The 143,275-nt window shown below is 58.0% G+C and overlaps 3 protein-coding genes and 1 long non-coding RNA gene across 7 annotated transcripts in view; all 4 read right to left on the bottom strand.

The window, feature by feature from the left end:
- Positions 1 to 3,132, bottom strand: part of LOC144936287 (uncharacterized) — a 16,002-nt gene extending 12,870 nt beyond the window's left edge. The window contains exons 1-2 of the long non-coding RNA XR_013637415.1: positions 3,102 to 3,132; positions 2,623 to 2,696 (exon numbers count right to left, since the gene is read on the bottom strand). This is a non-coding gene — a long non-coding RNA (uncharacterized LOC144936287). The remainder of the gene's footprint in view (positions 1 to 2,622; positions 2,697 to 3,101) is intronic.
- A 24,511-nt stretch (positions 3,133 to 27,643) lies between these two features.
- LOC144936285 (dachshund homolog 1-like) lies at positions 27,644 to 84,314 on the bottom strand. 3 transcript variants are annotated; one of them, XM_078863354.1, is made up of 12 exons: positions 83,084 to 84,314; positions 56,920 to 57,095; positions 49,358 to 49,504; positions 37,933 to 38,091; positions 37,310 to 37,518; positions 36,801 to 36,921; positions 36,287 to 36,439; positions 32,826 to 32,932; positions 32,002 to 32,149; positions 30,990 to 31,139; positions 29,106 to 29,177; positions 27,644 to 27,911 (listed from the first exon to the last, which is right to left on the bottom strand). In XM_078863354.1, the coding sequence occupies exons 1-12, from the start codon at positions 83,980 to 83,982 to the stop codon at positions 27,850 to 27,852; spliced, it is 2,403 nt and encodes an 800-aa protein (XP_078719480.1). In that variant the 5' UTR covers positions 83,983 to 84,314; the 3' UTR covers positions 27,644 to 27,849. The 3 variants fall into 3 exon arrangements, with proteins under 3 accessions (XP_078719480.1, XP_078719481.1, XP_078719482.1); XM_078863355.1 differs by having other exon boundaries at positions 27,644 to 27,908; XM_078863356.1 differs by lacking the exon at positions 37,933 to 38,091.
- A 5,574-nt stretch (positions 84,315 to 89,888) lies between these two features.
- Positions 89,889 to 111,038, bottom strand: LOC144936325 (uncharacterized). The gene is made up of 18 exons (XM_078863422.1): positions 111,031 to 111,038; positions 109,103 to 109,148; positions 108,535 to 108,642; positions 106,537 to 106,952; positions 101,419 to 101,810; positions 99,952 to 101,251; positions 99,650 to 99,763; positions 98,698 to 98,812; positions 98,057 to 98,211; positions 96,865 to 97,540; positions 96,275 to 96,505; positions 95,688 to 95,763; positions 94,996 to 95,024; positions 94,518 to 94,715; positions 93,815 to 93,907; positions 93,058 to 93,605; positions 92,423 to 92,531; positions 89,889 to 90,464 (listed from the first exon to the last, which is right to left on the bottom strand). Exons 1-18 carry the CDS (start codon positions 111,036 to 111,038, stop codon positions 90,168 to 90,170), a joined length of 4,911 nt encoding a protein of 1,636 aa, XP_078719548.1. The 3' UTR covers positions 89,889 to 90,167.
- Positions 111,039 to 134,569: 23,531 nt separating this feature from the next.
- The window catches only part of LOC144936076 (uncharacterized), a 12,076-nt gene continuing 3,370 nt past the window's right edge, over positions 134,570 to 143,275 (bottom strand). Inside the window, exons 3-9 of one of the 2 annotated variants that reach the window (XM_078862892.1) lie at positions 142,298 to 142,615; positions 141,242 to 141,496; positions 140,476 to 140,682; positions 139,789 to 139,819; positions 138,903 to 138,943; positions 137,978 to 138,037; positions 134,570 to 137,443 (exon numbers count right to left, since the gene is read on the bottom strand). In XM_078862892.1, coding sequence (XP_078719018.1) covers positions 137,406 to 137,443; positions 137,978 to 138,037; positions 138,903 to 138,943; positions 139,789 to 139,819; positions 140,476 to 140,682; positions 141,242 to 141,496; positions 142,298 to 142,615 — 950 coding nt within the window. In that variant the 3' untranslated portion in view covers positions 134,570 to 137,405. Of the gene's footprint in view, positions 137,444 to 137,977; positions 138,038 to 138,902; positions 138,944 to 139,788; positions 139,820 to 140,475; positions 140,683 to 141,241; positions 141,497 to 142,297; positions 142,619 to 143,275 lie in introns of both variants that reach the window. The other variant, XM_078862891.1, reaches the window with a different exon arrangement.

The raw sequence follows: 143,275 nt of genomic DNA, 5'->3' as shown, positions 1-143,275 counted from the left end.
TCCCGCGTTTCCTCTCTCTGTTTAATCAGCGCTAATGACAGCGGGCGGGAGGCGGGTGCGGGGGGTGGTGGTTGGGTGGGAGGGGACCTGTGTGGTGGAGGGGGGGAGGCCACGCTCAAATAAGAAGGAGCAGGAAGGAGCCGAGATAATACCACACGGGCTGTTCCCGACAATGGGGTCGGCGAGATGCTTCACGGGATAACGCGGAGCGCGGCGCTCACAACAAACAGCGCCCTTGTTGGCCTGCGCCTCGCCACGGCGACTCTCCTCCTCCTGCCCGCTCGCCACTCACTCCACGCGTTCGAGGGCCACATGCGGCGTCGAGGTGAAGGCGCGGCCCCTGAAATTGCTTCACTGGATCGTCTTGTCTCTCCCTGCCTGGTCGCGTCCCGTCCCGCGCTGTGCGCTAATCGCCACCCCACCAAACAGATTGAACACCACACACACACAGACGTGTGCAGAATTGCATGTACGAACGCTTTCAACCTTGTCCAGACCACCATCTCAATAGAGCTGAACGCATGAGTCCTGCGCTCATCTCTGTGTTGTGATGGGCTGTGTTGGCATTAAAGTCGTGGCCTCCTTGTTCGAGCGAATTTGCGACTCAACGGTGGCGAACCCGTGGGTACTGCAGGGTGCACGGCGCGACTCGAGACAAACACAGACCACGGCTTGAGCAGCAAACGCGTCAGAACATCGCCAGGCCGATGCGCACGCCACCTTCATGAACATTGAAGCTCAAGAAACGATCCAGGGTCGTGCGATTGTGGCCATGCAACCCAAACTATGGACCGCACAGTGAACCCCCCGCTGTGGACTGCGCTCCTTCAACAGAGGAGGAGGAGGGCGAGCAGCGACACGACACCAACTCTCTGTCTCTCTGCTGAAGCCGTCTCGACGTGGCCAGCAGCAGACCGCGACACTCTGGCGTCTCGCTCCTGAACCACATCGCTACTGCTGCTGCTGCCATCTGACACAAGGACAGAACCACAATATTATCATTAAGCGTCCTTGTGGAGGATATAACACAACAAACACGCTGACAATTCGTCTCTCCACGTACATAAAAAAACACGTATTTTACACATCCCATCAGCTACATGGCCGTGGCAGGCCACTATCATTGGTTCAAGCAAGGCTGACAGCTGATGGGAATTATGAATGTCGAAACAGGTCTAGTATTTGATTGTACTGAACCAATGCTGCTGATAACATACGCTCCCAGAAGGAAGGCCGTTTGGCTGATGGGACGTGTACATTTTGTTTTATCTGGAGGAAAAGACATTTGGAATGATGCATTCACATGCACTCACAACAAAACAAAGATCCCCCGTATAGCCTTATCACAATGTGGGTGGGTGGTCAGCACCACGCCCGGCCGCCTTTGTCTCCCCAGTGCTGATGTTTACACACCTCAGCTTGGTACTAATTTAAGGCTGCATGAGTCGACCGTTTGCCTGCCGTGAGCGGGAATCAAACTCGAGTCACACACGCGCGTTGGTGCAGCGCGCTAACCCCACTGCATTACCCTACCGCTCCCCGAAAATATTAATAATTATTAAAATATTAATAATGATAATAAGACAAAGACCCCCCCCCCCCGTGAAGCTGAGTCAACCTGGGGGAGGCCTCAGGACCAGTTCAAATGATTACCTCTGTTATTGGTCGTGTTGACGAATCGAACTCGGGTCGCCGGGTTCTTAGCGCAGCGTGTTAACCGCTGCACTACCGCTCCCCACAACCGCAACATACTACCACCCACTCACACATAAACACACCATTCACACACACACACACTCACACGTAACAGCACGCATAGCCACGCTGTTTACACGCCCGCGACCTCGCCCCGTGCCCTGCTCAGCGCTGATCGGCAGCCGCGAGTACAAATCACCCGAGCCGCGCTGATCGGCAGCCGCTCTCCTTCACAGGCTTATCTCTCCCACCGCTCCCTCTGACGCACGGACACGTTTGATTAGCAGCCCTCAGAACATCTCACTCACTCGTCAAGGGAGCGAGCGCTGGGGGCGCGGAGGGGAGGAAGGGGGCCGCGGCCCAGCCCAGATCTCCAACTCGGGGGTGCGGCGCACGAAGAGGCCGGGATGTCGGGGTGGTGTACGGGTGTAAGGTGCCAGGCGGGGTGGCAGGGTGCGTGGCAGGGTGCGTGGCATTGTGTCGGATGGAATGGCCGGGAGTCGGGGCAGGGTGTCTGTCAAGTTTCAAGTTCAGGTTGATTCTGTTGAACCCGTTCAAAAATCAAGAGACCAGGATAGAGTTTCATTTGCAAGAGTGATCTGGGGCATTAGTCCGCCAGTAGGGGGCGATAGTTGCTGCTGTGGATGGAAATGCAATTGCGGATGCGTGGCAGATGTCCGATAGAATGCGAGCGCGTGTGGCAGGGCAGCGCGGCATAGTACCAGCTGGGAGGAGCTGGACGCGGTACGGGCAAGGTGCAATGCGGGGTGTCAAGGTGCATTGCAGGGTGTCGGGTTTGGTGTCACCGCGGAGCGCTGTTGCCACAAATGTGGCTGGAAGCAAAAGAGAAGTGGAGAGAAGGCCGATAACATCAGAACACGAGCTGCAAGTCCCCGGGACAAGGTGCGCTGTGATACGAAGACTCACCCTGCGCGACCTTTGACCTCCCACGAATTCTCGTGCCGGCAGTGAATCGACACGGAGTGCCCCTTGCGACTCGCCTGCGCAGAGAGTTGGGGCAAGCGCTGTTAGCGAGCACGCGCTAAGGGCGTCCTTTGTCTCCCCGAGTGCAGTGCTGATCTGTCAAACACTGTACGGAGGTGTGCACTTGAGGACGAGTCGACCCACAGAAGATACCACTGATGTTGGCCGTGAGCGGAGGTGCGAACTCGATTCGCCGGGCTCGTAGCGCAGCAGCGCACTAACCACGCCACTGCCGCTCCCCCCACGCACACACTCACGTAATCACGTAATCATGCAACAATTGCGCAGACATAATCAGAGATGTGCCACGATTACACCGTCTCGGGCAACACAATCACTCTATCTCGCACAGACTATCACGGGCGCACACAATCACACTATCTCACAATCTCACACACACGGCGCGCACACACATCACACACCCTGCGAGGCGGCGGCGGTGGCGGCGCTTTGAAGTGTCGGGGAGACGTGGCGATGTCCCCGCTCCGCCCTCGGGACACGGCGGAAGACAAACAACAAGGGGCAGCATGATGGCGATGCTGCTGCTGATGATGATGGTGGCGGTGATGACGAGGTTAGGGCGCTGCGGTACAAACCCGGCTACCCGAGTTCGATTCCCCGTTCACGGTCAACACCACTGACGATTCGCTGAATCGGTCCTGGGCCTCCCCTAGGTCGATTCAGACTCAAATGAGAACCTGGTGCGGTGTTAACATCGCCAATAGGGAGACAAAGGCGACCGGGCGTCGTGCTGGCCACCAACTCCCTCGTGGGCTGTGCCGCCCTTCACAGGTGCCCGCTGACAGCACTTGCCCCAACAGCTTGTGGACGTTGTTTACGGGGATCTTTGTCTGTGTCTTTGTGGTGATGACGACGGTTGCGGAGTGCGGTGGCGCGGTGGTTAGCAGCACTGCGCTCAGAACCCGGCCACCCAAGTTCGATTCCTGCTCACGGACAATGTCAGAGCCACTCACTGCTCAAGTGAGCATTGAGCGGGGTTCATCTCCTGTTGACAGTTCTGAGCCAGTAGTGGCAATTCCACATACCTATGGCGGGTCCGAGTAGTCACCCCCCCCCCCCCACCCCTAATCAGGATGTGAACTTGCGACCTTCCAATTCCGGGCCGCTCACTCCACCGCTGAGCAGTCACCTGGCCATGGCGACTCATCCGGTCGGGCAGTGGGTCGCGTGGTCTCTGCGTGCCCGGCCCCTCCCGTTCCAGGCGACAAAGCAACCCCGTTTCGAGTGACAAAGTTTCCGCGTTGCAGGCGACAGATGGTGGCGAAGGAGGCTTCTAGTAAGAGGAACCTCGTCTCTGCGAGCCCCGCGCGCGCTCGCGAGGGGCCCGCGCCAAGCCAAACAAACATCGGCCGGACGGACCAACAGGAAGGAGGCTGCTACTTTTGGAAGTGTTTGTGCGGAGGAGAGAGGGTGGGGAGAGGGGGGGTTACAGACCCCGCAGGGCACAGGAGGCAGACAGAGTGGCTCCACTTAAACTGCCACTTCCCCTCGTAAGCCCCCGCCCGCCCCTCCCCTCTCATCCCCGAAAACAACCGCCCCCCCTTCCATCCCCAACCCGCGCCTCCTCCTCACCCCCCTCCTTCTCCATCCTCCTCCCAGCGCGACGACGCCGCACACCCATTCTCCTCCTCATCCCATCTCCCTCCCCCCCTCTCCTCGTCTAAACTCCCCTTCTCTCGTCCCATCTCTCCTCTGCTCCCTTGTCCTCCCCTCTCCTCGTCTCCTCCACCCCACCCTTACGCCCTTGTTGTGCGGGCAGGGAGGGGGGCGTGACCCCGCAGCTCCCAGGACAAACTCACCAAAACACCAACTCACCGAAACACCAACTCACCAGAACACCAACTCACCAACTCACCAGAACACCAACTCACCAAAACACCAACTCACCAACTCACCAAAACACCAACTCACCAACTCACCAAAACACCAACTCACCAACTCACCAAAACACCAACTCACCAACCGACCACCCGGCACCGCAGGGTCGAGACTCTCCCGCTCGGCCTCACTCCCCGCGCTGTCATCAGCGAGGCCGCTCACCTCGCGCGCCACATCTCAGCGCGTTCGGTGAGGAGCGGCGGCGCAGTGGTTAGCGCGCTTGCGCTACGAACTCGACCAAGACCTGTAGCGAATATCTGAACCGGATCTGGGCCTCCCCCCTACGTCAACTCGGCATCAAATGATTACGTGCTGCGGTGTGTAAACATCGCCACTAGGGAGACAAAGGCGACGGGGGGTGGTGGTGGCCACCCACCCCCTCGTGTTCCGTGTCGGCTTTAATAGGTGCTGGCTTACAGCACTTGCCCCAACAGTCTGTTAAGACTATACGGGTGTGTGCACGCGTGCTTGTGAACACGTGCGTGGGTGTACACGTGCTCGAGTGTTGATATCGCTCGGAGCTTAGCGGACTCTGCGTCTGACCCGTCCGTTGCCTCCTGCACCTCCCTCGGACATTCCTCACCTCGGCGCCGCCTGGCCCAGTGGTCATCGGCGACACCAACACGGGGGCAGCCCCCCCCCCTCCCCCCGCCCCCCCCTAACTCCCCTCCACCACACAGAGGAACGCGCGGGGTCAGGCCTCCCCATCCCGCCCCATCCCAGCCTGACCCGCGACCTCATCAAAAGCCGGGGAGGATGAGGAGGCAGGAAGCCAGGCTTGTGGGAGGAAATTCTCAGCATTGCTCCCATATTGTTACCAGATGGGGATTGGGGGGGAGGGGTGGGGGAGTGTGATGGCGGGGGGGGGGCTCCCTAGGCCGGCGCGACTCTCTCGCCTCCTCCTCCTGAGCGTGGTGTCTGCGGCGCTGACAGAACCGGGGTTCGCAGGGAACCAGAGGTCCTGGCAGGAGCGTGGGGGTCTCGAATCCCCTTGCAGGGAGCATGACCACCCCCCCCACTCCGTTGCTGCTCCCATTGCCCGTGACGTTTGAAGGCGGCCAGAGCGGCGCGATGTCGTGGAGGTGGAGCGCCTCTCCTCCTGGAGCGCCATCACTTCTGCTCCACCGCATCTGCTCCCACCCCCTCCCCATGCACCCACCCCTCCCTCCGCGGCTCTCCTGCTGCCTCCCTTATGGTTCCTCCCTCCTCGTCCCACCAATATCTTCCCCCCCTCCTCCTTCCATCCCTCCTTCCTCTTCCTTCTCCAGTCCTCCTCTCTCACTCCTCCTCCTCACCTCCCTTGTATTTCCTCGTGTATCCCTCTCGACCTCCCTCCCTCCTCCCCCCTCCCTCTCTCCCTCCCTAGCAACCCGCGCAAACTTCACACCCCCTCGGCTCCAGCATAACAGCGCCCCTCCCCCCTCATCCTCACCCCCACCCCCCTTCACCCCCCCCACTCCCTCCTCACACTTCTCTTCAGGAAGTTCACACTGGCTCGGTGATGGACAGCGAGGTGCGTTACCGTGGCGACGCGCCCTCCCCAGCCCGGGCCGCCTTTGTGCCCCGCGCCCCCCCCCCCCCCGTGTAATCCCCCGCGCTGAATACAAATCTCTCCCCTTTCATTCCTCCTGCAGCCACGATCTCACCCCAACTACCCCACGATCTCACTCCAACTACCACGATCTCACCCCAACTACCCCACGATCTCACTCCAACTACCACGATCTCACTCCCACTACCACGATCTCACTCCTACTTCCACGATCTCACCCCAACTACCACGATCTCACTCCAACTACCCCACGATCTCACTCCAACTACCCCACGATCTCACTCCCACTACCACGATCTCACTCCAACTACCACGATCTCACCACAACTACCACGATCTCACTCCCACTACCCCACGATCTCACTCGCACTACCACGATCTCACTCCAACTACCACGATCTCACCCCAACTACCCCACGATCTCACTCCAACTACCCCACGATCTCACTCCAACTACCACGATCTCACTCCAACTACCCCACGATCTCACTCCTACTACCACGATCTCACTCCAACTACCCCACGATCTCACTCCAACTACCACGATCTCACCCCAACTACCACGACCTCACTCCCACTACCACGATCTCATTCCAACTACCACGATCTCACCCAAACTACCCCACGATCTCATTCCAACTACCACGATCTCACTCCAACTACCACGATCTCACTCCAACTACCACGACCTCACTCCAACTACCCCACGACCTCACTCCAACTACCACGATCTCACTCCAACTACCACGATCTCACCCCAACTACCCCACGACCTCACTCCAACTACCACGATCTCATTCCAACTACCACGATCTCACCCCAACTACCCCACGACCTCACTCCAACTACCACGATCTCATTCCAACTACCACGATCTCACTCCCACTACCACGACCTCACTCCAACTACCACGATCTCACTCCAACTACCACGATCTCACCCCAACTACCACGATCTCACCCCAACTACCACGACCTCACTCCCACTACCACGATCTCACCCCAACTACCACGATCTCACTCCAACTACCACGACCTCACTCCCACTACCACGATCTCACCCCAACTACCACGATCTCATTCCAACTACCACGATCTCACCCCAACTACCACGATCTCACCCCAACTACCACGATCTCACCCCAACTACCACGATCTCACCCCAACTACCACGATCTCACCCCAACTACCACGATCTCACCCCAACTACCACGATCTCACTCCAACTACCACGACCTCACTCCCACTACCACGATCTCACCCCAACTACCACGATCTCATTCCAACTACCACGATCTCACTCCAACTACCACGATCTCACCCCAACTACCACGATCTCACCCCAACTACCACGATCTCACCCCAACTACCACGATCTCACCCCAACTACCACGATCTCACCCCAACTACCACGATTTCACCCCAACTACCACGATCTCACCCCAACTACCACGATCTCACCCCAACTACCACGATCTCACCCCAACTACCACGATCTCACCCCAACTACCACGATCTCACCCCAACTACCACGATCTCACCCCAACTACCACGATCTCACTCCAACTCCCAGTGTGTCACTCCGACATGTAAATACATAACTCATACCCACTCATCCGCACACACACTCATACTCTAACACACTCATACGCACACTCACACACACGCACACTCACACATACTCTGACATATACTCATGCACACACTCATTCACGCATGCATACAGCCACATATTTGCTCTCACAGGGCGGCAGAGTGACACTGGTAACACTCGAGCCCGGGTTCGATTCCCAGATCGGGCCCTTCCTCCGATAGCTCACCCACACAAAGAGCTTCACTGGTGTTGGTCAAAAATATCGCAATGCTTTAACACCACCTGCACATTTTACTCAATTGGGATCAAAGATAAATATCCCCCGTATGCTGTAAGCGAGCACCTACGAAGGCCGCAACGATACAGGAGGGGGTGGGGTGGCCAGCACCACGCTCGACCGCCTTTGTCTCCCTAGTGGTGCTAGGTACTCAATTTAGGCTGAGTCGACCTAGGGAAGGCCCAGAATCGATGCGAATAATCGTCAATGGTGTTGGCCGTGAGCGGGAATCAAACCCGGGTCGCAGGGTTCGTAGCACAGCGCGCTAACCGCTCCACCACCGCTCCCCGGAGACTCCGACTCACACACGCGCGTCACCGGTGCTGAATGTAGGAAACATCTGACGGGCAACATCGGCTCGCGATATCCCCCCGCCCGCCGCCTCCCCTTCTCACTTCCTCGCCCCCTTCCCGCTCGTCTTTCCCACTCGCTGCCTGACGCTGTGGCCGGGACAGTCCCGCTTTGAGGAGAATGCGAATTGTGGGCGGAGGGGGTCCATGATCCCGGTGTCTGTTCGGTGCAGATCGAGGTTGTGGTATCAGTGTGGATCGCCTCTCCTCACCTCTCCCGACCTCGCCTCACCTCACTCACCTCACTCACCTCACCTCTCCAGACCTCACCTCACTCTCCTCACTCACCTCGCCTCTCCTCTCCTCTCCTCACTCACCTCACTCATCTCACTCACCTCACTCACTTCGCTCACCTCACCCACCTCACCTCACCTCACTTCACTCACCTCACTCACCTCACCTCACTCACCTCACCTCACTCACCTCACCTCACTCTCCTCACTCACCTCACCTCACTCACCTCACCTCACTCACCTCACTCACCTCACCTCACTCACCTCACTCACCTCGCCTCACTCACCTCACCTCACTCAACTCACCCACCTCACTCACCTCACTCACCTCACCTCACTCACCTCACTCACCTCACCTCACTCACCTCACTCACCTCGCCTCACTCACCTCACCTCACTCAACTCACCCACCTCACTCACCTCACTCACCTCACTCACCTCGCCTGTCGCGCGGGAGAGGCGAGAAGCAAGCAGAGACGTTGGTCACGGGGACTCGGACCGGGGGCACACGGGGCCACGGGGGTCTAGCCCCCCCCCCCATTGGGGTCCCCCTCGGCAGGGTCTCACTACCCCCTTGAGTGACATCTCCTCTCTCTCACGGGGATGAATTCTCATCACGTCGGGAGCTCCCCTCCCCTCGCGGCCAGAGCGTCCCCAGCATCACAATTAAGGCTCATCACGGGAAGCGGAGCGGGAGATGAGGGGGGAGTGGGGGCCAGGGGGGGGGGCAGGGCTCGCGGGAGCGCTCAGCCCTCCATGGCACGATGCTCCTCACTCTCGCTCACCAAGTTGAGTTCACCAATCTGCTACCCCACCCCCAGAGATAGAGCCCTCCTGCCACGGCCCCGCACTCCCAGGGTCCTCCTCGTGTGGAGAGATCGATTGTCATGATTAGTTCTCACATCCACATTTGTACCGAGCCTGCATTTCGTCCACCCTCCGACCTCCCTGGCTCCTGTGTCTGTGTGTCAGGGTTGGGGTGAGCTCCAACGAGCCACAAACTCACCCAGATCCCTCACCCCAACAACCACAGCGACCCTTGACCCGTGCACACCGAGTGCTGACGTCAACCCCATCGGTGCAGTACAGCAAGCGGCTTACTCGGAGCGGGAGTTGGGTAGAGAGTTGGCGGGGGGGGGCATTCACGGCACGAGCGAAAATCATGCGCGAATTGATTCATTACATAGCGAACCCCCATCCCTCTCTGACCACGTGGTGGCACTGCGCCCATGTTTGTCTCCCACTGCTCAGTTGCTGTGGGGTTCCCGGTGTGCGTCACGCGTGAAGAGGGCAGAGAGAGAGAGGGCAGGGGGAGAGAAAGGGCAGGGGGAGAGAGGGCAGAGAGAGAGAGAGGGCAGAGAGAGAGGGCAGAGAGGGAAAGGGCATGGAGCGAGAGGGCAGGGGGAGAGAGAGGACAGGGGGAGAGAGAGTGAGAGGGCAGGGGGAGAGAGAGGACAGTGGCAAGAAGGAGGACAGGGAGGGAGAGGGCAGTGAGATAGCGGGCAGGGATGGAGAGGGGGCAGGTCGGGTGAGGGTAGGGAGGGGGCATGGGCAAGGAGGGTGAGCAGGAAGAGAGGAAGGGCAGGGAGGAGAGTGAGAGTGTAGGGAGAGCGAGGGGGCAGGGAGGGAGTGAGTGGGGGGAGGTGTCCCCAGCACAGAGAGGCCACTGTTCGCGGTGGGCGATGGGGGAAGCCCGGAGAACACGGAGGGTGGGGGGGGGGGCACGGGGGGCAACATCGGGGGAGGGGGGGGCACGGGGGGGGGGTGGAATTCCGCCTCTACGCAGGGAAACTCTCACGGGAGCTGTGAGGTGCGCACAGACACAGCAAGAACAACAGCAACAACAGCAATAGCCAATCACCACCAAATCACGGTGATGTCAGCACAGTGCTTGTGCCAGGCTAGGTGCGCTTTCATGCCATCACGTGAAAGGTATCCCCCGTGTCGCCTTTCACAGTTGGGGCAGGTTCTGAGGATCACTTGTGAAAGCGGACACGCCACACGAGGGGGTGGGTGGCCAGCACCACGCCCGGCCGCCTTTGTCTCCCGAGTGGCGATGTTTGCACACCGCATCCAGGCACTCATTTGACGTTGAGTCAACCTAGGGGAGGTCCAAGACCGGTTATGCTTGTCGTCACTGTGAGCGGGAAAAGAACTTGAGTCGCCAGGATCGTAGGACATTTACACACACAACACAGACAAAGATTCCCCGTGCAGCCTCAACAGGCTGTTGGGGCAAGTGCCTGTTATGAAGGGTGGCACGTCACACGAGGGGGTGGCCGGCCAGCACGAGACGCACGCACTGCGTCACACACGCACACAGGCAGACACACAGGCAGACACACAGAGGCGAGCGCTGTTCCCTCTCACTGGGAGTTTGGCCATGACTCCGATACTGCACGCGCACGTGGCGATTGGTAAACATGAAAGGCTGGACCACGTGTTCAATAGCAAGTGACCCCCAACCTCCCGCCACCCACACCTACCTCCAGTGGGGTATCCAGCCCCTCCCCTCTCCGGAGTGGGCCCCGTCCCTCCCCTGCCAGTCCACGGGCGGATGGCGCCGCCTGCCGGCTCCGTGCCACCCTCCCTACGGTGCTCCGCGCCGCCCTCCCCACGGAGCTCCTCTCCACCCTCTCCACGGAGCTCCGCGCCGCCCTCCCCACGGAGCTCCTCTCCGCTCTCCGCACGGCGCTTGGTGAGCTCAGCTGGTGAGGCCCCCAACCTCACCTCGACCCCCCCCCCCACTCTATGGGCAATTTTTGGGGAGGGGGGTCGGATTTAAGCCCCTTGCCCGATCGCGTCAACTGTTTCAACACACCTGGAGTCAATTATAATTACAACGGTACTCAGCATGGTTGGGCTGTAATTACAATCGCATGATAACAGCAATCCAATCAATCGGGTCCGCTGTCTTTGATGGCATTCATAACCGCGTCTCTTCTAATCTTACTTTCCCTGCGGGGTCGTTTCTCCTCGGCTAGCGACGGGTCCTCTCACGATTCGCAATTCTGCCACCACCACGCACCGACTCAAGTGCCTTCCATGCCACCCAAGCACTGCCTCCGTACCGTTCTACATTGGTGGATGTGGTCACCACTGCGCCACCGCTCCCCCATTTGCGACTAAGTGGCAGCGACTTTGCGAACGGCGCGTGTGCCGGGCTAGGTGCATCTTGAGGCCACGTGAAGTGTCAAAGGCTCGTTAGCAAGAGGTCACGGGACAGATCCAGGTGCCATGGGTTGACTGGTAGAGGGCGACGACTTCTAACTGTGCAGGAAGCGTTCTTCACGAGCCACCTTCATAAAGGCCAATGTTGTCACCGCTGGAAGCAGTCATCGGCAAGTTCATTCAGCTCCACGTGACCACATCCTCCTGTACCGCATCAGTCCATCGCGACTATCTTTAGCCCGTGCCGGGCCCATTTAGCCCCAATTATCCAGCAAAACAGACGCTCAGTTTAACACGTGGGCTTTCGCGACCAATATCATCCATAATATACGTGTTTTGGGTTAGATCGTGTGGGGTGGTGGCGGGTTTAATCTAACCCAAAGCAGAAGCTGCTTGAGAATGTGGTGGCTGGGTATGCGGCTTCTATGACCCAGCCAACGCAGCCTTGCCTACCTGACCAGCTCACAGATGGGACTGTATCCAGATCTTTCAAGATTCTGTGAGCTCCTCACACAATCCAACCCAGTTAATTCCAGGATGGATAGTAGGCAGGCCAACCTGAATGTTTTAAAGCGGCACAGATGTTCCTACAGAGGGGTCCACGTTTCGCAAGCATGGAGGACATACTTGTGGCTGAGAAGACCAAGAGCTTCGTGTGGAGCAACAGGCCGTGTAGCTTCCACACAGAATGACGCAGCTGATGAAAAGATAATGCCGCTCGACTGATTCGGCGACCTCCGCTGCCAAACTGGAGCTGGTCATGAGCACACTACCCATGTATGGATGCTTCTCCACTCTCTCCACGACTGCCCCATTACTCACGATAGTTGTGTTTTTGTGGGGCCATCTCTTCGTGGCACGCTCCAGGTTCAGCAGCAAGAGCCTCCAACTCCTCAAGTTAAGTAGCAATTACCACATCATCAGCATACAAAACATGGTTGTATAATAGGGAGCCATTCACCAGGGCATCGATCAGCCTCCCATTTAATCTATAACAGTAATTAATTATTCCAGTACAGCCATGGAAAGCCTCTCAATCCACGGTACAGTGGTCAAACATGTTCAATAATGTAGGAGCCAGAGGACATCGTTGTTGCACTCCAAGGTGAACACAAAATTGCTCCAACTTCCGGCCACGCAGATTACCCGGGACCTGCCCACTTAAATGAAAGTCATTAATGATTGCGAGCAGAAGGTCAAGGACCCCGGAAGCAGAGTAATAGCACAGAGCCCTGCCCTTATTCATGGTACTGCCATGCCTTGACCAGGTCAATCAAGCAGAGTTGTAGGTCCTGGTCACGCCACTCGTCCTGATTGGCTGCTCCTCTCAGCCAATCAGCTTGAACGTGGCTCACCGCCGGGGCAGTGGGAGGCTCCCGGTCGTGGCCAGCAGAGGGCGCGGGAGCCCCGCAGAAGCCGCAGCTCTGCGCCGTGAGACCGGTCCCGCGGGGGGCGGGGGGGGTCTGCGTGCTCCCCCACCAAGCGCAGCACTCATTCATAGCAGTGACCCCCCCCCCTGCCACCGCTCCACAATCACCGCTCGCCGCGTACCGCGAACCAGATTCGAGCCTCCTTAGCGGACGTCTCGGCACAGATGGATTCAGGAATACATAGCTGTACGTGCCATTCCCTGCCCACATCGCAGCCCGCTGCTCACTGTCCACTGAGCTCTACTCGTCGCACGAGCATGGACCTCTGACCTCCGCGTCTTAGGCTCGCGTCCGGCCCCGCTAACGGGGCCAAGGCGGGAGTTGTGGGTCTCGTTCCGGCCAGGTAGGGGTCTGCACACCCCCTCCCCCCGCCTCTCTCGCCCCACTCGCCCCTCCAAACACATGGGTCCGGAACAGTCCGGAACGCTGTTCTGGGACTCGTTTTGGCGCCCAGCCACATTCATCTCTTGCCGTGCATAGGGTTAGTGATAAGTATGAAGTATAGAGTGAAAACGGGTTATTATAAATGGGCCTATCTTGTATTCTAGTGGTAGTTGTGGTGCCTTACGTCGATAATCTCTACTCCTTGCCAGCCCGAGTGAGGGATGAAGGCAGCATCAGCCTGTAGTTCCTCCTGGCGCCGCTGAGTCGCTCTTTCTCCCTGCGAGAGAGAGAGCGAGCGAGTCCTGCCTGCGAGGGGAAACTCAGTGGACACGACAGCGACACCCCCCCCCCCTCTGAAACGTGCTGCTCCCCCCCGACCCTCTGTCCGTGCCCCCCCCACGTCTCCTGATGGCGTCGCTGCTTCTCTACCAGCGCCACCCGCCACGCCCCACATCGCCCCCCCCGCCACCCCCCCTCACTCCCCACGTCACCCCCAACACCCCCCCGCCCCCTCCTGCTCCGAGGCGCTTTCCTCCCTCGCCCCCTCGCCACTCCTCGCCTTGCCACGCAAGCCGCCGCTGCTGCCGCTGGCACAACAGCGATAAGGAGATAAACCTGGCAGACGTAGGGGGTCGGGGGGGGGCACTGGGGGCGACTCAGCCACATCCCGCACCGGGCCCGATAAGCGGGCAGAGAGCCCCCCCCACCGACCAGTGGTGGGGTCCCGATAGTCCACGAAGCCGCAAAACCGCGAGCCGCTTCTGCTGCTGTCCGCGCGGTATCGCATCGCATCTCGCGCCGTCTCCAGACAGCAGCAGCAGCAGCCGCGGTGGTGGTGGTGGTGGCGGCGGTGGTGGCGGCCTCCTCCAACATTCATTATTTCGACAAATAATTTGCGCAACGCGGGTGTGTGTTTTCATTACCCCCCCCTCCATTAATCCCCCCACAGCCTTCCTTTTACCCCCTCCCCCCTTCTCTCTTAAGCTAATTAATTAATGGGACCCGTGTTGGTTTATTATCGTGATTTAGACTTCACGCGCATGTCATGGCCCTCCTATCGCGACGGGAAGGGGGCTTCAGGACTTGCTTTAAAACAAAGCTGATGATGATCAATCAAGATGAGGGCGAGTTGTACTTCACTTAGCGAACACAGCCCCGCTCAGCTCGCGTCCGTCGCCAAGGTCCAGTCCGTCTGAGACCATACCCCTGTCCCTGCCGTCGTGGCGTAGTAGTGTGTAGTAGTGTGTGGTAGTGTAGTATATAGTGTAGTGTATAGTGTAGTGTATAGTGTAGTGTATAGTAGTGTATAGTGTAGTGTATAGTGTAGTGTATAGTAGTGTATAGTGTAGTGTATAGTGTAGTGTATAGTAGTGTATAGTGTAGTGTATAGTGTTGTATAGTGTATAGTGTAGTGTATAGTGTAGTGTATAGTGTAGTGTATAGTAATGTATAGTAGTGTATAGTGTAGTGTATAGTGTAGTGTATAGTGTAGTGTATAGTGTAGTGTATAGTGTAGTGTATAGTGTAGTGTATAGTGTAGTAGTGCTGGAGTCCAGGGAGGTGTGGACCGCCACTCCTCAGCGCGCTGCCGCCGCGACCCTCGCCAGGACAGCGGCTTGAGAAGCGAGCGAGCGAACCTCGCTGGGCCTTGGGACTCTTTTCAGGAGGGTCTTGCCGCATTGGCGATGTTTTGTCCGAGCCATACGTGAGGGTTTGGTATCGTGTGAGCGGAAACCGGAGAACCGGGAGAAACCCCAGCATGCGAGGGGGTGTAATACACATATAACCGCACAGATAGATTCAGGAATCCAGAGCTGTACTTTCCATCCCCTGCCCACAACGCAGCCCGCTGGTCACGTTCCACTGAACTCTGCTCCATGCACGAGCATGGACCTCTGGCCTCGGCGTCTGAGGCTCGCGTCCAGCCCTCGTCTTGACTCTGTGGCTTTCTCTCCACGTCGCTCTATGATAAGTGAATTATCCTCATCAGTCATGATCTATCAACCAGTGCTGAATGAAGGCCTCCCCTAAACGTCACCGTTCACCCAACAATATGAAGATTATATTAAGCTCATTATTTATATTTATTTTTGCAGAACGAAGAATTGTATTTTTGCCCAGGAAACCCTCACTGAGTCTCAAGTCTCTTTCATGGTCGCCACCTGTCCGAATTTTTCCCGGAGAAGTCCGCGGAACTGTTGGCATCTATGGGCAGGGTGGCAGGAATTAATTTGGTACCGAGACCTGGTACCGGTGTCGCTGTGTGGAACTTTATTACAGCAGATTGACCAGTTCCGATAATAGGCATCGTGCCGACTGGGAACCCGAGAATTCGTCTGGCTTTGGTCTACAGTAGGGAAAGGTGGCAACCCCCTATCACCGTGTTCCTGATGGCTTGACAATCGGGAGCTTACACCACGTGGGTGTGCCGTTACTGCTGCACGGTGAGTGCGGGAGAGGATGGTGAGTAAGAGGACGAGGGTGGGGGGGGGTGATGACGTAACCCCCCCCCCACCTCCGTAGCAGGGAATGTTAGCTCCTTCTATTTACAGGAAGGCATGTGTGTGTGCAGGACCCGCCAGCGAGATACTGAGAGACGGAGGGGAGGGGGAGTCGTGGGGACACAATGACGGAAGCACGAAACAGGAACGAAGATCAGAGTCTGCAGTGAGTTCTTGTAAAGCGGTCGGCGGCCTGAGATGATGGGGAAGGAGAGGAGGAAGGGTGGGAGAGGGGATCAGGGGTTCAGGTTACGAGATCTACCGCTTGCCTTCCCGCAGGTTCTGCATCTTCCAGTAAACCCCTGCGGGGGTGGGGGTTGATTTCACTCGGAGTGGTCCTGATTGTTTTATTTACTACTTCCACGGGAGTCCTGGGTCGGAACGCGGCCACTTCCCCGAATCGACCGGCGTCGCTGAGCGAGGAAACGCGGATCGGGAGATAACAATCTTTGCATTTCACCGGAAACCGGACGGCAAACCCGTAAAAGAAAACCGGTTACCGGTTTGCCGCACATTTAGAAACGTCTTCAAACAGAACGCGTTCGGATTTATAACTGAGAAAGGAAGGCATCTGCCGCAGTGGTGGGTGGTTGCCGGTGATGGTGTCATGATGTGGAGCGCACTGTAGTTGCAAACCAAGAAACTGGTTCCATTCCATATCTCGGCGCGGCATGCATTTCAAATGACGGGTTTCACAATTCTCGAACCCTGCATGCATCACTAACATTGCAACTGGTCGCGGTAGCAGGCTTCTGACTCTTGAAGCCAGTAACCGATTATCAAAAACGGTTACCGTTTTGGCAGTTATCGTTTGACAATCCAAATCCCAATAGCGAGGAGGCGGTCGTGATGATGGAGTTCATAAGAAACGGCTCCTGTCTCCGCTCTGTCTGCCTCACGCACGGCTCCATTCCCTCCTCTTCGTCCATCGCCCCGACTCCCTGGACGTTAAGAACACGGGGGGAGGTGGAGGGGGGAGTAGGGTAATGAGGGGGAGGGGAAAGGAATCGATCGGGGGGGGGACAATAGCGCGTCACATCTCCTCCTCTGCTCCCCCACCGTGGAACGCGAGGAGGAGGCTGTCGTGACACTTCATCTGAGCGAGGTCCGATTTTCACAAAAATATATTTCATGCGGAATGAAAAAAAACACACACACACACTCCTGGAACGTCAATAGATGACCCATCACCCCTCCCTCCACTCCCTCCCCAACCAGTGTAATCGCGCGACATTAGCACTGTTTATTTATTGAAACTGCTCATCCAGGATGCGAGGCGGAGATGCGTTCTCCCGCTTGCGCCGCCGCATTTCCGCTGTTCCCAGTCCGTCCGTGATCCCCCGCCCCGAGATTGAGACCGCGAATTCCCCATTGGGAACCCCCGAAATAGCTACGCGACCCTCCTCGGTAGTACCCCTAAATAAAGTAAACGGGTCCGCTAGGTATACCCCAAGGGGTATACACCTTGGTGGTCGAGGTACTGGCGGAATGACCGCGAGGTTCTAGATGTCACGCGGCTCGAGGTGTCTCTGACACCGCTCGCCACTGGTGTCAGCCCTGTCTGCTGCGAATCGAACTCTGGTCGCCGAGTTCACAGAGCGATGCGCTATTCACTGTGCCAACGCCCCCCCCCACCCCTAGGACCCTCGCTAATCCGTAGATATCCCCTAAGTACCCCTCAATAACCCCGAGACCCGAGATATCTCTTCCACTCCTCGTGTCCGGTTTCGCCCCGTGGGTTCCCGAGAGAAGCCGAAGATACTGGGGCCCAAATGGGTTCCCTTGCGTCCAGAGCAAACGGGGCGTAGATTCCGGGCACGTGACCCCACCACCCCAACCCCGTCCTCCCAAAATGTCCATACCCAGTTCAAGTTCAAGTTGATTTTGTGTAACGAGCTTGGAATTCAAGAGATCGGGATGTAATCTCATTTACAAGTGTGAGTGGGGTGAGGGAGTGAGCGGGTGGGTGAATGGGTGAGTGAGCGGGTGAGTGGGTGAGAAGGTGGGTGAGTGGATCAATTATTGAGTGAGCAGATTCAAGTTGAAGTTGATTTGTTTATCTCAGCGACAACTCAACAGACCACGTTTGCAAGAGTGACCAGGGACATCGTCCGCTGCCGGTAGGGGGCGATCATTGCTGCTGCTGCTGCGCGTGAACCCAATTGAGTGATTTTGTAAAATGTGGACCGTGACACGGGCACACTTTGACTTACTCTTGCGAATGACATCACGAGATCTTTAACGTCCACTGTAAGTGATTTTGATTATTACGCCCGTAGTGATAATCTGGGCGCCCGCCAGATTGGAACCGCGAAATCGACGAACCAACGCGCTGCCGCTGCGCCACCCTCTTGAGAATCACTGCCCCCCAATGAGGCGGTCCCGGACAACGTTATGAAATCCCTCCCGTAATCAACACTGCACATGCGCTGTTTTAAATGGCTTCAGAATTTACAAAAATGTTATAATTAATCATCATTTGCATCGGAACCCCGAAAGAAATCGCCATATAATTAATAGATGAACAATGGCGCTCTATAAGTATAAGATCGTAAAACATGTTTCAATCAGAATCTGGGGTCCGAGTCAAACAGCTGTGAACCTCGGCAGCTCGGAATCCGCCTGGGGACTCGGGCATCACGCGGCGGCCTCGCGCAGGCCACGCGCTCAGGAGCCACCGCGTGGCAATGCCCAGGTAGCCCCTCAAGGTGCCCAGGTAGCCCCTCAAGGTGCCCAGGTAGCCCCTCAAGGTACCCAGGTAGCCCCTCAAGGTACCCAGGTAGCCCCTCAAGGTGCCCAGGTAGCCCCTCAAGGTGCCCAGGTAGCCCCTCAAGGTGCCCAGGTAGCCCCTCAAGGTGCCCAGGTAGCCCCTCAAGGTACCCAGGTAGCCCCTCAAGGTACCCACGCGGTCGACTGTATCCCCGTAGCGACGCCCACACAGAGACCGCAGTTATCCCCTTACACCGTGCGTGTCCCTGCGACCCCTTTGACGCAGTCTCCGCCAACCGGGGCTGTTTTGATTAAATAACCGCTCTATCTGCACCCCCCCCCTCTCCACCACCCCCCCTCCTCCTTCCTGTTTTCTCACAGTTACTGCCGCCCGTGCAGCAGCGAAAGCATCTCGGGGGCTTTCAAGCGAGTTTCCATTTCCGAGACCCCCCCCACTCTCCACCCCCTCCCCCAATTCCCCATCCTCCTCGCCCCTCTGTGACCCCCCCCCGCACAACAACGCCCCACCTCTGCAGCCACCGCTATCCCGGCCCCGACTCCCTTGTCCCGGATGCAGGTTGAGTTTCAAGCACGACAGCTTCGTCACCATCGTCATCATCACCATCATCACAATTGTTACCATCATCACCGTCTACAAACACACGGACGTACGCCCTATCCATGTTGTAGAAGATAAACTGAACGCTTGAGCTTGATCCTAAAGCCTGACCTTGACCCTGACCCCAATGTGCACGCGTGTCTCAGCTGAGGTTAGCACTCCACGTGCTGGGGACAGTAGGGGCTGGGGTAGAGGTGGGGGCCGGGGGAGCAGGGGGAGTGGGGCTTCGTAATTGTTGAGTGTGAGCTGGGGTGGGGCATGTATGATGTTGGATCTGGAGCTGTCATTAACGCGCCCCCCCGCCCCTACGGCCCCTTCCCCCCGCCCCCACATATCCACCTGCCCGGCCACGCTCATTGCTTTTCCAATTAAAAAATCGCAGTAATTAGTCAAATTATGCAAATAAAATAATGTTCCCTTTATTCTCTGCTGCCATTCACTGTGTCCTAAGCATACGAGGATTAGTAATCGATATAGACACACAGAGGTACACAATGTGTGTGTGTGGTTGTTGCGAGCCTTAAGCCGGACACAAATACGCCCCAGCAAAACAAAATTGGCCAAACATTCCGACTTAAGCAGGACCCTCCTATAAACGAGTCTTGAGACTCACTGGGCCTTGCCTGGACATATTAATGCCATAATTACAAGCAGTGTGAGCCACGCCCGGTGGCTCCACGCTGGGCGGCTCCAGGTGGCTCCACGCTGGATGGCTCCAGGTGGCTCCACGCTGGGTGGCTCGAGGTGGCTCCATGCTGGGTGGCTCCATGCTGGATGGCTCCAGGTGGCTCCACGCTGGGTGGCTCGAGGTGGCTCCACGCTGGATGGCTCCACGCTGGGTGGCTCGAGGTGGCTCCACGCTGGATGGCTCCACGCTGGGTGGCTCGAGGTGGCTCCACGCTGGATGGCTCCACGCTGGGTGGCTCGAGGTGGATCCACGCTGGATGGCTCCACGCTGGGTGGCTCCACGCTGGGTGGCTCGAGGTGGCTCCACGCTGGGTGGCCCCATGTGAGTCAGAGCCGCACCACGCTGGGTGGCTCCACGCTGGGTGGCTCCACGCTGGGTGGCTCCACGCTGGGTGGCTCGAGGTGGCTCCACGCTGGGTGGCCCCATGTGAGTCAGAGCCGCACCACGCTGGGTGGCTCCACGCTGGGTGGCTCCACGCTGGGTGGCTCCACGCTGGGTGGCTCGAGGTAGGTCCGCGACGGGTGGCTTCACGCTGGAGCTGGAGGCGTCTTTCTGTTTCATGGAATCGCGAGAATATTAATAATAATATTAATAATAATTTTAATACTAATATTAATAGTATTATTAATATTAATAATATTGATAATAATATTATATTAATAATATTATTGTTAATATTAGTAATAATACTATTAATAAAAATATTAATAATACTATTAATAATAATATTAATAATAATATTGTTTCCGTTGACCACCGTGGCATGGAGGGGGCACAACAATGGCCACGTGGCTCTTACTGAAAGTGGTGCGCGATTCGTTGTTTTCTGAAGGTCTAAGGGGAGGGGGCCAGTAGGTGGTGGAGGGGGGGGCACATGATGATCGTGGGAACTACTACTGCTATTATTATTATTGCTACGATACGATAGCGAGACGTCACGCTTACGTGGAAGGGGACAATCGCGCAGTCAGAGTGAGGCGAAGATTCCACAACAGGCTGCAGACATCCCTGCAGAGTGCTGGGTGTGTGTGGCCGGGCTGAGACCATCACCTCGCTACACGAGTGACCGCGGTTTAATCTCCGACCTCTGAGCCACCAGGTCCCCTCCTCACAGCGCCGTTCCTGAAAGAGTGCGCCCGGATGGAATCTCTTCGCACTCCCTGCAAGGACGCGCGGTGTGCGTGGAAGGAGAGCCGGGAGCCGGGAGGGGGTCGCCCGGCGCGGGGAGCTTGGACCTGGGAGTTGGGTGAAGTTGGGCTCAGCTGTTGCCCCCCCCCCCCGCTGGATGTGCGTGCGGGGAGTGCGGGAACCGCCTCCCCGCACTCTCAGCCGCTTAAGCAGGCGAGCAGATCTCTCAGCACGGGTGCCTTGACTTCCTGTCGTGTGACGGGAAGGGGCTGTTCAAATATCCGACTCTGAGAAGCAGAAGAAGTCTGTTATCTTTATAGAGCGCGTGTGCGACTATCTGTACCCCATACTCACAGCGCTGCGCCCTGCGCCTGCAGATGCTGGCGGCGCGGCGTGAACGCACGGGCACCCTGCACTGCACAGCACCCTGCATCGTGAACCTCCCCCAAGTACCCTGCACTGCGCAGCACCCTGCATCGTGAACCTCCCCCAAGCACCCTGCACTGCACAGCACCCTGCGTCGTGAACCTCCCCCAAGCACCCTGCACTGCACAGCACCCTGCGTCGTGAACCTCCCCCAAGCACCCTGCACTGCACAGCACCCTGCATCGTGAACCTCCCCCAAGCACCCTGCACTGCACAGCACCCTGCGTCGTGAACCTCCCCCAAGCACCCTGCACTGCACAGCACCCTGCGTCGTGAACCTTCCCCAAGCACCCTGCACTGCACAGCACCCTGCGTCGTGAACCTCCCCCAAGCACCCTGCACTGCACAGCACCCTGCGTCGTGAACCTCCCCCAAGCACCCTGCACTGCACAGCACCCTGCATCGTGAACCTCCCCCAAGCACCCTGCACTGCACAGCACCCTGCGTCGTGAACCTCCCCCAAGCACCCTGCACTGCGCAGCACCCTGCATCGTGAGCCTCCCCGAAGCACCCTGCACTGCACAGCACCCTGCGTCGTGAGCCTCCCCCAAGCACCCTGCACTGCACAGCACCCTGCGTCGTGAACCTCCCCCAAGCACCCTGCACTGCACAGCACCCTGCGTCGTGAACCTCCCCCAAGCACCCTGCACTGCACAGCGCTGCCCAGCTCCTCCTACTCGCGAGAACCCGGTGCCTACTCCCCGCGTCTCTCGCTTCCTCGTGAACATAAGTTTCCATTACACACAAATATAAACACACGTACACACCAAGACACACACACACAAACACCAAGCTCTCCCGTATGGCCTTAACATACTGTAGGATCAAGTGCTTTTAGCGAGCACCTATGAAGGCTAGAACGCAATATCAGGGGACGGGTGGTCAGTACCACGCCCGACCCACCTTTTCTCCCTAGTGGCGATATTTTCACACCGCACCAGCTACTCATTTGAGACTGAGCCGTCCTAGGGGAGGCCCAGGACTGGTTCAGATAATCGTCACTGGCGTCGAGCGTGAGCGGGAGTCGAACCCGGGTGTGCAGGTTCGAAGTGCTAACCGCTACGCCACCGCTTCCCATGCCTTAGACACACACGCACGCACGCACGCGCGCACACACGCACACACACACGCACACACACGCACGCACACACACACACATACACGCACGCACACACACGCACACGCGCGCACACACAAACACGCGTACACTCACCGCAGGCCCGCGTGAGCGCCACAATTACGGAGCGGCGGAAACCCATCACGTGCTTTGTTTTTCACGAAATCCTGACATCGGCGTCCACCGAGGGCGAACTTTCCACCGGCTACGTCCAATGTACGACAGAAAATACAATGGAGCTCAATGCTCAAGGGTGGACTTAGCGCGGGACATTGCGCACACAGACACACGAACAAACACAGACACACAGAGACACACAAAATACAAAGCCAAAGATCCTTACATAGGCTGAAGATCCTTTTTAGGGCAGGTGCTGTTTGCGAGGACCTACGAAGGCCGATACGGTACACGAGGTAGTGGGTGGCCAGAACAACGCCCGACCGCCTTTGTCTCCCTCGCGGCGATGTTTACAAACCGCACGAGGTAATAATTTTAGACTGATTCAATCTAGACGGACACACACTGATACACGGACACAAGATGAAGACACACATGAACAACAACAGCCGCCATTCACCACTAAGTGGTGCACTTCTAGGCCACGTGAAGTGTTGAAGGCTCGCTGACAGGTCACGGGACAGACCCAGGTACCATTGGTTGACTGACTGGGATGACTGGCAGATGCACCAGCGGGCATGGGGGGAGACGCGCGCGGTAGAGAAAGGGCGACTTCTTCTGTGACGTCCCCCGCCTAACGAACACGCCCGGACTTCCACGGACAGTTCGCCCTCCATGCCGCGGGTTTCATCGTCATCGTCGTCAGTATCATCAACAATGCATAATCATCATCCGTATTTGCGCAATTAAAAATCAGCGTCAATGAGAAATCATCGTCACCATAAAATTCGTGATTGCACTCGATCATCATCGGCACAATTTGTCATCTATATTCAAAACTCATTTGTTTCAAACTGCTTTTTGTGTGTAGTGTTTTGTATTTACCCTGCACCTCCGATTATCACGGTTGGCTACGAACCTTGCGAAAGAAGTTCAACACACAGACATACAACACTCTCTGACATTTGTAGTCGTCGGAAAAGTCATCATCATCAATCATCCGCACATTTCATTATCATCATCAATCATCTGCTAGCACGCATCATCATCAACATCTGTCTCTGGAGAGATGGTGATTGCGTCACGTCGCTACCTGGGGAGGGGGGGGGAGTTGTTCCCTCGTACCCCTCCCCCCACCCCCACCCCGCAGTGCCCCCCACCCGCCCCCCAGCCATTGTCCCGACGCGTGCACTTCCTCCTGCGAGCGGCCGGGGCGGGGCGAGGTTTCTCTTCGCGGCGCGGGACCCGAGACGTTTTTTTCCAAACGCTTTTAAGAAGGAAAACAACGCGAGGTGCGGGGAGCAAACAGGGGGTTGAGTGCGGTGGCGGGGGGGGCAGCCGGGTGGGGAGGGGGAATGTGGGGGGGCGCAGGGAGCTGTAATGCGCAGGGTGCTCTCTCCGTTCGTGCGCCACGTCCTCTCTCAAAGACGTGGGCGATCGTGGCCTCCTGTCCACTGAGCTCTGTCCGTGAGATGTACTCAACGACTCTGCATCGGATTCTCCCTCCAGTGGCATCCAATCGTTCTCATTGCTCATGGAACCCAATTCGCTGTCTCCCCCGGCTTCTTGTGGTAACCGTAACGTTCCCACTCAGAGCCACATTCATATTCAGCCTCTTGTTTTCTCATCACATGTCCAAGAAATGTAACACTGCCCTTCTATAATTGTTCTCATATTTGTTTTCATGATCCACGGCCGGGGTGTGTAGAGTGGTCAGGAGCGGGGTGTGTGGAGTGGTAAGGAGTAGGGCGTGCGGGCCACCCTGCAAGATGGTCCTTCGCGTCTTCTCATTGCAAATATTTCTTTATAACTCAACAGACGTAGCCACAACTCTTACATCACCCACACAAAGACAAAGATCCCCCGTGTACCCTTCAACAGAATGTTGGGCCAAGTGCCGTAAGCGGGCACCTAATGAAGGCCGGCACGGCACACGAGGGGGTGGGTGACCAGAACCACGCCCGGTCGCTATTGTTTCCCAAATACGCATGATTGCACACCGCAGCAGCTACTTATTTAAGGCTGAGTCGACCTAGGGGAGACGCAGAGCCGGTTCAGATCATCGTCACCGAAATTGTCTGTGAGCGGTAATCGAATTCTCGTCTCCGGCTTTGTAGCGCGGCGTGCTAACCACGACCCCACCGCTCCCCACGCACAGGCACACCACGTGTTCAGGGACCCCCTCCCCTCCTGAGCCCCACGGCTCCCCACACACAGGCACACCACGTGTTCAGGCCCCCCCCCCCCAGTCCCACGGCTCCCCACACACAGGCACACCACGTGTTCAGCCCCCCCCCCCGTGAGTCCCACGGCTCCCCACACACAGGCACACCACGTGTTCAGCCCCCCCCTGAGTCCCACGGCTCCCCACACACAGGCACACCACGTGTTCAGGCCCCCCCCTGAGTCCCACGGCTCCCCACACACAGGCACACCACGTGTTCAGCCCCCCCCCCGAGTCCCACGGCTCCCCACATACAGGCACACCACGTGTTCAGCCCCCCCCCCCGAGTCCCACCGCTCCCCACACACAGGCACACCACGTGTTCAGCCCCCCCCCCCGAGTCCCACGGCTCCCCACACACAGGCACACCACGTGTTCAGGCCCCCCCCCCCTCCCGAGCCCCGCGGAGATGAGGAGAGCGGCAGACAGAGCGAGAGCATCGTTCGAGTGGTTTATGTTCTGCTCTTTGTTTGTTTGATTTTTGTAAAATCACGAGACATCATCATAAACAACAACAACGGAAACTAAATAATGAGCGGGATGCGTCACTTAAATAAGGCGGAGCACAGTGACACAGGACACGGGGGGCAGGGGGGGGCGCCTTTCCCAGCCTCGTGCGGGGTCACTACGAGAGTGGGGGGCACACCCTGTAGCCCCCCCCCTTCGTCCACTCTTATCCCCCATCGCCACCCCGGTGTCTACCTCCCCCCACCCCTAGCCCTCATACCCACCTACAGCCACCGTCTCCTCTCCCTCCGTCCTCACCCCCTAACCCACCCCCGAGCTCCGCTCCACCCTCTCGAAGCCGGAGAGACCCCGGGTCTCGCCCCGGCGCTAGCAACCGGGGTCCCAGTGGGGTTCTCCACTGTGGGTTCCCAAAGAAAGGGGGTCCCTATCCCCCCACCCTTCCCACTCCACCTCACGGAGACGGTTGACCCCCCCACCCACGTGGTCCGTGTACCCAAGCCCAGGGCTCTCGTTGGGGAGATGCGGGGGAGCTGTGAGGCCACGTGACCGTGGGGGCACTACTGTGGCGGTGGTGTCTGTGCGTGCACAGCTATGGGGCGGCTATACCTGTGTGGGTACACGAGTAGGCGCAGACAGCACACGTCAGCTCGTGGCCGTGTGCACACGTGTACGCGTTAAGTATACATGATAACACGGGTATGTGCCGGTCTGTTGCGTTTGGGGTACACGTGTGTACACAGGTACGTGTGTGTGTGCGTATCAGTGGCCGTGTGTTTGGAGTACACGGGCCGTGCGTTTGGGGTACACGAGTACGCGCGAATCCGTGGCAGCGTTTTGAAGAGCACTTGTGGAGCTGCCCTCCCGTCTGCTCGTCCGTGGGTCCGGGCCGCGCGCGACAATGATGAGCCGGGGCGAGTGGGGGGGGGGGGGCGATCAGAGGGGCGACTCACGCGACGACTCACGCGACGACTCGTATCTCTGAATGGGCGATGCCATGGAGTGTGCCGAGGGACCGCGCGCGAGAGAGCGCGGGGAAGAGAGAGAGAGAGAGGCAACATCAGAAGAGAGAGAGGGAACCAGGGGAGTTGAGATGGGGAGAGAGAGAGGGATTGGGGGGGGGATAGGGGTTGAGATGGGGAGAGAGAGAGGGATTGGGGGGGGGGAGATAGGGGTTGCGATGGGGAGAGAGAGAGAGGGAGGGCTGGGTAAAGATGGGAGGTGAGGTGGGAGAGCGGGGAGAACGGATAACAGCGTCTCCCATGAATTAAAATCTTTCCAATTATGTTTTCCAACCGCAAAAAGTTTTAATATCAGAGAGGATATGAGCGTAGGAGGGTGTGGGGGGGGGTAGAGCGGGGCGGGAGCGGGACAGAGCAAGGAGGAGCGATCGAGAGCCGGGTTCGTGCTGCTGCTACCACCCGCCCAGTTGCCGCTTTCGGTCGCCGTGGAGTCGAGACCTCGTGTCGCTGGGCGCAGGGGGGGGGCAGTGATTGAGGGTGATAGGGGGTGAGGGGGGCATGGGCGACAGCTCTACTCCCTCTCGGGTGGCTTCGCGTGAAACAGTAGCAAATATAAAATCGGTGTGTGCACGCATCCACGTACACGTCTGTCAGACTTAAAATCATCTCTTAGAAACATTCCAGTGGCGGGATGAAGTGGGTGGGGGGGTACTGAGACGCTGAACCCGAGATGAGGACGGTCGTAAAAATGTCGCCGTTGTGCAGATTCTCGGGGGGGCGGGGCTGCGCGTGGGGGGCGGGGGCTTGGGGGTGCGGGGGTAGCGACTCCAGCCCGAGGTCCGTGACCCCCACGGTCCACTTCCTAGCGGGGGGCGTCTGGGCCCCGTCGCGACCCCAGGGCCAGCCCCGCCGTGCTCCCGGCGGCCCCTGGCATCCTCGAGTCTCCAATCTCCAAGTCTCCCGGTTCCGCGTCTTGCAACCTTTGGGTCTCTCGCCGCGAAGGCTCCCTGCACCGACATCTTTCCCATCCTGGAGTCTTGCACTCCCACGCGCTCCTCGTCATCTCCCCCGAGTCTCTCACACGCAGACCCCCCACTGCCCCCCACCCAACCCCCGTTAGCCACATCCACGCAGGCGCCAGGAGAGGCCGTGCGTTGTGTGTGTGTCCATCATCATGCTGCTGCTGCTGCGGAATGGTTGCGTCTTGAATGTTCGCCCAGGGTGGCTCCTCTCGGTAGCGCACAGCTCGCGGGGAGGTAGGGGAGGGTGGGGTGGGGGTCGGGGGCGAGCGCCGGGGGAGTCTGGGGGGGGAGTCCCGTGCGGGGTCAGGACGGGGGAGTGGCTGGGCTCTCCACTCGCCACTTCTTGTAGTAGAGTTTCGACTCTGCTGGGAACGCGAGCAGGCGGGTGGAGGGAGACAGTGGTGAAAACGCAACGAGTTAGTCGAGAAATCATATGGACGCGTACACATTCAGTACACAGAGACAAAGATCCCCCGTGTAGCCTTCAACGGACTGTGTTCATTGGAGCGCTGTCTCTCCGACAGCTCCGTTTCTTCACCTGAGCACGGCTGCTTGTGTTGTGGCCGAAACGTCGTGAGAATTTTATTTTATTATGTTTTATTTTTATTATTTGATTATTTCCCTTCTACGTGACTTTACCGAAAGGACCAAGAAGATGAATCCCTGCAGTCACGAACGCTTTAAATCGAAACTTCAACAGACTGTTGGGGTAAGTGTGTTAGCGAGGAACGATGAAGGCCGCCTCGGCACACCTCGCCCGGCCGCCTTTATCTCCCCTGTGGCGATGTTTACGCATGCCACCGGGTACTGGTAAAGGCTGAGTCGACTTAGGGGACGCCCAGGACTTTTTCAGATATGTGTCACTGATTTCGGAACGTAGTGCGCTAACCACTGCGCCACCGCTCCACCACAGCGTGTACGCACATGTGCACACTCACACACATACACACTCTGCTTATGAATTCTTACACAAGCACATACACACTCATGCACACACTCATATATACTCGTGTACGAATTCATACACACGCGCGCACTCACAGACACACACACACAAGTCACGTATATACACGCGTTAATCATGCGCACACACACACAAACAAACACCCACAAAGCCACACCAAAGGTCCCTTCAGCACACGAGGTGATGGTTGTGGGGGGGGGGCAGCATCACGCCAGGCCGCCTTTTTCTCTGCACAACTGATGTTTAATACACATTGCCCCAGGTACTCGTTTTACGGCTGAGTCGACCTAGGGGAGGCCCAGGGACGGTTAAAATGTTCGTCACTGTTACTGGTCGTGAGCGCTAGGGATTCGTAACACGGTGCACCACTACGCCACCGGTCCCCACAAAGACACAAACACACCCATAAATCACGTATGTAAACACACGTAACCTGGATATACACACACACATTAGCACGCGGTAGCGGCGGACCGGGGATCAGTCCCCACGCCGTGACGCGTGCTGTGGGTGTGGGGCGCGGGGGAGGGAAGGGGAGGGTGGTAGCTCGGGGGGGGGGGGGCAATGGGGGGTAGCTGGGGGGGGGGGCGGTCACCCTGCATCGTCTGCTCCGGGTCGGGGTGAGCGCCTTCGTCCTCGTCCAGTGTCTCCTGGTAGGCGCCGATGTCTGCGCAGAGACCACCGCGCGTGTCAACCAAACGGGTCCACGATCCGAGGGTCAACCCGCGGGGCAATCTTCACAGCTTCACGACTCAAAGGTCAACTACGTTGCCATCCGTGTGTCCACCCAAGGAGTCTCTACTACCCGTGCTTCCAACCCTACCGAGACGTGTGAGCGCAAGCGCGAGAGAAGCTCATCCATACTCTTTGGTTCTGTTGGTAAAGTCACGTAGGTAGAAATGTCGTGATCTATTATTTTTTCCACTTACGTGACTTTACTGAAAGAACCAAAGAGTATGGATTGCTGCAGTCACGAAAGCTTCAAATCTTAGTAGCTCATCCATTCATCGATACAGTCATTCCATGAATCGTTGATTCGTTCGTTTGTTCGCACACGTGACCACGTCGTCTGTTCAGTCCACTGAAATGCAACACTTCCTCTCCACGATAAGGGACCCATCACAACAGGAAATGCGTGCATGGCTGGACACCAGTGGTGAGCTAACCTCTGTGTGTTGTTAACTCTGCCTGTGTGGTAGCCCGCCTCGCGGAAGCCGCAATGTCCCATGTCCAAAACACAGCTTAGACCGCCACCCCCACCCCCCCGGATCCAAGTGTCAAGTCGAGTTTGTTCAACCAGGTGAGAACAAATATAAATCGGTACAAAAACAATTGTATCGTACGAGGAGTTGATAACGTTGCAGGCGCGACGCACGGGAGGGAATACCACGGGAAGGGCAGCTCAAGGGCAGCTCAAGGGCAGCAGAAGGGAGGAAAGCTGAGCGGGAGAGGGAAGGGAGGCCGGGACGCAAGTGGCCGAGACGGACACGGAAGAGGGCAAGGTTCAGGATGAGCAGCAGGGGGAGAAGGAATGGCCGGGGCCGAGATGTCGGGGATGAGAGGGTGATGATGATGAGAGGGTGATGATGATGAGATGGTGATGATGATGAGAGGGTGATGATGGTGAGAGAGTGGTGATGATGAGAGGGTGATGATGATGAGATGGTGATGATGATGAGAGGGTGATTATGATGAGATGGTGATGATGATGAGAGGGTGATGATGGTGAGAGAGTGGTGATGATGAGAGGGTGATGATGATGAGATGGTGATGATGATGAGAGGGTGATGATGATGAGAGGGTGATGATGATGAGAGGGTCATGACGATGAGAGGGTGATGACGATGAGATGGTGATGACGATGAGAGGGTGATGATGATGAGAGGGTGATGATGATGAGAGGGTGATGACGACGATGAGAGGGTGGAGAGAGAGAGAAGGAAGGAGCGAGCAGATGTGAGCTGCACGGAGGAGCTGCGTCTGCGTCCCCAGGAGGCGGTGGGCAGAGTGGAGGGATTCAAAGTGGAGAGGTTCAGAGTGGGTGTGGCCACACAGAGGTCACGTTATGGGAGGCTCAAGCTGATTTTGAGATGCAGATGAGAGTTGATTTGAAATCCAAGCAGAATTCGGTACGCGCATGTTTCGTGAATGTGTGCATGTGTGTATGCGTGTTTGCGTATATTAATGTGTGCACGCGTTAGTGTGTATGTGTGTACGTGTGTGTCCGTGGGTGTGGACACGTGTGTGTCCGTGTGTACGTGCGTGTGTACACGTGTGTGTCCACGTGTTTGTACACACATGTGTGTGTACACGTGTGTGTACACGTGTGTGTACACGTGTGTGTGTGCACGTGTGTGTGTGTGCACGTGTGTGTGTGCACGTGTGTGTGTGCACGTGTGTGTGCACGTGTGTGTGTGCACGTGTGTGTGTGCACGTGTGTGTGCACGTGTGTGTACACGTGTGTGTGTGCACGGCTCACCCTGGAGTGCCGCGTGCACGCTCTCCGTGGAGCTGGCGCGCTGCAGCGCGAGGCGCTCGAGGTGCTCGCGGCGCGCGCGCTCCGCCTCGAGCCCCTCGGCGAGGCGGCGGCGCGCGCGCCTCTCGCGACGCACGCGCTTCTGCAGCATCTCTACACGGGGCACGGGGGGGGGGGGCGGGCGAGGAGAAGGGGGTGCTCACACTTTACCATCGTCCCGCGAACTGCAACTCCCCCACCCCCACCACTCAAAGATCCTCGTGTAAGGATTCAAGAATCTCTTTCCTGTACCGCTCGTTTCTGGCCACTTCGCATTCGTGGTGTACCGTATGTGGTACGCGGCGTGGTGTGTGTCGGCACATTGTACGCGGCATGCGTGGTGTGTGATGTAGCGCGTATGACCAGATCAACTTAAATGCGCCACATCTCGCCAGAATAAGGAGAGGTTGAGACTGGGCAGGTTGTCGCGCGCCGTGTGCTGGTCGCGCCGTGGGCAGCAGGCGCCAGGGTAGCGTGGGGAAGGGTGGCCTCGTAACCCCCTCACCCAGCAGTGGAGTCATTCGGAAAGGATGTAGAAGCACTTTCATTTTGATGATGATGATGGATGACGATGGTGCTGATGGCGCTGATGATGCTGATGAGGCTGATGATGATGATAGTGCCGATGATGATGGTGCTGATGATGATGATGGTGCCGATGATGCTGATGAGGCTGATGCTGATGATGGTGCTGATGATGATGGTGCTGATAATGATGATGGTGCCGATGATGCTGATGAGGCTGATGATGCTGATGGTGCTGATTATGATGATGGTGCCAATGATGCTGATGAGGCTGATGCTGATGATGGTGCTGATGATGATAGTGCCGATGATGATGGTGCCGATGATGACGATGGTGCGATGATGAGATGGTGCTGACGATGATGATGGTGCCGATGATGATGGTGCTGACGATGATGATGGTGCCGATGATGATGGTGCCAATGATGATGGTGCCGATGTTGCTCCGCACCGCGCGCCGCCGTCTCTGCGTGGAGCTGCCTCTCCGCCCCCTCCCTGCGCTCGCGCTCCCTCAACAGCTCCATGCGCGTCTCCTCCAGCTCGGCCAGGACCTGCCGCTCCTGCGCGCGGTTCGTCTCCATGGCGACCTTCAGCAGAGCCTTGGAGGGGGGGGGCGGGATAAGAAAGGAGGGTCGGGGGATGACCCAGGTGTAGTTGGATGGCTCGGGTTGGAGAGTTGGAACTTGACCCTCGTGGTGACCATAGGCCACGGGTCGGCAGCACGGACTGGGGGGCTGCAACTGCTCCGCGCAGCCCGGACTCTGCCCCTCGCCCTGGGTGTTGGCTGTCGTCGTCGAGATGCTCTGACCCGGGTTACAAAGGTGGACTGCAGGTGTCAGGATGTGAGGGTGCGTGAGTGAGGGTGAGTGAGTGAGGGTGAGTGAATGAGGGTGAGTGAGTGAGGGTGAGTGGGTGAGTGAGGGTGAGAGAGTGCGTGAGTGAGTGTGAGTGAGGGTGAGTGAGTGAGGGTGAGTGAGTGAGGGTGAGAGAGTGCGTGAGTGAGGGTGAGTGAGTGAGTGAGGGTGAGTGAGTGAGGGTGAGTGAGTGAGGGTGAGAGAGTGCGTGAGTGAGTAAGGGTGAGTGAGTGTGAGTGAGTGAGGGTGAGTGAGTGTGAGTGAGTGAGGGTGAGTGAGTGAGTGAGAGTGTGTGAGTGAATGTGTGAGTGAGTGAGGGTGAGTGAGTGAGGGTGAGTGAGTGAGGGTGAGTGAGGGTGAGTGAGTGAGGGTGAGTGAGTGGGAGTGTCTGACGATCCCCGCGTGAGACAGGAGCCGTCACCTGGATGTTGGAGAGCAGCTCCGACGTGGAGCAGCAGAGCGCGTGCGGGAGACCCGGGGAGGGCAGGAACTGGGTCCTTCCGGTACCATTCACAGTCGACAGGGACCCTGCGCGCATCATCACCCCAACAGCACCAGCATCATCACTCATGATTCGTCCACTGCTAAATGAATCTCTGACCAAGCCATTGGCATTGGCCCTGCGCGTTAGAATGAAATCGACCAACATTGGCTACACACTGTATGGGCTCCTGATAATTCCTAGCCGGGATGAAACCGCTGAGTACAGTTGTCTCGACTCCCTGGCTGCCCTGCAAACGAGCTGTTCCCATCTCACGGGGTTTTCCACGGGAACTGCAACTGAGCACCAATGCCATCAATGCTCATTCGAGCGGATAATAAATTCACTGTTGCGAAATCGGACTCATCCTGGTCACTTCAGTGATTACCTATTAAAACAAACACAACTCATTCACTCACCCACTCACTCAACCACTCACTCACGCACTCACTCAATCACTCACTCACTCACTCACACACTCACTCAACCACTCACTCACACACTCACTCACACACTCACTCACCCATTCACTCAACCACTCACTCACACACTCACTCACCCACTCACTCAACCACTCACGCACACACTTACTCACGCACACACTCACACACTCACTCACGCAACTACTCACACTCATTCACCTACTCATTCACCCACTCATACTCACCGTGTTAAACACAATCCACTTTAAACCTTGACTTGAATATTACTCAGGTCTATAACTCGGACCCTGTTTACGAGGAGTTCGGTGTGGAGCCAATGACCGCACGTGGTGGGGGGAGGGGGCAAGGGGGGGGAGCGGTTTCCCAACCTCAGCCGCTGAGTGGCAGCTGCGGCCATTCCCGATAGCACGCTTCCCGATTCGTGACTCGGGCTTCCCTTATCTGATGCAGCTCCTGGTCCGAGGTTTGGGGGTGGAGGTGGGGGGAGGGGCCCATTGGGATGGACGGGTCTAGAATGCGGGGAGGGGGGTACTACTTGCCAGGGACCCCGAATCTACCGGCCAGCGGGGGTCCAATCGTCCGGGATTGGGCAGCGTGAACTTGCAACTCGAATCGAGCACCGCGCGCGCGCCCTGGGAGCCCGTGCAGGAATTCCCCCCAGAAGTCGCTGTCGTGATTCCTCACCCGTAGCACTCGCCGCGAGTGTCGTGGAAACAAAATACGGAGATACTTCTGCGCATCTCCTTCCCATTTGTGTTTCTCTACGTAAAAACAATAAAAGTGTGTGTATGTGTGTGTTTGTGTGTTTGTGTTTTAATTCATCCCATCAGCCAACGCAGCCCTTCTGGGAGTGGTGGGTTTATTTTTTCCCAACAGCATTCGTTCAACGCAGCAACACCGCAGCACCGGCTTTGAAATGCAGTGTCTCGTCAGCAGAGGCAGGCTTGGCTAAACAAAGTTGGTGAACTGCCAGCAGTTAAGAGGCAAAGGCCTTCTCTATTCGACACGCGTGAACCCATATCTAACAAAGGGGGGCCTCGCCCATGAACAGCTGGCAGTGTTCTCCAGACGAGCCGAGTGGGGATATTCTGGCCAGCTCGACGATTTCGTGCATAGATGTCGGGAAAATGATAGACGTGGGCATTCATTATGATAATGAAATTACTTTTTTTGCCTCGAGCAAAATATCTCAAACAATTGGGGCTGCAATCCATTCCTCTGTCAATGCACTGCTGGATGAGTCTCGAGGCGATTATTTCAAGAGGATGTCTGCCACATTGTGATATAATTGGCCAATTCCACTTCAATACGTCGTGGGTATTATGAAGGCAACTTAACAGAGGCATGAACTAGATTCGAAGCTTTCGTGACTGCAGGAATTACTCTTTGGTTCTTTCGGTAAAGTAACGTAGAAATTAAATTAAATAATCAACAAGGTTGTGTTGGCCGACTCTCTGTGTTGTATTGCATTATATTTCCAAGTTTACTATGTTTACTTTCTTATTAATTTGTACCTGATGATGGTTGCTTGTGTTGCAATCGAAACGTCGTATTCTATTAGTATTAACAGAGGCATGTTTAATAGCGTAACACGTGGTGTGAGATGTCGTACACGAACGACGTTTCGAGGCAATGACCCTGGCTAAGCTCGAGAGAGTCCCCCAGTTGACGCCGATTCACTGCCATGGATACATTGCGAATGGCGTGCAATGCCCACTCGCTCTCTCCATTCGCCTTGTCCCAACACGCACTCTTGCGTACTCTCTGCCGATGCATCCTGCCGCGTGACGGAAGGCTCTCCATCGGAGTCTGCGGGCCAGAGCGGAGCTTAGTACCACCACCCAGGGTAGCAAAACCCGAGCAGCACTGACGCATGCATACGGATCGTGGGAGTGGATTGTTCGAAACATAACTCATTCCCTCGGGTGTCACATCGCTCACCGCGCTTGGCCACGTAAAAAAGAGTTGAATCGCGAGAGTGATGGTACCTCAGCCGTCTGCTCTGGGCTCATGGATCATTGCAAAATGAATTGGTCGACCATCGCAATGCAGCAAGGCGCTCGTCAAAGGGGCACGTGAGACTCAATTGTCGCGAAGTTCTCCTGTGAGAGCACAACGCCGACTGCGGGCTTTTGCGTCAGATCACGTGGCTCCCGCGATATTTTTGTGAATCGGGTGGGGGGCGGGGTTGATGGGTGCACATCCCCCCCTGCCCCCCGTGTGCCCAGGGGCGGGGTGAAGGGGGGGAAGTGAGACGTGCGCTCTGTCCCACGTCCCGGGACGGTGGAGGACAAACAGAGGCTTGTTTGTGTCTCGGTAATTACCGCTAATCCGCATCCAATTACGGGCCGCCTTATCTCACAGAGAGAGAGAGAGTCGCTGCTGATTTTGCTCATCTCTCCCCTGCCTCTCTCTCTCCCGCCTCTCTCTCCCTCTCCCCTGCACGCACTCTCCCCTCCTCTTCCCGTGACCCCCCCCCCCCCGCGTGTTTATGCGGAGCGAGCGCGCGCGCCACGCCCCGCGGGCCACAGCGACTCGGCTCCTGCGACACCGCAGCAGCAGCAGCAACGACGCCGCGAACACCAAGGGCACGACAGTGATCAACAATCACACCGACAATAGCTCAACAACTATACAACAGCACCTACAACAACATGACTGCGCGACCGTGTTTGTGTGAGCGTGTAAACCTGTGAGTGTGACACTGTGTGAGTGTGAGACTGTGTGAGTGTAACACTGTGAGTGTGACACAGTGTGTGTGTGACACTGTGTGGGTGTGACACTGTGTGGGTGTGACACTGTGTGGGTGTGTAACACTGTGTGTGAGTGTGAGTGTTACTGGCACCCCTTTTTACCATTCGGTTGCCGTGCCGGCCTTCAAAGGCGCTCGCTTACAGCACTTGCTCCTACAGTCTGTTGACGCTATACGGGGAATCTTTATCTTTGTGTGCGACTGACCCGCCTCCAGGAGCTGCTCCTCCCGTTCGGACCCCGCTCCGTGTCCTGGGGGGCCCTGGTCCCTCCTCTCGCTGGGAGCCCCGGGGGAACGGGGCCCCAGGGAGAGGTCGAGCATGCCCTGCGCGTCCGACTCCCCATTGTGCTGGAGCGCGTCTAGGGGAGGGGTCAGGGGAAGGCAGTGAGTGAGGGTGGCGGTTTGGGGGAGTTTGCAGATCCGAACCAGTTCAGATATCGCCCGCCACTGATGTTGGCCGTGCCCTGGAATAGAACTCAGGTCGCTACACAGCCGCTCCCTCCAAGACGTCCCTTGATATCCCTGTGAAACCCCCAAATCCTCGATATCCCTGCGTAATTCTCAGATCCCGCATATCCCTGTGACACCTCGTACCCAGCTGAACCCCAGTGCTCTTAAAATCAAACGACAATCCCCAGAGACGGGTTCACGTCCCCCGGATCCCCGCGGCCAACCGGGAGCAGCTCCCCCCCGCCCGCCCGCGCCTCCCCCGCCGCTCACCGTGCTCCGGCGAGGCGGGATCCCGTGACGGCGTTGACGAGAGGCTGCTGTCGCTGCGCGCAGACGAGCGCCGGCTCGCGGGGGGCGCGGGCGAGGTGCGCGGGTGGCACGGGGCGCGTTCCTGCCGGGGGGGGGGGGGTCAATGGCAGACGCGCGTGTGCGTGACCTATACAGTGAGGTCAGGGCAGCAGGGCAGCTACACGGACCACAGCGTCACGGTGCAGATTCTCGTATCGGTCTATCGGATTTCATTTTGGTTCCCCGAACTTAATCCTGACGACGCTTGACGCAGCTGCGAATGCTGCGCTATCGTTATGATGATTACTATTTCGTTAAATTTACGATTTGTTCATCGCAGGCCCCAAACGCCGAGCGACCAGAAACCGCTCAAGGGTGAACACGCGTCTTGGACTGAGCAAGGTTGGGCGACTTCATAGCCGAGCAGCACGAGGGGAGATGCAGAGAGGGAGAGAGAGAGGGCGCGGTCCAGGCCACACCGGGCCACGTACCCTGATCACCGAGGTCTTGGGCGAGGTGCAGGGCTCAGGCGGGGAGCGCTGCTGCCCCCCCGAGGGGGCCCTGTGCCCCGCGGCGGGGTCCGAGTGCGCGGGCCCGTGCAGCGCGGGCCCCAGTTGGCCCATAGAGGCGGCGAGGCCCAGCGGGAGGAGGTGATGGGGCATCATGACGAAGGGCAGCGAGCCCTTCACGTGCGCCAGCCCTGCGCGCATGCACACCCACACAAAGACAAATATCCCCCGAATAGATTTAACGGGGCGTTGGGGCAAGTGCTGCTAGCGAGTAGCACCGATTAAGGCCCGCAGGGCACGCGGGGTGAGTGGCTGGGCAGCACCACGCCCGGTCGCCTTTGTAACCCCAATGTTGATGTTTGCCCACTGCACCAAGTAATCGTTTGAGTTGATTTAGAGGAGGCCCAGGACCGATACACCGATGTTGGTCGTGAGCGGCAATCGCACTCGGGTCGCAGGGTTTGTCGGGCAATGTCCTAACCACGACACTCCGGCTCCGCTATACTACCGCTGAACATGGACACATACACGCATTTACATTAGTTTACAGCTCCTAAGCTAGTCTATAGCCCCTATGCTAGTCCATGGCCTGTGCGAGCACGTACCTGGGTGGAGCAGATGTCCCTGGGTGAGGTGCGCCACGGCGTGGTGAGCGTGGTGGTGAGCGTGGTGGTGAGCGTGGTGGTGAGCGTGGTGAGCCTGCACGCTCTCGGGCAGTGTGGGGGATTGGAAGCGCTCCCTCTCCGCCGCGTCCCCACGTGCCCCTGCACGCGGTGCCCACGGAAAGACGAAGATAAAGACACCCCGTATAGCCTTTGACAGACTATTGGGCAGCGAGTAATGTTTGCGAGCAGAACCTATGTACGTTGAAACTAGTTCGCACCGTATGTAGCCAACCGTGCTCATCAGATGTGCGGGGGAAGGACAACAACCTAAACACGAAAAGCAATTTTAAAGAAACGAGTTTTCAATTTAGATTTTAAAGTGCAGAACTTCAGTGGCTTCCTAATATCGGAAGCAAGAGCGTCTAGACGGCCGCAGAAGTGCATCTGAAAGCGTGCGATGCGGTGACCGTCTTTGTTCGATAGTTCGCCAAAAGCCGCTGCTGCGAGGATGACGACTGGAGTGATGGTCTTTGCTCCTTGATGAGATCAGCAATGTATCGTGGTGAATTATAGAATGCCGGCACCAGCGCAGCAGGAAGGTCCGTGGCCAGCATCACGCTTGGACGCCTTTGTCTCTCCCCTGCTGATGTTTACATGCTGCAGCAGGTACGTAGCGGTAGGCCCAGGACCATATTCGATATTTGTCACCGATGTTGGTCTTGAAAGGAAATCAAACCTGGGCCACCGGGCTCGTAACTCGGTGCACGAACGCCCCCCCCCCCGCCTCCCCCCTCCCACACGGGAGGGACCGTCTCCGTGAGTTCTGGATGACGGCCTCCCCACGCTGTGCCGGTCATGGCGGGGGGGGGGGGGGGGCTGCTTGACCATACTTCACCACGCCGAGTGAAGAAGTGATCAAAGCCCCACACAGACGGATTTAACAATCCTACTGTTGCGTCGTCTCCTCTTGTCGCCCGCGCAATGGGCTCAGATGCTCGCCACGTGGGCTGCTGCTGCTGCTTCTGCGCCGCTGGGGCTCTCCGTGGTGGAGCGAGTTGCGAAGTGGGGGGGGGGGGCAGGGCGGAGATTGGAGGAGGGGGCAGCGATTCCGTTGTTTTTGCCAAACGGACCTTGACAGTCGCCATGGCGGTGGTCATCGTTTCCTCTGCACAAAGCCGCCGCGCGCACAGGTGCCCGTGGGAGGGGCAGGGGAGGGGGTGTGAGGGCTGGGGAGGGGGGGTCGGGGTGGGGGGCGGCTGAATGCCGGGGGGATTCCATGAAAGGAAGCGCGTGGCTTTGACACGATCCTGCGCGTCACGTGGCCGCGCGACGGAGCTCTCGGCCCCGTTACTGCCCCCCCCTGCCCGAGCAGCGAGCCCCCGTCCCGCGTGGCACGAGGAGCTCTCCCACTGACGCCCAACAGCCCCCGCCCCCCACACACAAACGCCCCGGGGAGTGATGAAGACCAAGCACGCCAAAGAGGTTAAGCCGACAGCTCTCTCCTCCCCTTTTCCGCCCCCCACTCCAAGGACGCTGACCCCCCCCCCTATCTCGAGACACTGCCCCCCCCCCACCCCTTCCCCCTAACGAGCCAGGGTCGCCTTGATACTCCCAGACCACCCGCCGTCCCGGCACGGAGGAGCGCGGACAGAGAGAGAGAGAGCGCCATGGTGGAGAGAGGGAGGGGGGCTCCGTCACTCGCGAATAAAAGACAATTTGGCGAAGAGCTGCCGACGCGAGCGCTCCGTGCCCCCCGGGGTCGCGAGTAAAGAGATTGGGGTCGAGAGAGTAACGCGCCTAATCTCCCCGCCACGCCGCCAGCGCCGCCGCTAATGTGTCGTCAGCGGAACGCGCCCCTCGCTCCCCGCCCGGCCAGCGACGCGACGTTGACTTTAACTGAGTGCGTGAGTGGAGGTGGGGGGGGATGTTGGGGCGTGAGGATGGGAGATGGAAATTGCGGTGGATTTGTGTGTGGCGACGAGGGGGGTGGATCGCGCAGTGGTTTGGCGCTGCACTGCGCTACAAACAAGCCAGCCCCTCGTGTGCCGTTTCGGCCTTCATCGGCGCTGGCGAAGATCGCATTCCCCCAGCAGTCTGTTAGAGACTAGTGGGGGATCTCCGTGGTGTGCGTATTGTTGTGTTCGCTGGGTGTCGAGCGCTTTCCAACATTTTACGAGCGCGTAGTCGATATGAAGCCACATTATTCCGCATTTAGCCACTGTGAGACACGGCCGTCTGGGAAACACAAAGATCCCCCATATAGCCTTTACCAACTGTAGGGACAAGTGCTGTTCGCCAGCACCTATGGCCAGCACGGAGGGGGGAGGGTGTGGTCAGCGCCACGCCCGGCCGCCTTTGTCTCCCCAGATCTGATGTTTTATCGACATCAGCTTTATTTCAAGGCTGAATCGACACAGGGGAGGCCCAGGACCGATTCAAACATTTGCACTGTTACTGTCCGTGAGCGGGAATCACTGAACTCGGGTCGTAGGGTTCGTAACGCAGCGCCCTCACCACTGCGTTGCCGCTCCCAGCACACAAACGCAAAGCTCCCAAGCGTAGCCCACACAGACTGTTAGGCCAAGGGCTGCTAGCAACATAACCTGGCTCTTGTACCAGGCTAGGCTCACTTTGAGGCCACGCGAAGTGTCGAAGGCTCGCTGACCCAGGTGGCACACACTCACCGCACACTGTGCGCAAAACACAATAAACAGCACGGGGTGGAGGAGTATGAGGAAGGGGGGGGGGCAACGAGGATGACGGGGGGGGGGGTGACGAGGGGGGTGAAGAGGTGGAGGAGGAGCGGGTGGCCCTGTGTGCTGGAGGGGCTCTGCTGGCAGTAGCTGGGCTCTACGAGGCAAGGGCACCACAACAACAACACCACCAGGAGGAGGAGGAATATTCTCCCCTCGGCCCCGGCGCGGTGAAACATTAACCGAGTCGCGCACAGTCTCCTGCCCCCGTGAAACTTTTCATTAACTCCACCGACTCCCTCCCTCGCCTCTCCCTCCCCCTCGCACCCTCCCCCTCGCTCCCTCCCCCTCGCCCCCTCCCCCTCGCCCCCTCCCCCTCGCTCCCCCTCGCTCCCTCCCCCTCGCCCCTCCCCCTCGCCCCCTCCCCCTCGCTCCCTCCCCCTCGCCCCCTCCCCCTCGCCCCCTCCCCCTCGCCCCCTCCCCCTCGCTCCCTCCCCCTCGCCCCCTCCCCGCTCGCGATCCGCCTCGCCGGCCCGAGGCCCCCAGCGCCACGCTGCTCAAACACAAATAGAGTCGTGATGCTGCTGCTTACTCGTGTTGGCAGCGGTGCACAAGCACAATTAATAACAAAACACACTTCGGCAATAACACCACGGTGACTATGAACATCAATAAATACATTAATAAACAACGTTTCGGGCAATGGCCTTTCTTCATAACAGGGAGATGATGATCTGATGATGATCTCGCAGCTGTAAGGAAAAGTCATTGTCAGATACAGGGCACCGACGACTAGCGAGCGAGCCCTGTGGGGCAAAGGGCGGCGGTCTCGTCAATAGGAAGGGGGAGAGATGTAGGGGGTAGGTGAGGGGCGGTGCTGGAGGAAAGGGAGAGAGGGTGGTGGCTGGAGCACGCTGCAGGCCGCACCATCCTCTGCCCGTGCGCTCTGCTGGTGCAGGCGCAGGGGCGCTACCGTGGAGCTGCGCCCGCAGCGGTTTCCCCTCCACGCGCCGTTCACCCCCCTGACCGCTGACCGCTGTAACCGCTCAGTGCCACCACGCGCTTCCCCAAGACGCTACCCCCCCCCCCCCCGTGTGACCTTGATCCCACCCGCCGACCCCACTCGCTGCCCAATGCTACGCCCTCCCTCCACCCTCTGACCCCAACCCACACCCCTTCTCCCGCCCTCTGCCCCGAGTCGGACTTGGATGTGCCACGCCTCGCCACGCAATTGCGTTGGTGTCTGTGGGGGTGGGGGCTAAGAGGCGGAGGGTGGGGGCAGGAGGAGGGGGGAGCGGGCAGCAATGATTTATGCGTCCATGCCTGACTGCTCACCCCACATTATTGCTTTGTAAATGATTCATCAGTCTTTGGGTAGTGCACGCGGCGCGTAATCAGCCACTTTGACTAAAGGCCAAATCCACACTCTGTTCCTCTCTAGACAAAATAAAACCATTGCAGGTGCGCGTTGTCTCTCGTTTACTGCCACGGCGTGCGCGGCGCGGATAAAATAGCTACCGACTTGAAAAACAACCATCACCACCTCCTCCTCCACCACCACCATCACCACCACCATCACCACCTCCACCCAAACCACCACCTCCACCACCACTGTGCCGCCACCCAGAGTCCCGCCCAGGTGCGGTGGTGCGCGCACTTTAGTCCAGCGCCGTGGAGAATGGAGGCAAGGGTTGGTGGATCGAGGAAAGATTTGTGAGACTCCCAAAACCTGCTCGGCCGGAAGGTGTCAGGATGATGGCGGTACAGCGCGTGGGTTCGTGAGCCCGATTATCACGGGTGGCTACATGCGGAGCGAAAGAAGTTCAACTTACATACAATCCGTCTGTGCGGACCTCGTGTAACGCGGCACGATTTAATTCCTCCAAGTTCTCCGCTTCATGTTCGCGAATAACAAAAAACCCCTCATCAATGGCATCGACCAAACATCCCAGCGTGGATGTTCTTGAAACTCAGCGAAACGGCCGTGGATAAAGGGCATCGCTTCAATCGTTATCCACACGCCGTGTGAGCGAACGACGAGGAGGCTTCGCGGACACAACAGGGGCGCCGTCGCGCAGGAGGGAGCCGCGGGACCGCCCCGTGGCCGCGCCAGAGCAGCGAGGAGGGCGGAGGTGGTGGTCGAGGGTCAGGGGATGGCCGCGTGCCTTTGATGTTGACCTCCAGGCGGAGTGCGGCTGCATCTCGGTGCGCTGTGGACACACGGGGCACGGGTCGCCTCGCCATGGGGGGCGGGGCGGGGCTTGAGTATAAACAGCTGGCAGTTGAGCAGCATTGCTTCCAGCGAGGCCTGGCTGGGGTGGAGAGACAGATGTGAGAAGAAGGAGAATTGTCTGCTTATTTGTTTTGGTAATTTGCTCTTCAGAGCAGAGTGGCCTTCGCAGTCCCTCCCCCCACGCACATCCCGATGTAGGGGGACGGGGGGAGGAGGGGTGCCTGACCCTACCCAGTCACAGGCAGAGGGATCGAGACGAGACCCGGGACAGATGGCCGAGACAAGCCCCGGCTCGGCGCATCCACACGAGCGGGCGGCAGTCGGCACTGCCATCACCTGCTCACGTCCACAGCCTACAACAACACCTACAACAACACCTACAACAACACCTACAACAACACCTACAACAACACCTACAACAACTAGCAAGCTCCTTGCCGTGGTGGTGGTGCTGGTGATTACACATCCAAGTATTAGCCAGGCCCCAACCTAATTATCGTGCCTGCAAGGTTCCACGAGATGGAGTCGCATCCACGGTGATCTATGTGGTTGTAGGCCAACACGGACAGACGACGCTCCTGACGGGGGGTGCGATGGGGTGATTAGTGAGAGGGGGGGGCAGGGGTCCGTGACACCGCCTGACTTGTAACCACCACCCCCCCCCTCCAGGGTCAGCGTGTGCACCCCCCGCCCTGCGTGCGACAGCAGCGACTCGCACCACCCCCTTCTCCCCTCTTGTACTACGAGCCACGCGAAGCGGGGCAGTGAGGGAGAGGGAGTGGGGGGGGGCGCCTGCGACGCTGCGCAGCCAAATATGGTCGGGATCGCAGCGAGGGGACACGTGAACTAGACCTCCGGAGAGCAAAGCATCCAGAGCCACCAACACCACCACCACACAGTCAGGGCGCCCTTAATTATTCATACGGGGGGCGGGGGTGACGCTCAGCCGCGCCTGCTGCTGCTGCTGTGCGAAATGCAGCCCCCCCCGCAGCCCTCTCCCCCACTCCTCCCCCGGCTCTTGTGTAGCGAGCGGCGACATCAAAGCGTGGCCGGACGTTAGGGATCGTTACGCTCAGCGGGAGGTGAGGGCTTGTTGGGATGGCGGTGTGGGGGTGACCGCCATGGGGTGGGTAGAGGGGGCCTGGGGGCTGGGAGCGCGCGGGGTGCCACAGGGTCTCTGCTGACACCCGCTGCGTCCGATCGCGCCGCAGAGCGCGAGCGGTCATCCGCGCATCGCCCTTGCCAGACCCCACTCGTGGGAGTTGCGCCTGGACCTCGATTGAGGAGCTCGACTGAGGACCCCTTCTGGAGGGGTCCGTCTCACGCGTAGTTGGCGATCGTTGCTTCTCGTCCGACGCGCATTGCGGCGAAAAACGCGCCGATGTTGTCCGGTCAGCGACATGCGGCGGCTGGGGGCCGTGGACCCGCTCGGAGAGTCACGTCCACTCCGGCTCTGACGACACGCGCGTCGACCACGAGATCGACTCGCAACTCTCTGGAAACGCCAAATTCACCAGATGTTGAACACCGTGGACTCGACCGCTACGCCACCGGTTGATGGAAACGCGAATTGATGATTGAATCGAATCTTGACGAGTAATTCGGTTTGCGAGAAGGGCGATTGCTGACAAATTTAGAACGCGAGCCACTGTGGTGTTTGTGCTCTGCGCCTCCCGCATCCGAGCATCATAGTCTCGGAGACTCCTGCTTTCCTCGCGTTTCCTGCTGAAGTGGGGCTCGTCCCGTCGGGCGGAGGAGGGGACGTGGAGGAGGGTGGGAGGAGGGGGAGGGGGGAGAGGCCGCGTCCGCATCAAGGTCCCTTCCGCCTCCCTCCCCCGCGACCCGCGCCCCGTGCAGATCCCGCTCGGAATAAACACCAGGGTTGGGAGTTCACGATTCATCCTCAAAATACTCGACCCAGGGACCTTCCCGTGCCTACTCCTCTCTTCCGCCCCCCCCACAGCCGCCCTTGCTATGGGCCCCTCTCCCTCCCTGCCTCCCCTCCTCGCCCGCCAAACTCGCCGCCGACACAGCGAGAGGACGCGAAGTCGCCTCCGCGCGGGGCGCAGCGAACTTGGGAGATGCTCTCCGCCGCGTGGACGCGACGCCCCTGCCGACGCCGCGGGGAGGAGGAAGTGGCCCCGGTCCCACGCGTGAAACCGAAACAACCGAGTCGGAGCGACTCCCCGCTGCTCGCCTGAGCCACACTGAGGCATCGGTGCTCATCTCTTGCTCACAGCTCGGCAGAGCCAGTAGTGGAAAATCCTCTTTCCTATGGCGGGGGCGAGTATCGCAGAATTAAATCGGTCAATCGTGATTGCCTTCTCGCCACAAAGTGGTACCTGTTTTATTCACCATACGCGACTGATGGGCTGAGTGCACTCTCCAACTGAGTCAACGCTTGTTCTACAGCTGAGCGATTTGGCCGGGGTGAATCCAATGTAGCAAACACAATTGTTGTTGTTGTAACAATAATAATAATAATCGTCATCATCATGAATAGTGTCCGCTTCACTGCAACCTCCTGGGCGGGATGGCAGTGGCACCAGCGATCGCCCATCGAGAGAACGGCAGACAGGAGGATGCGAGGGGCGGGTGCGCGCGGGGTGAAACAACAAAGACAACAACACAGATTCCCGTACGGCCTTAACGAACTGGTCGGGCGATATTTTACGCATTCCACCAGGCACTCATTTAAGTCTGAGCCAACCTAGGGAGAGGTCCAGAAGCAAATCGTGTTGTCCGTGAGCGGGAATCGAACTCTGGTTGCCGGGTTCACGGACACAAACACGCACACGGCAAGACGCACACGGCAAGACGCACACGGACGCGCGCGCCTCACACGTGGCGACGGTTACCCCACCACCTCGTGCTCGCGGAAGCTCCGTGCCGTTTGATAAGAGACGCCGCCGCCGCCACCGGCGGTGGTGCGCGGGGCGCGGGGGGTAGGGGGGGGGTAAGCGACAGTGGGGTGGGGAGCAGCTCGATTATCTCTGCACGGCTGTGGTTTGCCGGTGCCAGTGGAAAAAAAAACCCTGGCCCGGTGCGCGCGTGAGAGCAGGAGGGACGCGGGAGCGTGCCAAGCCGAATGATGCGGCGGTCGTAATCGCGAGGCGCACACGCGACACCGCAGCGTGACACGCGGCTTCGCGAGCTGCAATCCTCCTGTACCCCCCCCCCGCCCCCCAAACGGCCTGTCCCGTCCTCCCCCTGCTGACCCCTCCCCCCGTCCTCCAGCCCACTTCGACACTTGGACCCCTCGCGAGATCCCCCCCCCCTTATACAACAACCGCCCCATTCGCTACCAAGCGACTTAATCACAGTGCGAGTGTCAGGTGAGGTGTGCCTAGTGACGTCATCGCGTAGCTTTCGATGTGCACCAAGTGATGTCATCGCAGCCCTTGTGCCAAGCTTGGAGCACTCCGAGGCCACGATAATTGTCGAAGACTCGTTGGCAGGAGGTCACGGAACAGACTCAAGTGCTTGCCCGAGATGATTGGCAGGCGCACGACCTGTGCCTCTCCACTGTGCCAACTTTCTGCGTTTTAGCCTCCCGGCGCTCCGCTCGTTGTTGTGAGGGTCGCTCCTCCGCACTCCCACGTTGTTGGAGGGCGACTGCCTCCGACTGCTCGAGTCGCGTCCTTCACGATCCCCCTCCTCTTTCCTCCTCTCCGCTCCACACCCTTCACACTCCCCATCACCCAAACCCACCCCATCGCTGTGCGGAAAGAGGGGACGCAACTGCGCCCCCCCTCCGTGCGGGCTTCGCGAAGGCAGCAGATTCTCACCCCCCCCCCAGAGCCACGAGGTGAGGTGGGGGACAGACCGCGCCGTGCCAGGGCTCTTGTTAAGAGAGCCCCTCTGCGCCATCTATTTGCGGCTATTGGCGCGCATTGCAGCCCGCTATGGGGCGCACTGGCAAGTTGTGAATCGACACACTACCCCCTGCTGCCCTCCGAGCGGCGGTGGTGGGAGCATGGAGTGGAGGGGGGGGGCCCTCAGCCGAAGTTGAGATGTAGCGGCGTGGTGTGGCCAGTCGCGTTCCAGGGAATGTTTTCATGATTTCAACTTTCGCGGGCCGGATCCCTCCCGTACGCGTCTGCAGGCGGTGATCAGATTCACATGGGGGGGGGGGGGGGGGGGTGTTCGAGGGAGTAGCACCCCCCCCCGCCCCCTACGTGCCAATGATTGTATTTCAACTCTGTTCTGTAGCTACGTTGGTTTCCGGATTAGGCCACGTGGTGGTAGTTTTGTGCCATAAAACAAGACCGTCACGTGTACATACCTTTATTATTTACAAACGTGCCGATTCATCGATCTGATTCTGACCAGGTAAGCTTCTCCTCCTCCTCCCATTCTTCTCGCGGGGAGCTCGCGACTTCTCGCGACTGAATCCAACACCAACGTTGCGGCGACGTTTCGCTCAACCTGCTCCGAGCTTCATCAGCGGGCGCGCCCGGCAATCTCCTGCCCGGACCCTCCACTACCCACGCGCGCGCCGTCCCAGCGACTCCGCGAATCCCCTTCAGTATCGGGATCGTCGTCGTGTGAATACGCGCATTACTCAACGTTCAAACGACGTCACGGCAGCGTTATAATGCCACCACATCAGGCCTTAGCTAGTCAGTAAGAGTTGTTGTTGTTGTTGTTGCTGTTTGACTGACGCAGCTCCGCACGCACGTGGGGCGGCTCGGGACGCAGACCCCGGCACGTGTAGCTACAAGGGAAGAGCCATCAGTGCCTTGGGTTGCGTTTCCTCCGCGATTGATGTCATAAACGCATCGCCAGGACTAACGAACTCGCCATCTCCGCGCGTCTACCGACTCAAGAGGTATCCCCAGCGAACATCTCGTCTGCAGAGGGGGGGGGGGAGGGGCTTTACGTCCTCACCTCCCCTTCTGCCCCCAACTGCTGCTCTGCTCTCTCCGGCTGGCTGAGAGAGTCGCAAACCCCCCGAGAGTGGGGAGGGAAAGAGAGAGGGGGGAGAACAACCAGCACCGCGCACTCTGCCCCCGCTCGCCCCCCATGGCCTGGCGCTGTTGTTTCCCTTTTAACAAATCTGGAGGGGGGGGGACCTCTGCCCGGCGCAGTTAGGGGGGGGCGGGATGGGGCACGGAGCTGGGCTATTTTGGAGAGAGACATCCGTGTGCGGCCGTGGCGGCAGCGGTGATTAGGCGTCCGATGACATCGCGGCGCGTTTATATAACGGCTCCAGCGGGGGGGGGGGGGGTAGTGGGGGTGCCCGACGAGAGCCACAATAGCCACGTGGTCGATAGGGGACACGGGGTGCCCCGGCTGAGGATGGATGTTAGTCGGTCTCGTGGTGATGATGATGATGGCAGTGATGATGATGGCTGAGAATGGTGATGATGATGATGATGCTGCTGATTGTGATGAGTGTGGCTGTGCACCAATTTCTATGGCCACGTGACTATGTAGCCCAGTGACTGCCACGGGCTTCGATAAGAACTGGAGAGAGACAAAGGCGTCCAGGGCTGGTGGTGTGGGGGGCAAGGACGCTGGATAACGCCTCGACTTGGAGCGCCTTGCCGGCCTTCACTCGTATGGTTCTCGGTACTCAAAGCCCCTTGGCTAACAACAGTTGTGTGTGTGGGGGGGGGGGGCTTTGTCTTCGTCTTTGGGGTCAGTGGTTCAAGAACTCGGAGGCGCGGAGCCAGAACTCAAAGTCCCTCGTACGCAAACCTGAACAGGTGAGAGGCTAGTCATTGAACAAAGGCGGTCACTGCATCGCGCACTTTTAGATGCGCTTCTGCGGCCGTCTGGAACGCTCTTCCTTATAATATTATGTAGCCACTGGAGCTAGATTGGTAACTCATTTCTTTAAAATAGTTTTTTGTGTTTAGTTTGTTGTCCTTCCAACGCACCTCCGATTAGCACGGTTGGCTACATACGGTGCGAAAGAAGTTCAACATACATTCATGTGAGGGCTTGCATGGAAGAGAGACTAGATAGAGAGCAGCAATTAGATGCGCGATGCTTCTCTTGAAACTACGTCAAGCATCCTTAGGACATCCAAGAAGGCAGGTGAAATATAATTATGAACAATATAATTGCCTGAAAAAGCATGCGTGTTATTATTATCACGCTTTTGTACCGAGGAAAGCCTCACTGAGTCTCACGACTCTCCATCAGGAGGGTCCTGCCCCGTGTTCCGCAGTAGGGGGCGATGTCGATGCTGTGTGTGATCCCAATTGAGTATTTTTAGGTTATTTTCCAGTCTTTGAGATGTTTTTGGCCATTACCAGCTACATTGCGTGTGTGTGTGGGTGTCTTAGCGATGCGAGGAAACCAAAGAAGACCGAAGGAAACCCAGGCAGAGCTTGGGGAGAGAAAAATACAAACTCCACTCGGGGAAGTTCCCGGGTCGGGCATCGAACCCAGGGGGTTCCTGCTGTGTTGCCATGACGTCACCGTGCTATGGTGACGTCATGTTTGAGAAGGTCATTTGCAGAGGTCACGCGGAGAGGAGGGGAGGTACCTGCATAGGGCTCTGCTCCTTCCTTGCCCGCGTCCCCGTATCCCAGGAAACTGTTCCCATGGAAACCGTTGGCAGACTCCATCTTGATTCGCTTCTCGGCCCAAGGTTGCGGCATGAGACCCGGGCGGCACGGGGCCTTACCCAGGCCTGGGGGGGGGGGGGGGGGGGATGGGGTGGTGGGGGCGGGGGGAGGACACACAGACACAACACGGGGCCCTCAATTCCTTTCACAGACGAACACCTCCAGTCGTCACAATCATAGCAGCACACGTGCAATGCGGGCCGTCAGTAATATTGGACCACATGTTATCGTGATGGTCAGTGCAGGTTGGTGAAGGCTGGGAGCATTGAAGTGCAGTACAACAATGCATTTCACAGTGGATGTAGGCGTCCTCCGTTGCCCACCACGTAGCTTGGTGGCAGCCAACAACAGCTCGCTGCGCTGTGGCGATCGTCCATCCAAACACAACCCAGATTCAAGTCGACTTAGCTTCCCAGATCCCTCGAGATCGGGCCTGCTCCGGGTGATTTGGGTTTTGACGGAATAACGGGGGACATTCTGCTGCTTGGGGAGCGGAACGCAGGCAGTGGAGAAGGCGTGGAGTTGAGACGATCGCGACATCTCACGGCCGAACAGAGCGGAGGGCGTTTGAAGCAAAGACCTGGGCTGGTGGCATCATCGCAGATGAGTCGACTCGAGGGGTCGAGAGATTTGCCAGCGACACTCCATGTGCCTGAAGTTCGGAACAGTCGATCCTGGGACACGCGGGCCCGGGTAGTGCACGCGGGGCTCCGCGCCAACTCCGCCGTGTTTACCCTTGCGCCGCGAGAAGCGGGCAGCGACGTGATGGTGCCCCCCCCCCCCGCCCGCACCCCCCACCCTGCCCCTCTCCCCTCGCTCGGTCCGCCACCACCTCAGCTGCCGCTGGCAGGCCCTGGCCCCGATTAACTCCCATTAAAGGTCAGCTACTCCGTGAGCCCCCCCCGGCCCCCGCGCCCCCTCCCATCCCCCCTCCCACCTCTCCGCATTAATTTCCACGAAACAGTGGCACTGTTGCCACTGCCGATGCTATTTACGAGCCGCACCACTGCGTGAGAATGCATGGGGAGCGATCGTCACAAGAATGGTGTCAATAGTCGTGCCTGTGATGATGCATGGCGCGCGAGAACAAACAGAATGCCTTGGGGGGATGTTGCTGCTGCTGCGATGTCAGTGGTGGTGCACAAGCACAGCCAACAACACTGCGGTTGTGGCGTGGACAGTAAACGAATGACAATTCGGGCAAGAGAAGCAGGACCATTGCCCGAAACGTTGCGCAATATATATTCTTCATTTAACAGCGACGATGTTATTGACAAGATGTGTCGAGTCTTTTTTTATAACTCATATAAGTTGGCGTCGTTGTGGAGAATATATCTTGTAAGAAAATAACTACGCACACAAGACGCCTCCGCCTCCTTCACATATCTGTCCCTCCACTTAGAAAAGCAAACATAGAAAATGTGTTTGCACATCTCATCAGCCACACGGCCTTCTGGGAGTGCATAATGTCAGCAGCAATGGTTCTAGCAACACGCAAACAAGACTGATGAGACTGATGAGAGAGTTTCCTTGCCTGTTGGCCAGAGCCGTGTACGAGGTTGTAGGCAAGCCCCGCTCCGAGTGAGTGCGGGGTGTGGGATGCGCGCCTCTCCCAGAGGCTCCTCTGCTCCCACGTGAATGAGAATTGGAAACCCAGAGTTGTCACCACCTTGCTACCGTTGTGAATCAGAACGTTCACACGGAGCGGTGAGGGGCTATGAGGCAGAGCGGGGGTTCACGGGGGTGTAAGGGGAGGGGGCGTTCGGGAAGGAAAGGGGCAGGGAAGCACCGATTCTGCGCAAGCCCCACACGGCGCGCGCTTGCTCATGAATCGCGCAGAGGCGCTCACTCTCCATTGCCGCACAGACACAGAGAGAGCGAGAAGAGAGAGAGAGCGAGAAGAGAGAGAGTAGAGGGCGAGAGAGAGCGAGCGAGAGGAGAGCCGCGCTGAGAGCCGAGGCGACCCAACTCTCCAACTCTCCAACTCTCGAGGCACGCGCTGCGCGCGCCGAGGTAATGGGGGGGGGGCATTGAGCCCCCCCGCCCCCCGCTCTACAGGCGCACGCGCGACTCCACGCTCTGTTGTCGGTGTGTCCGCTGTTTGGAACTACTTTGTGTTTGTTTGTTCTTCCCCCGCACCTCCGATCAATACGGTGGGCTACGTACGGTGGGAATGAAGTTCAATATACATACCCAAACATCGCGACCTGGTGTGGCGGCCGCGCCTGGTACTGGCCACCCACCTAATCGTGTGCTCTGTCGGTCTTCATAGGTGCTTGCCTAATAGGCCTTGCCCCAACAGGCTGTGTGGGCTACACGGGGGATCTTTATCTTTGTTCTCTTTGCCCTTGAGTGTATGTGTGTGAGAGTGCGTGTAGTTAAGCACGCGGCCCGGTGTAAGGAATTACATTCCCCCTAACCCCCCGTTCGATTCCACCCCCACCCCTCCAACCCCACTCCCCATGTTTTTTAAAACTCGTTACTCATTTATCCAGGATGACCACGCTGAGTCCAATTGCTTTTTTTTCAGGAGGGTCCTGCTGCTTCATTGGGGGTTTCTTTTAAGAAGTGTTCAGCCAACTTGTGATGTCACAAGTTGGCGAGGCGGGGGCAACGCGCTGTCACCGTACAGATGGAAATAGATGGAGTTTAGTCAAATTGCTGTACCGCATTCTCCTGGCGTTGTAGGGTACGGCTCCTCGTCGACGCCCACGTGATCCACCAACCCTCGCCACTGCCTCCACAGTGCCGCACTACAGGCAGTGCAGCAGCATAGCCACGACCGTCCTGACTCGGTTCGCCTGGGGCCTGGGCCGACTCCCACCCTGGGGCCACGGGGCAGTTGCACCGCCTGCGCCACTCCGCGCAGTGGCTGCCGCACTGCGCCCACGCCGCGCCACGAGCCAGCTGCCTCTTGACGCCGCCTCCAATTAAAGTCACAGGGGAGGGGCCCCCCACCCCCCCGCCCTTCCGCCCCCATCCCTCCACCCCCTCCCCTCCCATCCCCGCCCACCTTGGAACACGCGCGCTCTCCTCCCGCGCAAATCGCCATAAAAGTATAACAACAACAATAATTACGGCAATGATAACAAATAAAGGCGACGCAGAGACGGGGTGATGAAACAAGCTCTGGGGGCGAGGGAGTTGACTGAATAATCGCCGCGGTTGCAAGTTGCGCTCTTCCTCCGCTCGCGTGAGTAGCGAGTTATTTATTAATGCGCCTATATTCTACCCAGATTATTTATTAATGAAGGGGCTGAAATCGAAGACGCTCGCGGGTCGAGAGGACAAAAAGCAGCGGCGACCAATAGCGTGCTCATGACCCCGCCCAGAGCCCCCGACCCCAACCCGAGCACTGCCGTCGCCCCAGCCCCCTTCACCACAGCCACGCGCAGCCTGGACCCACACTGCGAGTTCTGACCCTCGCTCGGTCTGCAAGCTCCATCTCGCCCCAGCCCTCCCAGTACCACGGTGGAGACACCCACCCTTATCCACCTCCATTCAAAGTGAAAATTGCGATCTAGTTTTTTTGTTTTACCAGCTAAGGCTCACTGAGCTATATAGCTTTTTTTAGAAGCGACCTGATCACAAATTATAGCTCAAAGAAGCGACTTTTCCCGTAGAAATGTATAGCAGCCAAATACTCTAAGCGCGTGTTGATTCTAAACATGGAAGAGAAAACCGGAGGACCCGGAGAAAAATCTACACGACACAAAGAGAGAGACACGCAAACTCAAAATAAATATACGTCTGGGTCGGCATCGAACCCACGACCTCGTGCATACCAGGCGAGGGAGTTAACATCTCGCCACTGTGGCGCCATTATAAGCGGTATCGTCTCTGATCAATTACCAAACGTAACGAACCCGTCCCTGATCCAGCATCACTGGCGAGACCGTCTCTGACCTATCACCTCCCCATCTCTGACTCACAGCTCGGCCGCTGTCAAAGGTCGCGCTTGAGACGGGGTCACGTGAGCGCGCGGCTATCGTCATTGTCCGCGTGGTCGCGGCTTGTGGAGCCCCCCCCTCAGCCCATGAGCCCCCCCCCCACCCGCCGCCTTTGTGGCACGTAGAGTCACGGGTAACGTTACTCGGAGTGACGCGTCACGTTACCTCCCGGGTAACCGCGCTGACGTGTGTACACCGGTGTGTGCCGGCCTTCATAGGTGCCCCATAGCAGCACTTGCCCGAAAGGTCTGGTAAAAGGCTACACGGGGGACCATTGTCTTTGTTTTTTGTGCCTATGCGTATGTACCTGTGTGTGTGTACCTCTGCCTGACGCACTCTGTGTGTCCGTGAGTGTATGCCGGCCAGTGCAGTGGATAACGCGCTGCTCTGCGAAACCGGAGACCCTCGTTCGATTTATGCTCGCGACCAGCAAAAGTGGAAAATATTTTAACCTGTCTTGGACGTAAAAATGAGTACCCGGTGCGGTGTGGGTAAACATCAGCATTGGGGATACAAAGGCGGCCGGGCGTGCTGTTGGCCACGCTGCCCTTTGCGTGCCGTATTGGCCTTCACTCGCTGACAGCACTTTCGCCAACAGTCTTGTCGCAGGCTATACGGGACATCTTTGTCTGTGTGTGTGTGTACGCGTGATGCGTGTGCTGCGCGCCGGATCCCGTTTTAGCCGCATTACGCGCGGCCCGCGGGACGCGTCCGCGCTCCGCTATTGCTGGCATCGGAAACTCGATACCTGTGAGCGAAGCCGCGCTCCGATTCGCCCCCCACCCCCTGCCACCCCCACCCACCCACCCCTTCGTCCCCTCGAGCAATGATCGGCGCCGTGCGGAGGTGACGCGGATCGTGCACGCGCTCCACGAGACTCCCCGCGGCAGGGCGGTACTGCAGGGTGATAACGCAGGGCGATGATGCGGGGTGGCCACTGCAGGGAGATATTCTGGGGCGATGTGCCATTAGGCGCTTCTGCAGGGCGCTTAACTGGACACGTTTGGCAGGATTGATCAGCCCCCGAGTGGGTTAATAACGGGCCAAGGAGACGAAGTGACATTACACGAAGTCACATTACTCCTCCTCTTCCCCAGCGCTGCTGCGTCAGCGATTCCGCGTTAGCGGGCAACATCATTGCGCTGAGCAGCGAGAGAGCTCGGATTTCATGCACATTGTCCCGTGAGCCACGCAACAAAGCCGCCCGGCTCTGTTCCGCTCGGTGTTCAGTGACATCTCGCCCGGGTTTTTTGATATTTTGCAACGCGCGGCAGCTGTCAACGTGGCTCGAATCGGCGCGGAGGTGGCGGCACTGCGCTCGCGTCACCAACGGCGTCTCCCCTCCCATCAGCGGGGCAGGAGACGGAACGGGACTCATTTCTAATTATCCAGGTCCCCCCCCACGCTGGGCAGCCCCTCGTGGTATTAGGGGGCATGCCCGACTGCCTCCGCGGCACGCGCGCGGGTAGAGAGAGGCAGCCAAGGCGAAGTGAACTCACGCTGACGACGACGGGTTGACGGGTAGGCGGGTCGCCTCCTTACACGCGCGATGCGGCCGGCGAGCTGGGAGGGGGCTTAAGGGGTGAGCGCCGGAGATGGAGGTCGGGGGAAGGGGCTGGCAAGGGGGGGGGCTGTTCCAGAGGCTTCAGGCACGCACCGCCCTCTTCATGCGGAGGCATGGATTTGGGCGGTGGTGGAGGAGGAGACGGGAGCTGTCCACCGCTCGCGTCGCGTTACCGTTCGCGACCGGGGCGCGATACGGGACGCGGCTGAAGCGGCGTCACGGGACGGGTTGGCCGCGCGCTGCGGCGAGCGCGGCGCCGCACGTGGACTGCACGAGCAGCACTCGCAGGCCGCGTGGCGTCGCATCACGAGTGGCGGCGCAGATTCAATTCCACGCGAGCTTCCAAATCACATTTGGGCCTCGGCTAAGCGCATTACGCACTCGCGGCGACATCGCCTGCCCCGCCCCCCATCCCCCGTCAGCCGACCCCCCCCCCCCCCCCCCACAGCTAACGGGGAGAAGGGGACACCTTGAGAAGATTACTCGTTAGCAAATCGGTTACAGCCGCGTTGCGCCGGCTACTGATGTCATACGTTGTTGCTGTTGTTGCTGTTGTTGTTGCCTGTCTGTGATGCGGGATGCAACACAGTGCCCCCACCCCACAGCCACCGCCCCCCCCTTGCCCCACGTCTCCCTCCCCCCTGGGAGTCCCTGTCCCTCTGGGTCCTCGTGAGACCAGCCCAGTGCCGCTTCTTCTCGGCGCGATGTCTCCCGAGACTCGCGCGGCTCACGGAGCTCGTCGTGGTCGGAAATCGCTGGCAGCCTGTGTTCGAATCCGTACCCTGAGCTCCTCCCGCCATGAAACGGGTACTCAAGTGTAGGGAGTCGATAATCTCAGCATGATCACCGATGACTGCATTGGGACAGCCTTAATGGTAACGCTGCGTTTGGGATTCGGACTATGGTAATGTTAGGGCTGCGGTCGGGAGTGTGTTGGGAATAACGTCTGTATTGATGGCGTTGGCAGGGTTAATATTCGCAATGAGTGTTGGTATTAGTGTTCGGATTGTCTGCAGCGCTAATGGGCAGAGCAGCGGCGTTTCTCACGAATCCGTCTCTCGCGATCCACCAATCTGATTGTCGCGCGACTGAACAAGTGGCCGCGTCCCACCGATGATCGGCAATAAGTTGGACACCAGAGCTGGGCGAGTAAGTCGCTGTGCTCTTTTGGAGGTGGGGGGGGGGGGGGCTGGCTGTGGAGGGGCTAAGCTCCCCTCGCCCTCCTCCCACTCCGCACCCCCGTGCTATTAATGAAATTAGTTTGAATATAAATGCCAGTGTTGTTGCGATGCTGCGGGTTTGATTTGTAGCGGCGAAGTTCTAAATGTCAGTGCGCACTCCGCGGGTGCAGCGCAGGGAACGGCCTCCATGACAGGATGCCATTTCCAGCGCAGCACGCGCCCCGATCGCACCCACGGAGCCCGGCCCCGCGCACACACAACACGCAACTCGCATTTCGGTTCAAAACATACAGGAGGGGGAGCGGGTGTGGATGGGAGGGGGTGGAAATCCAATTTCTGATTTCATTAATTTGATTTTCGTGTTATGCTTTATTATTATTTAATTCTGCCCACTCGTTGTGTTACGCACGGAATCATGCGCGGCTTGGGGCGGCGAATAGAGGTGGGGGGGAGAGGGGGGGGGGGGGTGCGGCTCAGTGCTGCACTGCAGGGAGTGAGTCGCGGGGGGGGGGGGGGGCGTGGAAATGGGACGGAGTTGCCGGAAAGTCGCGGGGAGAGCGCAGGGAAGCTCTCCCCGCCCAGGGAGATGGCGGGTGGTCGCTGGGAGGTGCATGGGAGGCACTGTGAATAATGGGGGCGGGGAGGGGCAGAATACACGGTGAGATGTGGGGGAGTCACGGCAAGGCTGGCGGAGTCACGGAGAAACGCGGGGGAGTGACGGGGAGTCACGCGTGAGCGGGGTGGGTGGGTGGTGGGTGCACGCTGCAGGGTAACGCGGTGCCCACCTTGTGGATGCGCCGCCAGTGTAGCTGCCAGGAGATCTTTCACCGTGTGCCTCGCCAGCCCATCCGGCCCCACCACCTGCTGCTGTGCCTGCTGCTGTGCCTGCTGCTGCTGCTGTTGTTGTTGCTGCTGCTGTTGCTGTTGCATGACTCGCTTCGGAGGTCGCCCTGGTCTGGAGCTGAGTGAGAGAGAAAGCAGGTAGCCGTTAGAAAGCACTTATATATCCGTATGTTGTATGGATGTATGTGGATTTTATTTCGCCCCGTACGTAGACAACCTTGCTAGGTTGCGGGGAAAGACAACAAACTAAACAAAGCCGTAGTAGAGCACGTGGCGGTTAAGGGTGCTACGTGACGCCACGTGGCCTCTGTGTGCGTGAGCATGAGGATCCCATAGAACTGGAAGCTCCATTGGTGCTCCATGTCCATCACACTTTTGTCTGCGCGACGTTGTAATCTTGCAGTCACTTTGTATTCGTCCCATTTCGCATTGATAGTGATTGGGGGGTGCGTTTGACCATACTTCACCACGTTGGGCTTTGGTGAAGAGGGGGCAGCGGGGAGGGGGGCGGTGGGGTGACGGGGAGAGGGGGGCGGCGCTGGGTGGTCACCAGGCCCGTTTGAAACATTATCACTCGTGTCACCCGTCAGCTTTTACCCACAACGTAAAAAATGTTGCATTTATGTATTGTTGTTGTGGTTGTTGTTGTTGTTGTGGTTGTTGTTGTTGTTGTTAACGCTCACACAACGACACGCTGCCGGGCCCCCACACAGAGCAGGTGTGGGGGCCCGGCAGCCCCCGCAGCGAGCGGACGGCACGGGGGGGGGGCGAATGAAATTAAAGCGGCACTTGAGATGATTTATGTGTTCTCATTTGCATAATGCTGCGGCAAAATTCATCAATTATCCGCCTGCCAACTCCTACTCCGCTATCAAGGGGACGCGTCCGGCGAGCGCGTTCCTAATGAAAAAATAGCCCCGGCTATTAAAACAAACAGCGAGGGAGGGGGCCCACACGCACAAATAACATACACGCACTATACATGCAATCTATACATACACAATATATACACTATACATGCACTCTACATACATACACAATACATACACTATACATGTACTCTATACATACACAATACATACACTATACATACACAATACATACACTATACATGCACTATACATACACTATACATGCACTCATTAACATACATACACAATACATGCACTATACATGCACTCTACATACATACACAATACATACACACTATTCATTCGTCAAACCCTCAACGCACACATACACTATAATGTACACACACAATATTAGTACACCATGCATACACAAAGCACACGAAATATAAATACTGTACACACATTACATACATGCGTACGATACACATTTATACATACACACACTCTCGTCTGTGAAATCATCATCGTTATCATCAATCACGCTACGATTGATTTATTGACAGGTGTTTTCAATCTGTTTATAAATCGAGATTCGAAAGTAGTTCCCAGGTTGAGAAAACCACCAACAATCTGAACAATTCCCTTCGTGAAAAGAATTCGCGTGAAAAAAATAATTCAATGAATCATGTTGATGATGCTGCGTTGGCAGTGGTACACCAACACAACAACAACCCAACGCGTTCGTCAATAACAACACTGTGGCCTTAAAATTAAAACAAATATATAATCGGCAACGTTTCGGGTAACGGGCCTTCTTTATCGCATAAACAAATAATGTGCAACGAAGGGCCATTCCGCGACATGCCACCTGTTATATATTTATTAAGGACACGCAGTGTTATTGACCAACGTGTTCCATTTCATATTTATATCACGTGACCTTACCTGGAGAGCGGCCAAACCAATTAATCAAGGTAACAGCTGGGCGACCACCGCCTCACTGCCATCTGCGAGTCGTAAAGCAACATATATATGGCGCGCACGTCAAGAGGCGTGCACAGCAGTGCGGTGGCATCATCATCATCTACCCATTGTTGCGGAAGAAATGCCAAGGAGAAATTGCAGCTTTAAGTTACACAAAGACAAAGATCTCCCATATAGCCTTGAGCAGACTGTTGTGGCAAGTGCTGTTGGCGAGTAGCAGCACCTATGAAGGCCGGCACGGTACACGAGGGCATGGCTGGCCAGCATCAGCACGTGCCTGGTATTGGCCAAACATCCCGATGCTGAAGGTTTACCTACACACACTACTCAGTCGGGATCACACGCAGCAGCAGCAGCAGCAGCCTCGCCCCCCTACTGTCAAACCTTGGCAGGACCCTCCTGCAAAATAGTCTTGAGACTCAGTGACAAATTCCTGGGTAAAACAAGCGTAAAGGATGCCATTCTACACGTTCACTGATTGACAAGTTGAACATGACTGCCGACTCAGCGTCACCCACTAATTAGTTTGCTTCATAAGCAAGGCTCGTACAGAAATACGAACACCCATCACCCTCACCTCGTACCCGGCCGCTTCAGTAAACGTAGACCACCATTTACAGCTTGAACACGACAATGATACCCCAGGGTGGTGGGGGAGTATTGAGCATCAGATGAAAATAATAATTCAACTTTCCTGCCAAACTGCCTGTATCACGCAACGCAATAGTTGTGCAGAGTATGACAAAGATCCCCGTATAGTCTCTAACCAGCTGTTGGGGCGAGTGCTGTAAGCGAGTAGCACCGGTAAAGGCCGGCACTGTGGCACACGAGGGGGTGGGTGGCCAGCACCACGCCCCACTCGCCTTTGTCTCCAGAGTGGCGATGTTTACACACCGCAGCAGGTACTCATTGGAGGCTGAGTCGACCTAGGGGAGGCTCAGAATCGGTTCAAACAATCGTCACTAGTGTTAGCCGTGAATGGGGATCAAACTCGGGACGCCGGCTTCGTTGGGCAGCCCGCCAACCACTACACTACCGCTCCCCATAACATGTACGTACATAGACACACACACATCATAACATGTACGTACATAGACACACACACATCATAACATGTACGTACATAGACACACACACATCATAACATGTACGTACATAGACACACACACATCATAACATGTACGTACATAGACACACACACATCATAACATGTACGTACATAGACACACACACATCATAACATGTACGTACATAGACACACACACATCATAACATGTACGTACATAGACACACACACATCATAACATGTACGTACATAGACACACACACATCATAACATGTACGTACATAGACACACACACATCATAACATGTACGTACATAGACACACACACATCATAACATGTACGTACATAGACACACACACATCATAACATGTACGTACATAGACACACACACATCATAACATGTACGTACATAGACACACACACATCATAACATGTACGTACATAGACACACACACATCATAACATGTACGTACATAGACACACACACATCATAACATGTACGTACATAGACACACACACATCAAAGCCATGCATACAACATGCATCTCGGAGACAATTATCCCCTTATAATGAACAGCTTCTTAACAGGCTTGCTGCTGGGGCCGGCTTTGATTTGCGAGCACCTATTTACAGCGAGGCGGTAAGACGCCCATTTAGAGAGGGACGCCAGCTGCCCGGTGGATTGTTAATCCGTCGCACGGACGGGAGAGCTGTCGATGGCGGCCAGTTTGGTGGGAGGGAGGCGTTCATCCAGCAGTGGATTGACCTTGGTGACTGCGATGAAATTCACGCAGCGTGGGGCTGCGGGCTCGCTTCCGCCACAGTGCGGAGGCGGGGGGGGGGGGGGCTGGGGGGGGGGGCTGGGGGGGGGGCTGGGGGGTGGAGTAGCGACTCAAGACTGAACGACTTGACACGACTCAAGGGCGCTAGGACGGCTCCCCGTGTCCCGGCTCCCCGTGTCCCGGCTCGCGATGTTTCCACGGAGCGCGCGAGCCGCGTGGCGCTCGCATCCATCCGGCTCCGAGCACGGCGCTGCCATGGTGACCGATTGTAAGTAAATCCCTTCATAAGCGAGCCGCTTAATGATGCCGTGACGACTCGGGGGGCAGCAGGGGGACTTCCGAGCGCCGAGTCCGTCGTCTTCGCCCGACGAGGTGCGGCTGGGAGTGTAGTCGTCACCATCGCTGTTGTCAGCAGCAGCAGCAGCGTCGTGATCACGACTGCTATCATAATCACGTGACCCTTATCACCGGAATCATTATTATAATCATCACTACGATCATCATAATCTTCATCATCGCAAGCGTAGACACCGCTCCCATCATCATCACGATCACTATCATCACAAATATGCCGACTCGCTTCATCGCAATCAAAATCACCACCACTATCACCATCACTTCTACATACACGTCTTCATCGTCATCATCACCATCAATCATCATCACAGCGGGGGGCTCAGTCAACTAACTTCAGCGTCGTGACCAGCCCCCTCCCCTCGCACCGCTCCCCCGCCCCCGCCCCCATCACGACGCGTGGAGGACCCCGGCTCGCGGGCGCGCGCGCCTTTGATCGCGCCGAGGGGGGGGGCGCGCGCGGCGTCCCCCCCCCCCCGATAGCAATCTTTAATTCGCGCTCCGGCGACAGATCGCTCGAGCTCGGCATCTCACGTGACGCCGGGTGGGGGGGAGATGATAGCGATGGATGGATGGAAGGGGAGGGGGATGCGCAGAGATCAATGGAACTCCACATTGGGGGTCAATGCCGCTTCGCTCCTTGGGGGGCGGGGAGTTGAGGTCAGCAGGGGGCACATTCCCCGCTGACCGCGGCTGCACCTGGATCCTGGGCGTCCCAGGCACTGCTGTCACCGTGATTGTTCGCACAATGATTTTATTGTAACGGTGCACAGGCAGCCAATTGGCAATCCACCGTTGGATGAAGGCCTCGCCGTGTCGTGTCGTCGGCCATGGAGGAGGCTGATCAGCCATACTTCACCACGCTGGTCAGAAGGCGGGGAGGACCAGGACCGGTTCAGGTCGCTTGATGCATTGCGCAGCGTGATCGTCGCTGGGTCACCAACCCAGGGAGTCCGCGACTCGAGTCTCTGTGTGCGAACGCGCCTCTCCGTCGAATGCGTGAACACGTGCCCGTGCGTCCATCACCAGCTGCGGGGCCAATCGTCTCGAGTGGACACTCCTCCGTCGCCTCGACGACACTGGCGGTGGAACCATCGACCGCATCGGGCAATCAGCAGCAGTCCGATGCGCACATCTCCTCCATGAATGGAATACTAAAGACACGAGCCACACTGGCAAACTATGGCCATGAAACCCACACTATGGGCCGTATCGTAGCGCTAACCTGACCCCTAACTCCAACACGTATAGTAGCACTAACCTGACCCCTAACTCCAACACGTATCGTAGCACTAACCTGACCCCTAACTCCAACACGTATCGTAGCACTAACCTGACCCCTAACTCCAACACGTATCGTAGCACTAACCTGACCCCTAACTCCAACACGTATCGTTGCGCTAACCTGACCCCTAACTCCAACACGTATAGTAGCACTAACCTGACCCCTAACTCCAACACGTATCGTAGCACTAACCTGACCCCTAACTCCAACACGTATCGTAGCACTAACCTGACCCCTAACTCCAACACGTATCGTAGCACTAACCTGACCCCTAACTCCAACACGTATCGTTGCGCTAACCTGACCCCTAACTCCAACACGTATCGTAGCACTAACCTGACCCCTAACTCCAACACGTATCGTAGCACTAACCTGACCCCTAACTCCAACACGTATCGTAGCACTAACCTGACCCCTAACTCCAACACGTATCGTAGCACTAACCTGACCCCTAACTCCAACACGTATCGTAGCACTAACCTGACCCCTAACTCCAACACGTATCGTAGCACTAACCTGACTCCTAACTCCAACACGTATCGTAGCACTAACCTGACTCCTAACTCCAACACGTATCGTAGCACTAACCTGACCCCTAACTCCAACACGTATCGTAGCACTAACCTGACCCCTAACTCCAACACGTATCGTAGCACTAACCTGACCCCTAACTCCAACACGTATCGTAGCACTAACCTGACTCATAACTCCAACACGTATCGTAGCACTAACCTGACCCCTAACTCCAACACGTATCGTTGCGCTAACCTGACCCCTAACTCCAACACGTATCGTAGCGCTAACCTGACTCCTAACTCCAACACGTATCGTAGCACTAACCTGACCCCTAACTCCAACACGTATCGTAGCACTAACCTGACTCATAACTCCAACACGTATCGTAGCACTAACCTGACCCCTAACTCCAACACGTATCGTTGCGCTAACCTGACCCCTAACTCCAACACGTATCGTAGCGCTAACCTGACTCCTAACTCCAACACGTATCGTAGCGCTAACCTGACTCCTAACTCCAACACGTATCGTAGCACTAACCTGACCCCTAACTCCAACACGTATCGTAGCGCTAACCTGACTCCTAACTCCAACACGTATAGTAGCACTAACCTGACTCCTAACTCCAACACGTATCGTAGCGCTAACCTGACTCCTAACTCCAACACGCGAGCCCCGAGCGCGAGCCGCACTCCTTATCCTCGCCGTGACCCTGTCCCGACATTCCTGACCACTGTAAAAGCATTGTGTCTTGAGATACGACGTTGCCTGTGGTGCACAAACACAAATAACACAACACAATAACCACCGCCTTAAAAGGAAAGTCTATGTTTGGTTATTGGCACATTTGAAGTGTTATTGCCCGAATGTCAGTGTTATGGACGAGTGCGCTGATAATCATCACAGCGAGGCCTAGGTATTAGGTGGCGGACGATCTGGGTTCGATTCCGGGCCATGGCTATCACACGAGTGGCACGTGAGACCTGCGCTTGACCTGTGCCTCTCCAAGCTCCATTCAGCCTTAAATGAGTTCCAGTTGAAGTGCGTAAACATCAGTTACGGGGTGGTTAAAACAAAACACGGAGATTGGGATGGTAATGGCCAGATCAGCTGGTAATCTGTGAGCGACTCATCAGCACAGTGTAGCCATCAGCTCACTGCTGAGGCCGCCACGTGCACTCGGTGGCACAGACGTCGTCAGCGGAGCGCACAGCAGCAGCCGCTGTAATTATGATCGCGCGCACTCAGAAACAGCGGCGTGGGAGCCACGGGGGGGGGGGGGGCGATGGGGAGGGGGGGAGGGGCTCGTGTGGGTGGGGTGGGGGGGGGACAGTCGCGTAGTGGCGGGCTCCCCGTGTAAGGCACCAGCAGCCGGCAAATAGAATCACCCCCTACTCCCCCAACTCCCCCTACTCCCCCTACTCCCCCTACTCACACTCCCCGACTCCAAACATCCCCCGCGTCGTCTTCAACGGACTGTCGGGGCAAGTGCTCTCTTAGCGAGTCATGCCACGCGAACATCAAGCCCAGGACTAGTTGAGACATCTGTTACTGATGTTGGCCGTGAGCGAGAATCAAACTTGGGTCGCCCGGTTCGTAGTGCAGTGCGCCGACCACTACATTACTGCACCCCTCACCCACCGAGTCCTCTATCCACCTACCCCTCCTCATCCTCCCCCCAGCACCACACTCTCACCTACGCTCACAAACCCCAAGCTCCATCTCCCCACACTCTCATCTATCTCCTACTCGTAGCCGCCCAACTTCTATCACCCACGGAACGCGCCAACAAGTCCTCACACGCTTACACTCCCCTCCCTCATCAAATCCCACCACCCAACCCACCTCCTCCTCCTACCCGCCTTTTCCCTACTCCCACATCAGGTCTCTTACCCACACCTCTGTCTCCCCCTGTCCCAACTCTCACCTCTAACCGAGTCTCCCCCCACCGTGTGGAGACACGGGGACAGTCGCTCCCTGTCCATGGGCGGCGGTGGCTATGCACGTGGCCGGTCAAACTCAGCTCCGTGGAGGACGCGAGGGTTGGTGGATCACCGCACTCGAGCTGCAAAACTCCCTCCCCGTGGGCGACGACGAAGAGCCGTGCCCTGGCTCTGCCCGGAGAAGGCGGCACAGCGAATGTGGACTCCACCTGTTTACATTGGTTCGGGATAGAGTGTTGCCCCTTCGCACGCGTGCGGGGGTTTCTCTGGGTGCTCCGCTTCACTATCACGTGTAAACACTCCGGTTCACGTTCACATGTAAACACTCCGCTTCACTCTCACGCGTGAACACTCCACTTTACTATCACGTGTGAACACTCCGGTTCATCTTCTTGGTTCGTTCGGTAAAGTCACGTAGAAGGGAAATCATAAAATAATAAAAATAAAACATAATAAAACACGGTTCACTCTCACGCGTGAACACTCCGTTCACGTTCACATGTAAACACTCCGCTTCACTCTCACGCGTGAACACTCCGTTCACGTTCACGCGTGAAAACTCAGCTTTACACTCACGTGTGAACACTCCGCTTTACTATCACGTGTAAACACTCCGGTTCACGTTCACGCGTGAACACTCCGCTTTATTCTCACGCGTGAACACTCATTCCCGTTCCTCGACTACGGTGCCTCTTCCCCCTGACGCCTCTGAGTCGTCGGCGTTCTCTCGCTCTACGCGAGTGATGAGCGGACAAAGTGCGACGCCAGCGGAGAGGCACGAGTTGTAACTATCATCACGGAGACGGAAAATTAAATCCCGGTGCCCAGGCCTCGCCTGAGATAAGGTTAGAATGCGGGCAGGGAGTTCACTTTGACCTGCTCCGCAATTGGGGGGGGCTCTGGAAATGGGGAATCCGGGACGCTTTGAACTTGCGATTTGTAAACGAGGAATTTACGAGCGCACGATTGGTGCCATTCGGCGTGGCGCGTTGTGGCGCAGGGCGCGCTGTGACCCGCCGCGCGCTTCGCGGGGTCCGCGATGGGGACGGCACTCAGCACCGCCGCGCGTTCCCGGCGAGCGCGGTTATGTAACACGGCGGGGGGCGCTCACGGGCGGGGTAGGGGGGGGCAAGAAGGTGGTACGGGTGTGGTTCAAGACGAGCACGAACCCAAGCAGACGCGACAACACGGGCTGTTTACCGTCTGTACAGACACGCACCGTGCGTGTATGGCGAGCGGTAGTGGAGTGTAATCATGGGGGGCGGTAGTGTATTGGTTAGCGTGCTACATGCATCATACATACATCATACATGCCCAGCTTGCCAATGCATTTTGAAGATCGAGCAGTCATCACGGCCTAAGCGTTTGTTACCACCACTGCAACTCCCTCTGCACTTAGGTATGCGCTTACCCTTTCCAAAAACTTCGCCCATAATATATATTAATGTTAAGACCACACAGTGGTGTTGATACCCTGAGACATGTAACACTCCTGAATCAAAATAGCATCTCCAGACCCCGTGCGGGAGGAAGACGCCGAGCATGTTCTGGCGAATTTACTCCGCCAGCTCGGCGTTTGAAAAGGAACGTGGAATTTCCAGCTCCGTTTGCAACCGGAGTAAGAGAGCAACTTTCTCTTTTTCATTTCGCCAGTCCCGACTAACATCATGATTTGGTGACAAAGACAAAGCCCCCCCCCGTATAGCTTCTAACCAACTGTTGGGGCAAGTGCTGTTAGCGGGTAGCACCTATTAAGTGCCAACACGGCACACGAAGTGGTGGGTGGCCAACACTATCCCCGATCGCCTCTATCTACCCAGTGGAGATGTTTACACAGCGCACCACGCACTTGTTTGAGGCTGAGTCGACCTCCCCACACGCTGGGATACACACACACGCCAGCTTTATATTTAACACGCGTGACGTTCCAGCTACGGCAATGAGACCCCAGTCGTCATTCGCAGCGTGAGATCTGACACCATCGCCATGGGCTCAAGTAGGAATAGAACAACACATTGAGGGGAGGAGGTTGGGTGAGGAAACCGGGTGGATGGTCATATGTGCAGCTCGACTTCCAATCTAGTTAAAGGACCAGCAGATTCCAGACACCGGATTGTTAGAGTTGCTTCCCGCTGATCTCACGAGCATCGAGGCATTGGTGCTCATTCACTGCCGGCTCACAGACACGCAAATCTCTGGGCCCTCTGCTACATGCTGGGAAGAAGCACCATTGCCCGAAATTTCGCTTATTATAACTTAAACATATATAATATAAAACACGTCAATGTTATTGACGACTGGGGGTAATATGGAGTGAATTCAAAACAACGAGCAGAGCGCTGAGCGGCTAAAATGCCACACGTTGGCACAGTAGGAAGCACAGGTGGCGCATCTGCCAGTCATAATCACTCAGTCAACCCATGGAACCTGGGTCTGTGTCGTGATCTCCTGGCCTCAAAGTGCACCTAGCCTGGCACAAGTGCCGTGACGTTGTATACAACTCTGTGTCATCAACTTTGTATCTCTAAATATTTGGGAGGAAAATGGATGTTGGTTCCCGAAATCCACACACATATATAACATAAGCCGCTACACACATATATAAAGACAAACACACATGCACATATCTACCGTACATTGTACATACATACTGCACACAATGATTACGCAAGCCTTGTCAGTGCAGTGGTCGAGACTAACGCGAGAGTGGCAGTCAAGGGGGAGAAATGTCCCTTGAAATGAGCTCGTGTGCAGGGACTCGCGATGATTGTTGGATAGGCTGATGAAGTTGCAAGTGCGATTTCTATTGAACGAAGCGTATGGAAATGTGGTTATTCAGTTCAGATTATTTTCAGTTCAATAAGTTCAGAGTGTGAATGTGATTTTGACAGGGAACATTTCGGGCAATGAGAACCATTGGACGCAACTGGGAGGAGAATCCCCGCTCCTCCGATGAGCACGGTCGGCCACGTACGGTGGCAAAGAGGTTGAACATGCAACTCGATGATGCAGAGTCGTTGAGTATACACGAGCCGAGAGGAAGGACGGCCATGAGCGCCGGCGTCTTTAAGAAAGGGCGTGGTGGCTCACAGACGCAGAGAGAGGGAGCGAGATTGCAAGGGGCTCGGTCCGCTGGTGTCCGCGTGCCATATCTGTCGTCCCTCGCTTTCTGGCCCGGGTGGCAGGCGCGACCTGTCAGCGACATTTGTCGTGAGCCCCGCTGCCCACCCGCACTTGAGGACGCGCAGAGGGCCGTGACATCTCAGAAAGGGCGCCAATTTATCCGTTTAGAAACGGAGGTGCCGTGTGGTAGGTACCCTTTCGCAATCGTGGCAACTGTTTTTTTTTGTACAAATGCGTCGAAGTCTCTTTACTTATTTACGCACGCCGGCGTATTCATTACACATATACACATATAGACTACATGCCGGCGCGTGAGCGCACACGGGCGCGCAATCCCATGTTTGGGAAGCCTCGCTGCTGCTTCTGCTATTGCTGCGATTGTGAACACGGCACCACAAACATACAGATCCCCGTTTAGCCTTAACAGACTTTTGGGGCAAGTGCTGTTAGCGAGCACCGCGTGTAGGCTGGCCCGCCACACGTGGAGGCCGTGTGTTTCCTGCCCCACGCCCGGCTGCCTTTGTCTCTTGAGCAGCTATGTTAACACATCGCACCAGGTACTCGTTTTTGCCGAGTTGACCTAGGGGAGGCCCCGGTTAAAATACTCGTCATTAGTGTTTGCGGCAGTCAGAGAGAATCCAACTTAGGTCATCGGGTTGTTAGCGCAGCGCGCTAACCACTGCACCACCGCTCCCCCCCCCCACACGCGCAACTCCGTTATAACTGTGCGATTCAACCACTCGGCGATTCTTATTTTGGAACCCCTAAAGCGCTGGGGTGGCACGCGTTACGGGGTGTGTTGGGGGGGGGGGTGAGGGTCAGCCCCGCAGGTCCCCTTACCCCGTCGGGGCCCCAGAGATCCCCTCTACCCGTCGGGGCCCCCAGGCAGTTGCACGCGGAGATGTCAGCCGCCTCAGCTGCCTGCCAATTATTTACGGCCCTCGCAGTTGTAAATAAACGAAGCGATGCGCGGGGTGCGAGGTGGCACAGCCGCCGCCACCACGAAGCTGCACACTCCACACGCGCGTCAATAGCACCACCGTGGCCTTAAGAGGGAAACACATAACAAGCGACGTTTCGGGTGATGGCCCCTTCTTCAGTTGCACGTATAAATGCGCTGCTAATAATACACACAGCACATATTTCACGAATCGGACGTAAGTAGAGAGGCCAGAGGAGAGACCGTGGGCGATTAGAGTTGGAGAGAGCACTTCACACCAAGGGGCCAGATGGCAATTCAGTTAAAAGGGTCATTGCCCGAAACGTTACCTATTATATATGTTAAGGCCACAGTGTAATTGCGTGTTGGGTTGTTTTCTTATTACTGCTCGTGCACCACCACTGATAACGCGGCGATTACCCCAGAAAACTGCGCTCGCCCCATCGCCCTTTTCATGCCGAACGCGGTCACGCGACTCGCCCCACAGAACTACAGCGCCAGCCCCTTAACACAGTGGCCTGTCCCACTCGCACTGTCCCACTAAGCCTCACAATACTCTGACGTTCATCACATCTCGAGCCCGTACCCCTCCGAGCCCTTCGCCACACGCACCCAGGCCGAGAGCTCTCCCCTCCCCGGCCACCGCAGCAGGAGGAGGCGCTGTGAAGGTGAATATGAGAGTGGAAGCGGTGGGGGGGGGGTATTAATGGCCGTGGGGTGCGGAGACAATCGAGGATACGAAGATATCGATTTCTAGGCGTGGGGTGGGGAGCGGGGGTAGGGGGGTGGGGGGGCGCGTGGAGGCGGGGGAAGCGAGCGCGAGTTTCTCGTCGCCCGACTCCGAGCCCCGCGCCCCCCTAGCGGCGCTCCGTGCTGCCTGAGCCGGTGATGATTTTAGTATAATTATTTAACTATGAATTAATTATTATTTACTTATTATTACTACATTTAAACCCCCTCTGCCCAAAGCAGCGACTCAATGACAGCACGGCAAAAGGAGTTGGGCCGGGTCCCATCGCCCTGCTCTGCGCGCTCTGCCAGGGGCGAGATGCGGCCTCTCCTCTCGAGGGAACGGACGCGCCCCCCCTCCCCCCTTCTCCCCCGCCCCCACCCCCTGCACGAAGCTCGTAGCCCCGCGGCTCCCGTCTCAGATTCAACCGCGTCAAGCAAAACGGGTCCTGCACTCTCCCCCCTCCCCAACCCCCTCCAATCTCCACTCCACAGACTCAACTCGGCGAGAGCTTTGGCACACGTGACCCTGGGTGTGAGCGCAGTAAGACGGGGGGGGCTGTCTGAGCACACCCGCCGTGTCCGTGGTAAGGAGACACCCGCTGCTTGTGGCGCAGTCTCCGCCACCGCGCCCCTCCTCTCCTCCTTCTCTCTCTCTCTCGTTTGGTTTCTCCGCCGCGGAGCGAAGAGCGACCCGCGGCCACGTCTCGCACGCGTCCGATTTCAGCGCCCGAGTGCCAAAACACCTTAATATAGCGGCGACAGCCTGGCACTGGCGGCCACGGCCTGGAGAGGCGGCGTGGACTCCTCGCGAGGAACATGTGGAGTACGGCCCCCACCCTCGATCCCCCCCCCCCTCCGCCGAGTCACCCTGAGTTGAGACGTAGATGCTACCTGAGATTCATCCACATGCCTCGATCACATCGACCAAATAATTTCACCATCAAATGTTTCTACCCAATAACTCATTCGCCAAGTCGTTCGTCCCACACCATTCATTTCCACCACATTAATCCACCATCAGATCTCTCGCCCACCTTCTCACTCATCCCCCAAATCACGCATTCACATTGTTTTCGTACACCAGCGTCCGTATCCACCAATTCCGTAATCGACCAAACCACTCACCCACAAAACCACTCACCCACAAAACCACTCACCCACCAAACCACTCACCCACCAAACCACTCACCCACCAAACCACTCATCGACTGCACACCTCTATCGAACATAGCCCCCCACCCACCATTCTTTGCGTCTTTTTTTCATGGTCGCTCATCCGTAACGGGGACACGGGGTTCATTTCTGAATCGTAGCGAGTAATTTTAAAACGCGCATTGTTCTCTCATATAGCGCGTTGCGCCCCGAGCACTCCGGAGCTCTACTTTCACCGCGACATTCCATCGGGTCTTCCACGTGCGGCGCTCTACCGCGACGTGCACTTTGGTATTTCCCCTGTGGTGGCATTCTCGTCGATACTCCCAAGTGGACTTGTTCACAACACTGGCCCCTCCCTCCACCCAACAACACCGCTACCCATTTCTGCTCCCCCTGAACCCCTGGATTCGCCTCGCCATTCCAATTTTTTATGATGTTGAGATGACAAATATTTACGCGGCTCCACGCTGCCGCATTTGTATTTAACTGTAATGGCAGTCGCGGTGTTCATTTGGAGTATTTCACGCAGAGGGCGCCTGTGTGCGTGGGGAGTGGGAAGCGGTGAGCGCTACGAACCTGACGACCCAAGTTTGATTCCTGCTCAACGCCATCACCAGTGACGACTATCTTAAACGGGCCAGGGCTTCCCCTAGGTCGACTCAGCCTCAAATGAGTACCTGCTGCGATGTGTAAACATCGCCACTAGGGAGACATAGGCGGCCGGGCGTGATGTTGGCCACCCACCCCCTCGTGCGCCGTGTCGGCCTTCACAGGTGCCCGCTAACAGCACTTGCCCCTGGAGTCTGTTACAGGCTATACGGGGCTCTTTGTCTGTGTTTACACGCCGTGTTTGCTGTGCGCGCGAACGCCGCGCCTCGAAGTGGTCGCGCCGCGCGCTGTTTGTTTGGGGCGGACGCAGCGTTCATTTACGAGTCGCCCACGACGCAGCGGAAATCGCTCGCGTCCCATCGATTCACCCCTTCCTCTCTCCCTCTCTCGACCTTACTGATTGACCTGTCAAAATTCACCTGCATAATTGACCGAATGACCTTGTTGATTGACCTCACGTATTGACCGGTCCTACCCGATCCTATCATGGCATTTCTCCCCACGCATGGGGTGTGTTCAGCCTTTCCTGCTCCTCGTGTTTGACCGAATAACCTAATCGATTGAACTTGTTGATTGACCTATGTGATTGGACCTGACCCGTGACTCGGTGACACGGGCACGGAGACGAGATGAGGATCACGATTCGCACGTCGTTGGCAATTCGGAGTGTTCAATCGACGCCTTCAATGCCGCCGCCTCTCGCATGCAGGTCTCCCTCCTCTCTCGCGACACTGAGCCTTGAACTCACGTGGAATGTCCGTGATAAACTACTGTGCAGCGCCTTACACATTGCAGAAGTATGATTATTGGTCTAATAATAATTATAATAATCGGAATAAGAGGGGAGGCCGTGAATATTTAGAATTTATTGGGCGTTTTGTCAAAATGTGAAATTGTCTCTGAACGAGAGTGACCACTCTGGGGGGTTGGACGGGGCATGCGGGGCGTGGCGATGATGATAACAACAACAACAAGGACAGCAAGCGAAGGTCGTCGTTGTTATTGACAGGGGCGTCTCAGAGTGCTGCACGCGCCATACAACACAGTTGACGGCATTCGTCTAACGTCAGAAGGGGTGACGCATTCAGTAGCTTCAGGGGCGTTAGTGAGGACGGAGCCCCCCTACACCACAATTCGATCCCCCTACCCCGAGAGCCTTACCACCATCGCACCACCTCCTTTCCACGACCCCCCCCCCCCGCCTGATGCTGGAGCAGCGCACGGGGTGAGGCGTCTGGGATCTGGAGCAGGCCCCGAGTTCCGTGCGCACGGGGAGAGGGATGAGGGGAGGGGGCTGGAGAGGTGGGGGGGGTATCGCGCGGATTGCGGAGCGATTACCCCGCGCGCGCGTCCCACAAACGCCGAGTGACACCGCTCAGACGCGGCAGATGGCCGCGCTTCAACACAAATAAAGCGTAAGGCGATCCGCGGCGGCTCTCATCGGCCCGTGTGAACAGCCTTCGGCGACGTTACAATTGCGCAATTGCGCAACTGCGGGTGTTGCCCGGGCGGAGTTCCCGAGTCTGACCCCCGCGATGCTCGCACAGGAGCCTGGAGCCCGCCTCGCCGGGTGGCGGAGGCACTGACGACGCGCGCTGCTGCCGCCACGACCGCCACCGCCCACCACACCCCCCGGGGTCGCGCCGCCTTCGATCAGAGTTGATAGTCGCGGTTGCCCGATTGCAAAAACCATTTAGGGTCCATTTAAGGTCTATGGCGCAAAGCGGCCAGCGACTAAGAGCCCCACAAGATAACAGAACAAACCCATTGTGGCTTCGTTTTAATCTGAGCGAGGTTGTCGGAACAAACACAACAACCACACTGACGATGGCAGCGGAGTTCCAAAAGTGGAGGAGCAGTGCGATGGGGAGACGGGGGAGGAGAAGTTGTGGTGGTGGTGGTTGTTGTTGTTTTATTCCCGAAATGTGGCAGTTGAACGTAGTGCGGGCGATGGAGGGAAACCGGCGATCTGATCGAAGCTGCCTGCTGCTGTCGTCCGCAATCGCGCCCATGCCCCACTCCCCCCTCCCTCGCTCGCTCGCTCGCCGGCTCGCGTTTGTCTGGCGGTGGCAGCACCTGCCCGAGTCGTCGCCATGGCAGGCTCCCACCTCCTCCTCCTCTTCTTCCTCCACCTCCTCCTCCTCCTCGAGGCTTGTCCGCCACGACGCGCGCACGCTTTGATCATCAAACACGGCCCCCGATCCTGGGCTGCCTTTGGTACGGACCGCGACATCAATCAGCGAACACTCGCGCGCATTATTATTACTTACTGCTGATTAAAATAATCTGCATTACACGCGAAAGCAAGCTCGGGTGGGGGTTGTGATGTTGGGGGAGGGGTCTGGGGGGGGGCATTGGGGGGAGGGTGGGATCTGAGGTAATGAAATGGCAGAGGCGCGCGCACCCGCTCGGCCGGATCTGCAATGCCCCGATAAGCTGCTGAATGGTAGAATGTAATTAAACCCAATCCAATTAAAACAGCGTCTCCGCTTTCTGCCTATGCAAACAGCTTCTGCGTGGCAATAACTAAGCCCTTAATAAAAGTGCTCATCCCTCCGTGGGGCGCAGATTAAACAAACTTCAATAAATACCCCGCGTCCCGCGACAAACGCAGGATGCGTTGTGACGCGGCGCTGACCGCGAAGTCCGGACATCCACCGACTCGCACACAAAGACAAAGGTTCGCCTGCCGAGAACATGCCCGGCCGCCTTTATCTCCCCAGTGTTGATGTTTACCACAAACAGCACCAGGCTACCCATTTAAGGCTGCGTCCACCTAGAGGAGGCCCGGGACAGGTTCAGACATTCGCTGCCACTGTTATGATTCCCTAGGTGGAAATCGGGTCACGGGGTGCGTTGCGCAGTGCATCCGCTAACCACCGCGCCACCGCTCCCCTCCGACACACACGCACGGACCCGCACAAACACGAGGACTCGCACTCGCAACAACAACAGCAACAGCAGCCGCCATTCGCCACGTAGTGGCAGTGACATCACCACGGCTCCTGTGCCAGGTCAAGTGCACTTTGACGCCACGTGAAGTGTCGAAGGTTCGCTGACAGGAGGTCACGGGACAGATCCAGGTGCCTTAACACTCACATGAGATCGAACATACACGCGTACACACGTGCACCATTGACGGATCTAGAAACTTCCCAAAAGGGAGCAATTGGGGGGGTCGGTCCAGTAATGGCAATCATTTAATTCGAGCCCCCTACATTAATAATGAAGACATTCAATGTATGCCCTCTGGTAAATATTAATACAAATACCAATTTTTGGGGTCTCAATGGAGGGCGGGGTGGTGGGGGAGGGTGGGCGATCGATGCCCTCCCCCCTAGACACGGACTCGCCGAGATGATCTTCAACTCACGGACTACTTAAATCACACGCACGAGCAAAGACAAAGAGCCCCCGTATAGCCTGTAACAGACTGTAGGGATAAGTGCTGCCAGCGAGCACCTATGAAAGCCGGAACGGCACACGAGAATAGGTGGCCAGTGGCGATGTTTACACATCGTATCAGATGTTCATTGGCGGCTGAGTCGACCTAGGGGAGGCCCAGGACGAGTTTAGATAATTGTCACCGGCGTTGGCCCAGAGCGGGAATCGAACTCGGGTCGCCAGATTCGTAGCGCAGCGCGCTAACCGTTGTACTACCGCTCCCCACACTCACTCGCACACTCACACACTCACATACACGCACTGTCACACACACGCACACTCACACTGTCACACGCACACTCGCACACACTCACTCGCACTGTCACACACACGCACATCACACTGTCACACACACTCGCACACACTTGCACTGTCACACACACACTCGCACTGTTACACACACACTCACACTGTCACACACACTCACACACACGCACTGTCACACACACACTCGCACTGTCACACACACACTCGCACTGTCACACACACGCACACTCTCACACACTCGCACTGTCACACACGCACACTCACACTCTCACACACTCACACACACTCACACTGTCACACACACGCACTGTCACACACTCGCGCACTCACGCCAGCGTCTGCACGCGAGCGCAAAAACTCACACACTCATAAACAAGGCGCGCACAGCCACGCGCACACACGCACGCACACACACACACAAAAGCACGCACACACATACACACAAACGCACGCACAACCCATTTACAATTCTAATGAGGAACAAAAAGACATTTTACTCCCCGATAAAATCCGAGTAATGCGCCGGCCTGGAAAGGACAAGTATTCTCTGGCGGGCGCCGGCGCTCAGAAATTTAATAAAACACGCAACGCTTGACTGGCCTTTCTAATTACAATCCATCAATTCTGCGGCAGGACAGCGCTTCTAAAGAGACGTATTAAATGAGAAACTCCCGAACGCAAATCTATCATCTCTTCAATTACGCGGCCCTTTCACTGCTCTCTGAGAGCTCCGTGCCGCTGGCGTCAAGGACAGAGTTGTCCGGTCGCGGTAAGGGGGAGGGGGGGGGTTGTGTGCGTGCGTGTGTGTACTGCGTCTGTGTGTGTGTGTGTACTGTGTCTGTGTGTGTGTTCTGCGTCTGTGTGTGTGTGTACTGTGTCTGTGTGTGTGTTCTGCGTCTGTGTGTGTACTGCGTCTGTGTGTGTGTACTGCGTCTGTGTGTGTCTGTGTGTAGCGCGTCTGTGTGTGTACTGTGTCTGTGTGTGTGTACTGTGTGTGTGTACTGTGTGTGTGTACTGTGTGTGTGTACTGCGTCTGTGTGTGTCTGTGTGTAGCGCGTCTGTGTGTGTGTGCTGCGTCTGTGTGTCTCTGTGTGTACTGCGTCTGCGTCTGTATGTATGTGTACTGCGTCGGTGTGTGTGTGTCTGTATGTATGTGTACTGCGTCTGCGTCTGTATGTATGTGTACTGCGTCGGTGTGTGTCTGTATGTGTACTGCGTCGGTGTGTGTCTGCGAGTGGATGGATTGGGTCAGCGTGCTGAATTAAGAACCTGGCCACCCGAGTGACGATTATTTTAACCGATTCTGGGCCTCCGCTTGGTCAACTCAGCCTAAAATGAGCACCTGGTGAGGTGTGTAAACATTGTCACTGGGGAGACAAAGGCGGCCGGGCGTGGTGCTGCCCACCCACCCCCTCGTGTGCCGCGGGGACCTTCAAAGGTGCTCGCCAACAGCGCTTGCCCCAACAGTCTGTTAAGCCTATACGGGGGACCTTTGTCTTTACGTCTCTGTAGGAGGAGCTCCCAGATTCACGAGTCACTGGTGTCGCGCACAAGGACGCGGAAGAAACGGAATCAATTTGTTTGGACTCACGATGGGAGGGGGCCGCACGTGATCCGGCTGATTGATGAGCCGGCTGATTGATTAATTATATTATTTATTTATCAGCGATCATTGAAGAGTCACGGCGCAACCGGCCCCGTCCATGTCTGGAAAAAGCGCGGGGTGGGTGGACGGGGGGGGTGCAATGGAGAAGAAGTGGTGGGGGGGGGTGCAAGTGCAGGGTGGGGGGCTGTCGTGAGAGCCGCTGCCACGCCATGAGTAATCGTCTGTTTGTCCCAACACTCGGAGAAAGGTTGAACCCAAAGCGTTCACTTTTCCGAGGCCCCGCGTGCGAATTTAATTACGGGAGCCGCGCCACCCCTCCCCTCACCCCCTCTCCCACCATCCACCCCCGCTCCTCTCCCCCACCAGCATCTCCACTCTGTCTCGATCTATCCATCTCTCTCCTCGTGCCTCACCCCCCCCCCCCATCTTTGTCACGTCGCCCCCTTCGATCTCTCCCCCCGTGTGCGTCCGGCGACAGGCCACGCGACATCTGCGGGACTGTGCACAGGGCCCTTACCACGAGCCGCTTAGCGGGACGGGTCCGCTCGCTCTGTCGCCCCCAGCGTCACACCCGACCGGGAGGCGAATGACTTGGTCCACTGACGATGATGACGACGTGGACTGTGCGCGCGCGTGTGAGTGATTAGCGGGATGTCGGAGCGTTATGCTGACCCTGTCGGAATGTCATTTTCTTCTCCTAAACACGATATCGATCGGACAAAAGCTCGGAATGCATATGAATGGCACAAGCAATGTTGAGGGTTTCAGGGTAGGGAGAGGTGGTGCCGGGGCTGGGGATGGCCTCCACCGCCCCCCCCCCCGGACCCGTCGGTTACCCAACTTCTCGTCCGTGGTGTCTGCTCTCTCACGTGGTAGAGCGGCATCTGTATTGCCACAGACTCTACAGACTGCCTGCTAAATCTCAGCTTCATCGTCCTTCTCAGAAGGTATACATCGGTCAGTTACGATTCTCCGTATGAATTACGCCAAGTTAACGTTTCGGGCAATGGCTCTCTATCAGATGGTCTCCAACATTCGTCTTGTATCTGCTGTATGTATTGTTTTGCGGCGATGTTAATGTCAGACGTGAGTGCCCTGTGTTAGTGGGGAGCGGTGGCGCAATGGTTAGCAAACCGCACTACGAACCTGGCGACCCAAGTTCAACTCGCGCTCACGACCAATGATGGTGGAGAAAATGTGAACCGGTTCTGAGCGGCGCCTTAGATCGACTCAGCCATAGCTGAGTGCCTGGTGCCGTGAGTAGGAAACATCAGCACTGGGGATACAAAGGCGGTCGGGCGTAGTGTGTGCCATTTCGGCCTTCATAGGTGCTACTCGCTAACAACACTTACCCGAAGCAGCATGTTAAAGGCTATACGGGGGATCTTTGTTTGTGCTCGTTCGTGTACTTATTAACTCACAACGAGCCGAGACACCTTACAACAGCGCGAACTATTCGCCCATAACACCGTGGCCTGAAACAAGCAATGTACAATAGGCGACGTTTCGGGAAATAGCCCACCGTCATAGCACTTCTATCAGCACACACGGACCAATCACAGGAGGCGTCTCTCTGTATCAATTGACACGCACGATATGTCAACGATGGCACACACACACACAGACAAACACTCGATCGCCCGTAACGTTACGAAGACTGCCATGGGAAAGGACTGTCAGCGAGCACCTATTACGGATAGCAGGCACGGCACATCAGGAGCCGGTCTGGCTGTTGTCTCTCCCAACGCTGCTTTTTCTTCTACTTCTTTCAAATGGTACCAGAAAACGAATTCAAGGCTGAGCCGACCTTGGGGAGGGTGGGGAGCGCGGGGGGTGACGGGATATGTCCAGGTAGCACGTGCCACTGGTGTTTGTCCGGGGCCGGGACTCGGACCCCGGTCTCCGCAGCCACACGGTGATTCATCTTGCGGCTTTTCTTTTCTTCTTCAAAAACAAATATTCACTCAATATCTCTGACCTTGAAAATGGAGCATTGCCACAAACGTCGCCGATAGATACATTTGTTATATTTATTCTTGGGCTACGGTATCATTATGAGTATTGACTCGAGGCGGTATTTGTTGTTATTGTTGGCTGTGCTTGTGTGCTACTGCCAAGGCAGTAGCAGCATCGCAATGTTTTGCTTCAATTGCGTTTTATGCATTTTACTCTATTCCCGAAAATAAACACAATAATAAAAAGTCATTAGAAATATTTTAGTTTTTCACGTGGAGGAACAGATACGGAATAAAGTCGGTTGTCTGCTGATCGATTTGGTGTGACACATTCTCCAGAAAGCCGCTAATTGTTATTTTGTGTTGCGTATCATGGAGTTGTCCGGCCAACTCGGACCGTTGTCTAACAGAGAGGGCCCTTGCCTATACACATCTGACAGTTCAACCAACATTGGTCCAAGCGAGAGCCTGCTGATGAGAAACTGAATGTCTCAAAACCGGCCCACAGTTGTGCTTGAATTAGAACGAATCCTGTTGAAAATACCACTCCCAGAAGGAAGCGGAGTGCGACTGATGGGATGTGTAAAACAATAGTTTTGTTTGCGTATCGTGGGGAGTGATAGATGGGAAGGAGTCGTTGTGTCTGCTTGTGTTCACTGTGTCTGCTTGTGTTCGTTGTGTCTGCTTGTGTTCATTGTGTCTGCTTGTGTTCGTTGTGTCTGCTTGTGTTCGTTGTGTCTGCTTGTGTTCGTTGTGTCTGCTTGTGTTCGTTGTGTCTGCTTGTGTTCATTGTGTCTGCGTGTGTTCGTTGTGTCTGCTTGTGTTCATTGTGCCGCGAACACAAACGGCTCGACGGGCCGAGTCCGCGACGCGCACCACAGCGAGAGGCAGGGTCGTGGCCCTCGAGGGCCGAACACCGCGACCCCATCTCCCCCGCTCAGCAGCCCCCCCCCCCAGGTCCTGCAGGATCCCTCCTCCCCTCGCTCTCTTCTCCCCGCTCGCTGCACCCCCGCGGGACGGGCGGTCTAATTAGGAGGTGCGCGAGCGGCGGGCATGCTGAGAGCGAGCTGAGAGCGAGCTGAGAGCGAGCATCCCATAACGAAGCTCTAATTCATTTGGGCGTGTTATTTTTAAATTACGTGCAATGCTCCTGACATTTAGATTAATTTGATTGTCTGAGTCTCCCACGACACGTCCGTGCAGCTAAACACTCCCGCTCCTCACAAACATCCATCTCATCACCCCCGCCCACCCTCACCTCACCACCCTCCCCCAACATCACTCCCTCCCCCACCGCATCCCTCGCTCAGCGCTGACAAGCAGATGAGCTACAGACTCCCTCCCCCCTACACGGGAGAGTAACTTCACCACGGATATTATGTGTACATCGCCACCATCATCGCCCTCATAATAAATACTCCTCTGTGTGCGACTGCGGCGACATACTCCCAATTCATGGACCACAGAACTTCGCACCGCCCCACATATACCCGTGAAAGCGGTGGGTGAGTGAGTGGGTGAGTGACTATGCGCGTGAGTGGGTGGGTGGGTGCGTAGGTGGGTGAGTGAGTGGTTGATTGAATGGGTGGGTGGGTGAGAGGCTGAGTGAGTGGGTGAGTTAGTGGGTAGGACAGTGAGTGGGTGGATGAGTGGGTGAGTGAGTAAGTAGGTGGGTGAGTAAGTAGGTGGGTGAATGAGTGGTTGATTGAATGGGTGGGTGAGAGGCTGAGCGAGTGGGTGAGTTAGTGGGTAGGACAGTGAGTGGGTGGATGAGTGTGTGAGTGAGTAAGTAGGTGGGTGAGTGAGTGAGTAGGTAGGTGAGTGAGTAAGTGGGTGGGTGAGTGGGTGAGTGAGTGTATCTGCAACTCACCAACTCTCAGAGCAATTGAACGGCCAAATCACGCAGAACGTATTCTGCAAGAGCTGCTCTTCAATGGCCGCACGAAATCAATTAGTCAACCAACCACCATCATGCGAGATCAATGACTCCGCCGAACTGGGAAAGCAGTGAGATGCAAACCATGAGGCGTGCAATACCACTGACGACTGCTCAACAAAACACGCGGTGGAGCGAGCGAGCGAGCCAGCTGCTACCCTGGATGCTGCTGCGGAATGGCCACATCTTCCTCGTCAGCTCCTTCCACGCTGACGTCTCACGGAGCGCGCGCGCGCCGCGGAGCCCGAGCAGAGCCGAGAGGAGCGCGCAGATGAACCGCGGGCGCGCGTTCCGTGCACGGTCGGACTGCGACTCCAGCGCGGCTCAGGCGGGACATGGGAGGCGGGGGGGGGGTGAGGCGGAAGGCGGAGGAGGTATGACGAATTGGGGAACCGAATCTCAACTGATCCGATGGCGGGAGGTAGCGAAGACCCCCCCCCCCATTCACGAACTCTTTGTAGAGACCCCGCGTGACCCCTCCCCCCTCAGAGCTGGTGAATTGAACCGTGATACACGCGCTAATGCTCTATCACGCGCTCATGTGAATCATGATAGAATGGATGCATGAAAGAGAGGATAAAGGAATGAATGATCGAATGAATGAATTAGCGAATAGATGGATTAGCGAATGAGTGAGTGAATACGGATGACTGTGGCGTTTGTTGCGTGAGCGTCTCACGGCCGCTATCAGTGGCGCCGCTGTGACAATGAAAGGGGTCCGGGTTGGGGGGGGGGTCACAGTGGGATGGGTGCGGGCGGACAGCCGCGTGTGTGTCGGGTCGAGGGGGCTGGGGACGTCCCGGGGCCCTCGCGACGTGCAAATGTGTCGCCAATTAACCCGCGAGCAGTCGCGCCTGTTTGCTCATCAAAGCAATGTTCAAAACATCTCGGAGGCGTCGCGTTGAGAGACAAAGGCGCGCGTGTTTCCGCTACGAGAAGGCGCGCGGCTTGCTCTCGGGCAAGGCGCGCTTCAGTGACGGAGCCCTTCCCCATCCTCCTCCTGCTGCTCCCATCCAGCACAAGGTGCCCCCCTCCGCCTCCACAGCCCCCACAGCCCCTCCCGTCCACCCCCACCTCGCGATAGCGGCCGAGCCCCCCCCCCGGGTCACCGATGGAGGCGCGCGGGCCGCGCAGCCGACGGCGCAGAGAAAATGAAAGGCGACCCGCGATGAACAACAACGTGGCAGCCAATCAGAGTCGCTCGTGGAGGCACACGGGTGGTGTGCGGGGGGGGGCGACAGAACCAAGTATGGGGAGCAAGGGGACCGCGGCCAGAGTTGGCGCTCGGGGTATGGGGGCTGGAGTTGCCGATTGGTTGCAGAATTCTTTTTCTGAACTCCAGACATGACCAACACCCCCCCCCTACACCTTGCCCTGCCCACCAAACCCGCGATGGCCCCCGACTCCTTCATCCCATGCGCCCTCCCCGCTACTCCCGTCCACAGCCCCTCCGCCCGTAGCTCCCTCCTGTGCCTCGCGTCCGAATTCTCAGCAGTGCTGCACAGACCACGCGTCGAACCTGCCCCGAGCGGGTATCATTCGCAGTCTATGGGGGGCCCAGTAAGCATGACGAAGTAATACAATCTTGACATGAAAGGTGCTGAGTTTCAAGACTAATTTACAGGCGAGTCCTGCCCTGGGATGAGGGCCCCGATGATTGTTTAATGAGTTGGGGCTGTTCTTGCTTCGTGTGGGAGGTGAGCGGAGCACCCGAGAAAACCGGCCACGCGTTCGATGGTGGATGAAACAAATCAAATGTCCGCACAGATAGGTGCGTGAGCCCGCTTGCTCGACTGGCCACCGCATGGCCACTCACCCAGCCCCAGCACTTTTGGGAGTTTCAAAATCTCTACATGATCCACCAACCCCCCCCATCTCACGCTGCATCCTCCACCCTGGCACACACCTTTAAAACCCCCAACCCACACACCTCCCACACGCACACACAGACCTCTCACACCCCCAACCCACACACTTCCCACACGCACACACACACACACCTCTCACACCCCCAACCCACACACCTCTCACACCCTTCTCATACCTCTCACACCCCGAACGCACCCTCGCCATATGCACAGCCTCACACAAAAACAAATACAAAGATCCCCCGTATAACCTTAACTGACTGTTGGGACAAGTGCTGTTAGCGAGCACCTATGAAGGCTAGCACGGCACACGAGGGGGTGAGTGGCCAGTACCACGCCCGGCCGCCTTTGTCTCCCTAGTGGCGATGTTTATAAATCCCACCAGGTATTAATTGGAGGCTAAGTCGACCTAGTGGAGGCCCAGGACTGGTTCAAATAATAGTCACTGGCGTTGGCCGTGAGCGGGAATCGAACTCGCTTCGCCGGATTCGTAGCGCAGCGTCCCAACCGCTGCGCCACCGCTCCCCCCACGCACACACAGCTCTCGCCCCTACTACACCGCGCACGTACCCTCGGCGCACGCACAGCCCACCACGCACAGCCCACCACGCACACCCCACCACGCACACCCCACCACGCACACCCCACCACGCACAGCCCACCACGCACAGCCCGAGGCCCGTCCGTCACCTGGCGCTCGTGCAGTCGCGGTAGAGGGTCTCGAAGTCGCGTCGCGACAGCAGCTTGCAGCGGTTCACGCCCGGCTGGATGGCTCCGAGTCCGCGCAGCACCCGCACCTGCTCCACGTTGCACACGAGCGGCGCGATGTGCAGGCGCTTGAGCTTCGTGTAGACGGTGTGCAGCCCCCCCACCAGCGTCTTGAGGAAGAGCTCGAACGCCTGCGGCAGGCACAGCATCTCCTGGCCGTGCACCGTGAAGGCGGCCACGCGCGCCCCGTGCACCTCCACCAGGCGACACTCGTTGTGCGCCGGGGTGTTCTCCACGGGAGACGGAGACGCGTAGCCGCTGCGGGGCTCGGCGCGGGGCGGGCACGACGCCCCCAGGGGCCCGAGGGGACCCAGGGGACCCAGGGGACCCAGGGGACCCAGGGAACCGAGCGGTCCCGTGGGGCACGCGGGCCCCAGTTCCAAGCGCAGCACGGGGGCGTGCGCGGCGCGCGGCGCGGGGCTGCATCCGCTCTGGGGCTCCAGGCGCGGCGGGCCCTCGCTGCCCTCTCTGCCCTCGCTGCCCTCTCTGCCCTCGCCGCTCTCGCCGCCGCCGCACGGGACCTCGGGCCCTCCAGGGCTGCTCGCGCCGCTGCCGCTGCTGCTGTTGCTGCTGCAACCACCGCCGCTGCTGTCATCGCCGCATCCTCTTCCGCCACCGCCGCCGCCGCCGCTGCCGCACGACGCTGCTGCTGCTGCTGCGGGGGCCAGGAGCGACGGGCGGGACCCGTCCGCGCTGCTCCCCGGAGAGACGACGAGGGAGCGCGTCGGCGACGCGGCGGAGGCGACGGCGATGAGCGGCGGCGCTCCGGCCCCGGCCACGACGGCTCCTGCCAAGGCCACGGCCAACTCGCGCGCCTCCATGAGCTTCTCCCTCTGCCGGGCGCTTCTCACCTCATGCCCGCGTCGCGATCCGCTCGGCGGGTCGCGCTGGCGTCAGTGTCCGTGCGGCCGCGCTGCCGCCCGTGTTTGTCTCCCCGCGCGCGGCCGGGCGGGGCGGGGCGATGCTTATCGCGCGCCCTCTCCCGGGACGGAAATAAACACGCGCGCCGCGCTCTCCGCGCCGCGTTCCCCCTGCTTCCCCGGCCCGCGTAATTGACTTGTCCTGGATATTTCCGGCACCAAACAATGGGCGAAACCACGGACGCGACGAGACGCGGCGGGGCGCCCGGGGGGCCCAGATTCCGCAGCTCCTGCTGCCGTTGTTGCCCCCCCCCAAACTCCTGCCTCGTGCTGCGACTCCGCGTGCGCGACCAGCGTCGGCTCCGTGCACCTGCGGGAGCCGCGGAGCTCGGAGCCCGAGGGCGCCGCGGGAGAGTGAGCGGCGGGTGGCGCGTGTGGCCGCCCCCCCCCCACCGCTCGGCGCTGCGCGTTCCTGACCAAAAATAGCGCGGGCCGCGCGGCCGTCCCGCGCTCTCGCGAGCGGAGTGACCGCCCCGAGTGACCGCTCCAGGCCGGGCGCTGTCGCGTGCGTTGTGTACCGCTCAGGGGGCGAGTGCCCCCACCACCCACTCCCTCCCACCTGCCCCCCTCCGTACGGCCTGCGGGCAGGTGCGCGCGTGAGAACGATGATTGTATTGTTAAGGAGGAGGCGAATATACGTGGCCACAGCCCACGTCGAGGATATGCATTGAGAGGACACTGCTTCGGCCTCTCACTTGAGCGCTGCCGCCCCCTCAACCCCCTCAAACTAAAGCCGTGAGGAAGCAACTGCCCCTCGCTGTCTGTACGCCCAGGACTCGCGTTGCGAGTGGCACCTACAGATCATAACGAGGGCCCTGGAATTAGCTGCCAGTCTCAACTCCAACGACAAGACCAACGGTGTGAGACACGTGGTATTTGTCATTCGGTCCACCCCGTGGTGTCACCACCAAGAATCTCGCCCAGACCCGGAAGAACGCGACTGCTGTCCGAACCAAGTCCAAGTGGAACAACGCAGACGTCCAGGACAAACACCTTTTTATTCCAGACCAACACATAATCGCACCCCTTCCTGGCTTTGATATTTATCCTCCTCGAAGTCACTGGTGTAGCCATCACGACATCAACGGCAGACCGATGCCCACATCTCCATGAATGAAAACTTAAAGTCACAAGCCACAGTTGTTCGATGCTCGCCATGCAACTCAAACTATGGACCGCAACAGCAACCCCGCTGTAGTCTGCGCTCCTTCGACGGAGGAGAAACAGCAACACTACACTGACCCCCTCTCGTAGTGACCAGCAGCCCTCAGGCTCGCGTGGCCACGCGGGTCACATTTATTGCGTGAGTCTGAGAAATACTTGTGAATGCCCCCCCCCCGCCTCCTCCTCCTCCTCGCCCTTCTCGCCGTGCACACGGGGACCTGAGTCTCGCCGCCAGGTCCCAGGCGCCCCCCGCCCGCCGCTGTGGAGGTGCCACGCGCCGAGCTTCGCGCGTCCACGCCGCGCCCTCTGCCGATGTCGCCGCGCGTCACTCGCGTCCCCCGCGAAGACGGAGCGAGGAGATCGCCTCGTGTGTGTCAGAGAGAGAGATCGATTTCGTTGCTTCGTCTACTGGGAGGATGTCCTCTCGGGCGCGTTCTGTTCTCTGGCTGCCACTCCGTTATTAATCTCGACCATCGTCCATCATCTCTCCTAGCCACGAGGCGGTGCTGCCTCTAAACCCGTTTGCTGTTTTTAGCACTTTGAATGACATCAGTTTGACTTATAACAGAACTATAAACTATTAACATACCCCCCCATGATCGTCACCAATAATATTAAAGATTAAACTGATGGTATTCCATTCCTTCGATGGATTGCAGCAACCAGTGCAGCAGCTGAATGCCAATGTCCAAGCGTGCAGCTGGCCACGAGGAGATGGCTTCAGCAGAGAGTTCGTTCGTGTCGTTCTCCTGCTCCTCCTCCGCTGCCGGAGCGCAGACTCCAGTGGGCTGACTGCACGGTCCGTGGTGTGGGTTGCATGGCCACAGTCGCAGTGGCCTGCGTCTTTAACTTCCCACAATTGGCGCGTGTGCGGAGTGGGTTATTACATCGCATGGACAGTTGAGAGAAGGCAACCGCTTGAGGAGACCTTTATCCAGCAGTCGATAGATCATGGCTTATTCACGCCCTCTCTCTTAGGAGGGCGGGAGGGGGGCTGTGAGCTCACCACCTTCACCTAGAGCTCGTGGAGGCCGCTGGGTGGAGCGCGTCGCTTGAGGGGAGATCCTGGGGACCTCCCGGGACCTCGAGCCTGGGCGAGCTGTCTCTACCCCCCCACCGCTATCGCGCCCCGCCACGCTGCTGCTATCGCTGAGTCTGCATCTACCCCAAGCCGCAAGGTGCACGACTCGGCCAACACGTTTCATTGATAACACCTTTATTGTTGTTGTTATTCGAATGGGAAATCAAGCGGTAAAAATTTACGCAAACAGAAAAAAATCCACACGAGTTTTTGAGGCTTTGTCTTCGCTACCTCCTCCTCCTCTTCACCTCGAAACGAGAGGAGAGGCGCGCGCAGGACCCGCTCCGCTCTCACTCCCATCCCGCGCAGCACACACACAGGCAGCACACACACGCACACGCAGCACACACACAGGCAGCACACACACACGCAGCACACACACGCAGCACACACACGCAGCACACACAGGCAGCACACATATACACGCAGCACACGCAGCACACACACACAGGCAGCACACACACGCAGCACACACACGCAGCACACACAGCACATATACATGGGCGCGTACACACGCAGCATACACAGACAGCGTACACACACACACGCAGGTAAACAAACACGCAACATACGCAGCGCACGCATACACGCAGCACATATACACGCAGCACACACACATGCAGCGTACACGCACGCGCACATACGCACGCGCACACGTAAACACACACACACACACGAGTGCGCGCGCACATGGCCACATACACACGCGTGCAAACACACACACAACCACACACACGAACACGCGCGCAGCATAGACAAATAATAATAATAACACCACTACTAATAAATACTCCCGAGGCGCGGGTTCGCAGGTGCGGGGCGCGAGGAGAACGCGAGACGAGGGAGACGGAGAGAGTGAGAGACCGGGGATCCGTGGCGAGCAGCACCACCACCTGCAGCACCTCCAGCCCCACCAGCAGCCCCACCAGCCACACCAGCACTACCAGCACCACCAGCCACATCAGCACCACCAGGACCACCACCAGCCCCACCAGCACCAGCCCCACCAGCACCAGCACTACCAGCACCACCAGCACCACCACCAGCAGCCCCACCAGCACCAGCACTACCAGCCACACCAGCACCACCAGCACCACCACCAGCAGCCCCACCAGCACCAGCACTACCAGCACCACCAGCACCACCACCACCAGCCCCACCAGCACCAGCACCACCAGCACCACCAGCACCACCACCAGCAGCCCCACCAGCACCAGCACTACCACCAGCACCAGCACCACCAGCACCACCACCACCAGCCCCACCAGCACCAGCACTACCAGCACTACCAGCACCACCAGCCCCACCAGCACCAGCACCACCAGCACCGCCAGCACTACCAGCACCACCAGCACCGCCAGCACTACCAGCCACACCAGCACCACCAGCACCACCAGCACTACCAGCACCACCAGCACTACCAGCACCACCACCAGCAGCCCCACCAGCACCAGCACTACCAGCCACACCAGCACCACCAGCACCACCAGCACTACCAGCACCAGCACCACCACCAGCACCACCAGCCACACCAGCACCACCAGCACCACCAGCACTACCAGCACCACCAGCACTACCAGCACCGCCAGCACTACCAGCACCACCAGCACCACCAGCCACACCAGCACCACCAGCACCACCAGCACTACCAGCACCACCAGCCCCACCAGCACCGCCAGCACTACCAGCACCACCAGCCCCACCAGCACTACCAGCACCACCAGCACCACCAGCACTACCAGCACCACCAGCCCCACCAGCACTACCAGCACTACCAGCACCACCAGCAGCCCCACCACCAGCCCCACCAGCCACACCAGCACCACCAGCACCACCAGCACTACCAGCACTACCAGCACCACCAGCAGCCCCACCACCAGCCCCACCAGCCACACCAGCACCACCAGCACCACCAGCACTACCAGCACCACCAGCACCACCAGCACCACCAGCACTACCAGCACCACCAGCACCACCAGCACCACCACCAGCACCACGAGCCACACCAGCACCACCAGCACCACCAGCACTACCAGCACCACCAGCACCACCAGCCCCACCAGCACCACCAGCACCACCATCACTACCAGCACCACCAGCACCACCAGCCCCACCAGCCACACCAGCACCACCAGCACCACCAGCACCACCAGCACTACCAGCACCACCAGCACCACTAGCACTACCAGCACCACCAGCACCACCAGCACCAGCACCACCAGCACCACTAGCAGCCCCAGCACCAGCCCCACCAGCCACACCAGCACCACCAGCACCACCAGCACTACCAGCACCACCAGCACCACCAGCACCACCAGCACCACCAGCACCACCAGCACCACCAGCACCACCAGCACCACCAGCACCACCAGGACCACCACCAGCACCATCAGCACCACCAGCACTATCAGCACCACCACCACCAGCAGCACCACCAGCACGACCAGTATCAGCAGCACCAGCAGTGCACTACGCTACGAACTCGGGTCGCCGATTCCCGCTCACTGCCAACACCAGTGACGATTATCTGAAATGTTTCTGGGCTTCCCCAATGTCGACTCAACCTCAAATGAGTACCTGGTGCCGTGTGTAAATAGCACCACTGGGGAGACAAAGGCGGCCGGGCGTAGTGTTGGCCAGCCATGTCCTCGTGTGCCGTGCCGGTCTTCATAGGTGCTTGCTAACAGCACTTGCCCCAAAAATTATGTTAAAGGATGCATGGAGCATCTTTGTCTTTGTGTGTGGGAGTGTGACCGTGTGTTTACAAAGCGAAGCGGTGGTGCAGTGGTTACCGCACTGCGCTACGAACCCTGCGACCTCGGTTCGCTTCTAGATCACGGATAACATCAGTGGCAGGTGATGACAGAATCCGTCAAGGAGGTTCCCCTAAGTCGACTCAACCTCAAACGAGTACCTGGTGCGGTATGTAAACCAGCTCTGGTGATGGTGGCCACACCACTCCCTCGAGCGCTGTCCAGGCCTGAATGGGTGCTCGCCAAAAGCACTTGCCCCAAAAGTCTGTGTAGGCCATACAGTGGCCTTTATCTCTTTCTCTTTGTGTGTGTGTCAATGAACGAATATCAAAGACAACGATCCTCGGTACAGACTTAGCGAGCACCTATTAAGTTCCGAACGGCGTACGAACGGGATGGTCTGGTCATCATAACGCCCGACCGCCTACCCAATGCTGATGTTTGACACACCGGACCAGTCGAGCCCAGGGCCCCTGGTTCAATCACTCACCGCTGCTGTCACAGGCATGGCCAGGAAAGAATCGAACTTCGCTCGCTGGGCTCGTTGGCACACATTGCTCTTGTGACCAAGAGGCGGCTTCCGCTCATTGGCCCACGGGTCGGCGTTCGGGTCGGTGCCGTCAGCCTCTATCCACTGCTGATGTGTTAGATGAGTGTCTGCTAATTAAACCCGTTACTTGCTGCGTGATGGATGGGCAAAGGGGGTTCGTTTAATTCAATAATTGCCTCCGATTAATCACAACGCTTCATCCACCGTAGCTGCTAAACCATCGTGAACCCGTCTTAAACAGCAGTAAAATATGTTTTGTTATCTTCTTAGAACACTTATTATATCATCATAATTGTCTTCCAACGCGTCTGACCAGCGTGGAAGAGTCGACCGCACTATCCGATCGAGATTATTCCTTGCTGGAGGAAGACTCCTTCAGCCAGCAGGCGCTTGAGCGAGCACTTGCAGGGCTGCGCTTACACCTCCACTGCGTGTAATGTCCAGGAGCAGGTTCGCCGTTATTGCTCTGCGAAACATTGGGCTACTCGAGCACGGATGGAGATGGAGGCAGGTGGAGATGGAGCCAGCTGGAGGCGGATTAGGTGGAGGCGGATGAGGTGGAGATGGAGGCAGGTGGAGATGTACCAGGTGGAGATGAGCCAGGAGTAGATGGGCCAGGAGGAGCCGAGTGAAGCGCTGGATGAGGTGGAGCTGGAGCCAGGTCAAGGAGAGGGTCTGGTAAAGGTAGATCTGGTTCAGCTGGAGCTGGATCAGCTAGACCTGGATCGGCCGGAGCTGGATAGGCTGGATCCGCTGGAGCTGGATCAGGTGGAGCTGGATCGAGGGCCGGGTTCAGGTGAGATCCCCGCTCGTCACACGGCCGTGGGTTTCCCGGCTGCGGGTCAGGGAGGTGGAGGGGGGGGGGTCACAGCGGCGGCGTGAGCGGAGCCTCTCCCACGCGCGCCTTCACTTAGCACGCAGGGAAGCTCCTCGGAGTCTCAAGACTCCTTGTCACGAGGGTGCTGCTACGTTGGAATGATTGGCCAATGCCATTGTTTAACAATGAGGATTGCTTCGATTCGTGTCGGAAGAAAACCGGAATGCCAGGAGAGAAGCAACCGCCTACGCGAGGGGTGTCTCACTCAAGGTTCGATATTATTGCTGCTGCTGCTGCTGCATTGGCAGTGGTGCACTAACGACACATCAACACGCTCATCAATAACGCTCTATGTGTGGCCTGAAAAATAAAAACATTGGGTACGTTTCGGCAAATTACCCTCTTTCATAGAGCCAGGAGACGGTCAGAGCGGACGATACGAGTTGTGGGTTACGCGTGCTTAAACCGTGGGGCCTGGTGATGCTCATGAGAATTACATCTTAAACAATGTTTTCTGATGAAGTCAGTTTTGTTTTTTACTGCCACGTGAATAGTTACACTAATAGTGGCTGTTGGGTAACAGACAAACCCTTCACTAATCGCAAACGTATGACGAGATGCACTCAGTCATATCAAAAGGAAAATGTCCACCGCGAGGCGCTCCGGGCCTTCAGCTGTGCTGCCACCTCGCGGCCTCGCAGCTGCGGGTCGCATGGACGCAGCGGGATTCTGCAGCTTCGCTCGTCGCTCTCGTAGAGAGACGGAGCGCGAGAGGGGACGACTCGGAGGCGCCGGGAGGAGGCACCACAGGCGAGGAGCGGGAAGGCAGCAGCAGCGGCGGCCACGCGGCGAGGAGCCGGCGTTACCAGCAATCTCCCAAAGTCTGCCAACTAATGAGTGGTTTACATGTCGGAGGAAACCCACGCGTGCGAGGGGGAAACACTCTATCCCGTGCAGATGGAACAGGCAGAGTCCACATGTTTGCTGTACCGCCTTCTGAGGAGCCAGGGGACGGCACCTGCTGGACGCCGGCTGGAAGGGAGCGCCACAAGATCTGTGCGACCCACCAACCCGTGACTTCAAAGGAAGGCGAATGAGCAGACGATGGAAGCCTCGGGGTGAGTGTGGGGATGTGGGGTAGACAGCGATGGAGGTGGCCGTGGAGGATGCTGGAGGGGTGACGACAGTAGGTGTGAGGTGCGTGTGAGGTGGGTGAGAGGTGGCGATAATTGGTGGTGAGGGTTGGTGAGGCGGTTGTAGGGGAGTGATGGGAGAGCGCGAGGAAGGAGGGTGAGATTGGGTGAGGAGGATGATGACAGGGGGTGGTGAGCGGTTGGTGAGGTTAGTGGTGGGTGGTGTCGATGGGGGATTGCGAGTGGTTCCAAAGGTGGGTGGAGCTGCAGATCCATGCATGCTCCATGAGGCAAGGTGAGTAGCCGGTGAGTAGCTGGTGAGGGGCTGGTGAGGCTATGGAGGGGACCACCTCTCGCGCGGGAGTAGCAGGTGGCGCAGTGCAGCCTCGCGCCCCGAATGCGAACGTCCGCTCCCGTCCCCGCTCCCGCCGCGCTCGCAGCCAGCGCCCGGCCACAGACGCCGCACTGGCGGAGGGGGGCGGGGGGAGGAGGGGTGGGGGTTGGCGTGGGGGTCATTCGCGAGGCATGTAACGCCACCACCCTCGTCCCTGTGGTCCAAGTTGGTGGCGGGTTTCATGGAGGAGGTGTTGGGGCGATCGGGGGGGGGGGGGGGCTGATCCCCACCAATTGAGTGGAGTTATTTTTACTATCGAGCAATAACTGGAGACCAATGACTGTGGACCCAAAGACTTTCGTTACATGCCAAGCGCGTGTTAGTTCACATGGTATGAAACGCGCGCGTGCAAGGGGCGCAATGGGTGGGTTGAGTAGGAGTGGGGGGGGGTGATGTAAGTGTGCCGATGTGCCCCCCCTTCCTCTCCAGGGGGGAGGCGGGACCCCCACCTTGAAGCACTCCATGTGGTAGTAGAGACCCACGGACTCAACGATCATCGCGGCGCCTTTCCCCAGGGGGCACCCACACGCCGTGCACAGCTTCCTGCCGCTCACGGACCTGGGGGGCGTTGTGGGGGACGAAGGTGGGGGGGGGGTTAGGAGAGCGGCAGTGGCGGCGTGGAGAGGTGGGGCAGTGGGAGGGGTTTGTCGCCATCGTGTGGTGACCGCGTGAGGCTGCAACCTGACGCCGCTGGGATGCCGCGTGTCCCCTGAGACGCGGCACGAGCCACGTGTCTCTCTGCACCACGTGTCTCTCTGCACCACGTGTCTCTCTGCACCACGTGTCTCTCTGCACCACGTGTCTCTCTGCACCACGTGTCTCTCTGCACCACGTGTCTCTCTGCACCACGTGTCTCTCTGCACCACGTGTCTCTCTGCACCACGTGTCTCTCTGCACCACGTGTCTCTCTGCACCACGTGTCTCTCTGCACCACGTGTCTCTCTGCACCACGTGTCTCTCTGCACCACGTGTCTCTCTGCACCACGTGTCTCTCTGCACCACGTGCCTCTCTGCACCACGTGCCTCTCTGTGACGTAGAGTGCACGCGTCCCACGTGTCGTTGTGGCCACTGCGCCCGCCTCACCTGCTGGGAGACGTCGGCGCTGACCCCCGCTCGGGGGGCGGGGTGGGGGTCGTGCCCGCCACTCCCCCCGGCATCGCCTTGAGTCGCACCGACTGCTGCGAATCTTCGCCGCCCTCCGTGGCGCCCACCGCGCCCTGCCCGGCGCCCCCCGGAGCCTCCTTCCACGTCCTCGTCTCTTCCTGCCACTTCCTCCTCCTCCTCTCCTCCTCCTCCTCCTCGAAGCTCATCACCTGCTCCTCCAGGGACCGCTTCTGCTCCTCGAACTGGCGTCGCAGCTCGTCCCTGTTGTGCTGCTCGGCGCACTCCATCTCCTCCTTCTCCGTCTTCTCCTTGGCTTCGTGAGCCCCCCCTCCCGCGTGAGGGGGGTCCCCCGCCACCTTGGCCCCCCCGTGAAGCGAGGACAATTTCCCGCGCGTCTCTATGTGGAACGCGGGGGGCTGGGCGCGGCTCTGCGGGGTCGGCGTCGACTTGGCAGTCGCGCCGGGAGGGGCGGCGAGCAGAGCGTGCGGGGTCAGGGGGGCGATCGTCTCTGCCAGGATTCGCTTCTCCTGCGGGGCGGGTGAGTGGGCGGGACGAGAGAGATGGGGGGGGGGGCACGGGGTGAGATGGTCAAAATTGACTATGACCGTCCACCAACCGTTAGGGCCAATCAAACGAAGCTGTCAGGCGTGGGGGGGGGCAGTGGGTGGTGCCCGCGTGCGCGGCAGGAAGTGGTATGATCCGGGAACGTGGCGGCGAGCATGGCCTCGTGAGCTACCTCTTCGTGGTACCTCCTCTCCTCCTCCTCCACCTCGCGCTGGGAGCGCTCCCACGCCTGGCGCAACTTCTGCTGCTCCTGCTGGTAGCGCTCCTGCTCGCAGCACGCACAGCGCACGCGGCACACACGCAGCACACACCCAGTACATGCAGCACAGAGTACGCGCAGCACACACGCAGTACACACGCAGCACACACGCAGTACACACAGCACACACGCAGCACACACCCAGTACATGGGGTACAGAGTACGCGCAGCACACACGCAGTACACACAGCACACACGCAGTACACACAGCACACACAGTACGCGCAGCACACACACAGTACACACAGCACACACACAGTACACACAGCACACACGCAGTACACACAGCACACACAGTACACACAGCACACACGCAGTAAACACAGCACGCACGCCCCGAACCCCATCGCCAGCTGCCAGGGTGTGGAACTCAGACTCCACCTCGGGGTTTGCAGTCCCGGGTGCCGCCTGCAAGTGGATGTATTGACGACCGGTTGATGATGATGATGGTGGTACTGGAAGTCACAAGACATATATCTCTCTGCGTGATCCACCAACTCCTGCTTCAAACACACCGCTGGATCGCAGCGCTGTGGCACCTGAGACTTGGAAAACCCGGGGTGGAGTTTGTTAGCCTCCTCCACCTGGCGCCACGAGGGGCCCCCCGCCCCCGTACCTGGAGGTGCCTCTCCTGTTCCTGCTGCCAGCGCTCCTGCCGACTCCTCTCCGCCTCCAGGTCCCAGGTCCAGTTTCCCATCCGCGCGACCGGCCCCTGGATTCCCTCAACAGGGGCCCAGAGGAGAGATTTCACAAGAAGAAGAAGGGGGTGGAAGGGGTGGCGAGGGGGGGTGAGAGGGGGGCAGACTCCATGAGACTCAGCAGCAAGTGGAGAGGTTCATGCTGAGCGCATCTGCAAATCAACAATGGGGTAAATCGCCCGTGCGTGAACAATGTGTAGTAGGTATCTGCACGAGGGAGACGAAGGGGGCCGAGCGTGGGGTTTGGCCAGCCAGCCCTGGTGCGCCGTGCCGGCCCTCATCGGTGCTCGCTTAATAGAACTTGCCCCGACAGCCTGTTAAAGGCTATACGGGGGATCTTTGTCTTTGTTGTGAGCGTGTCGCTGTGTCGTGCGCTCAACGCGCCACCCGACTCACGTCTGCGCCGCCGACGTCGACTCCGCCACCTGCGAAGAGAGCAGAGCGCAGGGGGGGGGGGGGGGAGCGTGGCGGCCTCGCGCTAGTGAACGGTGCAGGGGCGTGCGCGTGAACCATCCCCGTGGACGTGAGTGAGACGAAGAGGAGGAGGAGGAGAGCGATCGTGTGCCGACGTCGCGGTCCGCATTTTTATTGGGAAACTCGTGGCAATCATCTCCCCCCCCCCACCGCGAATACAGAGCAGGACCCTCCTGAAACAGAGCCTCAGGACTCTCCTGTGTGCGGGCAAGCGGACGGGTGGTGGGATGAGGCTCGTTGCGGGTGAATCTCCGCACCTCCACACACCAGACACGTCTCCCGTGCTTGACAATCTCGTCACGTGGCCGACAACAGTGCACCATGTGAGCGGGGCTGTCGAGGCATCACGAATGATCCCATGTCGCAATCCGGACCGTCCACTAAGTGGCTTTCCCGGCCACGAACTCGCAGCAGCGCGGGTCAAAGCAGGCAAACTGTGAACCGGTTTGTAGTCCATAGCCGCTGGCGGGTGGGGATACAAAGACGGCCAGGCGTGGCCCTGCTGGCCACCCACTACCCTCGTGTGCTCTTGCGGCATCGACAGGCGCCACACGGTGGTCGTCGTCGAGGCTACACAGGAGGAGTGGGGGGGGGGGGGCTGGGGGGGGACGTACCCGTCACGCCGGCCCCGCCGTCTCTCAGCCCCTTGGTCCCCAGTCCATTGGCTGGTCCAGCTTCGCGATACGGACTCTTCACAGACACAGGGACACAGACACAGAGACACAGACAGAGATACACAGACACAGGGACACAGACACAGACATCCCGTCATCGTTGAAAAGGACTGTTGGGTCAAGTGCTTTCATTAGCGAGCACCTATGGAGGTCTGGCACGGCACACGAAGGGGGCAGTGGCCAACACCGCGCCCGGCCGCCTTTGTCTCCCCACTGCTGAAGTTTAACACACCGCACCAGGTACTCATTTTGAGGCTGAGTCTATCTAGGGGACGTCCAGAACGAGTTAAAATATTCGCCGCTATTATTGGTCGTGAGCGGGACTGGAATCCGTGTCGCGGGTCTCATAGCAAGGGAGCCAATCACCGCTCTAGCGCTGCCCCGCAGCCAACGGCGCCAGCGTTGAGCCCCGTCGTCGATCAGTGCCAGCATGCAAGCAGTGCAGCCGTGTCCTTGGTTACACAACGCCAATTAGCCGAGAGCAGTGAAGTGTCACAGTTGCTGTCGACCCCGCACGCGCGTCTCACCAGGGAGCCGAGCGCGCTCGCGGTGACCCCTCCCGCCAGCGGCATCCACATCCCAGCGGACGCCGCGGGGGTCGTGGGGGTCCGGGATTCGGGGCTCCGGGGCCCCGCACCGCCCGCGTCCGTCGCGGGGGGCGCCTCCCAGGGGGGGATCACGGCTCCCCGGGCGCCGTGAGTGGCCGCGCCCTGCCCCTTGGCCTCGTTCCCGTTCGGAGCCGAGCTCTCCTCCCCCGTCTGTAGGAGCGAGAGCGACAGAGGGAGCGTGCACGATCAAACCCATTCTCCCATGTATCCATTCGCTAATTCCATTCGTTGTTCATTCACCCATTCACTTATTGGACCATTCACTTATCCATACAATCATTAATTAGTCCACCCATTCATTCGTTCATTCACGACATTTATTCAATTAACTTATGAATTCGCTCATTCAATAACTCACTAAATCTGTAATTCACGTATTAGACATTTCGTTCACTGAATCCTTCACCCTTTCATTCATGTAAGTATTAGCTCACGTATTCATCATCAGCATCACAATTGTTATCGAGTTGCCACTTTATAACGTGTGCAGCAAGGAGTAGCAGCAGTACGAGTCGGTGGGCTGCGTTGCTCGCAGTGGGAGCGGCCTGCACCTTGGGGTAGCGCAGCATGGCCTGCAGCTTCACGGGCTGTGCCCGGTAGGGACGCGGCGCGAACACGGGCAGGAGGCGCGCTGCGGAGGACGAGGCCGCGGCGGCGGCGCGCGCGGCCGCGGACCCCGGAGACCCGGGACCGCCCGCGGGAGACCCCATGGGGACCGGCGAAGCTGCGCTCCGCGTCCCTCGCGCCTCCGACGCCGCCTCGGCCGCCGCCACCGCCGCGTCCCCCGGGGTGGGGACGCCCTTCGCGAACGAAGAGCGAGGAGGAGGCGTGGGCGCGTGGCCCGGAGTCGTCGAGGGCGACTCCGCGGCCGGCGTGGCGCCGCCTACGCGCGCCTCTCCCCCGGGCCAGCGGCTCGGGGGACCGCCGCCCGGGGGGGGGCACGGCTCGGAGCGTTGCCGTAGGAAGGGAACGCTCGGGCGCGGGGCCGCGTCGGGATGCGCGTCCCCGCGTGGGGGTGCCCCCGGCTGCTGCGGCTGCTGGGGGTGCAGGAAGGCCGGCGCCTCGTAGCTCTCGCCCGCAAAGTCCTGCAGGAAGCGCTCCTGGTAGTGGCGCAATATCTCCCGCGCCTCCTCCGCGGAGCGCGCGTGGCGGTACGCGTCCTGCAGCTCGCGCTCGCGCCGGGCCCTGCCGGGGAGGGGGCGGGGGGGTGGAGGGGTGGGGGCATAGAGAGGGGTGCGTCATTAACATGAAGGCAGGAATGGGGGGACAGGTAGAGAGACAGACACAAGACGGGTAGGGAGATGGAGTTTGGCAGCAGGGAGAGGCACTGAGATATACGACGTGGATCAGAGGACACGGAAGGAAGGCGACACAGGGAGGGAGAGACTACATAGACAGCAAGATGACGTCAAAGAGAGGGGGTGGGACAGGGAGATGTAGGAGAGCAAGATGGGGAAGGAGGGGAGGGGAATAGAAGCTGGGAGAGGGAACAGCGAGACGGGGGGGGGGGGCAGGCAGAGGGGGCTCTTGCTGCAAGTGTTGGTTGTGGTGTTGGCGTGCGTGGTGTTTGTGTTGCTCGTTGTGTTGCTGGTAGTGGCTCCTTGCAGCATCTCGCGGTCGGTGGTGTATCTGGTGGTGGTGGTTGTGTGGTGGCAGTGGTGTCGCTGTGGTTGTTGTGAGTGGTGGTGGTGGTGCCCCCACTTCTCCTGAAGCATCTCGCGGTAGGTTTTGATGCTGCGCAGGCGACTACTGCTCTCCCCGTCTCCTCCGCCCCGCTCACGCTCATCTCGCTCCTCCTTGCGCTTGATCAGCTCCTGGGACAGGCTGCGCCTCCGGCTCTTCCAGCGGGCGAGGTCCTGGCCAGAGAACGGCGAGTGGGGGATCACGGTTGGAGCTCAGTAATGCATCACCTTCATAATCGTCATCACTTTGAATCATCATCATCCGCTTTCAACCATCACGAGCAGCATTATCGTCATCCACTCTCACCAGACCACAATTCTCTCATCATTATCAGACGCCACCATCCTCACCATCACCATCACCACTACCTCCATACACTCTCATCACACCACTCACGACTTCATCAACACCACCACTGCACGATCACGTCACCACCATCTGCCAATCTCATCACAACGACCACCCGCTATTATCACCATCACCACCACCATATGCCAATTTCATCATCACCACTACAACCACCACCATCATCCACTCATACGACCACCATCACCACCACTCAAACGATGGCATCAGCACCATCCACCAATCTCATCCCCACCACCATCTGCCAATCTCATCACGACGACGGCGGTGGTGGTGGTGGCGAGGAGCATCACCTCCTGCCAGCGCTCCTGGTCCTCTCTCAGCATGGCGTGGACGCGCTGCAGCTCCTCGTGGTGCTGCCGGCTGTGCGGCTCGGGCCCCTCGGCCTGGTCCCCCTCGCTCATCCTCCTGCGGGGACATGACACTCGTCGTCGTCGTCGTTATCATCGCACAGGGGACTCACCCCGCTCGAGCTTCAACGGGCTGTTGGGGCGAGTGCTGCTAGTGAGCAGCGCGCCCATGAAGGCCGCCACAGCTGCACCAGGTCCCAACGCCTTTGTCTCCCCAGTGCTGAAGCTTACACACCACACCGAGTACTCATTTTAAGGCTGAATCCACGTAGGGGAGGCTCAGTGACCGGTTTAAATATTCGTCACTGGTATTGGCCGTGAGCGAGAATCGAACTCGGGTGGCTGGGTTCGTAGCCCAGCGCGTTCGCACCACCCAGTGAGGATATTCTGCACTCACTCGTGACTGCCGCGCGTTGTTAGCGCACGCGTCGCGCCGTGAAACCCACAACAACAACCACGCGCATTCATGTCAGCAGTGCAAGTGTTAGCGACTCGACGCGACCTCACACAACCGTGCTGGTAAAACACAACAACAACATCAACATCGCCATGGGTTAGTCGACCCTTCAGGCAAATGGGCTGGCATGCCGACACACAGAGACACTTAGAAACAGCTTAGTCTTCAAACCAGGTCATTGTTCAAGCCAGATCACTGTTCACGCGCCAGGTCACTGCTCAAAACCAGATCACCGTTCGGAACAGAAGCACTGCAAAACCCAGCCGAGACAGCGAACGTCGCGCGTCGCGTGCGAACGCAGATTTAGTGGCAAGGCATGCGGTGTGCGCGCACGCGCGCGCGTGAACCTCGCGTTAATCACTGAGATCCCCACTGGGGTCGGGAGGTCGTGCTGCGAGGTTAGGACGAGCCATGCACCGCTCAGACTCCAGAGCTCACATCTCTTCGTAGAGCAGGAACTTCCAATCATCGGGGGAGCCTCCTCCCATCGCCGCTTGCATCTCCCTCTCCCACCCCGGAGGGATCTCGAGTCTCGGCAAGGCGACGCCTTTGCTCCACGCGGTGCCAATCAGAACTCCTCTCGCGCTGCTCTCGGGCTCCGGGCGCGGTGCCTGCTGCTGCTGCTGCTGTGCTGTTGCTGCTGCTGCTGCTGTTGCTGCTGCTGCTGCTGTTGCTGTTGCTGCTGCTGCTGTTGCTGCTGCTGCTGCTGTTGCTGCTGCGGCTGCTGTTGCTGCGGCTGCTGTTGCTGCTGCTGTTGCTGAGAATAGGGCAGCGACTTCTTCTGCTGGGCAGCTGCAGGAACCCCTGCAGGAGCGGCCGCCTGAGTCCCGGTGTCACGGGGCACTGGCACCGCCGCCGCCTCCTCCTCGTCCGTCTCCTCCTTGACGATCTGGAGCTTCTGCCACCTGAGCAGATCCTTCTCGCTCATGGGCCCGGCGCTCACGAATGGTTTCTGCGGGGTCGTGCTCGGCACGCTGTGAGGCTGGGGATGGGCGGGCCGCGTCATCTGCGCCGGCTCCGGGGAGGCGGCGGCGCGTCCCTCGACCTCCGCATCGCCCTCCTCTCCTCTCCCGATCTGGAGCTTCTGCCACCGCAGGAGATCCTTCTCGGTCATGCCGCCCCCCGTGCCCACGAACTTCCCCGTGGATGAGGAGGAGGCGGGCGCCCTGGGTTTGTCGCTCACAGTGGCGGAGCAGACGCTTCTGCCCTCGTCTCTCTGCCCACTGCCTTCCTCCTGCTCATGCTCCTCCTCCTCCCTGGAGATCTGCAGGCGCTGCCACTTGAGCAGATCCTTCTCGGTCATGGCGCCCGCGCTCACGAACTGCGCGTGGTGCGCTCCCGTGCCGCCGCTGGCCGGGCTCGCGGCCGCGTGCGGGGCCTTCTCGGGGCCGGGATCGGCGAGGGGCGCTCCCTTCTCGCCCTCCTGCCGGGAGATCTGCAGCCGCTGCCACCTGATCAGATCCTTCTCCGTCATGGGGCCCGACGGCACCTTGGGGTGCTGCCCTGGCGCTTTCTGCTGCTGCTGCGGCTGCTGCTGCTGCGGCTGCTGCTGCTGCGGCTGCTGTTTGTGTGCAACCAGAGGCGCTGTCGCTGCAACTGGCTCATCCCCCGCGAGCTTCTTCGCCGCCTCCTCCACCTCCTCCTCGTCCTTCTCGCTCGTGATCCGCAGTTTCTGCCACCGCTCCAGGTCCTTCTGCGACATGGCCCCCACGCTGCTGACGTGCGCGTGCGGCCCCGAGGCCTTGCCGTGCGCTGCCTGCTTCTCCCCGCCCGCCTCTTCTTCCTCCTTCTCCACCTCCTCCCCACCGCGGCCGCCTTCGTCTCCCTCGTGGGCGATCTGAAGCTTCTGCCACCGCTCCAGGTCCTTGCGGGACATGGGCCCCGAGGAGAGGAGCTGCGGTTGGGGCCCGGAGCTCGGGGCCCGCGCGCGGCGCTTGGCCAGGTCGTCGCGCGTCGCCACCTCCGCGTCCACGACCTGAACCGCGGCGGCGGCGGTGGAGGCCGCGTCCCCTTGGCTGCCGAGTGGGACACGCGGCATCACTCACTCACCCTCACGCTGCCTCTCCACGTACGTGTCTCCAGTGTGACGCGTGCCCCCTCTGTGACACAGGTGCACCCTCTGTGACACAGGTGTACCCTCTGTGACACACGTGTCTCCAGTGAGACATGTGCCCCCGGTGTGACACACGTGTCTCAGTGTGACACACGTGCCCCTCTGGGACACACGTGCCCCTCTGTGACACACGTGCCCCGGTGTGACACACGTGCGCCCCGGTGTGACACACGTGCGGCACCTGCTGACCTGGCCGCCTCTCCCGAAAACTGAAGGCGCTGCCAAGTGTGGAGGTCGGCGTCCGTGGCCCCCGCCTGGCACGCGTTGGGGGGGCCGTGCGGCCCGGGGCCTCCTCGGGCCACCTGCGCTTTACGCCTGGCCAGGTCGTCTCTCTCGGGGTCTGGCCGCACCACGACTTTCCGGGGGCCCCCAGCTGGGGCCGGGGCCTGGGCTGGCGCGGCCGCGGGCTCCCCCTCGGGAGAGAGGCCTGGGGGGCCGCTGCCCCCCCCGTGAGAGGCGTCTCCCTCGGCGGCCCCCTCTTTGCCGCTGCGAGGTGGCGAGTGCAAGGACGGCAGAGAGATGTAAATGATCATGGTCACAGCACATCAAACAACGGTTATGAAAGGCTTATGTTGTTGATACGATTCGGAAGGATAAATAATGAAGTTGATCCCACGTGCAAAAAAAAAGTAATATTTATAAAAGGTCAATTAACAGCAACAGTGGATTACACAGCACCCCTGTGGCAGGAGCAGACAGTCGGCCTCAGATGGACATCACCAAAGACGAGAGAGGGCACAATGGGCTCCCCAGACTGATCATCATTCCAAAAAACATCACCAGAGCGACCATGACTTAGAATCACCATCAGACAAGTGATGAGCAGAGAGGAACACCGACAACCCTGGCCACTGAAGGAGACCTTCTCACCCATGTGCTGTCGCGACCATTGCGACTGCTTTCCCGAATGAGTGAAAGTGTCCGACCGTCAATTGTGGTCGACAACTTCCAGAGAACTCTCCCCACCGATGTTCTCAGCTGCCGTACCTCTGGCGGTGAGAGTCTGCGGTCTCTTCCCTGCACCTTCACCTCACCACTCCCTCACCTCACCGCTCCCTCACCTGCACCTCACCGCTCCCTCACCTGCACCTCACCGATGTGCAATCTGACCCGGCGCCTTAGCGCCCCATTATCCCTCCAAGGTCGATGAATGAGTACCACTGCACTACACTGCACTACACTGCCCCTGCGCTACCACTGCACTACACTGATCTTCACTGCCACTTGCCCTGCCACTGCGCTACCACTGCACTACACTGCACTACACTGCACTACACTGCACTACACTGCCCCTGCGCTGCCCCTGCGCTGCCCCTGCGCCGCGCGGGGCGGACCTGCGCTGCAGCTGCAGCTGCTGGATGGCGTGCTCGCGCAGGCGACGCGACGCCTGCAGCATGTCGTCCCAGCGGCGCGCGTCCTCGGGGCACGAGGAGGCCGGCACGAAGCGGGCGGGTGGCACGGCGGGGGCCCCGTGCGCCGCGTCGTGCCGCCGTGCGCGCCGCGAGGCGAGGTCGTCCTTGCGCACGTCCGGCAGGGCTCGTCTCCTCCGCTGGCCGCCCCCGCCGCCGCCGTCGACGCGCTCCCCCGCCAACTCCCCCTCGTCCCCCTCGTCATCATCAGAGTCCCACTGCCAGGGAGGTTCCTCGGCTCCTCCTGCTGCTGCTGCTGCTGCTGCTGCCGGATGGCCCCCCGCGCTGGATGAGCGGTCCACAAGGCATGGCCGCGGGGGTGAGCGCGTGAGGTTAAGAGAGGCCGAGTGGCACGCCATTTGTCTCACGCGTGCGACAACAATAATAATGATGATGACGATGTCGACTCGCAATGCTGCACCGCCGCCAGACAGTCTCCGCTCTCTCTCGACAAGAGAGAGAGGAGACGGCTCAGAGGCACGAGGAGGAGGAACCACAGACGAGCGGGAAAGCAGTCGCAGTCACGCGGCGAACGGCCAGCGCCAAATTCCTCTCTCCCCTCCAAGCTCTGCTGTCCTCTATATATGAAGGCGTCATCGGCCAATTAATGAGTGTCTATACACGTGTGAGGAACCCGGAGCACTCGGACAAAACCCACGCATGCGAGGAGGCAGCACTCTATCCCCGTACAGATGGAACAGATGGAGATGATCCACTTGCTGTACCGCCTTCTCCTGGTCAGCCAGGGTACGGCTCCTCCACGGAAAGGGATCCACCAATCCCCACTGCTGCATCCACTATATCATAGTTCATAGAGCGAGAGACGGGGAGCGGGTGCGTTGGATGAGGCACGGAAATTCAAACCTCTATAAAACCAAGCTCATTACTCAGGGGTTGGAAGTAGTTGTTGTATTTTACTACGAACCCGGCGACCTGGGTTCAATTCCCGGGCACAGCTAATGCAAGTGACAAGATTGATCTGAACCGGTCCTATTCCACCCCAAACTATGTTCGCTAAAGCGCACTGACCAGCGTGGTGAAGTATGGTCAAACCACCCCCATGACTGACACGGCGTGGGGTGGCCTTCATTCAGCAGTGAATTTAAACATAAATAACACGTGGAAATTACCGTGGCTCTATGCACCACGAGACTCTCACAACTATGGGGGCCCTGATGAGGGTGGGGAGGGTGGGGGGCGGCGACACCACCGGCGGGAATCATCTTCAGCAGCAGCAGCAGCCGCAGCAGCATCGTTCATTAGGGGTCGCGCATGCATCAGGGGTCGCGCATGCATCAGGGGTCACGCATGCATCAGGGGTCGCGCATGCATCAGGGGTCGCGCATGCATCAGGGGTCGCGCATGCAGCATCACAGCGCACGGGGCTCGGGTCGGGAGACTCCGTGGTGAGCATCCCCCTGATGGCCGGAAATAGAGCAGAGCAGCCAATCAAAAGCGGAGTCGTATTCGAGCGATCTCTCCACCCAAATTGTCTCCTAGCGTTGGTAGCGATGGTGCACAAATAACATCGACACGAAGACGTCCGTCAATAACAACACAGCGTTTGCCGTTAATCTGGGTAAATATAACAGGCGACGTTTCGGGCAATGGCCCTTCTCAATAGCGACATTCCTCACCACAAAACCTATCCGTCCCCTTGTCCCCACGTGTGTGGTTATGTCGCACCCAGGGACACCCTCCCCCTTCACTGCCCTCTCTGGACCCCGGCAGCCCCCTGTGTGTCTTGAGAGTGAATGCTCGCGGTGGTGCCTCCACGTCGATTCATCTCGATAGCTGCGCTCGCGACGCAATGGATCGATTCGTGCGCGTGTCTCGGACGCAGCGGGTTCACGTGACCACCGCTGCCGATATCTAACACAGCGTAAAGCAACATACCTATGACGCAATCAAACTGCCCCCCCCCCAACCCCTAAATTCGGCCTAATCACCGTCTGGTTAGAACTGAAACGCGACCAGGTGCGGTCGCGTTTTGTTCCAGCTGCAGCGCGGGGCTGCCACCGTCGCCGCCGTGCATGCGCCGACCGTCGCACTGAGGTCGCAGAGGTGACGGGAGGAGCGCGAGGTCAGCAGAGGTCAGGAGGTCACGCCCGGAACCCGTCGTCGCGCGCGGCGCCACGGCACTCGAGACAAATCCCACCACACCGTGCAGCAGCACCACGTGCAGCAGCAGCAGCAGCTTGAGCAGCAGCAGCAGCACCATGTGCAGCAGCATGAGCAGGAGCAGCAGCAGCAGCATGTGCAGCAGCAGCAGCATGTGCAGCAGCAGCATGTGCAGCAGCAGCAGCAGGAGGAGCAGCAGCAGCAGCGAGCGCGGAACACGAGGCAGAGGCGACGCCGCGAGGCGTTTTCCAGCTGCTGTTTTTATTTCTAAAAGCGACGTCGGTTGTCTGAGCGCTACGAACAGACGCGCCCTAAGATGACGACGTCGCCACCTCCTCCAGAAGGTGGTGGTGGTCGTGGTGGTGGTGATGGTGGTGGCGGTGTTCTGGCCACAAACGTCGATGTTGCTGATGTTCCACTTCACCTTGACACATGCGTGAATATTTGATAAGTATCCTCGTCTGTGTGTGTATATATTAGTACAATAGTCACCCCATGTATTGGTTTCATGTCAATGTGTGTGTCGCATGGGTTTGTAATTTGGTGCTGTTTTCCGAGTTGAGCTGCAGGGAATGTTTTTCCTCACGTGATGCAGTCGTCTTTGTTCTGGTTTTTGTATTCGCGTTGCTTTTTGTCAATTTGGTGACCCAAATCACTCTTGCAAACGAGACTCGCCCTGATCTATCGACATTTCAGCCGGCAAACCAAAGCGAACTTGAAACTTGAAACTTTACAGCGACGTTTGCGACGAATAACAAGGCCAGCTGGAAAACGCCATCATCGTCATCATGCAGGGAGGCAGCGGTCGCCACGGCCACCACCACGCAGACAGTCGCATGCCTGAGCGCCGATCCTGACCTCGTCGCTCCTCCGGGCGTCGGGGTCACGCTCCCGGTGCCGCCGCAGAAGGGCCCCACGGCGCGCGGACCGGCGTGGGGCAGCGCCACGTGCCCCGTGTACCCGCGGCTCCTCCCGGCCACGTGCAGAGCGCGCACCGCCAGGTCGTCACGTTCCAGGTCCGGGTCTCGAACCTCGCCCTCCGACTCGGAGCCGCTCTCGCACGCGGGCGCCAGCCGCCAGTCCCCGCTAACCCCCGGGGGGGGGAGGCCCCACACCGGCCCCCACCCTCGCCCCCCGGCGCTCCGGGTCTGTGCGTGAGCGCGGCGGGGCGGGCATACGCGGGGCAGCGGTCACTCGGATAGCCGCGAGCCCCTGCGGCTCATGCACCGCGTTCACGGCCATGGCGAGGTCACCACGGCCAACGTCGCCGACGCCAATCGCACCTCGCCGCGGCCTCCTTCCTTCTGCTAGATCCCCTCAGCTGCTTCAGTGACCACACTCGCCCTCCGATGATGTCCCAGCCTCACCCCGTGCCGCCCCGAGGCCGTGTTGCACACTCGCCAAGTCCTTCAAGGAGCCCCCCGACAGACGGCGCAGCACCCCGTGGCCTCGGGGCTTCCCCTCGACCGCTCGCCTCCAGATGCGCCGCACATGCGACCCAACACAACTCCCTCATCACAACTCCCTCCCTCCCTCTCTCACCACATTACACCCCGAGCCTCCACCTTGTTTCCCCACTCCGGCTACGGAATTTTAATTCCCGTGATCGACCGCGACCGTGGTCCTACCTGGGCCCCGGCGGGCGAGGGCCGCAGGCCAGGGGGAAGCTGGCTGCCACTCACCTCTCGGGCTGCCGCGTCGCCTCCTCCGGCCTCACGTCCGCGCGCTTGCGGCGCAGCGGCGCGGGGATGTGCGTGGGTTGCCCTGGAGGCGCCGACTGCTGCTGCTGCTGCCCCGCGGGCTGACTCTGGGTCTGTTTGCCCGGGAGGAACTGGTTGAAGGGCAAGGCTGGTCGCGGCTCGGAGCCCAAGGAGGAGCGCCTGGCAGACATGTCGTCGTCGTCGCCCCGCCGGGCCGCGTCGGGTCTCGCTGACGCCGCGGGGCTCACTGACGCCTGGTGGCCGGGGACCGCCGGCGAGGGGCTCCGCTCGCAGCCGTAGGAGCGGTCGCGAGGGTGCGACGCCGCGGGGGGTCGGGGGGAGCCCGGGGACTCCGGGTCGCGGTGGAGCCCCGGTGAGGGGCGGGTGACGCTCGGGTCCTGCGCGAGGGGAAGGAGGGAGGGGGAGGAGCGCGCGCCGGAGCGTCACGGCTCAGGTGGGCGGCAGGAGCGCGAGAAAGTATCGGGCAGGTGTGCGTGACGGTGTGAGCCGGTGAATGTTCGTTTAGGTTCTTTCCCACCGTACGTAGCCAACCGTGCTGATCGAAGGTGCGGGGGAAGGACCACAAACTAAACACAAACAGCAGGTGTCAGGGTGTCACACAGGTGTGTGGGGTGAGTGTCACACAGGTGTGTGTACAGTGCCACACAGGTGTGTGTGTACAGTGTCACACAGGTGTGTGTACAATGTGACACAGGTGTGTGTGTGTACAGTGTCACACAGGTGTGTGTGGACACGCGCATTCCTCGCCCGCGTGGCACACGCCGCGCGTCACGTGACAACACAACTCGTCGTCGCGAGTGTCACGTGGGGCCACTCGGTGTCATCTCGACAGCAGCCGTGCGGTCCGCCCACCTCGCAGAGCTGAGCGCGAACCAATTATCCCCCTCCCCCTTCCACCCCCCCCCCCCAAACCGTGTCCCCTATCCCCCGCGTCCCTCCTCCCCTACACACTGACCGCCACCCCTCTCTCGCCACTCAACTCTCACATCTCGCGGGGAGTTGAAGTCGCTCCTTCCCGCGTCACCTGGTAACGAGCACAGAAGCGTGGAAGAAGGTGGGGGTCGGGTGGGGGGCGCCTCTTGTGAGGGGTCCGTCCTGCGTCCGGCCGGGGCTCGGGTTTGCTCCATGGGAACGCGGCCACGCAGCGAGTCTAAATGCAGCGGCACGCTAAGCATAGCCACGCGGCGGCGGCACCCCGCACCCCCCCCCCCTCTAGCTCCCGTTACTCCTCCTCCTCCTCTCTCCCCCACCTCCTCTCTCCTCTCACTCCAACCCTCCCCCCCCCAGACACACGCCCAGAACGCTTATCAGGCCGTGTCCCGCATTTAGAAAGCCGACAATCCTCGGCTAATCGCGCGCTCCGAGTGAGTCCCACGCACAGCCCCTCCCCTTCCCCTTTCGGCTCTTCACGGACCACGGCACTGCGACGAATCCCGACGGCTCGCCGCCTCTGACGGAGCGCGGTTAACGGGAGTGCGGTTAATGGAGGCGCCGTGTTGGTGTACAGGAGTGCGGTGTACAGGCGCGCGGGTTGTCGCATTTAAAAGGTCGAACAGTGTGGAGCTTCGCGTGTCTCCTCTTGCGTTTTCTCGGGGTTCCTCCCACACGAAGCCAGACCCTGACTCGTCGAGTTGGCCACACATCCCAGTGACGCAGGACTCTCCCGACTAAACGAGTCTCGAGACTAATGGATTGGAGGACTCAGGGAGGGGAGCGGTGGCACAGTGGTTAGCGCACTACACTGCGTACACGCTTATCCGAGTTCGAGTCGCGTCCACGGCTGACATCAGTGGTGAGTGATATCTGAATAGTCGTGGGCTTCTCACTCGCTTCACGCCCCGCACAGAGCCAGCGCGAAGTGCAAGCCAGCGGCCCCCGAGGTGCGAGGCGGCGTGGGGCGGCCTTCATCCAGCAGCGAATACACGAGGGGTACGCGCGAAGGGGGCGCGCGGCGCGTACCTCGCCCAGAGCCCCCGTGAGGACCCCTGTGAAGACCCCCTCGTCGAGACGGGGGACACCGCTGATGCTCTCGGATGCTCTTCCCAGGCAGTAGATGGTGGTCAGCACCTGCGGGCGGAGGGGCGGGCGTGAGAGGGGGAGGGGGGCTCGGAGGGGGGGGGGCTATGAAGATTGGGGGGCCCCCGCGAGGAGTCCCCCGAGGTGCCGCGTCATCGCCAGCCGCGCCGCGTCACGGGGTCGTGGCCAGTGCCGTGAAGATCTGCGGCCTCTGTCACCCGCGCGGTCACCTTCGGTTGTCCACCAAGGCCCTCTTCCTTCCTCCCGTCACCCTCATCCGCAGCGCGACTACAACCTCGTCCGCCGCTGTGTCCGCTCTACACCGACGTTGAAGAGACCACGAAGGGCTCGCCTCGTTCTTAAAGGGCCACGTGTCAACGTCCGCAGCGCGCCGTGACACGATCCCTAAAGCAACTTCCATCAAGATTGACAGCCACCTCAGTGACGTCTCTCCTGAGCCGTGAGAGAGGCGAAGCCTCGCGCATGGCTGGTGGGGGGTGCAGACACTCACATTCCTCAGCCTCCTCTCTTCCTCCTCCTCTTCCTGATCCTCTTCCCTGCGAATTGCAACCACGCACGCACACAACAGCGGCGGTGGCCGTCAGTGGCGACGAAGCACACACAAAGTTCGACTCCAGGTCCCGCCGCGGCGTGGGTAGCCCCGAACGAGGAGACCGACCGTCCACCCCCCCCCCCCCCCCAGGCATCGGGGCGTGTGGGGGGGGGGGGTGTGGGGGGGGGATGGGGGGAAGGGGGGGTCGGAGTGATGGACACTCGCGCGTGTTACTCGCAACCAGTGGGGAGTGTGAGCGGTGACATCCCCCTCCACGTCGACCTCCCCCACCCTAACATCCTCCACTTGCCCCCCCCCCCAGCCCCCGGCCTAGCCCCCACCCTCATACCGTGTCACGGCGAGAGCCCATTACAGAAGCTGTGCGTCAACCGGGCGAGACGAGGTTCGGAATGCGAGCCAAACGCGGGAAGGTCGACCTTCACTCTGCTGAACCCAGTTATGGCGACTGCTGGGTGGACGTCGGCGGGCCCACGGTAGCTTCAGAAGCGTCGCTCCGTTGCTGTAGCTGCCTCGCCGAGAGATCGAGTCTCGCAGGGCGATATCGCTGGGTTGCCAGCCACGTGGGCTGCCAGTCACGTGGGCTGCTCACCACCCAAGCATCATCCCCGAATAAATAGAAACACAATTTATACCGCCACCTAAAATTAATGTTTGCTCTCCGCTCAGCTGTGCCCAGTTCCGATGGCAGAAATACACACGGGGGGTGAGGGGAGGGGGAGCGGGGGGAGAGGGGAGGGGAGGCGGGGGGAGGGGGATGCGTGGCGTGGGGGGGCAGAGGGTGGGGGGCTCCATGAGGAACCCGCGTCACCAGAAACCGAGCACAAAATATGAATGAGCGTCGTCGTGGAGAATGTGAGGAACAAAATCAATAAGCACTCGTCCCTCCTTCGGCGTCGCAAACACTCAAGCGCTTTCTTTACACATCCCATCAGCCACGCGGCATCGTTGGGAGTACATCAATTCAGCAGCGTTGGTTCAACGCGAACAAAAAAACGTCGGACATCGATGCTGATCAGCACGCGGTACAAGAGAAACACGAGACAAAGATCTCCCTTATAGCCTTAACATACGTTTAGGGCAAGTGCTGTGAGCGAGCACCTATGAAGGCCGGCACGGAACACGAGGCGGTGGGTGGCCAGGTCCACGCCCGGCCGCCTTTGTCTCCCCAGTGGCGATATTTACACACCGCACCAGGTACTCATTTGAGTTTGAGTCGACCTGGGGGAGGCCAAGGACCGGTTCCGTTAAACCTCATTGGTATTGGCCGTGGGCTGCCATGGGAGGGAATCGTGGCGCAGCGTACTAACGACTGCGGCACCTCCCCCCGAGAGCTCGCACGGGAGAGCGAGAGGCGTGTGGTGACATTATTGTGGGGGGCAGGGGGAGGGTTGGGGGTAGGGGTTGTCGGTGGGGGTGCGGGAGGAGGAGGAGGAGCTGCCACCAGGAGCCACGGGTTCTGGGCGGCACCCTCCCCGCGGCTTGTGGGCTCAGCGCGGTGCGCGCGCGGAGTAATCACGACCGGTGCAGAATCATCATCATCATCATCATAAAAAAAATATATAGACAATTATTACTTTTAACTGGAAACTCTCGTACTGACAGAAGGGCCATGAGGAGGAGGAACCACAGACGAGCTGTAAGGCAGCAGCAGCCACGCGATGAGCCGATGCCACCAACATTTGCTCAAGCTCCGCGGCCCTCTATAGATATATGAAGGGGCTATCATGTAAGTGAAGGTGTTATCATGTGAGTGAAGGGGTTATCATGTAAGTGAAGGGGTTATCATGTAAGTGAAGGGGTTATCATGTAAGTGATGAGCGTTCATCGGTGTGGGTGGAAGCCGGAGCAGCCGCAGAAAACCCCACGCGTGCATGGCTGCAACATGATCCACCATCATCATCATTACCATCATCATGACCGTCATCATCATCATTACCATCATCATCACCGTCATCTCCATAATCATCATTACCATCATCATCACCGTCATCTCCATCATCATCATTACTGTCATCATCTGCATCACTCGACACAGCTGCGGGATAATTATCTTCCTCTGTACTGCCACTCACCACATCTCCCCCCTCCCCCAACACCACCTCGTCATCTCGTGTGCGCTAATTGGGCCCAGCCATTAACATTCCAGCGCGCGCAGACGGATGATGACAGTGGCTGGAGTCGAGCCAGCGCCGCCGAGTAAACTCGAGCGCGTGGAAAGCGGCGGAGAGGGAAAGAGATGGAAGGAGAGGTGAGAGCGGCAGAAAGGAGCGGATGAGCGAGGAGCAGACGAGATAAGAGAAGCGCAGAGGGAAGCCGGGAGGAGGCGCGACGTGCTACATGGGACCACATGACTGTGTTCCCTCGTCCAGGGCATGGGTCAACTCCAGCCTTTGGGTCAACCCAGACGCGGGGCTCTGACTCTGACGTGCCCGCCAATGCCACAGATTGTCGCGTGTATTCTCAACATCCCCATCTATTGTATATCCACTCCACAGTAGTCGCCCTGTCAGGCCCGTTCCTTACTTTGGCTGCCATTCCGTCACTAGTCTCGTCCATCGGATATCATCAATTCTATATTGTGTTTTCTGGCCAAGCAGTGTGTTTTAAATGGCCAGGAACACGCGTGCGCACGTGTGTGTGTGTATGTTGGGGTGCACTTTGTTTTCGTGCGTGTGCCGGTGGCTGTTTCTATTTCTCTGCGTGAGCGCAAAGCCCCGAACTGGCGCTCCCGGAGCGACGCGGGCAGGTGTCTCGCTCCGAGTGTCCTGGGGCACTCCGAGTGCTTCTCCACCCCCGGACCGCGCGGTCCCTCCCTCATTCAGCTCCCTTGTTAAAAGCTAAATCGATGACACGGCGCTGGATAAAGACATTATTAGAATTCTTAACAACTCAAAACGATCATTAGCGAGGTTGCGGAGAATAGCAGGAACTCTGCTGATTAGACACTGTGTGTCTAAATCAGTCCAGAGTTTTCCTGTCAAACCCCTCGAAAAGCGTGGGTTTTATCCGGGTTCTCCGGTTTCCTACCACATGCTTTGTAGAAAACATATTAACATAGAGAGGACCGCAGAGCTCGGGCAAGTGTTGCTCGTACCGACTGCTACTGCTGCCTCCCCGCTCGTCTGTGGTTCCTGCCCTTTCCATCCCTCTCACTTCGAGAGCGAATGAACACTGCGGTGGCGGCGCGTCACGGCCCGGTGTGGGCGGCGTGTGCCTCCCCTAGGTCGGCTCGGCCTGAACGTTACGCGGGCGCGCGCGGCGGTGGCTGTCGGTCGCTGGCGAACAGCCACGCAGTGTTGGGCGCGGGTGGCGACGTGACGGCGCGAGGTGAGGGTGGAGGGGCGCTCAGTGCGGCCTGGGTCCGTGGCAGGGGCCGGTGGAAAAGTCCCCCCCCGCCCGCCCCCATGCCCAGCACAGCCCCCCAGCTTGTGCCATTGTGCGGGCAGCCGCGCGATTGGCGGGGGGTGAGGGAGCGAGCTCCAGGGGAGGAGGCGGGAGAGAGGCGACATTGTGCGCGCCACGGCGCGCGTGACATCACCGGGGGAGGCGCGGATCCAACACAGCGAGCGCTTTAGAGGCATCAGCGGCAGTGGCGGTAGCGGTAGCGACAGTAACAGCAGCAGTAGCAACAACACCGGCAGCAGCAGCAGCTGCAGAGGTCACCTACAGAGGCAGCAGCAGTAGCAACAACAACCCCAACAACACGCGCGAAGCAGAGGGGGGGAGTGGGTGAGGGGGGGAGTGGGTGAGCGGTCCCTAATGGGGAGCTTGTTAAACAGGGCCCTTCATTAACAATACAAACAGCAACAACACAACCTCGTTCAACGTATTTTCTCTGGAAAGTATACACAACATTCTACTCATGTGTGGGGGGGGGGTCTCAAGGGACTGCTGGCCCCGTCGCACCCCACCCCCATCACCACCGCGCCCCTCCTCTGACCCCCACCTTGGACCCATCACTGACTCGGAGGGAAGAGAGAAGTTGGGATCACCGCGCTCAGCTCAGTGCTGTCACGGGGGGGGTGTGAGAGGGGGGGGGGGGGCTCGGGGCGTCGTGTTCTGGGGGTCGAGGACAGCGTGGCGTTTAGGGTGACCTACCGCTGACCACAGCCAGTGCCGTCGCTCCCTTCCTTATGCCAGATCACGCGGCCGTCCCACAGTCTCAGCCCGACCACCGAGAACTCTTACAGTTTCATCCCAATATCGCGCTCGAGGCCTGAGGCCCGTGTTTTACAGCCAGCGTGGTCCTCCAAGGGTACAGACATAAAAGGTGCAAGCGCAGCCCTGCAAGTGCTGTGCTCACGCCACTGCCGTCGGCAGAAGTGTCCACAAGAGAGAACTGGAGAGGGCCCCTCTTGGAAGAGGTGGCAGTACCCAGGTGGCACCCCACCACTGACGGCTCGACAGAGGCGGCGGAGACGCAAGACAATTGCCCATTAATCAAACACGTCACTCTCATTCGTGGAATGCACGGCCAAACATTCCAATGTAGCAGAACCACAGTTTAATTCGTCAATAGATATTTTCCGGATCGCTGCTAGGCTTAATTCCGAGTATAGATTATGGCGTAAGGCACTACCACGAGAATACAAGGCATATGACTATTCTATCTATTATTGTACTTCACCAGCAACATTCACTCGTGGCTACACCACGGGAAAGGGACTAGCATCAAGGATGCAATTTAATGGGAAAATACAACGTGGCAGGAATGAAGGGAGTAGAGAAGAAGAGAGAGCATGGCGACTCAGGGGAAAGGGATGGGAAGGGAGAAACGGGAGCACAGGGTTTGGGAGAGACGAGGCATCGGGGCCTCGACGCTGCCGTACAGAGGCGGAGCAGCGTCTGTTTTCACAGGGGGCGGGGCTAGAGGGGAGGTGTTCAGAGTGGGGGTGGCCACGCAGGAGCCACGTGACTGTACGGAGAACTGGCTGAGACGGAGAGATGGATATTGGTGTGATTCTGCCAAGGGGCGTTGTAGGGAGAGGGCAAGGCGAGATGAAGGGCTGCTCAGCCAGAAGAGCTCCGGACCCTTCTGGCTGAGCAGAACACTCCTGGAAAAAGAGTCTCAGAGGCTCTTTGAGACGTTCCTCTGTTAATAGAAAGGTCACCCTCGATATTATAAATGAGGCATTCTCCTTGGCTGTGGGACACAGTTATGTAATATGCCAGGGGGCAGTCGGGCAGGCGGGCGGCATGAGTGGCCTGTGTTTGCGTGGGAGCGACAGAGAGAGAGAGCGTGAGTACGTGAGAGACAGAGAGTACGTGAGAGGGAGAGAGAGCGTGTGAAAGTGTGAGAGTGTCAGAGAAAGAGAGAGTGTGAGAGCGCGCTCAAGAGGTGCCTGAGTAATCGCACGCGAGGGAGTCCTCGTGTGTAGGTGGGGGGAAGAGGGGGTGGGGGGGGTCACGTACGTGAGGGGTTCGACGTTCAGGTCACAGCAGGGGTCAAACAGCTGGGAGCTCCGCACTCCGAGGCGTGCACAGCCGCTCCGGAACGCGCGGTGGAACCCCTGCGGGGGGAGGGGGTGAGGGGATGTGAGAGACGGGGAGTGGGGGTTGGTGGGGGACGAAGGTGAAGCAAGGAGAGGGGTGGGGGGATAGAGAGACGCGCACACACGCGGTGGCTCAGCCCCCCCCTCCCACGATCCTGCCCTCTCTCCCCCCCCCTCTCCCTCTCTCTCCGCCCCCCCCCCCAGCGCCAGTCGCGCCCCGCACGGCCCGTTGACGGTGCGAGGCGCCGGGCCGATTGACCCCAACGCGCGCCTCGCCCGTGGGGATAACTTCTCTCTGACCCCAACCCCATCGCCCTGACACTTTACTTTTGGTGATCACAAAATCATGATGATTATGATTAGAATGATAATGTTACCGATGATGATGTCATTGACATCGACGATGATGATATTCATGATGATGTTTCGTTTTCTGCCCTTTCCACGCACCTCCGATTAGCACAATTGGATACGTACGGTGCGAAGGAAGTTCAACATACATACACGTTATTGCGTATGTCAATGGTGTTAATTTGAACGATGGGCATCATGTTCATGACGATGATGTTAATGATGTCGATGATATTAATGATAACGATGATGATGCTGTCCATGATGATGTTGGATTGACGGGAGCAGCTGTGCGTGGCGGAGATCTCGAGCCGAGCGCGTGGAGTGCTCAGAGGCTCTTCAGGAGCCACTGAGCCCCCCCCCGCCCCTCCCTCGGCTCCTCCACCACGAGCACCACTCCACCAGCCCCACTCCCCCCATCCTCCACCCCCGCACAGATGCACACATGCATACACACGTGCACACAAAGACAAAGATCCCCCCGTATAGCCTTAACAGACACCACGCACGGCCGCCTCTTTGTCTCCCTAGTAACGATGTTTACACATCGCACCAGATACTCATTTGAGGCTGAGTCGACCTAGGGGAGGCCCAGGACCGGTTCAAATTATCGTCACTGGTGATGGCCGTAATCGGGAATCGAACCCGGGTCGCATGTTTCATAGCACAGCGTGCTAACAGATAAACACAAATTGTCTCTCTCTCTCACACACACAATAACACACACATACACACACTCTCTCTCACACACACAATAACACATTTTCTCTCACACACACAATGACACACACACATTCTCTCTCACACAATAACAAAGATCCCCCATATTGCCTTAGCAAACTGTAGGGGCAAGTGCTGTTAACGAGCACCTATAAAGGCCGGCACGGCACACGAGGGGAGTGAGTGGTCCACACCACGCCCGGCCGCCTTTGTCTCCCTAGTGGCGATGTTTACACATCGCACCAGGTACTCATTTGAGGCTGAGTCGACCTAGGGGAGGCCTAGGACCGGTTCAGATAATCGTCACTGATGTTGGCCATGAACAGGAATCGAACCCGGGTCACCAGGTTCGAAGGGCAGCGCGCTAATCGTGACACTACCGCCCCCCACACAATAACACACACATTCTCTCTCACACACATACAATAACACACACATTCTCTCTCACACACTAACACACACAATCACACACACACTGTTTCTCACACAGAATAACACACACACATTCTCCCTCACACACTAACAACAACAACCGCCATTCGCCACTAAGTGGCGGTGACGTCACCACGACGCTTGTGCCAGGCTAGGTGCACGTTAAGGCCACGTGGAGTGTCGAACGCCCGCTGGCAGGAGGTCACGGGGCAGACCCAGCAGGTGCCACAGGTCGACTGACTGAGATGACCGAGATGACTGGCTGATGCACCACCTGTGCCCCCGACTGTGCCAACTTGCTGTGCTTTAGCCACCCGGCGCTCCGCTCGCTATTGTGAGCGCCGCTCCTCCGCCCTCCGTTGTTGTTGGAGGGCGACTGCCTCCAACTGCCCAAGTAGCGTCCTTCACGAGCCTCCTCCACAGAGGCCGATCTTGACACCGCTGGTACCAGTCATCGGCAAGTCCACTCAGCTCCACGTCCTCCTGTACCACATCACTCCATCTCTTCTCTAGCCCGTGCCGCGCCCGTTTAGCCCCCTCGATCCGGCCGAACAAAAGCTGTTTAGGCACTAACACACACAATCACACACACATTGTCTCTCACACAGAATAACACACACACAATAACACACGTACATTCTCTCACACACACACAATAACACATATTTTCTCTCACACACACACAATAACACACAATAACACAACATGCTCTCTCACACAATCACACACACACGCTATTTCTCACACACACAATAACACACACACACAATCACACACACACGCTATTTCTCACACACACAATAACACACACACACAATCACACACACACACACACGCTATTTCTCACACACACACAATACCACGCACACACACACAATCACACACACGCGCTATTTCTCACACACAATAACACACACACAATAACACACACACACGCGCTATTTCTCACACACAATGACACACACAATAACACACACACAATCACACACACACGCTATTTCTCACACACGCACTCTCACGCTCACTCAGCTATTACTCTCGGGCGAGAAAAATAGTACTGGTAGGAACCTCCTGGTTACACCAGCCCACAGGGGATTATTGTGTCCGTCCGTCCGTCGTGCATCCAAACATGGGAGGGGTGGGGCTGGGTGGAGAGGGGAGGGTGGGCAGGGGCTGGGTGGGGAGGGTGGGGAGGGACTGGTCACCCCGTGGTGCCCTTATACAACTCAACGTTTAACCTACTCACGCCGGCTTGTGCCCGCCCTCTCCGTCGGGCATATTTGCAGAATACACCACGCCGCCGTTGACCCTGCAGGCCATTGACCGAGCAACCCAACGTCCCTACCAGCTCCCTCCGCAGGAAAGTGTTTTCCACTAATTTTGGGAAACAAAATTGCCAGCATATAAATTAACGTTTTAATCACCTCACATTGATGTTAACATGTATAACATCGTTTTAATCACATCACATTGATGTTAACATGTGTAACATCGGATATTATAAATCATGCAAACATATGGATTACGTAAACGCTTTCGATCCTACGATTGTCGTCGGGAGTGCTGAGCGATGATGACGTCAATGTGCAACAACCATTTGGCGCTGGTTCATTTGTTTTTGTCTTGCCAAGCGACGTGGATCCTCTGGTCGGTGCCAAGCGACGTGGATCCTCTGGTCGGTGTCAGGCGATGTGGATCCTCTGGTCGGTGCCAGGCGATGTGGATCCTCCCCCGGGTCTCTTCCAGGGTGGAGCTACCTCCCAGGAGCGCACCTCCAGGCTCAACGTGAGCTCCTATGGAGTCATCTTCACAAGCGTGCGCGTGCCCCCCGCCGCTCCCTCCCCCCTCCATAGCCTCCACCCCCACCCCATGAGGCAAGCACAGACGAACAGTTGTATTATTATTATTGTGATTGTGTCCATGATTTCGTATTAAATCTCTGCACAAAGAACGTCGAGAATATCTTGCCGCGTCATAGCCACATTGTGGCAGTGAGGAAGAGCCACAGACGAGCGGGAATTGCAGCAGCTACGGGATGAACCGGCGTCCCAAGCTCTGCAGTCCTCTACACGTCAAGGTGCTCTCTGCTAATTATGGATGTTTACACGTGGGCAACACTCACGCATGCGTGCGTGCATGGGGGTAACGCTCGATCCCATACAGAAGGAGCAGGTGGTTTCAACATGCTTGCTGTACTGCATTCTCCTGGCGAGACAGGCCCGGTACGGCTCCCGCTCGACGCCCATGGGGGGAGAGTTCCACACACAACGTCTGTGCGTGGTCCACCAACCCGTCACTCTCGAACCACGCAGTCCATGCGGAGCGCCCACGTGGTGTCGCGCTCGCCTCTGTCTCGCGCCGTGACACAGAGGATCTATTCCGGTGACGTTGTGGGGGGCAGCGGGGGGAGGCGCGGAGGGAGGGGGCGTGGGGGGGGGGCTTCTCGGAAACGCTGGGATGCTTCGCCGTTGGGTGGCGGACCTGATCGCTCAGGAGCGTGCGTCAACATCGCTCGCGCCCTTAGTCAGAGTGAGCCCACGTGGCCTGGGCTCCTTCGGAGGAGCAGGAGGAGCGAGACGACGCGAACTCTCTCTCAGGAATCCCTTTCGCCGTGGCCAGCAGCAGCGGACCTCACCATCGGCGTTCAGCTTTAGAGCCACATCGCTGTTGCTGCTACTGCTGCTCCCGCTGCCATCATGCTCACGAGTAGAAGAGAACTCGTGGCCTCAGCGATTCTATCCACATTCGCGATTCCATCCGGGGGGCAAAGCTCCCCTCGGTTGCTCCCCCCCGGCTGCTGCCGCGCGGCTCGGGGCTCGCCTCTCCGGCTGCTGCTGCTGCTGCTTCTCGTCCTGGTGGGTAACGTTTTGTTTGACACCGACAAATCTGACCCCCCCCCCTCCTATCCTCCTCCTATCCCCCGCATCTCCCCCTTTATCTCCATACTTTACCATCACGACAACTTTCAGATTCGATTATTGTTGTGCGCGGCTCACATCAGATCCATGGGACCCCTCGTAGCCTCCGCCCCCCACCTCCCCCCCCCTCTTCACCAACGCACACTGAACTAGCGTGGTGAAGTATGGCCAGACAGCCAGGAATGGCGGGCAAGGCGTGCGGAGGGCCTTCATCCAGCAGCGGATTGACATAGGGGCTGCACAAAATCCACATCATCATCATCAACGTCATGAGCATGATCATGATGATGATCATCGTCATCATCAGCAGTGATCAGGATGCCAACTCGAGTCCCTGCGACCCTCACCGCTGTTAACTTCTCCTTGACCCCGTCCCCCGGCGCTGGCTCCCCGTGGAATCGATGTCTCGTGGAAAAATCGTTCCACGCCGACCACGGGAGTCAACGATTTCCCCGTCAGCACGACGGGCACAGCCACCGTGCGCAACCGAGCGAGCCCCGCGCCATGAGCCAGCCGTGAAACAAACACGCCACCTACCCTCCCACCCACCCATCCACCCACCTATCCACCCACCAACCTACCCATTGACCAACGTATCTACCATCCCACCCACTTTCCCAGCAACCCCCGACCCATCTACACAGCCATCCATCCAGCCTGCCACCCAGCCACCGACCCACTCCGCCTACCCACCCATACACCTACCGACCCCCCCCCCCAGCACAGCTAGCCACACACCTACATATCCAACCAATCACCAGTCTACCCACACACCAACCCCCCCACCCGCCCGCCCCCCAATCCGCCTGCCATATAACAGGCGGCGGTGGTGGTGGTGGTGGTCGAGAGGGTCGTTCCGGGGTTACTTTTATCAGAAAAGAGCATTGCAGCAACATCTATTGTTGTACTGTACTATGCTGCGACGACTGTGCCAGGGGGGTGAAGGGAGAGGACGAGAGGGAGGGGGGCGTGTGCTGGAGCCCCCCACACGAACACTCACGAACCCTGCCCCCCCCTGCTCCCCTCCCCTAACGCGCAGAATGTGTCTATAAATAATACCCGCGCCCTCTCCCCAGTACACCCACCCCCTCCCTCTATCCGCCGCTACGCTTCCAGACATTGTTTCTTCCGTTACTCATCCTGCGGGATTCACCGCCATGGCGAACCTTTGTCAATCCACTGCTGGCTTAGTGTCGCTTCACGCCGTGCGGCGCGTGAGTGTTGTTTGACCATACTTCACCACGCTGGCAAGTGCGGGTCCTTATAGTGGGGAGGTTGCCCACGACCGATTTCTGACATCACTCGCCACGGACGACAGTCCAGGCCCGGATTAGAACTCGGGTAGCTGGGTACGTAGCCCGGTGCTCTAACCGCTACCCCCCCCCATCCACGTGTAGTTACGGGCATAGACTTCCCGTGTCCGCCCCGTGTCCGCCCCGTGGGGCTGTCGCTGTCAATCTCCAGGGCGCTGCGCTCCTCTCGAGGGCCGTGGGCTGTCGGCTCTTCACGAGGGCACGGCGCGGTAGCCGGGCGATCAGCAGCACGAACATTCTCACTCGGGCCTCTGTCTTAGCACAACACTGGCTCCTGTTTACCTCGGTGTGATCATTATAGCTTTAACCTCTGCTTCGTGCTGAAGTTGAATTGCATCATCTGCGGACACACTTCACAGACGGACAGAGCTAATTGATTAACGCCTTCAACCTAAGTTGTAAATTATAAAACAAAATCTCCCGCATAGTCGCACGGCCTTCTGAGAGAGTATACCATGTCTGTATGATGGACTTCTTTGGCATCGTCAGTGGTCAACCGCGCTAATCGCAGGTGCGGGGGAAGGACAGGAAACTAAAACACATTCAACGCAAGCAACATTCTGGACCGGTTTCCACATTCAGTGTCTCATCAGCAGGGTCAGGCTCGCCTTAAGCAGCACTGCTCAACTGCCCCGTGACCTCTCCGTGACCTCTCAGTGTCCAGCGCGTGCAGGGCCCGCGGCGCTGCCGGACTCGCGGGGCCTCGAGCCTCTCAAGGCCCCCCCCCCAACCCTCTCCGCCCCCACACCGCCCTCACCCCTCACCCCCCCCCCCCCCATGGGCCCCCCAAGTCGCGACTTCTCGCCGTGACCCGCGCCCCTTGCTCACATCCCTGGCATTTCCAGCGCTATTATTAAACTGCTCTGCCACCCGACACCGCTCGGTCCCCACACCCCTCCCCACTTGCGCTGCCGGCAGCCGCCAGCCAATTTGAGCAACAACCCCCACCCCGCGTGCCCCCCCCCGCATGCTCAAGGGGACCGACCCAGCGGTGGCGCACAGATTCACTGCTGGTAGCCACGGGGCCTCCTCGGTGGGTGACATGGGGCGCTTGGGTCACTGAAGCCCGGGGAGGGGAGGGTGGGCAGCAGTGGTGTGGCGTGACTGGTGATGGGTCCAGCCCGATCACCAGTGAGTCACACAGAGATCCATAGGCTAGCATAGAGGCGCGTAAACTCACACGGAGACGGTATGGGCCTTGGTGCAAGGAGTTACGTTCATCCCCCGTGTTATTTTGCTCCCCCTTTCATATCCCAGTGTCTGGAACCCCAGCCCCCATCTGGTCCCTGTAGCCTGGTGCAGCTGCACCGCCTGCACACTCGGTGCTGCTGCATGAGTCGTGTGAGTCGTGGGCAGGCGCGGGGGTCCCGCCATGCGGGACGCGTTAGGGGCACAGGGACGTAAGGAGACAGAAAGGGAGAGAGAGGGCGAGCGGCTGAGAAAGTGAGAGACGAGGGAGAGGAGGGAGTTCATGCACCTGGCAGGTGAGTGCGCAGAAGGGTACCACGTGATTGCTACAGAGGCGCGGGTCCGTGTGCGCGCACAACAAAGCCAACAACAGCGACAACAGCAGCCGATATGTTCACCCCTCTTTCTCAACCCCCCCCCCTCGTCCCCCACCCCTCCCCCCCTCGCCCCCCACACGCGGCTTCACCGATCGTCCGTGCAGGTGAAGCTCCCCCACTTGACCTCAGGCCCGTGCGACCCCAGTGAGCAGGGCCAATGGTAAGGAAATGTTGCCACTGACCATAGAGCCGCGCCGTGGACTCGTGTAACGTAGACGGCGAGACGACTGACCGGCCTGGAAGAATGGGCCACGCTCCCATCTCGAGGGGCTCTCTAGAGCGGCCTCTAGAGCGATACACTTCAGGGCTGCGCCTTTAGCTCTACCCGTCCTCTCACACCGAGTATCCCAGTGGCGTGGCGATCGCGTGCGCAGGCGGTGCAGCTGCCACGGGGCCCACGGGCACGACGAGACCACGCCAGCCACAACAGTCGCAGCGATGAACACGCATCTGCTATAATTCTCGTTCTCATTGAACATCGCTCGCCATGTGGAGACTTAGCAGCGGACACATTCGCATCAACAACACTGCGCTCTTTCCTTGCCCCACAAATCGTGAAAATTGCCCTTGCCAGCGACTCCTCCTCACCCACAGCCACCACCAGCACCATCATCATTGCCACATCTGCGCTGGGCAGGGGATAAGGAGGCGAGGTACCTGAGCTGATTAATTTTTCACGGAGCTGCAGGGCGCAAGACAATGAAAGGAGCGTGGAAAGAGCCCGCGGCCAGAACAATAGCGGCGACACCTGCCCGCGCACCACCACCGCCACCACCACTCCCACCGCTCCCCTCCTTACACGGCCCTCATCACCGACCCACACTGAGGCTCGGTGATGAGGGCTCGGTTATGAAGAAGTTAACTGAGGGGGTCGTGACAGAAACCTAAACCAACAACTACTACAGATAACAACTACCAATAGCCACTAGCAACAACAACTACTAACGACAACTACCTCTACCAACAAGCACAACAACAACCACTCACAACAACCACGAACAATTGCCGAGAGTGGTCAAAACGTATTGATTGAAAACTAACAACCATAAACCATAATCACCAACTTTTACAACACACCACCACCACCAAAAAGTGGTGAACAACCACCACCAAAAGTAGACAACAACTACGCGCCAACATTTATCAACCACCAAAAGTGATTAACACGCACGAGTGGTGAAACACCAATCACCACCACCAACCACCAACCACCACCACCACCACCACCTCACCTGGCCCCGCGCTGCTGCTGTGGCGAGCCCGGCGCTGTGTGTCCACTCTCTGCGCGAGCTCTGCTCTTCTCAGCTCTTCTCTCCCAACTGTCCAGACATTTACAAACCCCCCTCTGCTGCCTCTACTGCTGCTGCTGCCAAAACGGCAAATTCAGCTGTGACAGCCGCCCCGGCTCCGGGGAGGGGGTGTGGGGTGTGAGGGGGTGAGGCTTGTGGAGTGGGGGGGGGGGCAAAGGGTGGGGTTTTGGGTGATGGACACGTGCTCACGGGGGTAAAGATCCAGCCACTCATCCCACCCCCCCTACACCGATTCTTTCCGTGCTACGATTCAAGAATCGATGTCGATGTTTGTCTCGTTCGGGCTGTCTCTCTGCTACGTGGTGAGCAGCAGAGGGCGGTACAGAAACGTCCCCCGCTGTTGTGTTGTGACGCTATGCTCCCAAGTCCATGCTGCTCGCCTTTCACCAACCAACTCGCACTGACCAGCGTGGTGAATTATGGTCAAGTAACCCCCCCCCCCTCCCTACGACTCGAACGGTGTGGTCAGGCTCTCGCCCATCATATTGTCCGTCTCGTTTGTATTGTCCGTCTCATTCGTATTGTTCTTCTCGTTTGTATTGTCCGTTTCTCTCCATTAGCATGAACGTAACATTTACAAATAATTTTCATGCAATTTACATACATCGTTAATAATCGATTCCTGTACACACGATTCGATGCTTGTGCTTCGGACGTAACAATCGATTCCCATCGATTGTTGGTGTCAGGCTCGAGTCGAGGAATGTGGAAGCCGGCACGCGCGGTGAATGAGACGCAACAGCTGCTCTGGAAAGGAACGCTGCAGCCAAATCCGCGCTGCTCTTGGCACCTCGAGGCCGGTGTAATGGGCAGCCGGAATCCTCCGAAGCATCGTTCCGATGATCATTTATGACGCCGGGTCCACCTCGATGGGGATACAGGGTACAACAATAATATTATGGACAGACGTCCCATGCACTCTCGTGGTGGTGCCTTACGCCAATGATCCCTACTCCAAGCCAGCTCCAGCAGCGATCTGGAGCATAGCGAGTGACAAATTCATCGCTGGGGATTCGGGTTGGGTAGGAATAAATAAAGTTCGGGCTAGATCGTTGGGTTATATTTAAGGGTTATATTAGGGTTTATGGTTAGTGAATATGATTGGGGTCAGGGTACCTGTTTGGGAATATTCGTAGGGGATGTGGTAGGGTTAATGTTCGGGCAATGGTTGGAGTTATTGTTCGGGGTTGGGGTTCGAGTTGATCAAGTACACTTGTTGGCTGTCGCACTATCAGAGCAGTCGTGTGACCCAAGCCGCAGCTTCCTCTCAGAGCCCCCTCGGGAGTGGTGTGGGGGGCTTAAGGACCAAGGGGTCCGGATAACTCAGGGGTCCTGGGGACTTCAGCGTGGAGTCGCCGAGGCACCGATCAAGTCTCTACGCGGCGCGGGATTCGGTATCGGATTTCCCGGGGGGGTCGCGGCTGTGCGATGACTTCTCCTGTCAAGCGAAGGCATCGCAGCGGCAACGGGGAGGGGGAGCTGGGTGGGGGGGCGGTGGAGGGGGGCGGGATGAGGGGTCCGGAGGTGAGGACGGCAGAGGAGAGGGGGAGGGGGTGGTGGGGCAGCGAGTGTCCTCCTGACAACGAGAAGTGGGCCCTGCTGGACTGGGCCACTGTAGAACAGTCGTCACCGTTGGCTGGGAAGATTCAGTCGGGACAATTAACCTCCCTCCCCCCCCCCCTTTGTGTCCCCTAACATGGCCCCCCGCCCGTGGGGGTGGAGACGCCCTCCATGACTCCCTTACCTGCTCCTCCAGGGATTCTGGCTCTTCCAGGGGGTTCCACTCAGCGTGCTCGCGGACCAGCGCGCTGACGAGTCTGTGGAGGCAGCAGAGGTGAGGGTTGCTCCATTGTCACCGCCGCGTGCTCCAAAACGTACACGGGGAGCGGGGATCCGTGACGCGCGTCGGCGGGTCGCCGCCTCGTCTGCCACTGACCCTGCGACTCCGATCCACCCGCGGTAGTCCTGCAAGCCTCGTGATGGAACTGGCCAACGGCGTGCTCACAGTAGAGCCACGGTAAAACCCATCCCGTTATTGTCCGCGGCGCTCGTCCGGGAATAGCGGAGCCCAGGCGCGAGTCGTTAAACACACAGGGAGCGCGACGCGCAGGAATTCACGAAACATTCCCGACGCCCCCCCCCCCATCGCTCTGTGCCCCCCCCCCCACTGCCATCCGCTCGCACCCTCCTAACCTCTCCCCCCGTCAGCGGCCGCTTTGTGATGCGGACAGCGGGAAGGGGGGTGGAGAGGGTGGAGGGGGGTGGAAGGGGATGTAGGGGGGTGTAGGGGATGGAGGGGTGGAGGGGGTGCTGCTGAACTCGAGCCAGGGTCCTCATCGCCGGGGGTCGCTGAGACGCGCCACGGTGACGGACGCGGAGGAGCGATCGGGACGATGGGGCTATGGGCGCCTCCGAGCGCCCAGGGGAGCTGCAGGCGAATGTTGTCCCCAGATCGCCAAGAGACAGCGCCTCTTGCCCGACACACAGCACAGAGGAGGTGGGGGCCCTGTTGGCCCAGGGGGTGGGGGTCCGGGGCCCCGCGTTCCCAGGCGGTCGGGTTACAGTGCGCGCGGGCACAGAGGGGCCTTTCTCTACCGGGCACGGACTCGTCGCCACGCACCTTCCCCTCTCTCTCCCTAGAGAAGGGGCTCTTTCAGGAGGGGTCTGGGGGGGGGACGGGGGGGGGGGGGTGAAGAGGAGAGGGACTCTCTGGTCAGCGAGTCGCTGCACGCTCGCCACTCCACGCGCAGACTGTGCCATTCGCTTGCGCGCTGCCGCCTCACGTCAATAGCACCGGGGCTCTGAAGGAAAATTAAACACATGATAGACGACGTTTCGGGCAATGGCCCTTCTTCATAACACAGAAGCGTCAATACCCGAAACGTAACCTCGTGTGTATTTTTCTCTTTGTTTAGGCCACGGTGTTATTGACCGAATGTGTTGAGTTTGTCTTTATTCGTGTTAGTATTATTATTAACTGTGCGAGTGCACAATCGCCAACGCAGCGGCAGCTTCTCACCAAACAATTCGCTTCACAGGCGGTGGGAGTTGAACAGGGACCGGCATCTCCAGCGCCTGCAGGTGGGTTGGGCGTTCGTTCGGGGTTGAGGGCTCTGAAGCGGCATCAGAGCCGCAGCCTTCCCGGGGCTGGCTCCGACGGGTACGGCACCGGCCACGGGGCCTGCAGCAGCAGCGGCGGCAGCGGCAGCAGCGCCGCTTCCCCTGGGAACTCCTGGGACGCTTCGCTTCGTTTACCCCCCCCCGCGACCCCTCCGCACCCTGCAACGTGCTATTGATAGCTTGGGAGGCCTTCATCTAGCAGTGGATAGCTCTTCATTGCTGATGCTACGACTGCTGCTGCTGACGACGACGAAGTTTAAATGTCTCAATGCCCGATGCATCGTTTGTCTTCACACTCAACAGAACATTTTGCCTGCCTCCCTTGGAAGAGGCACTTTGACGTCACGTCATTATCTATCCACTGCTGGTTGAAAGCCTCCCTGAGCCGCCGTCACCTCTACGCGGCCCAGGCCTGCTGCCATCCATCTCACTCCTGCGCGTGAACCGATCACACCGCTCCATCTCCGCGACGGTCGTCTCCTCGGGAGCGGCCTCTCTCCCGGGCCCGCGCGGGAGCGGGTTGGGAGTCGGAGCCATTGGCAGGGACGCGCGGAGTCGTCACGCGCACTCGTGGAGTCGCGTGCGCGCGCGTTACCCGAGTGGTTACCCCAGCGGAAACGAGCGTGCGTTGTAACCCCGATCAGATGTTATCACCCGCCGCTCTGTGTCATCATAGTCTGTGTCATCATAGTCTAAACATGACAGAATGGGGAGGGGTGGCGCTCATCTTTATAGACGGCTCTCTGAGCCAGCGATGGAAATTCCACATTCGCATGGCGGGCAATGGTCCGCACACAAAAGCGACCACTGCTGACGTGACACGGAGCGGGGATCGCTGCTCGGGAACTCGGGGACGTTGCCGACGCAAAGTGCACGCGCGCGAGAGTTTCGAACGCTACGCGTGACAGTCGAAGAGTCGAAGTTTGCGCGCGACTTCGGAAGAAGTCACCGCGCCCACCGAACTCCAAAAAAACAAATCCACTTGCCAGGTGAATCGGTCCGAGTTTTTGAGACTCGCAAAACTCACACCGAGCCGTGGATACGCGGAGTCCGCGGCGGGAGGAGTTTGGGAGCTCCCCCCCCCCCCCCGACAGCTTGACCCCAGCTTACCTGTACAACGCGACCCCGTCCCGCAGCGCGCAGCGAAGATCCACGCCTTCCAAGCTGACCCCCGTCACGGCCTGGGAGACCGCGCCGGGCAGCAGGGAGGGAGGCGCAGCGGGTAAGGGGATGGAGGCAGGCACCGGGGCGCGGGCAGCAGGGAGGAGGGAAGGGCGCGCACACATCGCTTCATTATTCAGGGCGATCTCGCTCGTCAGCGCGCGGGTCGGGTGTCTGGCGCGTTCCCTACAAAGCGGCGCGACAGCGGCAGCAGCGGCAGCAGCAGTGGCACCTCCCGCCCGCCCGTCACGCTCACCTCGACCCAGCGCCGAGCTTCCTCCGCCGCAGCGCGGATCCGGGAATCCCGGCGGGTTTCCTGCGAAGCCATCGGGGGGTGCACGGGGCGAGGGGCGGCCAGAATGGAGGAGGGGGGTCGCTCGGGACTTGACGTTCACGCCTCGCCCGCGCTCCGTCTCCTCCGTGGCGGTTCGCGCGCGGCGTGGAGGAGCAGTGACCCGGGGGTAGCTAAGGGGCTCGCCCCCCCCTTCCCTCACTCTCTACCTCCGCCCCCCCTCTCTCCTCGCCAGGCGTTGCTCTTACACGAGTTGGGACCCCCCCCCCGCCCCGCCCCCCGTCGAGTCGCTGCTGCCCCCGCGTCGCTGGGGGGATGAGCCGACCTCGTGCGCCGCTCGCACTCCGCGCATGCGCATCGCGGCGCGACGCACGGGAGGAGCGGTGGGGCAGAGAAGTTGAAGTCGGGGGAGAGGGAGGGGGCTCGCGGAGAGAGGGTGGCGACGTGTAGACACGCGCCTCGAGTGCTGGCCACCCACCCCCTCGTGTGCCGCGCCGGCCTTCATAGGCGCTCGCTAACAGCGCTTGCCCCGAATGGAGGTTACATCTCTCAGGGGGGATCTTTGGCTTTGTTAAGTACTGATCGGTATGGCTCACGTGCCTTGTACACTGTCATCGTCATCATCGTTATCATCATCAACATCACATGTCATTGTCGCGATTGGAAATCATCAGTCAGCTATCACTTCGCCAAACATTATCAAGGGGTCAGTCAGCATCAAACAGTCGTTATCATCATGAATTCGTGATTATCACCCACGGCAAGCCATTATCATTGCAGTTGTCGTCGTCATCAATCTTCAATGTCAATGGTCATCAACCTCATTACGTCATTAAACTACGCTTTCATATAAATCAATGCGGGGGTGTGTGGAGTGGGCACTGAGGGGCGGGGTTCTCTCCACGAACTGTGAAGCGTTGATCAAAAACAGCTCTTCCCCCTGGTCCCTCCCTCCTCATCTCCCTCTGCTCTCATCACCCCTCTCCCTCTGTCCCTCTGTCCCTCCCCCTCTCCCTCCCTCTCTCCGTCCTTCTCCCTCCCTCTCTCCTCTCTCCCTCCCTCTCTCCCTCCCTCTCTCCCTCCCTCTTTTTTTTTAAACGATCAGACGAGAAAGATGCTCAGTCTTTCGGCACTTTACTTCGTTCATCGTGTCGTTTGTTTGTATTTTTTTAATCAAAGATTTAACGCGAGTTTCCCGTGTAACATTAGTCCCATTGTGTGTTACCGGTGTTCATAGACACCAATAAGAAAAACAAATCAACCTCAAAACACCCATCGCCAGATCCCCTGCTGCTGCGCTACCAGCACCATAGCGGCGAAGGCACCTGCCTGACCTCCCTCCCCTCCCCTCCCTCCCCATTTTTACCATTCTTTTATTGAATTTCTTCTAAATCCCTAAGTAAGCTTGAACATTACAATAATTAAAAAGAACATCAGCTGCAATACACAGTAACTACTTACTGCAGACCTTGGCATATCAGGTGACCAAACACAGCACTGAGTAAACAACCAGCACACGGGGATGGTCGGTACCCAAAACATGTAGTACCTAGGTAAGCAATGGCAGTGAGCACACCCTCATGGGGAGCCAACCCGACGCCAAACAGTAAAAAAAAACTTACAAAAAAACCTGCGGAAAGTACTGCTCTCTCTTTTCCACAAGCAGGTACACAGCATAAAAATTAAATCTACAAACATTCTCAACATTCGGCGCATATACACACAAATTACATAGGATCTGGTTGTTGTACATTAGGTCTACTCAGATTCTATTGTCCCCTGTGATATAAAATACTCCACTAATATACCAATTGCAACAGGAGACAACCGTGGCTCAAACTTGGGTTTACTAATTGGGTATGCCCTTGAGAATTGAGTCATCATTCAAGGATGTTGGCATCTAGGATCCCATCTTATGACTGGTTGGTTTAGACGCCTTTACTTTGAGTAAGTCCAGGCAAAGGCGGCAACTCCAGCCTTCCCCTGGGTACTCAGACATGGCAGGGCTGAAACAATACATGTGATAAACACGGTCGCAGTCATTGCAAAACAGCAGCTGGTCGCCATTCTCATAGGCGCCGCAAATGTTGCAGCGCTTGCAATCAATGCACTGCCAACGGTAAGTCTTGATGGCGGTGCTCATGTTTGAAGTGTACTCCAAACAGGACGGGTGTGCAGAAACTCCACAATCGGAACAGGAAACCAATTCTTCCGATTGTCCCGTCTCCTTGTTCTCCAAATCGCAGTAGTTGCTAGGGTTTGCCAGCCCATCAGGACCTTTTTTGGCTTTGAGGTCCTCCGAGCGGCGCGTGACAGGTGTGGCGGGCGCGAGTCCTTGTCCTCGCCCTCCTCATCCACTAAGCGGCTGTGCGTGTAATGACAGCCCAGCCCAGGGCGGTTCTTGTACCGCTTCCCGCAAAGGTCGCAAATGTCGCATGCAAACGGCTTGCCTTAATCCTCCTGTGCTGCTGCTTCATTCTTCTTCCTGGTCCCAGCTGCTGCCTTGCCGGGGTCCTGTTTGGGCTCCTCCGTGCTCTTGGCTGCTCGCGTTTCCTGGGAGCCCTCGGCCCCCTTGCTGGGCGCGCCGTCGAGGTCTGAAGTGCGACCCTCTTCATTTGTGTCCTTCGCCACTTCGCAGATTGCGGTTTCCCCCGCTTCCATCTCAGGCTCCAGATTTTCATCAGGCGTCTTGCGCTTGGTTCCTGCACGGGGCTTCTTCCCTCTGCGTGTCCCACTTCTAGGGGTATCTGGGATGGCGAAGACCCCGTCCTTGCCACCAGTGCTCTCCGCATCTCCCTCAGGCGTCGGTGCGATGTCCGACTCCAACTCTGGGAGATCTTTAAAGGGACTGACCTCATCCTCACTGGTCTCTGGAGATAATGAAGCCGAGTCCTCCGTAAATTTCCTCTTCAGAGGTCCGGCTGTCGATGACGGCTGGGTGGCTGGCTGAGCCTCGGTCTCCATGTCAGTAGCTGGGGTTGGAGCGAGGTCTACCGCCACCTCGCGTGATCTCCGTGGTGAGGGACCCTCTCCTGAGTCACTTGCTGGGTGTGCTTCCTTATCACCCTTTTCCACCGTTGTCTCGCTGGTAGATTGGGCATTTGCTGTCATCGGGCAGTGTTTTTTAACATGCCCCTCTGCTTTGCAAAGGTTGCATTTTAGCACGTCCTTGCAGTAAAACAGCCTATGGGCCCTTCCTCCATTCATGACCACAAAGGAGCCCTCTTCAAGCTGCCCATTGGGCACCAGCATGTAGACCTGCCTTCTAAAAGACAAGACATGCCTCAAGGCAGGATTTTTGAGGCCCAGAGGCACACGCTGAAGGTTGGAAGTCAGCGTGCCCAACTTAGCTAGGTGATCTTGGATGTCTTTATCGGGAATGTGGTTGGGGACGTTGGATACGATCACGCGTACCGACGGTGATGACATTGGCTCCAAGGTAAGGTGCCAATCGCCAACCGTCAGCCCCTTCTCCATGGCGGCATTTGCCACCTTTTCAGACTCCATGAAGAAAACCACTCTTCCGCTCACCTTGGAGGCGTACCTTATCGAGCCCCCTGGCACGATAGCGCGCAGCGCATCCACGTAAACTTCAATCGGAACATCGTGAGAAGCCGGGCAGCGGATCCCAGCCTCCCGTGGAGGCTCTGGGTGCTGCTGCTGCTGCAGGTGCCTTGCAGACCCCAGAGACGGGTCTTGCGTAGGTGCGGTAGCTTTCGCGTACGTTGTTGCGGGTCGGGTGGACATATTCACGTGTGTGAGATGTCACGCACAACTAAGAAAGCAAACCTCTCTACTTTCTTAAGTCAGGAAAAAAATTACCAAAAAAAACAATAAACGTAACAAAAAATATATATAAAGATGGTCAAATTTGTGTTATGACCACCTTCTGCTGATTATTGTTACTGCTGCCCACCCAAAGCTCCCCTGGAGAGAGTACAATTATTTTAAGTCCTTGGTTTTTGTTTTTTTTACAAGAGGAGGAAAAAAAACGAAAACGTAAGAAAAAAGCACACCAATAAAAATAAAATAATGTAAACACGCTCGCAGCAATAAACAAGAGGGGATTCTAAAGGGGATGTCTGCCCTGCACCCACACCGGCCGGTGTGGTACAGTGCGAACACGGGTGTGAAACACGTGGGAGCACACCAGACAAAGGAACGAAAAAAAGACACGAAAAACACGAAAAAGAATCACGAAACTCAAAGATTGCTAAAGGAACTCAAGATCGAAAAGAAAGCAAAGAAAAGTGTGATTATGAAATCAACTATCAAAATAAAAGTAGAGGATTGTGTGGAAAAAAAACCAAACACACCTTTCCACTGCAGTGAGCGCCGCCGCGCACTGAACAGTGAAAACAATACAAAAGAACAAAGAAAGAAAGAGAAAGGACGTCTAAATTAACAAACAAACTGATCACAAATGTGTATAAAGCAAGACACTTACTGTTGGTGAAAAGAAATCCCAAAAAAAGGGTGAGAAAAATAAAGTTTTTAGAGGTAAAGGCAGGAGCCCTGGGTGAACGCGTCTCTCTCCCCCCTCCCTCCCCCCCGCGGAGTCCCCGGGGAAGTTCAGCCCCTGGAGACGTTCGACCACCGCCGTGGCTACAGGCACGAGGCGACGTGGGGGGCGAGCGGGGGATGAGTTACCCTCACATCGGCTATTGTGGATTTAGTTCCGTTTAGCTCTGTCCACGATGTTCACTCAAGAACGTGTTCGTCTAACGGCAATGTTAGTACTCTTTGGGCAATATTCGTCTAAGTGCAATGTTGGTCTATGCATGCTTCTTGAACTTCGTTCGCACCGTACGTAGCCAACCGTGCTCATAGGAGGTGAGGAAGTACAACAAACTTTATACAAAAAATCAGTTCAAAATCAATTAGTTTTCAATCTACGAGCAATGTTAGTCTCTGGACAATGTTCGTTTATGGCAATTCTAGTCTATGGGCAATGTTGGTCTATGTGTAATGTTAGTCTATGGGCAATATTAGTCTGTGAGTCTCGATTTTAGTTGATGGGTTAGTATATAAACCAATGGGCCTCAGTGACGTAGCGTGGCCTCCTGTCCGCCTGGGCGTCTCCGGCCCGTGGGTGCTGGCGCAGTTGCACCGCCTGCACACCCAGGAGCGACGCCGCGGGCCGCTCCACCGTTGTGGCAGCTGGCGAGTCGTGAGCAGTCCCACCCCGTGGTCGGCAGGCGGCGGAGGGGCGACGCGGGGCGAGAATGCGCGTGGCGAGTCTAAAGAGTTCTCTCCGACCCACAGAGATTCGATGGGCTCTGACGATTCATAGCTTCGAGCGATTAATCGTCATCATTTTCAGCCATGGTCAGTCCACTGCTGGATGAAGTCCTCCCCCAAGCTGTCCCCAAGTTCTCACGCGGCCCTGCGATGTAATGATCCGTTCAGCGCCTGCTCGACGCACCACGATTTTATTTCATCATCGCTCCGTCTCCCGCTCCTCGGTGGGACGTGCTTTCGGACGCGTTCCTTGCCTTGGCTGCCGCTCCGTCATCATCCTTGACCATCGTCCCTCCTGTCCGTGACGCCTCCTGCCCAAGCCCCACTCACTTCGCGCGATGCCATCCCACGCGTCTTCTCTCGTCCACGTGTTCCCCTTCCTGTCTCTCAACTCGGGAATTAAAGACACAAGCCACAGTGGTGCGACTGTGGCCACGCGACCCAGGCCATGGACCTATACAGTCACCTAGAGACACATGGAGACTCAGGGAGATACATTTCAGAAAAGCCATAGCAGTGCGATTGGAGCATTTCAACCCAAACTATATACCACGTAGTAAATCCATAGAGACTCATACAGTACATATATACATAGAGATCCATAGAGAGCCATAGAGACACATTTAGTTAATTTAAAAGCAAGTCATTGTGCGATTTGGGCACTGTAATTCAACCAGGGATGTGGACTGCCTCGTCAACCCGCTGTGACCTGCGCTTGTAGCACGGGGGAGGAAGAGCAGCGAAACGACGCGAGCTCGCTCTGCTGAAGCCCTCTCGCCGTGGCCAACAGCAGGCATCGGCCTCGAGCTCCTCACCAACATTCTACCGCTGCTGCCATCTTGCTGCTGAATGTAATTACAACCACGCATCTCTTTCCACACTTCTTGGCAAATAAAAAAAAAACACCTTTCAAATGAACAACCGTTGCGTTTGAATGAATGACGGCTCAGACGTGCAATGTTGGGTTGGGGAGATTCGTGAGCGCCGATAAGACCGCGCCTCCATGCCCATGGACCTTCGGCCCGGGTCATTTCCCGCACGGGCGCGTTACGCATGCGGCCCAGCGCTCTGTGCCGCGACTGGAACCACAGGCGCCTCTCACTCAGCCTTTCCCCTCTGCCTGGCCATGGTGAAGCAGAGCCAGCAGCACGGGGATTCCAATTGCCGTCAGCAAAGAGAACGCAACTCACTTGCGGAGTAACCGCGTCAGCCAATTACAATCACCAGCTCGGCTTTTAATAGAAGCGGACTTTCTTCCAAAACAAAGTGCAGAGTTGATAACAAATATTATTTTCCGTATTTTTATCACCCGCGAGTTATTTTTATTCACTGCAGTGGAAAGTTTGGGTTTTTTATTTCGCGTGAAGCACACGCACTCCAGTTCACTGACGAGAACTAAAAGGTCAAAACCGGCCCAGGGTTGTGCTCACTTCAACAAAGACTACCGGAGGATATTTTCTGGAAAGCCAACGATGATGGTCGAGACTAAATAAATAATGTGAACAAAGAGAGACACGCACACGATTCAACTCCTTCACAAATCCGTCCCGTGAACAATAACAACCCAACGCGTCTCTCAATAACACCGGGCCTTAACAGGTACAATATAAAATGGGTGACGTTTCGGCCAATGCCCCTACTTCATAGCACACAAAGAGAGAGGCGCAGACTGGACGATGATATTTGGGGACTGACTGCGAGTATTTCCATCGTGGGGCCTGCTGATGAGAATGATTACATCTTAAATTATGCTTTCTGATCAGACCCGTTTTAAACTGGCACGTATATAGTTAGTAATCAAAGACATACTGTTATTTATTTAAATAAAACATGTACGACACATCCCGTCAGCCGTACGACCTGTATAATATCAGCAGCACCAATACAGGACAACGTAACGGTGTTGATGCGGCTTGTGGAGACGCAGACTGGAGTCGTGCTGCTGTTACGCTGAGTGAAATGAAGACGCCAGAATAATCGTAGCGCGTAGGTTTATTGCTGAATCTTGGCGCGCCCACCGCGTACATTTATGTTACAATGCGACTTGGGGGGGTGGGGGGGCTCGCACGGCTCCTGAGAAGTGAGTCTCCCGGCCTACCGGGGACTCAGTGGCGAGAGCGATGCGACTCGTACCGCGTCGCCCCCGCACAAGAGACGTCACGACAAGTCGAGCAGTGGCTCGTGCGGGGACTGCCGCCAGAAATCACGAACTCAACCCATTCGTCAATAACGCCGTGGCCCTAAAAGGAAACATAGTAATAAGCGACGTTTCGAGCAATGGCCCTTTTTCATAACACATGTGTCATTGCGACACAATGACGGGTCATCATAGAACATGTGCTCTAAAGAAGGGGCATTGCCCAAACGTCGGCTATCATCTATTAAATGATATATTCCGGTCACCTCCTGACTTGGAGTGACTGGCGCGTGCTTTTGTGCTCTCCCGACAACGCAGCACTGTTCGCGATTCCGAGTAAGGGGCTGAGTTAGACTCCAGCTCGTTCAGAACTCAGCTCTTAAAGAGTCCTTGCGCGCACACCGTTTCACGAGCGGCACATCACACAGCTGCTCCCTTTCCTTTGCCCTGGGTACTAGTCAAGTACCGAATGGACTGTAAGACCCCGCTGCTGCTGCTGATCTACAAGGGACTCAATGGGTTAGCCCCGCAGCGTCGACAGGAAATGATCCGTGTTGACTCTCCAACGAGGTCCTGGAGATCTTTGCACCGCCTTCTTCTAAGGACTATGAGATCAAGGCTTTGTTCCTGGGCTGACCGGGCTGTTGTCACTGTATTTCAGTCAGTCTTGGAAACTCGCCTCTTTAACGTGGCCTCTATACCATATCTAGTCCTGGCGTTTACCCTGCAGGTTCTGTTCATTTCCTGATGTGCGTACACGGAGCGCATTGGTGGGACCCACGGTCCTCGAGAAACAGGGCAGCTTCCCGCACAGGGAGAGTCACTCACTCCGTCACCGTCACGATCTCGTTGAAAGTCACTCACTCCGAGATAGTCACTCACTCCGAGACGATGACTGCAGCTCATACGGCCCGGGATGACGTCGGCGTGTCCGCATGATGTCATCCCTCGCGTGACGAGGATTCGTGAGCCTCTCGGCGATGATGATGATGACGATGATAATTAAGAGGTCTATCTTTTTCATGATTTCCGTTTAGTTACTATTCATATTATTAAAGGTGGATAAGTTGAGATAGATTCATATTCAGAGCTATGCTGTTCATGATGTTTTAAACATTACGATGATGATCTTGATTATATGAAGGATGGTTATCGATTGATGTGAACATTATTATGAAAGCGATGATTGCAGATGACGACGACGCCGACGATTAATAAAAAAGGTCACCTTTATAAATTCGTAACCATTTAGAGAATGTCGATGATAATGATTATAGATGTTGCTTAGCCTCATGATATATAGACTATATATACAGTATAATTATATATATATACCTGCTGTAGTGGACTCATCCGCCCGTGCGAGGGGAACCCGCGGGGTGATTGACGCTGCGAGCAGTGGAGAGAAATGCGCGCCATGTGTGCGCGACAGCACTTGCCCCAAGTGTGTCTCTGTGTGTGTCTCTGTGTGTGTGTCTCTGTGTGTGTGTCTCTGTGTGTCTCTGTGTGTGTCTCTGTGTGTGTCTCTGTGTGTGTGTCTCTGTGTGTGTGTCTCTGTGTGTCTCTGTGTGTGTGTCTGTGTGTGTGTGTCTCTGTGTGTGTCTCTGTGTGTGTCTGTGTGTGTGTCTCTGTGTGTGTCTCTGTGTGTATCTCTGTGTGTGTCTCTGTGTGTCTCTGTGTGTGTCTCTCTGTGTGTGTCTCTGTGTGTCTGTGTGTGTCTCTGTGTGTGTGTCTCTGTGTGTGTCTATGTGTGTGTGTCTCTGTGTGTCTCTGTGTGTCTCTGCGACCCGAGTTCGATTCCCGCTCACGATCAACACCAGTGTTGATTTCCTGAACCGGTTCTGGGCCTCCCCCTAGGTTGACTCAGTCTCAAATGAGTACCTGGTGCGGTGTCTAACATCGCCACTGGGACACTGTCGGCCCGTCGTGGTGCTGGTCACCCACCCCTTCGTGTGCTGTGCCGGTCTTCATAGGTGCTCGCTAACAGCACTTGCATCAACAGTCCGTTACATGCTTTACAGGGGATATTTGTCTTTGTGTAAAGGGAACATATATATAGGTGCAATATACAGTCACGAGATGTCTTCTCTGTGCAAACACGCAGGATCGAATCCTCCATCCGCTTTCTCCGTGCACTTCGTCTCTTCCTCCTCCTCCTCTCCTTCCTCTTCCTCCTCCTCCTCGTGTCTCACACGACTCGCGCGCAGCTCCGCGTGTGGCTGTTGGCTGTGCACATGGCGGTGTTCCAGGGTGAGACGCGAGATCGCGGGCTCCCAACTACAATCGCAGCCCTCACTCCAAGCTCAACCCAATCCCTGACCGGAGCCCTCTAGCCATGTCACTGACCATAATCACGGAACCTCAACCCTCTCCCTGACCATAACCTCTTAATCCCAATATCAACAGTGGGATGGGAATAAAAAAAAACAAGGTTGTGGTGAGGGTTATATAGCGGAGGGTTAGGATTGAGGTTAAGCATCGGGATAGGGTTGGGGCTAAGGATAGAGTTGGTGTTAAGGATGTTGTCGGGGTTAGGGGTAGGGTCGGTGTTAGGGGTGTATGTTTGTTGAACTTCTTTCGCAGCACACGTAGCCAACCGTGCTGATCGGAGGTCGGCACAGTTGATGCTATTGTTACTGTGACCCCAACTCCTGTCGCAGAAGCCTCCTTTCAACTTTCACGTGCAAGGTAACGAATGAATCGCGTGCAGAGAAGGGGGTGGGGTTGTTCTGGCTGGGGGCATGTGGGGTTAAGGGTTACCTGCGGCCTGCGGCGCAGCTTTGGGGGTCTCCGGGGTCACGTAGCGGTCACTGTCGGTGTCTGTGGGAGAGAGGCGCTCTGTCCGTGAGACGCGGAGGAATCCCTTCGGAAACCCGCGGAAGTGTCTATCGCGCGACTACTTCTGAGATCCCTTACAATGCCCTCCGATGTCCGATTTCTTTCAGCACGCTACGCGCCAATTAGTAAGTGTTTATTCTACACGTGCGAGGAAATCGGAGCACCCGGAGAAACCCCACGCGTGCGAGGGGCAACGCTCGATCCCATACAGCTGGAAACAGATGGCGATGAGTCCACACTTTGCTGTACTGCATTGAGCTGGCGAGTCAGGGTGTGGCTCCTCCTCGACTGCCGCGGGGAAGGGAGCCTCGCGACGATTGTCATCGTGCGCGATGGTCCACCAACCCTCGCTACTGCTGCTGCTGCTGCCCCCAAAGCGCTGCATCACAGCAGCCACGTGCAGCAGCGGAGCCACCACCACTACCACCACCACTACCACCACCACCACCAGTACCACCACTACCACCACTACCACCACCACTACTACCACTACCACCACTACCACCACTACCACCACCACTACCACCACCACTACCACCACCACCACTACCACCACCACTACCACCACCACTACCACCACCACTACCACCATTACCACCACCACTACCACCACCACCACTACCACCACTACCACCACCACTACCACCACTACCACTACCACCACCACCACTACCACCACTACCACCACAGCCACCACCACCACTACCAGCACTACTACCACCACCACCACTACCACCACAGCCACTACCACCACCACTACCACCACCACTACCACCACTACCACCACAGCCTCAGCCACCGTCCGACTCTGAATCGTAGTGAAGGGGGTGCGGGGGGCGGCTCTTACCTGAGTCGTTCTCAAACGTGAAGTCCTCGCACGTGCGCTGTCTGCAGGAGACAGAGAGAGAGAGAGAGAACGTCCGTGTGTGAGCCATGCCATCACCACGTCGCTCCATTTACAGCGCTAATTTGCAGTGACATTTTACAAAAAACAATACCACCTTGCCCTTCAATACTGCGGTTTGCCGACCAGAACAAAATCATCAATTGGAATATTTGCACACTTGACAACTCGATATGAGTGGCCACGATGTGTCTGGAGCGAGGCCCGAGGCACCCTCTCGTCAGGATGGTCCGATCCGAGCGGACCTCAAGCACCAGCGCTGTGACTCTGCAGTCTGCAGGGACCTCGGCCACATGGAGACGCGCAAGGGGCTTGCTCCCTTACCAACGGCCACGCACTTCAAGTGCCGCTAGACGCCTGGCAAAAATAACACGATGTGTGGACTTAAAGGATATCCTTAGGCGACGTTTCAGGTGAAGAGCCTGCTTCACAGCACATAAATAAGCGTTGCTCAATAGTCGCTTGTTACGTGATGTGTCGTGTTCAGGCCACGCACACAGTGCTGTTGTAATTCACGAATGTGTCAAGTGTGGTGGTGTTGTTGACTATGATTGTGCATCACTGTCATCGCAGTAGCAGCATCGCCAACATCACTTGTTTAACATCGTGTGTGTGTGTGTGGTTAGTCCTCTCTGTGTGTGTGTGGTTAGTCCTCTCTGTGTGTGGTCAGTCATCCCTGTGAGTGTGTGTGTGGTTAGTCCTCTGTGTGTGTGTGTGGTTAGTCCTGTGTGTGTGTGTGGTTAGTCCTGTGTGTGTGTGTGTGGTTAGTCCTCCCCGTGTGTGTGTGGTTTGTGGTATAAATGGAGGCGCCCTCAGATGTGCGGCTTACCGTGACGCTTGATGCAGAACGCGAATGTCATCTGCAAAATAAAACATAAATATATTTAGATCACATAAACACATTGTTATAATTGTTATCGCGAAGTCGCGTATCATGTAGGCATTGCTTTCAAACCACAGTGCGACTGTGGCCATGCAGCCCAGACGAGAGAGAGATTCAGAGGAGCGCAAACCCACAGAGAAGCGGGGCAAGCAGCGAGAACAGACCACGTGTCCAAGCCCTGTGGCCCTCGACTGGGATGTGTGTCCAACCCCGCCTGATCTCGACACTCCAGGTACAGTTTGACCTCTTTCGTTCTCGCCAATTGTTCTGCCGCTTTTTGTGTTGGGTATGAATATTAGTAATAGTATCGGTGCCCCTCTATTTCCCCAGGAAAGATGCAGTGAGTCTCAAGACACTGTTCTCGGGAGGCCCCTGCTACTTTGGGATTTGGCCAATTCCGCTTCAAATGAGTTGAACCTCGTGTGTGTGTGGGGGGGAGGGAAACCGGAGCACCCGGGGTAAGCACGCAGGCGCGAGCGCCAGGGTACGGCAACTCCTCAACGCCCGCGGGTGGAAGGGAGTTTCGCAACACGCGTGCGTGATCCACCAACCCTGTCTTCTGGCCACCCGCAGTGCCGGATTACGGCAGCTACGCCACGTGCAGCGGCGTAGCCACTGCGACCTGGCGCGTACCTGGCTGCATTTCCCTGCGTCTCCTCTTCACCAGAAGCCAGATGAGCAGCGCGGCGATGATTATCGTCGTGGGGATGGCGGCGAGGGTGGCGAGCAGCCAGGGGGGCCAAGCGAAGCTGTGCGCATCGTGGGGAGAGGGGGGCCCCTGCGCCTCCAGCATCGCCGCGCTCATCTTCCCGCACCCCCACTGCTTCGATGAAGGCGAATCTAAAAATGGTATGGGGATAGTGGGGAAGGGGGGGGGGGCAAACACATAGAGGCACGTGTTACTAAACACAACTATGATTATTTTACCAGGTAAGGTCCACTGAACTATGAAGCTCTTTTTTTCAGAAGCGACCTGGCCACTAATGATAGCCGAGCCACGCGGTCACCGCTGCTGCTGCCCTCTCCCATCTCTTGTGAACTGACGAGTTCCGAGTGGGAAGAGTTGCGGCTGGCGGGATGGGGGGGGGGGGGTACTGCTGTGTGTGGTGCTGTGTAGGAGCCCCTCATTTTGGCTTTCTACTTTGTAACACCGGTGATTAATCCGCCCCCCCCCCCCCAATCCTCTCTTTCTCCTCCCTCCCCCGAATCGTTGGAAATGAAGCGTGCTGTGACCGCCGGTGGTGGCTCAAATTTTTGGTGGTACAGCGCCGCGGTAGCCTGGTGCTTTGGTTGTGGTGGTGTGCGGTGGTGGGGGCTGGGAGGGGGGGGTAGGGATGGAGGGTGGGGGTGGTGAGGGACTGCAGCTCGCGAGGCCGTCTCGCCGAGGCGTGCGACTCACGGGCGAAGGTGAGGCAGTACTCGGCACGCCGCCCGCGCCTCTCGCACGCCCACACGCCCTGCGAGCTGCTCTGGGCGCCACGCACCGCCAGCTCCACGCCTCGCCGCTCGGGGTCTCGTTCGCCGTTGCGCCACCACGCGACCGCCTCGTCGGCCGCGCCCGCCGAGCCCCGCGCGGCGCACCGGAGGGTGATGTTCTGAGACTGTCGCACGGGCCCCGGGTGGTCTGACACCACCACCACGGGCGCGTCGCAGTCTGCCAAAGAGACACGCGCACGATGCTCGACGCGAGATCCGTAGTCGCATCGCGTAACCACGAGTTACTGACGAGTCGCGCGCTACTGACGAGTCGCCCGCTACTGACAAGTCGCCCTGACCGTGCACGTGGGGAGAACATCGGAGCACCCGGAGACCACCCTCGCCTCGCGCGAGGGGCAACACCCTAAACCCAGACGGAGATCGGTGCACTTCGTGAAATGCCTTCTAGGGTCTGCCTCCTCCTAGACGCCCACGGGCAGGGAGTCTCACAACGTCTGCGCAGTGATCCACAAACCCCTGCGGCCTTCACAATTATTCACCCCCCGCGACCCCTCCAGAATGGGATGCCATGCGGCTGAGTCATTAGTATCTATTTGTATGTGGAGAGATAGACATGTGAAGCGGACGAATTGTCTGCAAGGAAGGAGGCTGAGCCAAGATACAGCAACACCACGACAGTAGTGCAAAGTGGCTTCATTGCTATGATGATGATGGGTCATGGTTAGTCCACTGCTGGATGAAGGCCTCCGCCAAGCCGCCACCCACAATGACGATCCTGCCATGCCCTATCCACGGGTTTATTTCATCGCCACATCTCCAAAGGCCCGACCACCTTTGTCTTTGTGGCGATGTTTATAAATCGCACTAGCTACTCGTTTGAGGCTGAGTCGACCTAGAAGGAGGCCCAGGACCGGTTCAGATAATCGTCACCGGTGCTGGCCATGAGCGGGAATCGAACTTGGGTCGCATAGTGTAGCTGCTCACGACCACGACCGTCCACCAGCACCACCCCGCGTACCTGGTCTGACATTGAGCCTCACACGGAGCGAGACGTCTCCCCACTCGAATGTGAAGACCCCCGCATCTCCCAGATGCAGCTGGCGCAGCTGCAGGACGCACGGCTGAGCCTCGCGGAGCGCGTGGCGCTTGGCGAAGCGTTTCTGGTCCTCGCCGTCCCCCACGCACTCCGGGTGGTCGGGGACCCAGGTCCAGTTGGGGTGGGGGCCTTGAGACTCCCCTGGCCTGGCGCACGGCACCGACGCAGAGCCTCCCTCCACTGCCTGCACCGACACCACCTCATCCGCTGACGACGCCGACGCCGTCGCCGCTGCTGCTGCTGCTGCAATAATAATAATGATGGCGATGATGAGGATGTCAACTTGAAAGGCGCCGCTGCCGCACAGGACGACTCTGAGGCGCCATGCAGAAGAACCGCAGACGAGCGAGAAGGAAGCAGCAGCCACGCGGTGAGCCGGAGCTACCAACAATTGCCACTTATTGAGTGTTGGCATGTGCGAGGAAACCGGAGCACCCGGAGGAAACCCACGCGTGCGACGGGGAAACACTTTATCCCGCGCAGATGGACCAGGTGGCGTCAACATTTGTTGTTGTACTGCATTCTCCCGGCATAGCCATGGCGTGGCTCCTCCTCGATGTGCACGGGAAGGAAGTTTTACAAAATCTGCGTGGGGTCCACCAACCCTCGCTGTTGCCTCCCCTGTCCCGGGTTATAGCGCCTGTCACAGAAAATCCACTCCCAAGCCAAGGTCAAAGTGAAATCCTCCTAAAAGGAGCACTGAAGCGGTGCTAAACTCCTCTTCACAATCCTGAAGCGGTAATTCCACATTGTTGTAGCACGTGCGAGTCTAACCATTGGGAAACCACTGCTGACTTCGCGCAAAGTGGTACTCATTTATCAACCTCGGAGCAAGGTATGATGATGGGCTGAGTCAAGCCCCAACCGAGGATGTGACCTGGCGCCTGTCCGATGGCGAGC

This window comes from Lampetra fluviatilis, chromosome 15, assembly GCF_964198595.1.
Source record: "Lampetra fluviatilis chromosome 15, kcLamFluv1.1, whole genome shotgun sequence".
NCBI classification, from domain to species: domain Eukaryota; kingdom Metazoa; phylum Chordata; class Hyperoartia; order Petromyzontiformes; family Petromyzontidae; genus Lampetra; species Lampetra fluviatilis.
The sequence above is the reverse complement of the archived record's forward strand: the minus strand, read 5'-3'. Positions and strand labels throughout refer to the sequence as shown.

What these genes read in the sequence shown, in the direction of transcription:
- LOC144936285 (XM_078863354.1), bottom strand. Translation starts at nt 83,982, where the DNA reads ATGGAGGCGCGCGAGTTGGCCGTGGCCTTGGCAGGAGCCGTCGTGGCC. An exon ending in GGAGCAGCTCCTGGAGGCGG is followed by an intron (nt 32,933 to 36,286) that starts GTCAGTCGCACA and finishes TGATGCGCGCAG; the next exon opens with GGTCCCTGTCGACTGTGAAT. An exon ending in CGCAGAGACGGCGGCGCGCG is followed by an intron (nt 31,140 to 32,001) that starts GTGCGGAGCAAC and finishes TGCCCCGTGTAG; the next exon opens with AGATGCTGCAGAAGCGCGTG.
- LOC144936325 (XM_078863422.1), bottom strand. An exon ending in GCAACGCAGCCCACCGACTC is followed by an intron (nt 96,506 to 96,864) that starts GTACTGCTGCTA and finishes TCGCTCCTACAG; the next exon opens with ACGGGGGAGGAGAGCTCGGC. An exon ending in AACAGGAGAGGCACCTCCAG is followed by an intron (nt 93,908 to 94,517) that starts GTACGGGGGCGG and finishes TGCTGCGAGCAG; the next exon opens with GAGCGCTACCAGCAGGAGCA.